The sequence below is a fragment of the Mesocricetus auratus genome, unplaced genomic scaffold (genome assembly GCF_017639785.1).
Source record: "Mesocricetus auratus isolate SY011 unplaced genomic scaffold, BCM_Maur_2.0 Super-Scaffold_100018, whole genome shotgun sequence".
Taxonomy (NCBI): domain Eukaryota; kingdom Metazoa; phylum Chordata; class Mammalia; order Rodentia; family Cricetidae; genus Mesocricetus; species Mesocricetus auratus.
In genome coordinates, this window is record NW_024429199.1 from 50,464,038 (window position 1) to 50,608,216 (window position 144,179).

At 40.7% G+C, this 144,179-nt stretch overlaps 1 long non-coding RNA gene across 2 annotated transcripts; it reads left to right on the plus strand.

The window, feature by feature from the left end:
- Positions 1 to 28,215: 28,215 nt before the first annotated feature.
- LOC110343363 lies at positions 28,216 to 93,596 on the plus strand. Of its 2 annotated transcripts, none has more exons than XR_005869574.1 (3): positions 28,216 to 28,708; positions 78,256 to 78,356; positions 93,438 to 93,596. It is a non-coding gene; the product is annotated as an uncharacterized LOC110343363 (long non-coding RNA). The 2 variants fall into 2 exon arrangements; XR_005869575.1 differs by lacking the exon at positions 93,438 to 93,596 and adding an exon at positions 86,823 to 86,929.
- The last annotated feature ends 50,583 nt before the right edge of the window (positions 93,597 to 144,179 follow it).

Sequence of the window (144,179 nt, forward strand, 5' to 3'; positions counted from 1 at the left end):
TCCCTGTCACTCTGGTATTGTTCTTCCATGTACAGTGCCCTGCAGGTAACCATTTTCTTGAGGAGAAATCATACTCTTTGTAGATAGAACTTGAGTTGGGAATGAAAAGCCTTCTGGGAAATGAAAGTCAAAATTACAAAATCTGTGTTCTGATCCTGGAGCTCATTTCCTGTCCAGATAGCCTCCTGGGTGTGACTCATGTGCACTTCCTGTCTGGGTAGTTCTCCTGTATGTAGTTCATGTGCATTTCCTGTCTGGGTTGCCTCCTGGATGTTGTTCATTCCTGTCTGGGTAGCTCCCCTGCATGTAGTTCCTGCACACTTCCTGTCTAGGTTGTCTCCGGCATGTACTTTGTATTCATTTCCTGTCTGGGATACGCTCTTGGATTTCAGTGTGATCCTTACACACTAGCATTGCCTGAGAACCTACTGAATCAGGGTCTCTGGAAAATCAGGCAGCAACCTGCATTTTAAAAAGTCTTATTTATTTTTTAAAAGACAGGGTCTCACTATGTAACCCTGGTTGTCCTGAACCAGGCTGGCCTTGAACTCACAGAGATCCATTTGCCTCTGCCTCCCAAATGCTGGGATTAAAGGTGTATGCCACCATGCCAGGATAGCAACCTGCATTTTAAGAAGTTCTTTAGAGGATTCCTGTGCAAATTCAATCAGCCCCAAAAGTACCACCTGGGAGATATTCAGAAACTCAGATCGCTGGGATCTATAAGACCCCCTGAATCAGATTGTGCTTTAGAGATTTTGATTACATTTTTATATGTTTGTTTCCAAGTGCATTCATGCGTGCGTGCGTGCGTGTGTGTGTGTGTGTGTGTGTGTGTGTGTGTGTGTGTGTGTGTGTGTATGCTGTGGTACACCTTGTGGGAATTTGTTTCAGACCTCAAAATTTGTCACTGCATCCCAACTGGTCACAGTCTTAATCCTGAAACCTTGAAACCCTTGTGTTGCCATGGTAAACAACTGGGCTCCTTATTCACTTACCCTGGGTATGTGCTTTTGACCAGTGAGAGGTAACTCTTGTAATTTTTCATTATCGCTCCAAGCATTCAGTAAGAGAGAAAGTTTTGGGACTAGAGGAGAAGCAGAAGCAGCTAGGAGGAATTAGAATTAGGACAGGAGAATTAGAATAAAGCAGAAGAATAAAGCAGAGACTTGTTTGGAACAGCATGTTATGTGAGAGAGTTCATTTGCCCTCAGATAACCTAGTGCCTTTCCCTTGTTGAAGTGTTCAACATGAACCCCAGAGAGAGAGTCTTGGGGCTGAACCCCAAAGGCTCTCATTAGGGGTACAGATAAAATTTAGTAAGAAGGCTAATTCATAAATGTGGAATCCCTAGAGTGTTGACAATCAACTGCACCCTCACCCCAATAGGCATCATCAATATGTACTTAGGACTTGGCAGTTCCTGCAGAATCTTCAACTGCCTTTCCAGTGTTGCAAAAGAAAAGGAAAAAGCAAAACATAACCTTTAAACACTTCTATTTAAGGCAATGTTAGTGAAAAGAAGATGACTCTAGAAACCACCCTCTCTGTAGTTTTGATTTCATAACTGCAAACACATATCTGTAGTCTTAGCAGAGGACTGGAGGAAGAAGTTACTAAAAACTCAGAGCTCAGTTGTGCAGTCTTAGTCACTCTTTCCTTAATAACATTTATTTATTTAGTGTGTGTGTGTGTCTCTGTGTGTGTGTGTGTGTGTGTGTGTGTGTGTTTCTGTGAGCATTTGTATACGTATGTGTGCCAGTGTTAACTCCTGGTGGCCAGAGAATACCTGGAAGGTGGTTTTATGCTTTCACCCTGTGACTCACATGGAACTCAGGTCATCAGGCTTGGAGACAGGCACATTTCACCTTCTGACCCATCTCACCTGCCTATTCTTTCTATCTGAAGAAAAGTTGTAGAAAAACTTGAAGCAGTTCAATAATAGCTCAAAATGTTTGCTCCACATTCCAAGGTATCTACTCCGCATTAAAATTCCAGTGGGGGGGACGGGAAATAGTTTGCTGGGGTGAGGCCAGGTGACATAACACTTTGCTTAGGCATGGAGGTGAAGCCTAGAGTTTGATCCCAGAATTGAAAAACAAGAGAAAAATAATAAATAGTATCTATAGATGGCATTCGTTAGCAGAGGGTCTGAGACAAGTAAGGTTTATAAAGCATTGGAATAAGAGTAAGTAAGATATGGAACTAGAAGGTCTACTGTACTGCCTTTTAAGGGTTAGGAAAGAAGATCTGAGAAATTGTGTCCCGTGGGCCAAAAGGTGAAAATGTGTTCACGAGACAAACACTTCAAAGCTGATAAAGTCTTAAGAAGTTCAGAATTATAGGCACTTAATTGACAACCTGAGTTTTTCTATTGGATGTGGGGGCTGGGGAGACTGTGGTAGAAATTTCTAACGGGTCTGTGTTCTTGCTTGGCTTCTCTTTCCTCTGGGGAATGGATATATTTAATTTTCAAGTTCTAGGATTAGATAAGCATGGTGTGATAAGATAGCAGAGCCATACTAATGAAATCATTCTGGAGCTTCATTTTCTAAACTTGAATTAACTAGTACCACGCTTAACTGGATAGATTAATTATAGCCCCCTAACACTCTGTCTTGTACATTGTGAGAGCTTAATGGGTGCTTCTAGCTATGAACTAAATTGAAAAAGACACAGTCTCCTATATTAAAAAAAAAGCTAGCTATTTGGCTTTTGTTTACTTTGCACATTTTGGATCCTTATACGTTAGAGTGGGTGGCCTACAGGCATGAGCTATAATAAGTAGGTAAGACATGCATTCCCTTAGCACTGCTTGGCCTACCTTGGCCTACTTGAATTGGGATCACACACTGTAAAGTCTTTGAGGTTTTTAAGAAGGTGGTATGGTGATGTGTTGGGATGATTCCACTTTAGAGATAGAAACACACGTACAAGCATGGATATTTACAGCTTGCCATAGGCATTGAGTTTGACGTGTGTATGGCAAATGAAATCAGAGAAAGAAAAAAATATTAAAAAGTATGTGACTAATTCCTTTACCTAAAGGTATACCTAACTTCTTTTACCTTAAATGCTAAAAGATCCTGAATAGTTTGTTTCTGGTCTAAACATCTGTTTATTTTTGATGGATTCAAGTGGGAACCTGTGGGAACTGGGCCAAGGAACCTAGAGATGTCTGAAAAAAGAGTAAAATACCTGTTTTGACATGGTTAGAGATTGCTTGTAATGTTACTCACATCCATATTATTTGCCAAAACTATGTTCTTGTGTCATTTCAGTACCTATTTGGTTGTCCGTAAAGAGAAAGTATTTTGGGGTACAGTTTGTTTCAACTTCCTTGGGTTCTGCTTTGACTTTGATAAATGGATATAGAAATTCTAATGATCTTAAGAGGATAGAAAAGCTTGTAATCCAGGGTCTATACTTCCCTATCGAGAAAGAAAGGCAAACTCACTAATGTGGGATTTAATTTTACAACAAAAAACACTTGAATTATCAAAGCAGAGATTTTTAAGTGGTCCAGCTACTCATATAGCAGGCCCTGTGTCCTGTTTGATAACACATGCACAAATGGTGAGAACATCTTAACTTTCTTACCTGAAGTTGGATATGATCTATTTTTCCTGGTCGTGTGAAGGGCACACGAGCCAGTTAAAGATGGCGCCGAGGGGAAGTCAGGAGATGTTTATAAAAAAGGGTGATTGGTTGCCAAGATCAAACCAGATGAGGTCACTGCATGAATGACTCGTGTTCACTAGGTAAAACATAGGGGCCTACGTGCATGATAGGCTGACCTTTAAAACCATCAACTGGATGTTTTCCCCCTGCTCTGCAGTTTTTTGCTTTAAAAGATGCTTGCTGTGGGGCAATAAATGAGTTCCTGCTTGACTAGACTCCCTGCTGCGTCTGATTGTCTCTGGGATCCTAGGAGGCTGGGGAACTGGGACCCAGCTCAGCCTTCCATGTTTGGGCGAAGACCCTGCAGTCATGCTTAGCTCTGACCCACTTTTAATTATCTGTAGGAAGGTGGAGATCAGAAAAGGGAACGGAATGACATACTGCCTATCAGAGTGTACCATCTGATAGATCATGCATTAGAATACTCTGGACACATTATTGTATTTGATCCTCTAGACAATTTGTGGCAGTAAAAAATACCTATATGGTAAAAGACTGAAACTTAGAAAGTTAGTATTATTTTCCCCAAATTATATATGTAATAAGTGTTGATGGAAAACGAATTTAGACTCGGCATGACACTGAGAAAGGCTAGGATTCAAAGATGCCTGCAGTGGAAATGACCTGAATGCCTCCTCCTTGACGTAGTAGAAGGTGTTGGGGGGTTCTCTGTGTACCCCCCCACCTTGAGGTCAGAGAGGGTAGAGTGTGCTGTTTGCCAGTCTCGAAGCTTCCCTGAAACCAGGAGACAATCAGGCACCACAGGGAGTCAAGTCCAGCAAGATCCTCTTTATTGTTAACAGTGGAGACCTCTTAAAAGTGAAAAACCACAGGGCAGGGGAAGTATTACCCAATAATTTTAAAGGTATTCCTGTGATGTATTTAGTGTCCTATCCCCTCTTGGGCGTGTTCTGCTAGTGTGATGTTTGGTCATCTGGTATGAGTTTGGGCAGCCAATTGTTTTTCTTAGTAAACACTTGAAGCTTCGCCTCTGTAGCTTCCTCCCAGCGCCATCTTGTAATGGCGCTGGTCATCCGCTGGGGCCCCTCCCCCTCCTGCTGGGACATGGTCTGCGCTTCTCTGCAAGAAGGTGCCATGTAATGATGAAATGTTATACATTCCGTGGTACTGGAAGGTGCCATGTAAGGTTCCTGCTCCGCTGTGACACTTGTGAACCACCGCAGCTACTAAGGGTGCAGTTGTGGCGCATGCCTATCACTGCAGAAAACAACTTTCTAAGTTGGGCTTAAGAAGGAGATCATGCCTGGTAATGAAACTCTAGCCAACTATTCAGGGATGGTGAAGCCAATGGATCTTGGAGGAGAACCTACAACTACCGCTTTGCTAAAGCAGCCTAACGCCTGCATTCTAAATATTTGTCTTTATATCCGCAGAGAGTGTAGTCAACAGCTCTCACCAAGGAAACCTCTTTGCATCGGATGGAGACCAACCAAAATGCAGAGTTATAGAGCCCTGTCCAAACTGATGGATAACACCTATAAAACAGCTTCCACACCTAAGGCTTCAGGGAAGCTCTCTGAAGAGGGTTCAAAAGGATCGCAAGAGTGGAAGGATGAGGAACTCTGCTGTGAAACTGTGTCTTCTAGTAACGCCAGAAGATACAACTGTAAAATCTCACCAACACGGCTGCCTAAACATGAGTGTGTTAAAGTGGATGAGGAAAGCCACGAGGCCTCTATCCTGCAAAAAAGAACTACCGGCAGCTAAGGAATGCTGAGTGTGGGAGAAATAGTCCCCAGGGAAGAGTACACCAATTGCTTATTGAATACTATATGGTCAACCCTGAAAACATATACATACAAGTAGCATGATACAGACTAAGCAGGTTGTATTTAGGAATATGTATATATTATGTATGTATGTATGTGTGTGTGTATGTATGTGTGTGTAACAATTATGAAAAAGAGTAAATGAATCTGAAAGAGCACGGGTGTATATAGGAGGATGTGGAGGATGAAAAGGGAAGGGGAAATGACAATCATAACCTCAAAAATGGAAAGAAGCAATTTCGAGATGTGAATCACCATCATCATTAGCACCAGCATCAGCATCATCTGGGATTGGCCAACAAGATGGTTCAGTAGACAAAAGCTCTTGACACACCTCACAAGCCTGACAACCTGAGTCCAAACCTCAGAACCCATGGTGGAAGGAGTCCTGAATGTGTCACATGTACTCCTACACACACACACACACACACACACACACACACACACACACACACACACCTGCATACTACTACTATCAATAGATAAAAAATAACAAAAATTAATTAGTAGGGATAGGAGAAGCAGAGCGCAAAGGATGCTCTATGTCCCTTGGGAGATGGGACCTTAGGAAGGTTGGTCATAGCACAAACAGTTATGGCTTGTTCTTTTTAATTAAGCTAAATCACTTCTCAGAACAGGGAAATTTTTTTTGCTCATTGAACCCAAGTTTTAAAAGCTACAGACCTAGACTTATCACATTTTTTTCTACTTCAAATATTCTGAGTAATCAAAAAATATACTTCCTACTATGTTACTGCAAAGCATTGTTTCTCTCCACAACTCATAGAAAATAATATAAACTGTGTTGTGACATCCTCCTATTTATGGTGTGGATGCATGACATAGCACATCTCCACTCTGGAGTAGAAGTAGATCATACTCTTACCATGCTCTTTAACAAGTAGATCAGAATCTAAAAATCAAGACCAGACAAAAGCAGAGTAACAAAAAGCATTAAAATCAGTAGACAGAGAAAAGCACAGAAGGCAGCTGGCTTCGGAAGGAACACTCCCTTGAGCAATTCCAGACTCAAGAGAAGGAGCATAGCAGATGGTTCTTCAGACACAGAGCCATTTCAGTAGCTAAGGTGGTAGGTGTGCATGAAGAAAGCAAATTTGGCCTTGAAATGGGGTTTCGATTTGAAGAATTACATGTACAGAATTTCTCTCCAAAAGATCTCTTTTAAAAGTTGTCCCTGGCAGAGGCTTAAGGGACAAAGCAAGACATTATGGGATGATGTATTAGTTGATTATGAAAGTCACTGGTTAGTGAGAGGTCTCAGAGGGTCAAGGTCCTTGCTGCCCCCAGAATGAGCAAATAAATTCAGTCTCTACAACACAAAGAAGGAAGGAGAGAAACAGAGTTCATAAAGAAGTCCTCTTACTTCCTCATACATGCTATGATGTACAGCCCCTATCATGTACACAGACACACAGACACACCATGTACACATACTCACACAGAGGCAGATTGATGTTTTACCTCTGATAATTTGAAGTTAGCAACTGTGTAATGAGGCTAGCTTTCATCCTATATAGCTCTGACACAACACAGAGATTTCTTCCTGCAGTAATTACTCAAACAACCAGACACTACATTTACAGTGTGGTGTTTCATGCAAATGGAAAATGAAATGTCCCAGAATAGTTAGGAAGGCATACAGGCATGGTAACGTTCCTGATGTTCCAGATGGCTTAAGATTTGCACCAGAGGTACCAACAATGGCAGAGCCAGAGTTGTCTAGACAGCTTTTGGTGACTTTGAAAAAGGGAAAGGATGCTTAGAATTTATTGAAAGTCGCATGGCTTTTGTTCAGCAATGAGGACTGTCAAAGTCTTCCTGAGGGTCGTCTCCATTCTAGCAGACAGAAGAGAGAATGCAGAGGAGCATGTACTCAAGGTTTTCATGGGAAAACCATGCAAGGCACATACCACTTTTGCTCACGTTCTATTTAGCAGAACCTCGCCACACGACCATATTTAGTTATAAGGAGCACTGATAAGTGTAGCTTGTGTCTTTTCCTAAAAGGAGATGAAGAGATGGGTTTCAGTGAGGTCTTAGAGAAATTATGTGCCTTCCTCAAAGTCATACTGTTGGATTTCTTTTTTTTTTCTGCAAAAAGATGAGCTCAGGCTTTGCCCTCAACATTCACTGGGAATTGTGGTTATGAATACTCTGCTGTAAGTTTTGTTTACTTCTCATTAAGAAAAGGGTGAAAGAAACAGCTGACCTGACAAAGGTTAGCTCTTGAATCCCAGACTGATGGCTGGGAATCCAGCATGGAACTGATCAAGACCCCCTGAATGTGGGTGTCAGTGAGGAGGCCTAGGTAATCTATTGAGCCTTGGGTAGTAGATCAGTATTTATCCCTGGCATCCAAATGGACTTTGGGTGCCCATCCAACAATGAGAGATGCAATCTCAGCCTGTACTCTTGGGGGAGGGTCTAGGACCTGCTCTGGATGAAATAACAGACTATGGACACCCCCATGGAGGGCCTCACTCTTCCTGGGGAAATGAAGGGATGTTGGGGGGGGTTAGTGGGAGGGCATGGGAGGAGGGGAGGGAAAAGGAGAGGGACCTGGGATTGACATGTGAAGCAACTTTGTTTCTAATTTAAATTTAAAAATAAAAATTAAAAATAAAGAAGAGGGTGAAAGAGATGGCTCAGCAGTAAGATACTTGTTGATGGCACATGCCTGATGACTTGAGTTCACACCCCTGAGCCCATGTGTAGGTACAAGGTTGGGGGGGAACCATCTTCCACAAGTTTATTTTTCAACATACACACCACAGCATGCATGACATTGCTCATACGCATCATACATAACATAATAAAGTAAAATGAAAAGTAAATAACACACAATCAATAGAACTAACAGTATTTACCTCTTTTGGTATTTTGAAAGAAAAGCTTCACTCTTGGGAGAGAACTGAGTTCCTGTGCAAAAAAGTCAATAGACTTAGAAACAATTAGCTATTTTAACTAATAAAAAAAAGTGAACATTGGGGCTGGAGAGATGGCTGAGTGGTTAAGAGCATTGACTGCTCTTCCAGAGGTCCTGAGTTCAATTCTCAGCAACCACATGGTGGCTCACAACCATCCGTAATGAGATCTGGTGCCCTCTTCTGTCATGCAAGGGTACACGCAGGCAGAACACTATATACATAATAAATAAATAAGTCTTAAAAAAAGTGAACGTCATGTTTGAAATTTGCATAAACCATCAAACCCAAATATTCAATACAAGACCTTTCTGTGAGAATTTAGCATGATTAGATACTATGCTATTCTTAATGTTTGAAGAAAGGCTGTTTGTCAAATGTGTATTAGAACAATCCAAAGTTGTGGCTGCAAACAATGTTTTAAATATAATTACTGCAAAGATTTTGTAACACAAAGTACACAGGACTTCCCCTTATACTTTAGAACACTGGCTAAGCCTTAAAATGGACAAGAAATAAGAGGTGTGTGTTCTCTCTGGTAAAGCAGGCATTGGGATTGTGTGAGCAATGAGTTAAGCTTTATCCTGTAAAGTGGTAGAAGTCAAACACTAGGAGTCTTCCTTTGGGCCAAGTAGACACATGAAAATAGTGATGAGGTTAATGGTTTTTCAAGCTTCACATCAATAGAACTGAGGGGTGTAGCTGGGCAAAACTAGCAGAAGATTGTGGGTCAAGAAAGTGCATTACAGGAAGACGGTGGCATTTAGATACTGTATTAGTCGGGGTTCTTTAGAGGAACAGAATCTCAAAGGGGATTTATTAGCTGGCTTACTTGATACACTGGGTAACCCAGCAATGGCTGTCTGGACACCAGAGAAGCTGAGAACTTAACTGCTCAGCCTATGAGATAGATGCCTCAGCAGTCCCAGTCTGATGAGAAAGCCTGGAAAATTCCTGGAGATCTGCTGGTCTCCCACCCACACTGAAAGACTGAAGAATAGGGGTTACTTACTCTGTCAGTTAAGGAGCAACAGTAGCAGCAGAAACTGAGTAATGCACTTACCAGGGTATGAAGGCTAGCAGGTGGTAAAGCAAGAGCTTTTCCCTTGCATCTCTTTTTTTCTAGGTTGGGGCCGGGGAAGGTGTCATGCATTTTAGGGTAGAGTCTTCCCCCTCATTTAGCCCTCCTAGGAACTGCCCTTACAGACCTGCCCAGAGGCCTGCCTCTTTGCTGATTCTGGATCCAATCAAGTTGATTACCAAGGCACCCGCTGTTACCTGTTTGTTGGGAAATGTTACTGCCTCCAAATTGTTTCTCTATCAGAGCAGGTTTATCAGATCAGTTCTACTGCACTCATTTCCGGAAGCCATCCTGATTTTGAGGGATGTCTTTCGGTATATACATATTCTTTTATTGGTTGATGAATAAAACACTGATTGGCCAATAGAGACAGGCGGGCCTAGGAGATGAGGAGAATGCTAGGGAGGCTACATAGAGACTGGGTAGATATAGGATGTGCCAGGTATTCTCTGGTAAGGTAAGTTCATGTATAAATACATAGATTAGTAGTTATTGGTTAATAATTAAGAGAGAGCAATCCAGTAAGAAGCCCTAGCCATTGGCCAACAGTTTTATAATTAATATAGCATCCGTGTGTTTATTTGGGGCTGAAGGGCGGCAGGACCTCGTGAGACAGAAACATTCGTCTTCACCCTCCTTCATCTATACTCCATTCAGCGAGCTACCTGCTTTCCTTAGTCTACAAGGGTGAGAGTTGAGGCCAAATTTAAGAAATTTCCTTGGTTATTTTGGTGCCATCTATTTGCAACGAAGTTCGTGGTCTTCACTTAGCATGCTCAGTTTTCTTTTCCCTATTATTCACTGGCATCTTGGCGTGTTTTCGTTTTTTTCCTCTTTTGTTTTTCAGTTCCAAAAGCATTTGTGGTGGTGGGATGGAAATATTTTAGGGAAATCACTTCACAGGTCTTCTGTTTCCTTTTTAAGAGAGAGAAAAATAAGGTGGTAACTAGGGGGGGGGGATTCTTCTTGTTTCTAGTGTGTTAGGGTTGCTGTTTGTGGAGCTGGTAATCTAGGGTTTTCTTAGCTACTTGCTGCTGGCAACCTGCTTTCCCACAGGTCAGACTGCTGCCTTCAGATCAGAGTGTGTCAGTGTGGTTTTTCTGATATCTGTGACTACTTTTTCAACATTGCTTGAGGGAGTGAGGAAATGAGGAAGATCATTCCCATGGCCCTTGTGCTGTTAAATATCGATTATTGTTAGAGTGAATATTTTCCAACTCATAACAGCTGTCTTGAACAATTGATTCATGATGAATTTGATTGGGAAAGGGCAATCTAAATGCAACAAAGAGGATTATTCATTTTTTTCCCCCTTTAGTGTTAGAAGATGTGAATTGAGCCATTTAGACTTTTAAATTAATTTAAAACAAAATTGATATTCATATTATATATTGGAGAATATTTTCAAAGTAAAAAATGTTCTCAGAAAATTAAAGGTATACGTTTGCACATTAAAAATATTCAACTTCTCATGAATATACCATCTGACAAACAAAACAAACTGACCAAAGGAACTGACTCTACACTTCCCTCCTATCAGAAATGCTTTTGTTTGCCAAGGAAATTTAGACATTTAATTTTTCTTTCCTCTTTAGTTTCTTTTAATAACATGTCAGTAGAAAACCTGGTATTGTAGTCTATAGAAATTCCCTATACACCTTGAAAATAAAATCATACTCTCATTGAAAAGAAGAGCCCCATGAAGACATTTGAGAAGAAAGAAGAAATTTTATGTGGCGTTGATACCCTGAACTCCTAGGGACAGAGAAGAGAACTGTTGCATTTCCTGCCTGGAGATGACATCCCCATCCCAGTTCAAATGCATGTTATCCCCAGGGCTGAAGTTACTGTGCGGTGTGCAGTAAGTTCCTTCCTGCCATAGAATCTCTCTTATATTATTTTTAGAATCAAGAGGGTAGGGAGTAATGCCCACTTTAGGGATAATTTTTTTAACTTACTTTCGCTTTAAGTACAGGTAAGTTAGGTAGGAATATTCACAAGAACTCCGCCCCGTAGACAGCTGGGAGAACTGTGCTTGGGTTGTATATAAACAACTAAGAGAGGCAGAGGAGATATGTGGGCTCAGCAGGAGAAAAGGCAACACAATCTGTGCCGACACAATGACAGCTGGCATTCTTTGTTTGTTTGTTTGTTTGTTTTTTGTAGATGAGAATATTCAGAATTGGATCAGTTGGGTATTTTCTGTTGTGGTGGCAGCTTGAATGGTTAGCAGCTGCTTATTCTTGACCAAACCCTCAACACGTATAACTTGTGTGTTGTTCGTGTTCTATAGTACTGATATTTCATGCTGGAACTTAGGCAAGAATAAATGATCTATTCCGGGCAAATATGTGGTTTTTTTTTTCCTGCTTAGTTTTTCTGTTACTATAAGGATGAAGGAAGATACAACTTTAAACGGAATTGTTTTGATGTTTAAGATGCTTGTACATCCTCAAAAATGTAAAGTGTCAGTATCGAAAAGAAAACTTGTTTAATGTTTTCCATTTGCCAAATGTCCAAGACAAGTAGACTTCAGTTTGAAAATTTTTATTTGCCATGTTTTTCTCTTGTGACCCATATAACATTTTCTCTGCTCCTTAGACTTTGCTACTAAAATCTCCTCAGTAGTGTTGATTCTGATGCTTTCACTTTCCTGACATAACATTCTCTTATTTTTTTCCCATCTACCCATCTGCTTGGGAGAGGAGGTGTCTGCTGTGGCACCTGTGTGGGGGTAAGACAGAGAACAATGTATGACATTCAGTTCTCTCTTCCTACCACCAGCGGGGTTCCGCGGTTGAACTCAGGTCACCAAGTCAGTTGCAAGTGCCTTTTTTACCCACTGAGTCATCTCATCGGTCCTAATGTCCTCTTGAAGTTTTCTGAGAGTGACATCCTAACAGTGCAAGAACAGGTGTGATTTTCCTCATCTAGCATGCTGATGTCATTGATGGTCTTTATCATATAAAAACTCATCCCCCCCCCCAGTGATAAATGCAATGTGGTAATTTTGTTTGCTACACACTCAAATAATATACTGACAAAGTATGTGGAACTGCTTCCTTGGGTAGGTGATATATTTTTTTTTCTTTTTTGGTTTTTTCGAGACAGGGTTTCTCTGTGGCTTTGGAGGCTGTCCTGGAACTCCCTTGGTAGTCCAGGCTGGTCTCGAACTTACAAAGATCCGCCTGCCTCTGCCGCCCGAGTGCTGGGATTAAAGGCGTGCGCCACCAACGCCCGGCAGGTGATATATTTTAATAAAATGGGTGACATTAAATTTTTTTTTAGCTCCATTTCTCTGCTACCAATGCAGTATATTTGCTGGATAGCTAGCTGGTCCATGTAACATAGGAATTCCAGGCAGTGTTCGGAGTACCATTTTATTTTTACAGGTGTCTTTGGTTCCCTTAGGCCATTCAGTGTTCATCAGATAACTTCTGTTCTGTACCAGTGTTCCTTAACATAAAATTCAAGAACTCTTGACACTTGGATATATCTGAATTTACCTGTCTCGTGCATTGACACTGCTTTGGATGTTCTTTCTGTATTTCTAGTCCCAACTATAGATTGTGGGAATTCAATGCTTTATATATTGAGGAGTTTATCAACATTTAGTATCAGTGGAAGCCATGGAATTCCTATGGAGACCAGGGGAATGAGCTCTGCTCTTTGACATGACATCCCTGGAAAGGGAAGTACTGTGTTCTCCTAAACTGGAACTTCCCATTTCCTAGAATAGGTAAGGGATGGTGCAACAAACATTTTCTGAGAGATGGACATCAAATCGTTAAAAAGTCATTATTTAGAAAACAAACCAATGATGAACAGAACAGCTAGCAACAAAGATTCAGAGAGTCAGGGAAACAGGGGGGAAAAACCCTGTATTTTGGCTTAGTGTACTAAGCTAAATGATAGTTATTTTAGATTAACAGGAATATTTGCCCTCTTTTGAATGTTTTTACTAAAGTAACTTTAAATAATTTATAGGAATACATTAATAGTTCTCTACATACCTCCATCTGTTAAATGCCTACATTGAGGTTTGCTGACTGACATAGTCAAAGCACTCAGTATGTCAGTAGCTGAATTTTACTGACATTATTCATTCACTGTAGACCACATTGCTTCTAAAGACCTGGGCATAATTCTTTTTAGCTTCATCCAAATTAGAAACTGATATTCCTTTTGGTAACACAAGTCATAGCTTCTTGTCAGTCAAAGAACCCCAGCATGGGAAATTCAGACCTCTAGGAATCCCAATCTGGTACTAACTTGGTTGTTCTTGTGCAGATTGGAGAAATCTAGAAGTCTGTCACCTTTATCTTGGCACCTACACACATGTTTATTGATGAAGCTGATTTTTCTTCGACCCAAGTATTTCCTGCGCAAGCAGGAAGGGGTGATCTTTCTGAGTATTTCCTTCAGGGTGTCCCAACGTAAGTTAACAGTGGAAACTTATTAAAAATTCCTTGCTTTCTATATCTTTTCCATGATGATTTAAGATAACTGTTTGCCAAAAATGGACTTAAGCCGATCTTCTATTACATTTCGCCCATGGTCTTAAAATTATAGCATCTCTCTTTCACTGCGGTGTCAAGCAGTGTTTTCCCTGTTGTGAATGAATGCATGAATGCTGATGAGAACGGCCTCGCCCACTGCTTCCCTATGCAGAGCTGCCATGGACTTCAAGACAACTTTATGCCAAGTTGAGCTATGCACACAATGAGGGAGAGGAAGAAAGCAGAGGCCGGAGTGGGACCAAGTGATGCCGGAAGTCATACATGTTAGACAAGGTGTCCCTTCTCTGGAAGACAGGAAGTACATTTACAGAGTACATTTTGACACAGGTAAAAACTATGCCATGCCCTGAATGATTGTGTTCTAGCTAGAAGTGACCTGCATGCCATACACAACCTGTTGCGTAATATGCTCTGTGTGTGTATATATCTCTTTCAAAGAGTCAGCTGGTTTATTCGTAACAATTTATGTGGAATAATTTTTTTTTTGCTTTTCTACCTTAGGGAACGTCTGAATATTTGATTTCTAGAGTCTGATAATTATCCTAATTTGAAAGTTTTTTTTAAATCACTTTAGTAAAGTATAACTGAAATAGTCCAGGTTTAATTTTTTTTCTTATAGTTTTCTATTGGCCTTACCTAGATAAATGTTAATGATTAGAAGTTTGAAAATGTGACCTTTGCTGAGAAAGAATCAAACCAACAAAGCTACTGTTGTGGAATTAAACTTAACTCTGATGGCTTAGAATATGAAACAAACAAACAATAACAATATTCTCACAACAGATTAAATTAAGTTACATTTATTTGTCTTCTAAGTTGACTAAGGCAATGTGGAGTTCCCAAAATCTGTAAGTAAAACCAGGCATGGGGGTGTACACTTGTGAGACTGAGGCAGAAAAACTGTGAGTTTGAAACCATCCTGTGATACATAAGGAGCCCCTGTCTTCACACACTAAGGTCTATGGGTGTGGCTCAGCTATAAAACACCGGTCTTGCATATGCAAAGCCAGGGTTTAATCCTAATGCCACAAAACCACAACAGAAAATGAAATAAATACAAGACCCTTAAATGAAAAGTTGATATCGAAGAAACTTAATAGATTTAAAGCTAACCTAAGTTTTCATGACCTAAATATCTTCAAATACTCTAATCCAGTGTTCATCAAGATTCTTTAAAAATGTTTAGTTCTTAAATCCAATCTTAGACAGATTAATAATAAAGTCTTGTCTATTTCTCATGATATCATGTAAGAAGTCCAAAATGGTCCTAGCTAACAGCAGGAAAAATTACACTATTACCAGGACCTTCTGTATATTTATTATTAATGGTGTGAGAATTAACTTTCAAAATCCATCTTACTTTTCAGAACTCCCCCCCCCAAAAAAGACATGAATAACGTTCCAATTTCAACGTCTCATAAGTTGAAACTCATAGGTATTTAAAAGGCAAAAATCAAATGTTAACAAAATAAATCCCACAGGACTACTGATTGTTCATAATACCAAATTTTATTGTTATTTGAAAAAAAGAGCCTGCGGTGGTGGCCCACGCCTTTAATCCCAGCACTCAGGAGGTAGAGGCAGGCGGATCTCTGTGAATTCAAGGCCGTCCTGGTCACGATACAGAGAAACCCTGTCTCGAAAAACCGAAAAAAAAAAAAAAAAAAAAAAAAAAAAGGAAAAGAAAAGAAAAGAAAGGAAAAGAAAGGAAAAAAATACCGGTCCTTAAAAATGCTTGTTGAGACCTGCCTGGAATTGGCTTCTCAGGTCAGAGGCCTTATATCCTAAACTCCAGAGTCCCGGGGTCCCCATGGAGCATGTTCCCTAGAGCCCCAGGATACACAGGGGGCTCATTCCACAGGTTAGAGTCACATCACCCACTTTCTGACGCCCAAATCCCCATCATCGCAGGACCAATGGGAAGCTTACTCATAACTGGTCAAAATGCTGAGTCAACCACTGAATATCCAGTTCACATTTAGAGGCTCAGGGAACACCGCAAAAGACAGGATGGAAGGACTTGGGGAGGTGAAGGGTTAGGAGAAGCAAGGTGCTACAATGTCATTTGGATACAACATTGCAATCATAAACGCAGAGGTCAGAGAGACATGGGGGCGGGGGAGGGAGCAGAGGAGGGAATTGAGGGGGGAGGGCTCTATCAGAGAAGAAGCAGGTTGATAGGAGGGGGAGGAGGGCTAGAGAGGGCAGTGGGAGGCAACTGTGATCACCGTGCACTGCTTCCGTTACACTGCAAAAATCAAAAACAAAACCACCACCAACAACAAAACTTTAAAATTAGTTATAAAAGAATCTCCAAAGGATGCTTTTTTCAAATGGATTCTTCTGATCCTTGCATTTCTTTGTGCTTTCCTATGCCCCTCTCACTTAAATTTCTGCAGTTTTATGGCTTTGTTGGATAAAATGCTGTAGCTTACCACTTGACCGACAAATAAGATCTTTATGTCTTGTGAATTACCTCCATGCTCATCATTCACATGCTACTTTACTGTTGATGTAATGGAACTGTATCTTTAGAAAGATTGTCGATGATGATGCAGCAACTATTGCTCAATTTACATTCTAACTATAACATCTAATTACTTACACAGATATTAAATGGCTATTATAGTAATGAATGATTCATACAATTTACCAAATCATGTACCTTTTCGTTCACCTATTTAGGCTGTGAGTTTGTTCCATACATACTCTACTATTTTATACACGTATCCTAATAATCAAGAGTGCCATTGTGAGGGTGTAGCTCAGCAGGTGGAGTGCTTGCCTGTTATGTTCAAAGTCCTAGGTTCTGTCCCAAGTACTACATTAAGCAAGCATATAAATAAGCAAGAAGATAATGTCACATTCTGTAACCTCAGCACTTAGGTAGTAGAGGCAGGAGGAACAGAGGCTTGGTCTTGGTTACACAGTGAGTTTGAGGACAGCCTGCATGAGACCCCATCTTAAAAAAATATTATGAATGCTATGGTAAACACTCAACATTGTTTTGTTAACTCTAATTCGTGTTTACTTTGGTCTGAGGAGCGGGCTCAGAAAAGGGTACAGAACTGAAAATGCCCAACTCAGTTTTGTTAAGAAGAAGCATACGAAAGTGAAGAATTAAAAGGCAAAAGTCTTCACATTCACTTTTGAGCACAGTAATAGGAAGCTGATGCAAGAAAGTAGCCGCAGATACTTATGACAGGAATAATTAATTCCATTATCCTTATGACTTTCCCATTAATAAGGCAAAGTGATAAAAGCGTCCTACTTTTGGCAATTGAGAAGTGATCATGACAACCTCATGGTTTAAATGCTGTGCCTGTGGTCTTGCCATGTTGATTCTGGTGGGTGAACTATGAGGAGACTGTATTGGAGGATGTGCGCCTCCATACTTCTCTATTTACTCATGGGGGAAATTGATGAAGCTGCCTAAGCAAAGAGGACAGACACTACATGGTTGATCTCAAAATATTCTAACAAGACTTTTTTTTTTTGGTAAGACAATCTTTGATGATTATCTTTTCCAAGACCTAAATGTCACTTTTATTCATAATGATTTTGGGTTTCACCATACATCTTTGTGTGTAATGTGTCAATGATAAAAGGAAATCCTGATGATTTCTCCATGCTTTTCTTATATTCACAATTGAAGAGTACTAAGTGATAATTAAAATAAAATGGAAAATTGTTTCCTAGGAGGTCAAGTATTTTTTGTATTTCATTATGAAATACAAATGACAATTTTACTAAGTATTTAAAAACTGAAAGAGTCAATTAGTTTTCATTCTGCCAGCAAAAATAAACTCGGCAGCAGGTTGGAACATGTAGTAACATCACATTAGATAGACTGTTTCATACTTATTGAAGACGTTCTATGTTTGAATGTACTGGACCTAAGTTAATTCTTATTTTTTTTAAGGTGACGAAGAGTTTTCAGGTGACCATAGCTCTAAGATGAATACCTATTTTTTGTTGTATTTTTATGCTTATTACTTTGATATTTTCTGTGAGGTATGGTTATCATCATAGTGAGTTATAAATAGTGGGAGAACAATTGGCTCATTTTACCTTTACACCAAATGAATTTTGTGATGGCAAAACCTCCCTAACTGTATTTCACCATCTATAAAGCAAGTTTGTAATATATACAGATCTTTGATAAATATGACAATGTGACATAAAGTCTTGAAAACGTAAGTAATTGCTGACGGTCTACCAGATAGTCCTTTATGTGGTCTTAACTCATAAGTGGAAGACATCAAGCTACCTGTGTAGGGCTGGGGTTATCAGTGTAAGGGAGCACTTACCCTGGGGCTTCATCTGCAGCACTAGAAATGCCAGAACAAAGATCCACTTTGTGTCTATAATTTTTGAAATGACAATTTGTATAACACAGATTGTCTTATTAGAATTCAGTAGAAGGTACTAACATTTTATAGACGTGACAGGACATAAGACACACAGACATAACCAACAAACAACCATTTATGACTGCCGTCCCATGGTTTTGTCTGAATTCTTCGGGAACACCATTTTGGAGACGATCATGACCGACTGAAGGACAGAGTAGAAAGACGACGCACCTGCTGTGGTCTTCATTACCTGAATGTGTGCTGCTACTCTGTGCTCCTCCTAGGGACCATCATCTTAGATCCCACCAGATGTACATATTTGAGACTCCGACATTAAAACTCTCCTTTGATTGTAAACATCTTGGGAGATGGTCAGCTTTATTTCCACAAAGACTTATAATTTATTTTCAGGGATATACCGTGGGGAATGAAAAGTAGGCAGATGGGGAAGCAAGCTATGGAGTTCTCAAACAGAACAGTGTAGGATGTTCCATAGTGGCCTTCCTCTAGCTGTTGGTAAATAACGTAGGAGAGACTTCTAGAAGGGCTCCTGGCTGGAGATCAGCCTGGTTTACTTGTTGGAAACTTGTCATAGTTTTGGCAAAAAATAGTGGATTTCTGTAGGGGGAAACTTAGGACTCCGCCATTAGCCACGGGGCACTCTAAAGACGCATAGGGATGTGGTAACGAAAGGGCGGAACCGCACCGCTAACCACACCTACTTTGGGCATGATTAGAGACAGGGCGGCTGAACTACGCCACTAGCCAGGCCCACTTTTGGGCGTGGCTAGGGGTGTGTACAGGAGGAAGGAATAAAAGACTGAACAGCAGAGCCTCTCGCCCTTTTTTCGGCTTCCAGTTAGGTGGCAGGAAAACTACTTGACTCATCTGGGTTGCTCGTTTTTCTCTTGTGAGTAATTTCTACAATAAACAATTACCTATACCCTCAACAAGGGTGCCATTTATTGTTGCAGCATCAGATTTCTAATGAGATTTCTTGTATATGAGGACTGTATTGGACACATTTTATTAAACACACACACATATATTTTAAAACATAAGAATGTGAAAAATTGGTCTTTCTTTCCTTCTTTGCCATTCATAGAGAACCTGTATCGGTCAGGAGACACCCCTAACCTACTCATTAAGAACCAAAGATCTAAAATATGGGGCCCACATCTTGGCGAGGAAGTGGGAACAATAGCACAAACAGACCAGTGTTATTCCATGAGTGGGCAGGAAATGCTTGAGGATTCAGAGGTTAGAGGGGGTCAATACCAACTACGTTGAACAAGGCTGTCATTTCTCCATCGTGTCTTCCTTCCCAGCAGGCCATGATCAGTAGAAACCAAGACTGGCTATGGTATGTTGTGGCCTGTTCCTTTGCAATTGGACAGAGTTAGAGGCTACGTGCATGATTGCAGACACAAACGTATGTATTGTGTATACTTTATCTATGAATATACATTATAAATCTACCTTGGCACATTTTCATCTGTTTTTGAATCAGTCTATATTTCCCACTTTTAACATACTCCCTTCCCTACCTGAGAAACCTGGATCTTATTACCACTGGGCTAATTAGATCACTTCCTCTTGTATGTAACTGATCTCCTTTTGCAGCTCTTGGTCCCTCGCATGTGCAGAGATTTCCAGTAGGCCACACGAGCTCTTACACGCTGTGGCTTGCCACCCTGCTTTGAGATACTGCATCCACGTTGTTCAGGCCACAGCCACAGCCAACTTACATGTTATTTACTTAATAAGTATTTGACCGATTAACGCGCCTCAATAACACAATGTTAGGAGCTTTATCAGAGCAAGATACTGTCGAAAGAAAGAGCTTTCCACAATGTCAACAGTCTCAGGCTTTATTTCTCTGTTAAAATTATACTGTGTCAAACTGAAGCCCACTCATTTTCCTTCCAGGAAATAAGGAATGAAATATGCAAATGTATTTTATACTGGGTTTGGGGAGGTTCAAGAGTCAGTGAAGAGGAAGGAAAGGGCTTTCTGTTGGCGTTTTAAATTGCCTCATTTAGGAATTTAATTTTCACCAGATTTGTAAAAGAAAAACAGAGAGGTGTGTGAAGATACATTATAAGAGAGGGCAAAGGGCACAGAGAAAAGAGTGAAAGTCATTTAAATGCATCCTTTGGCTGATTCACATTTTTTCTTGTCAGTCAAGTATAAAAGGAAGTAGGTAAAGAAATTTATCCTTTGTTCTTACATCATTTAATTGCAGGTGAACTTCTATACAACAGGAAAAAAAAATAGGAAACTAGGATGGAGAGGAAAACCTTCCTATTGCATGTTGATGGAGTTTAAGATGTGCTATTTGAAGATGTACCTTGGCAATTTGAGCAAACAGCAAAATCAGAAGGTCACTGTGACCTTGCTATTACCAGTTTCTGAGACAGTTTGTAAAATCATTGTCCACTCTTTGGGCTGGAGAGGTAGCCCATTGGATAAATCGATTGACATGCAGTTATGCGTGCTCGGGCTCGGATTTAGAGCACCCATGTAAAGAGCCAGGCAACCTGTCACCCAGCACTGGAAAGGTAGAGCAGGAGGGTTTCTGGCCTCGTTGGCCAATTGATGTGGCAGAATTCAGTAAGCTCCAACTTCAGTGAGAGACCTTGGCTCAGACAAACGAGGTGGAGAATGAGGAAGACCCGTGACATCAGTTTTTGAGTGGCACACACTCAGATGTAACCATGGGCAAAATCCCCCCTAGCCAGAATCCTCTGTCATTAAAGCATGGCATAATACCCCCTGAGAGAAGTGAGCATTTTACATCCAGGGAAAGAAAGCTCCATGAATAGCTGAGGAGGCACACAGGGAGGAATCTGAACAAGCGTTTCAAGGGTTGCCCTGCTCATTGTTACAGGAATCACAGCTTATTTCAGCTGTGCGTTTTCTTGGCTGCTGCTTTTCGTACCCAAGCCCTTTCACACACATTTTCTTGCTTGTTTCCGAAGGGTCCTATTTTCATGTATAGCTTACATCAAAGCAATTTGCAAGGATTTTTCTCACTAATACGTCTTTTGTTATAGGTGCTTCAGCCACGAACCTAGCAATACGTGAGGAAGAGTCATCCTTTCCTATTATTCTTTTAGCTAAGTTTTGATGTGGGAGACAGAGTGTAACATATAATATATGTTAAGTTGTAGTTGGTTGTTTTTACTCTTTACTCTTTTGGGCTCTTCTGCTCTTTGATCTTTGGGGCCCGCCCACTCAGCTCCCAAATAAATCACACACGGAGGCTTATTCTTACTTACAAATGCTTGGCCTTAGCTTGGTTTATCCCTAGTCAGCTTTCTTAATTTAAATTATCCCATCTACCTTTTGCCTTCATGCTTTTTCCTTTTCTTACTTATTCAATCTTACTTTCACTCTTATGTGTGTGTGTGTGTGTGTGTGTGTGTGTGTGTGTGTGTGTGTGTGTGTGTGTGTGTGTGTGTGTGTGTGTGTGTGTGTGTGTGTGTGTGTGTGTGTGTGTGGACCCCTCCTTCCTGCCCTCTTCCCTTCCCAGAGTTTTCCCCCCTATTTATACTCTCTGCCTGCTAGCCCTGCCTATCCTCCTCTCTCCTGCCTTGCTATTGGCCGTTCAGCTTTTTACTAGACCAATCAGGTGTTTTAGACAGGCAAAGTAACACAGCTTCACAGAGCCAAGCAAATGCAACATAAAGGAATGCATCACACCTTTGCATCATTAAGCAAAGGTTCCACAGTGTAACCAAATGTAATGCACCTTAAAATGACATTTCCACAGCATTAAGTGTATATAGCAAGTTTATCGGCATCTGTGTACCAAGTGTCATTGATCTGTGGATGTTAGCAAACTACCAGTGACATGTGATGGCTGCAGACAGATGCCAAAGCATAGCAGGCAAAGCATTCTAGAATCTAGGTTTTTTTTTTAACAATCTCATTTTGCTTTGTTCTTTTAACCCAAAAGGACCCAGTTAACTGGATGTAGGAGCTTTGTCATCTTAATGCTGACTGATGTTCTAGTTTGAATGAAGTTATTCTGCTTATCACAGTGAGTCACAAAACATGAATTCTAAGGAAGCTCTTCCAAAGTTCCTGGATCTGTCTAGTCCCCCCCCCACACACACATAACAAGGTAAATTGAATCCACCAGCAGCATTTTGTACCAGGTGCAACTTCTGGGTGGCCTTCAAGAAGGACTCCAGTTAGAATGTATTTTAATGATGCAAAAAAAAAATCACAGACTGCTAGAAGGATTGTGGGAGGTTGGCCACTGAGAGTTTCAGTCATCAATTATGGACAGTGGGGATACATTTTTTTCCTAACTACAGCTGTTGATGAGTCATCAGCTATGAATTACTCACCTAAACACTTTGCTCGTAGTATTCTGTTTTCACCTAATATCTGGAATTCAAGGCGGTGCCATGGATTAATAAGTGTAATTTAGCACTCCTGTCTACAGCATTCAGTGTTGGCAAAATACGCTGTCAATTGCGCTTATTTTGTGAAGGTAAGGTAGGACAAGCTTTAACAGGATTTCATAGTTTTGTTGTGTGATTCCACGGTAATACAGTATGCTTGGGTGCAAAATTATTAGTAATATAATACTTTCACATTGGGTATTAAGGTAGGAATGGGATTTCTGTCTGTCAAGATCAACTGAAAAATTCAAGACCAGATTGTGAAATATAACAAAGTTTTAAAGACCACTGTGTCTGATGAAATTTCCCAAGGGAAATGAATGTAATTTAATTCAATGAACATGAAAAAGGAATAGTTGGTTCAACAACATTGAACATAAAGACACCGTGAAATCTTTAATCTACCTTAGACGAAGGGAGACAAAACATTTGCTGAGCTCGTGGAAAAGATACAGAAAATGGAAAAATAGATGCAAAGATGACATATTTAAAAATAAGTCAAAGCTGAAGCAAAGAGAAATTTAATAGTGAATAGTCTTAAAGGATGAAATCAGAACAGAAGCCAGCAAGAAAACTAAAGGACATTGCTCCAACGAAGTAGTGATAGATTAATTTGTATGTCTTGCTTACAAAGAATGGGCTTTTCTTTTCTTTTTTAAATAGATTTTATTTAAATTAGAAACAATCTTATTTTACACATCAATCCCAGTTCCTTCTCCCTCCCATCCTCCTATGCCCCCCACTGATTCCCCCACCCCATCCCCCATCCACTCTCCAGGGAGGGTGAGGCCTTCCATGAGAGATCCTCAAAATCTGTTAAGTCATTTGGGGCAAGGTCTAGGCCCTCCCCTGTGTATCTAGGCTGAGAGAGTTTCCCTCCATGGGGAATGGGCTCCCCAAGTCCTTTTGTGCATTAGAGATACATCCTGGTTCCACTACCAGAGGCCCCATAGACTGTCCAGGGCTCCTAGATGACACCCACATTCAGGGGACCTGGCTTTGGTTCTGTGTTGGTTCCCCAGCTGTCAGACTGGGGTCCATGAGTTCTCACTTGCTCAGGTCAGTTATTTCTGTGTGTTTTCCCAGCTTGGTCTTGACCCCTTTGTTCATCATCCCTCCCTCTCTGAAACTGGAAGAATGGGCTTTTCAAGAGAGCTTTGGAAGCAGGCATTATTATGAATTTAAATGAAAACCACTCAGCAACAATATAAATAATAAAAGTAGGGTACCCACCTTCATTTTGGTTTATTAATATATGGGAAAACAGACATTGACATCCAGGGCTACTTAGGATACAGATGTATATTTTATCTTCAAGGGACAGAAATTCTGCCAGTTGACAACATTTTAGCATTTTACTTGATCAGGCAGCAGACAAATAGTGTTGTTGCTGTTTTATTTTATTTTGGTTAATGTTCAAAATAACTTTTTTTTTTCGAGACAGGGTTTCTCTGTATTGTTTTGGAGGCTATCGGTCCAGCCCAGCCTCGAACTCACAGAGATCCGCCTGCCTCTGCTTCCCGAGTGCTGGGATTAAAGGCATGCACTACCACTGCCCGGCTCAAAATAACTTTTAATATGTATATTAATTTATACCGTGACACTGTATAAAATCTAGTCACAGCCTTACTAGAACACATCTTTTTATTGTGTTTCACGATTTACTCTAAGAAGTTATGCAGGGAGAGGGGGAAATTCTTTAGGTGTGTTTTCTATTCATGGATCATTAAGATCAGAGGATTTCAGAGGAGAGGAAAACTTAGATATATCCTATAACCGAAGGATTTGCTTGTAAGTTTTTACTAACCAGTTTTTTTTCCCTCTCCCCAAAGTTGGAGAAAACAAAAGTTCTATTACTTAGCTGATAAGCTACCTAACTTGCTTTTTCATACACAATACAATATTGGAAAGAAATCTTTAATCTATTCTCATTTAGTGAACAAAATATTTAGTTTGGAAGCCTAATGAAGATCTTTGCCACAGAGATTGATGATGATTCCAGTCACTCTGTGGAGGTTATAAAACCAAGAGGCAGGACAGAGGCTGGGGAGATGACTCAGTGGGTAAGAACACTTGTTGGACAAGCATGGGGCCAAGACATTATTTTCCAGCATTTATGTGATGGGGAATGGTCTTCTGTATATGTTTACCTTATTGGTTAATGAATAAAACACTGTTGGCCAATAGGGCAGCAAGATAGGTGGGACTAGAAGATGAGGGGGATTCTGGGAAATGTAGGCAGAGTCAGTCACCATGTAGCATGCAAGAGGAGTAACAGGTCTGGACTCTTTCTCCGGTAAGAGAAGACCATGTGGAAATACTTAGATTAACAGAAATGGGTTAATGACTAAGACAGAGCTAGCCAATAAGAAGGAGGTCTTAGATTCTCAGAACTAGTTACAGGTGGTTGTCTATCTTTTTTTTTTTTTTTTTTTTTGCTTTTCGAGACAGGGTTTCTCTGTAGCTTTGGAGACTGTCCTGGAACTCACTTTGTAGACCAGGCTGGCCTCGAACTCACAGAGACCCACCTGCCTCTGCCTCCCGAGTGCTGGGATTAAAGGCGTGCGCCACCAACGCCTGGCTTTGTACTGTATCTTAATACAACTTTTTCTCAACCTCATCTTCCATCCCTAACCTTTTTATTCTACTTGATCCTAGTGTTTTTGCAATGCATCCTATTCTGTTCTTCATTTGATTGACTGTTAAATTTCCAACATTCCCTCCTTTATTTCATTGTCAGTTTCCTTGACAAATTTTTCACACATATTGCTAGTATTCTTTTAAAATTGTTTATTTTTTATCTTATGACTATGTGTTAGTACCTGCATGCATGTATGTACACAGCATACATGCCTATGCCTGGTGCCCATAGGGTCTAGAAGACGGCACTGGATTTTCCACAGCTGGTGTTACAGATGGTTGTGAGCCACCGTGTCCATGCTGGGAATGGAACCTAGGTCTTCTGCAAGAGCAACAAGTTCTCTTAATCACTGACTCATCTCTTCAGCTCCCACATTGCTAGTCTTATCTACATGCAGAAGTGATCGATCTCTTTTGTTGGCTTATTTATTTTGACTTCAAATTTACTGATTACTTTTAAATGTATAAAAGTCCTTTAGCATTTATATCATTTTATTGTCTTTGAACTTAGTAATTTGTCATTGTAATCTCTTGAAGACTTCAGTCTGTCTTACATTTTTGGTTGTGAACCTAGCCTTTAACAGCTGAGCCATCTTCTCCAGCCTGACTTCAGTCTGTCTTGTTTTTCATATTTGTAGTGTTTCTGTGTTGTAAATTGTGCACACATTGGGATATATTTCTCTTCCAGTTTTATTTGGGGGATCTTCTTAGTGTGTAGTATACATCTCTGGGGTAAATCTCTAATACAGCTCAGAAAGAACATCATGCTAAATGACATACAAACACACTTAAGATTAGTTAAAATCAAGTAACATGTGCCCCATGACATTAGGAAAGAAAATGTCTAATAAAATGTAGAGTATGCTATGACATTAGGCATTACTTTGGCTCAATGTAGAAAACTTGGTGACACAAAGGAAGGAACAGATGAAGGTGAAAAAACAAATAAAGTAAAGGAAAACTAAAGAATAGAGAATAGTCTGATAAAGAGGGAAAGGAAAAACAGAAAGATTAAAAAAATTCTGATTGTTCTATAAAGGAAAAAATGTGTAAGCAAAATCAGATAAACATGAGAGGAATGAAAAGACAAAACTATGAAGCTTAAAAAAATAAGAGTAAATTGAAATGCTAACTAAAACTATAGCAAAGAGGAAAGAATATAAAACACAATGGAGAATACAACACAAATATTCTGGAGACTTGTTGTCTAGAATGCATTCTGAAGGGGGTGTGGGGTCATTTGTCTTTCTTGCCATTTAGGCTGGCGCTGAGCCTGGACAAGTGTCAGACGTCTGACAGAGCTGTTATCACTCTAGTAGATGCTCCTCATTGTTTACCAGGTGTTTCCATTCGCCACACTCCAACACGTCATTCCGTACAACAGGTGAGTTCCTACAGTCCTTGTGTCGTTAACGTTCTAGAAAGGAGGAGTCTCCTGAGTGCACTGGGAGTCGAGGGGAAGCAAATGTATCACTAAGATCTGTACAGGTGGGCCAGTTTCTGTCCTTGGGAAATCCTCTCAGCAGCTAACACCCCCACTCTCGGGACGATACTCTAGGTGTGAAGCTCTCCGCTGCATCTTCAGAGCTCTCAGCTGCTGTAGAAGGGAGCCCCACGACAGGTAGATTCTTCCTCAAGGCAGCCTGCCTTCTCCGTAGGAGGAAACATGCCTAACACTGTAAAGTTAGCGAAGAACCCATGGTTGGGAAGCTCACAGGCTTCAGGTATGACTACTACTACTCTTCTGCTAAATTCACATAGTGTCAAACTGCCCTCTAAAACTGTACCACCTCTATCCACAGATTAGTGCCGTTCCCAGATCTCACCGGAGAAGTTTCTTTGTACTGTAGATGGTGGTTACCACACAAACTTAAAATTGGCCCAAGTGCAGAGGCCATGTGTCATCTGATATATGCTGGCTAGTCTTGTGCCAATTTGACACAAGTTAGAGTTATCTGAAATGTGGGAACCTCAGCTGAGAAAATGCTTCCATAAGACCTCAGATGTAAGGTGTTTCCTTAATTAGTGATTGATGGGGGAGGGCTCAGCCCATTGTGGGCGGGGCCATCCCTGAGCTCTTGGTCCTGGTCCTCTTAAGAAAGCAGGCTGAGGAAGCCCTGGGGGAAGCAATACCCCTCCGTGGTGGTCTCTGCATTGACTCCAGCCTCCAGGTTCTTGCCCTGTTTGAGCTCCCGTCCCGTCTATGATCTAGAAGTGTAAGCCAAATAAATCTTTCCTCCTCAGCTTGCTTTTTGGTCGTGATGTTTTGTTGTAGGAATGGAAGCCCTAACTAAGACAAGCTGGTGCCAGAACAGTGGGGTGTTGCTGTAACAGACCTATCCATGTTGTTTTGGGGAGGATTGTGGAAGGACTTTGCAACTTTGGGGTAGAAAAGCCAGTTTGCAATATAAGGACGTCAAGACCAATGTAGAAGATGGAGGCCTGCCTGGTTTGTGAAGTTTCAGAGGGAAGCAAAAACTCTACCAGGCTCTTTTTCAGTGAAAATCTGTTCTGGTTATCTAGAGATGAAGGATCAACTGTGTTTAACAAGATAAGAGAACTACTAAAGTGAATGCTTTGCTTTACTGGGATACTGGCCTACTAACGGTGACAAATTAGCGATGATTAAGAATAGACCAGCAGCTGGGCAGTGGTGGAGCACGCCTTTAATCCCAGCACTCGGGAGGCAGAGGCAGGCAGATCTCTGAGTTGGAGACCAGGCTGGTCTACAAGAGCTAGTTCCAGGACAGCCTCCAAAGCCACAGAGAAACCCTGTCTCAAAAAAACCAAAAGAAAAAAAAAAAAAAAAGAGACCAGCATTGTTGAGGTGAAATCCTCTGATCTCCGGGGAAGTGTTTCCTGAGGGCACAGAGAAGCTGTGTTGCAGAGGCAGCCAAGGTTGTACCTCCAGCTGGCAGCCGAGTCATCCAGGTGGTATACCGGTTTTGAAGGCATGGAGCGATCACGGAAAGCTGAGGTTTGGCATTGAAAGAGGCCAGGAACACCCTCAGAGACAGTAGAAGGGTTGGGTTGGATGGGGTCATGCAGACACGTTGAGGTGTGGCCCTGTGAAGAGGGACTAGGAGAAGCTTTTGAGGAAAGGGCAGTCCACTTGCAGCAGAAGACCTCAGCATTTTGGAGATACCAGGACCATGGGATGACCACCAAGAGCAGCAGCAGAGGTGGAGTGGAGCCAGCCAGTGTCTAGAAGACAAGCGCGTATCCTGCAGAGAGTGGAGCCGGAGAAGTGACTCAAACCCCTTGGAAGAGCCCAAAAGATCGTGAGTAAATCCAGATAATAAGTTACCAATTTATTTACAAATTTGGAGTTTGGGTTTGCTTTGGTTTGTTGTAACTGTGTCCTGGTTCTTACCTCTTGAAGTAAAAACATTATTTTTTTTACTGGCGCCTACAGTTGAGAGGCTGTGAATTTTAAAAAGACTTCTGATTTTAAAAGAGATTGGCTATTATTTAACTAATTTATTTTATTATTTCATGAGCATGCCTGCATGCATGTCTGTGTGAAGGTGTCAGATACTCTGAAAATGGAGTTACAGGCAGTTAAGCACCGCCATGTGGGTGCTGGGAATTGAACCCAGGTCCTCAGGAAGAGCAGCCAGTGCTCTTAACCTCTGAACCTTTTCTCTAGCCCCGAGATTGGCTATTTTAAAGGAACTGAAATTTTAATGTGTTTGAATTTGCAAAGACTGTGAAACTTACAAATTTATCTATTTTTTTTTAGTGTGAGATCTTGGGGAAGAATAAGAAAGGAAGGGTTGTGGCTTAACAGTGGTGTTTTTGTGTGTGGGTTGACAAGGGGTCAGTTATGTTGGTTAGTCTTATATCAACTTGACACAAGCTAGAGTTGCCTGAAAGGCAGGAACTCAATTGAGAAAATGCCTCCCAAAGATTCAGATATAAGGTGTTTTCTTAGTTAGTGATTTTTTGGGGGGGGGGAGAGGGGAGGCCCAGCCCATCGAGATTGGTACCTGGTTTTTACTTCCTGGGCAGTGATCCTGGGATCTCTAACAGAGCAGGTGGAATAAGCCAGTAAGCAGCACTTCTCCCTGGCCTCTGCATCAGCTCCAGCCTCTAGGTTCCTTCCCTGTTTGAGTTGTGATCCTGACTTCCTTTGATGCTGAACAGCAATATGGAAGTGTAAGCCAACAAACCACCCCCACTTGCTTTTTGGTCATGGTGTTTTACCACAGCAATGGCAACCCTAATAAAAACAGGTGAGTTCAGACACAGACAGACAATTGTATCAACCCATTCTCCAAGACTCAGTGGTCCATCATGGAAGACAGGGTGGAAAGATTTTTAAGAGCCAGAGGTCTGGAAGGACTCGGGCAAAGACAATGTCTTCCGGACATGACGGGATTGCTGCACCCATTTGCTCACAACATCTGTGTTGATTTATGGGAAAGGAAGAGTCACTTTAATGATACTGTCCCTGTCCCACACTTGGTAGTAAAAATTGGAATTAAAGGGTTAAAAAAAAGAACACAAAGTTAGGGTGGTAGGGATGTGGGAGTGGACCCTGAAGGATTCAAGGAGAGGAGGGAGGTGAGGTGATAACAATTTATTGATGAAAAACGCAAAGATTAATGAACTATTTAAAATACTTACGACTCGTAAGCCAATGGGTTCATCTACTCTCCACTCCAGTCTCTCCTTGGGATGTGTTGTGCTTTGCTTCGAATTTACTAAATCTCCCAGTTTCCTTTTATTGTTGTGATAAAGAACATGACCAAAAGCAACTGGGGGAAGAAAAGGGTTTCTTTTATCTTACAACTCCCCATGGCTGGCTCAGCCTGCTTTCTTATGTAAGCTAGGACCACCTGCTCAGGGGAGACACTCCCGCAACGGGTTGAGTCCTCTGACCTCAATAATCCCTCAAGAAAATGCCCTGGAGATGCGCCTACAAGCCAACCTAATGTGAGAATTTTCTCTGAGGGTCTCTCTTCCCAGATGTCCCTCGCCTGTGTCAAATTGACAAACTAACCCGCACACCCTGGTAAAGCTTTTCCTTAAGTTATCTATGTTTCTAAGCTCTTTTGAGAGGACAAGAACTGAGGGTGAGCCATTGTTCGGTCAGAGGTGCGGACATTTACACATTTTAGCCCAGTGCAAATAACAACCTGTTGGCTTTTTTTCTAAGTGTAGAGGGATGCTTTGTTCTGTGAAGATCGGCTTTGCTTCACAATGGCTCAGACTTACAAACCAACAGGTAGATGGTGGCCTGTTTCCCCAGTCTTTCCCATTGATGCGGGTAGCTATGGAATTCAGCACTCCTTCATAGTTTGGCCAAGCTTGCTTATGTTATTTACGTTTCTGTTATGCTCTCTCCTCAGAGTAGACATCTCTCGTTGGATAGCTTGTTCAAAAGCCCTCCTTGCTTTCACTGACCTAGCACCTAACTCTGATTTAGTTTTCTTTTATAAGTATTTGGAAAAAAAACCACAACAGACTTCCTATGCCTATTATGCTTCTGCTTATTGGGAGGGCAGGAAGCAGAGCAGAAGTTGACTCCTTGAATCCAGTTCTGGTGTTTGTCGTTATCCATGGCTGACACAAAAGGATGGGAGGAAGGAAGGAGGAAAGCTGGGTCTGCTGCAAGGTTTGTTGGAGTCCTCATGGAGGCAGGAGAGGCCCCTGTAAGCATTCTGTTACAGGGATGAAATGAAACTGGAGAGAGTGATGGAGGGCGGGCAGCAGAGTGGAGACAGCTTGCCTCAGTCCCGGCCCATGGTGGCCACTAGGGGCTCTGCGTAGAAAGTCTTAATTTTGCCAGGTTCGATTTGGAGTCACTGTGTGTATGTAGTTCAGGCTGGCCGTGAGCTGCTGATCTTGGTGCCTTGGCCTCTTCTTCAGTACTTGTTATTCCCCGGTAGCATAAAGATTTTAATGTTACAGTACAGTTCTGCCTGTTTCACCATAATTTGAAAAAGCCTGTGTAGCATGTTGGTTTACAGGGGCCACTTTCCATTAAACATTCTGAGAACCATCTTACAGACTGTCCTTTGACTACTTTGCTTAGTAAGGACTGATTTAATGATAGACTAAATAATGACTAATTAAATAGACTGCAAGCCCTGACCCCCCCCACCCCAGCATAGCTACCAGCCAAGGGTTCTAGTTGATATTGTGTCATCAATAACAGTCAGGGCGGGCTGTTACTGGTTTTGGAGTTCTAACCTGCCTCCATTTGTTTTATTGTCCACTTCTCATATAGTCAAGAGGGGATTACACACACTTCAACCCTAGCCGTTGCTTGGACACAGCAAAAAGCTTCCCCAGTCTCAAGATACAGAGGCTTCTTTTATTAAAGATCCAGCAACAGTAAAGTAATTTTGGATGTTTGTCACCGTGGTCATCCTTATTGACCTTATTATCATTTTATCCTTTATCTCCCCACTTGAAAATAACAGAAACACAGCACCACTAAGCCATGGAAATGAAAAGGAGGGGGAGTAACTTGCATTCCTTTCTCCCGAGACCTCTTTTAAGAAAGTAGGAAATCTTACAGCCAGGAGTGCAAATAATTGCTGGCCGCAGGGATCTACAGACCAAGAGAGCTGTGTAAGAGTGCTCAATGGGAATTAACTCCAGGGTCCTTTCTATGCGGGGCCAGCAAGCCATAGAGCTCGCTCTTTTCAGAGATTCCTGTGGCATGCTCCTCGAAATTGCTTTGACACCCTGTTACTTCTGTGGCTAGTACACAGCTTTCCTATGCAGGAACCTGAACAAAACCTCCCATGAGCAATTGCTCGGTTTTATCAGCCTGTGATTCGGCTCAGGATGTGAGCAAACAACACTAAAGGCAGACCTTTCGCACCCTTCCCCCTGCTTTAAGCTTCCAACTTTATACAAAGCCAACATACTGCGTGTACTCCTTAAGAAGGTTTTTTCATGAACGGTGTTAAGTATCCTGGCACCACCGTTAATCGGCATTTTCCAAAATCCTTGTCTAAGGAAACAGTCATCCATTATCACAGGAATGAGAGCAAAATTTATTTATTTATTTTTGCTGCTGAAAAGGAAGAAAAATCATTCAATTTGAAGGATTAAGGGATATTGAAAATAATATTTGTTCAGGGTTAAGCCCACAGCCTGGCAAACAGAGCTCTCTTGTACATTAATAATCTGGAGACAATGCATGTTCTACTTCACATGCTTTAGAAAGGAGTCTCTCAGCAGTGTGCGAATTAATGTGGATGATCAAAAATACAGTTCAACTTCTGGCTGAATGATCAGAGATCAATGTTTAATCACTGTGTGTTTCCTAACAAATTGAAAAATCTGTAACTCAAGAACATTCTTTTAAGGAAAAGTTCTGCTTAAGTTACTCAGTTTCAGGGAGGAATATTTCACGTTAAATTTCATGAACCTGGTCATCTGCAGTAAAGAGATGCTCATCATGTTGTTTGGGTTACTGGTGGGTGAGAGGGTCAGGTTCATGATGTACCAATTACAGATCATGCACCGCATTACAGTACATTCAGAGTGTCCACCAAGAAATATTCTGGGTTCATCAGCCGGGCGTTGGTGGCACACGCCTTTAATCCCAGCACTCGGGAGGCAGAGGCAGGTGAATCCCTGTGAGCTCGAGACCAGCCTGATCTACCGAGCGAGTTCCAGGACAGGCTCCAAAACAATACAGAGAAACCCTGCCTCGAAAAAAAAATGGAAAAAAAAAAAAAGGAAGCATCTGGGAGTAGTGGGAGCAAAGGGGAGATCTCAGCTTAAGTCCTCAGAGGAAGGCTTCCGTGCAGGTACTTTGGGGGAAGCAGTCAGTTCAGGGAGGTCAGCCTAGGGAGTAAGATTGTAAGATAAGGGAGAATGAAACAGAGAAGTCACTTCAAGACAGCATGCTCTTTAGCAGATCAATGCTGTGCTCTCTCCAGGGATGTTCCTCTGAGAACGTCCTTGGTTTTCTTAGTCCGAAACAGAGCTCAAATGTCTTGTGGTTAGAAATGTCTCTTAAGCAATCTTGTATATTCGGTAGGCTTGATGTACGGTATAAGTCAGATCATCACTTCTGTTGGTGTTGTGAATTGGCTTCATGTTTGCTTTTTCTTCCGTTAGCATGCTGGTCAGAAGGAAATCAGATTTATGGAATTCTTCCCATATGCAAGATAATTTATGTACATTATGTAGGTGTCATAATTTTATGTTATTTGTAGAACTAGTTGACAGAGAGTGTGTTTAATATCTTTTAGCTATTCGGTTGGTCATCTGAATACAGATTCAAGTATTACCCTACATCAGAATACCACATCGACTAGCAGTTTGGTAGGAATGCCAGCCTTCTAACAAACACTCCCGAGTTGGTCAAAGTTTGTTCTAGGGCACTGCCTTCTGCACATCAGGTGAACTCAGCCACAAAACATCCCTAATCCCTTCTGTTTTTCACCTTTTCCCTAATTGGTCATAAGCAGTATCTGTTAAATAAAATGCCACACATGTCTACATTTTGGCAGCGGATTAATTTCATTAAGATTTCTGCTATTTTCCAAGTCCATCGATTGTCTGTGTGTCATGTCATGTCCACCCCTCTGCTAAAGATTCAAGTGCCATGCCATCTAGTTTAAAACTAGGTACTTATAATCCTGTTGGTCATTGTCTAAGTCTTACCAATTATGTTTCCTAAGTATATTTTAATTGAGTTTTTTTTTCTTCTTAATCAACCATTCACCAACTTTGTCCAAGTCCTTGTCAGTTTCTATCTAGCTACTAAGCCAGAGGGGATGTTTTTTGTTTCTGTCTGTGTATCAACCACCCCCCTCTGCCCCACTGGTTCTGCTAGTAATACACTTGTCTTCTAGATAACTGTATTAGGCAGGTTCTTTAAAGGAACAGAACTGATGGGATGTACGTGTGTATATTGTGATCTGTCTGCCTATCATCTACATCAAAAGGAGGCTGAGTAGACTGGTGGTTTATGGGATGTGGTTGGTTTAGTCTAATAATGGCTACTCAGCACTGGAAAAGCTGAAACTGAGATTGTTCACAACCACAAGGCTGGCTATTTCAGCAGGAAGGCCTGAAGGATTCATGGAGAAGCCAATGGTCTTCAGTCTGTGTTGGAAGTCCAAAGAGGTTGTTTCTAATACTGCTGAAGGAATTCCACAACAATAGCATAGAAGAACTTACTTGCAAGAGGACCAACAGGCAAAAATTTAAGTTTCCTTCTTCATGTCCGTTTATCTGGGCTGCCCCCAGAAGGTGCTGCCCATACTTAAGGTGGGTCTTTCTGTTTCAAATCTTATTAGTACCATCCCTCTCAGGAGTGCCAAGCAGCTTATGCTTTAGTTGAGTCCAGATACAGGAAAATTGTAATCGGGAACAGCCATCATAGTAACAGATGTTTACTATCTTCCAGATGCTTACAATTTACCTAACAGAGTTGTTTGCTCGTGACCAACAAAATTAGCAGCGAGACCTGAAGTGCCCTACCTCCTGACCATAGTGGTGTTTAAAGGGGCACAGGGTCCATCCATCCCACCGGACATTGCCTTTGGAGTTTTCTAATTGAAGGTTGATTGGCATCTCTTGCTCAGCATATGTTTAAGCTGATAGGACAGGGTACTGAGAGTGTCAAGTTAATATAGCCCATGGAGGAGCCATACAAGTCTGATACATGAGTGGACATCAGAGGAGATGGACTGAGTCCCAGTCCATGTCTTGGTGCCATGTCTTGATCCCATTTATCTGATCTTTGGCAAATCCAATTTTAACCTTGTCCTTTCCATTATAAATGTCAATAAACTAAGCCCCTTTCTCTTTGGCTTATTTGAACTGAACTGAGTATATTTAATTGCACTGCATGTGGTAAGTTTCTTGTTTCATCTTTGGTCATGCTACAAAAAAAAAATTAGGAAATTGGCAGTTAAAGGGATAGAGCTAGGAAAAAGTCATGAGTGAGGCAACTTGTTTCCCAAAAGATAACACTTATGTTTTCTCTTCTAAATTTTAGCTTTTTTTTTTTTTTTTTTTTTTTTTGGTTTTTACGAGACAGGGTTTCTCTGTATTGTTTCGGAGGCTATCCGTCCAGCCCGGACTCGAACTCGCAGAGATCCGCCTGCCTCTGCCTCCCGAGTGCTGGGATTAAAGGCGTGTGCCACCACCGCCCGGCTAAATTTTAGCTTTTAAAACTTCATTATGCTTGCTAAAATCTGTAAAATGAAAGAGGTTAGGTACCTAGTGAGAGACTAGGGGAGGAAGAAGGACCTCCCAAGGAAGGGGAAATAGACTATATTATAAAGATACTGGAGAAGGAGGGTTAAATGGGGAGGAGGATCAAAGAAAGGGTTAAGGAAGGGGATATGAGGGGGACAAATAACACTAAGTACCATTTGAGGAGCCATATGGAAACTTGCTAGTGAAGGAACTTTCCAAAATATAGACACATATGAAAGAAATATAAATGGAATCATCAAATAGTGAGGGAGACAATGTCCTAACTAGACGCTTTTCACTAAGTGAAATCTTGAGTGTCAGAAATCTAGTAGACTAATTGGACAAAGGGGCCTCATGGAAACACCCAAATGTTAGCTTGTCGTCAAAGCTATTGGTTGCTCTCCACAAGTATCGTGAGTTCCCACTGTTGAAGACAAGACCTACATATCTAGTTGAACATGGAGAAGTCAAGCTGGTGCCTAATGAGAGCCTTCATCCCTTATGACCAGTGTCTGTGGTACTGGAAAGAACTCTGCATGCTGCCAGAGGAGAAAGGTACTCGTTAATCCAGCTGCAAGCTCTGTGGCCTACAGCAGTCACCTGCCTGTGACATAGCCTGAGGCAACACTGGCATAAATGTGGGAGTAAGAAATCATCCACTCATTGGATTTAAGCCCATGAGATGAACCTTATGACTGACATTGCTAGGGTGGCTATAAACCTGAGATTGGACAGGCCATGGGCCTAGGGGATAACCAAATAATAATGTTCTGCTAAAAGGCAAAGAGCAATAAAATGACTCCTAGCGACATTCTGCTGTAGCCATAGATCAGGACCTCACTCAGACAGCTTCTTGCAGTAGATGGGATGTAACACGCAGAGACATACTGGCTGACATGTAGAGAGTTGAGAGATCTTGAAGCACTCAGTCCGAAATGGGATGTCTTCATCAAGTACTCCTCTCAGGGCTTACGGTCTTACACAGAAGAGGAGGTAGAAAGATTGTAAGAGCCAGAGGTGATGGGTGACTTCAAGGATCGGGGGAGTGCCACCCTACAATCCCACTGCCAAACCTTCATCCAGTAAGTGATGGAAGCAGAGGCAGATACCCACAGCTAAGCACTGATCTGAACTCTGGGAACCCAGTGACCCTTGTTCAGGTCAGCTGTTTCTGTGGGCTTCACCAGCCTGGTCTTGATCCCTTTGCTCATCACTCTTCTCTGCAACTGGGTTCCAGGAGTTCATTTCCGTGTTTAGCTGTGGGTGTCTACTACTTATTCCATCAGCTACTGAATGAAGGCTCTAGGATGGTATATAAGGTAGCCATCTCATTATCGGGGAAGGGTTTAAGGTAGCCTCTCCACTATTGCTTAGATTTTTAGTTGGGGATCATCCTTGTAGATCTCTGGACATTTCCCTAGTGCCAGATTTCTCTTTAAATTTATGACTCCCTCTATTATGGTATCTCTCTTGCTCTCCTCTATTCTTCCCCCGACTCAACCTTCCTGCTCCTTCATGTCCTCCTTTCCCCTTCTCTTCTCCCCTTCTATTTCTCCTAGCTCCTTCTCACTTCCACCAATGCTCCTAATTTGCTCAGGAGATCTTGTCCCTTTCCCCTTCTCTGAGGTACCATGTATGTCTCTCTTAGGGTCCTGTTTGTTTCCTAGCTTCTCTGGTGGTTTGTAGACTGGTACTCCCCTGATCCATGTCTAAAATCCATATATGAGTGAGTACATACCATGTTTGTCTTCTTGTGACTGGGTTACCTCATTAAGGATTTAAGGATGGTTTCTTCTAGTTCCACCCATTTGCCTGTGAATTTCAAGATTACATTGTTTTTTTTTCTCCTCTGAGTAGTATTCCATTGTGTAAATGTATCACATTTCCTCTATCCATTCTTAAGTTGAGGGGCATCTAGGCTGCTTCCAAGTTCTGGCTATTACAAATAATGCTGCTATGAACATAGTTGAACAGATGTCCTTGTTGTATGAATGCACATTTTTTGGGTATATGCCTAAGAGTGGAATTGCTGGATCTTGTGGAAGACTGATTCCCATTTTCCTGAGGAATCTTCATACTGATTTCCAAAGTGACTGTATGAGTTTGCACTACCACCAGCAGTGGAGGAGTGTTCCCCTTTCTCCACATCCTCTCCAGCATAAACTGTCATTGGTGTTTTTGATGTTAGCCATTCTGCCAGGAGTAACATGGTATCTCAGAGTTGTTTTGATTTACATTTCCCTGATGGCTAAGGATGTTGAGCACTTTCTTAATTGTCTCTCAGCCATTTTAGACTCCTCTATTGAGAATTCTCTATCTAGTTCTGTACTCTACTTTTTAATTGGATTATTTGGTGTTTTGGAGACTAGCTTCTTGAGTTCTTTGTAAATTTTGGAGATCAACCCATTGTCAGATGTGGGGTTGGTGGGGCTGCCTTTTTGTCTTGTTGACTGTGTTCTTTGCTTTACAGAGCTTCTCAGTTTCAGGAGGTTCCATTTATTAATTGTTGATCTCAGTGTCTGTGTTACTGGTGTTATGTTCAGGAAGCAGTCCCTTGTATCAATTTGCTCAAGGGTATTTCCCACTTTCTCTTCTAAGAGGTTCAGTGTGGCTGGATTTATATTGAGGTCTTTGATCCATTCAGACTTAAGTTTTGTGCATGGTGACAGATATGGATCTATCTGCAGTCTTCTATATGCCAGCATTCAGTTATGCCAGTACCATTTGTTGATGATGCTTTCTTTTTTTTCCATCGTATAGTTTTAGATTCTTTGTCAAAGATCAGGTGTTCATAGGTGTGTGGGTTAATATCAGAGTTTTCAATTCAATTCCATTGTTCTACCTATTTTTGTGCCAATCAGGCTGTTTTTAGGAGTATAGCTCTACAACAGAGCTTGAAGTCAGCCTCGGAAGCTCCTTTAATGTACAGGGTTGTTTTGGCTATCCTGGGATTTTTGTTTTTCAATATAAAGTTGAGAATTGTTCTTTCAAGGTCTGTGACGAATTGTGCCAGTATTTTGATGGGGATTGCATTGAATCTGTAGATTGCTTTTGGCAAGATTGTCATTTTTACTATGTTGATCCTACCTATCAAAGAGCATGGGCGATCTTTCCATTTTTCTAGTATCTTTAGCTTCTTTCTTTATTACAGTGATTGTTATGAAGGTCTTTCACTTGTTTGGTTAGTGTTACTCCAAGATATTTTATGTTGTTTGTGGTTATTGTAAAGGGTGATGTTTCTCTGATTTCTTTCTCAGCCCATTTTTCATCTGTATATAATAGGGTTATTGATTTTTTGAGGTGATCTTGTATCCTGCCACTTTGCTGAAGGTGTTCATCAGCTGTAGGAGTTCCCTGGTAGAATTTTTTGGGTCACTTATGGAAACATATCTACAAATAGTGAGAGTTTGACTTCTTCCTTTCCCATTTGTATCCCCTTGATCTGCTTTTGCTGTCTTATTGCTCTAGCTAGTTCAAGTACAATATTGAAGAGATATGGAGAGAGTGGACAGCCTTTTCTTGTTCCTGATTTTAGAGGAATTGCACTGAGTTTCTCTCCATTTAGTTTTATGTTGGTTATTGGTTTACTGTATATTGTTTTTATTATGTTCAGGTATGTTCCTGTTATCCCTGATCTCCCCAAGACCTTTATCATGAAAGGGTGTTGGATTTTGTGAAAAGCTTTCTCAGCATCTAGTGAGATGATAATGTCATTTTTTTCTTTGCAGTTTCTTTATGTGGTGGATTACATTGATAGATTTTCATATGTTGAACCATCTCTGCATCCCTGGGACAAAGCCTATTTTATTACGGTGTATGGTTTCTCTGATGTGTTCTTGGGTTCTATTTGTGAGTATTTTATTAGGTATTTTTGTATCAATGCTCATGAGGTCTGAAGTTGTCTTAGTTGTGTCTTTGTGGCTTAGGTACCAAGGTAATTTTAGCCTTGTAAAGAGTTTTGCAATGATCTTTCTGCTTCTATTGTATGGAATAATTTTAAGAGTATTGGTATTAGCTCTTCTTTGAATTTCTGGTATAATTCTGTACTGATGTCACCTGGCCCTGGGCTTTTTTTTTGTTGGGAGACTTTTGATTTTGTTAACTTGCATGTTCTCTCTCTGCCTTTTAATTATTTTGCATAAAGGTTTGTCTATGTTGTTGATTTTCTTGAAGAGCCAACTCTTTGTATTTGTTTGCTTTGACTTCATTAATTTGAACCCTCTAATTATTTCCTGGTGTCTACTCCAGGGCAAGTTTGCTTCTTTGTGTTCTAGAGCTTTCAGTTATGCTGTTAATTCTCTAGTGTGACTATTCTCCAGTTTCTCCATGTGGCCACTCAGTGCTATGAACTTCCCTCTTAGTACTGCTTTCAAAGTGTCCCACAAGTTTGGGTATGTTGTGTATTCATTCTCATTGAATTCTAGGAAGTCTTTAATGTCTTTATTTCTTGACCCAGGAACGGTGAAATTGCATGTTCAATTTCCATGAGTTTGTAGGGTTTCTGCAATTTGTGTTGTTGTTGAATTATAACTTTAAATCATGGTGGTCTGATAAGATACAAGGGATCATTGCACTTTTTTTTTGTACTTTTCTGCTGTGTTGGCGAGTATGTGGTTAATTTTTGAGAAGGTTCCATGTGGCGCTGAGAAGAAGGTACATTCTTTTGTGTTTGGGTGGAATGTTCTATAGATGTCTGTTAACCCCAATTGGATCATAACTTCTGTTTGTTCCTTTGTTTCTTTGTTAAGTTTCTATAAGGTGGTCATTTCTAGTGGTAAGAGTGGGGTGTTGAAGTGTCCCACTGTAAGTGTGTGAGGTCTTATGAGTGATTTAAGTTTTAGTAATGTTTCTTTTGTGAATGTGGGTGCCTTTGTATTTAGGGCATAGTTGTTCAGAATTGAGACTTCTTCCTGATGGATTTTTCCTGTGATGAATATGAAATGATCTTCTTTATCTCTTTTTATTTTTAGTTTGAAGTCTAATTTGTTAGATATTAGGATAGCTACACCAGCTTGTTTCTTGGGTCCTTTTGATTGGAAAATCTTATCCAAACCATTTACTCTGAGGTAATGTCTGTCTTTGAAGTTGAGGTGTGTTTCTTGTATGCAGCAAAGCATGGATTCTGTAGTCGTATCTATTCTGTTACCTTGTGTCTTTATAGGTGAATTAAGACTATTAATATTGAGGGAAATTAAGCACCATTAAGTCTTAATTCTCATTTGTTCTTGATTTTTTGTTGTTGGTCTTGTTTGTGGATTTACCCTGCTTTTTCTTTTGTTTTTTGGTAATGTTGGATTATCTATTGCGTATGTTTTTGTGAGTGCAGTTAAGTTCCTTAGGTTGGAGTTTTTCTTCCAGTACTTTCTGTAGGACTGGATTAGTGGATATGTATTTTTTAAATGTGGTTTTGTCATGGAATATCTTGTTTTCTCCATCTACGGTGATTGAAAACTTTGCTGGGTATAGCAGTCTGGGCTGGCATCCGTGGTCTCTTAGTGTTGGTAGAATATCTATTCAGGACCTTCTGGCTTTAGAGTTTCCATGGAGAAGTCAGGAGTGATTCTGATAGGTTTGCCTTTGTATGTTACTTGGCCTTTTTCCTTTGCTGCTCTTAATATTCTTTCTTTATTTTGTATATTTGGGATTTTGATTATTATGTGGCAAGGGGACTTTTTTGTGGTCCATTCTATTTGGTGTTCTGTAGGCTTCGTGTAGTTTCACTGATGTGTCTTTTTATGTTGGGAAAGTTTTATTTTATGATTTTGGTGAATATGTTTTCTGTACCTTTGAGTTGGGTTTCTTCACCTTCTTCTATCCCTATTATTAGGTTTAGCCTTTTCACAGTGTCCCATATTTCCTGGATATTTTGTGTTAGAGATTTGTTGGACTTAAGATTTTCTTTGGTTGATGAATCTATTTCTCCTAGTGAATCTTCAACTTCTGAGGTTCTCTCTTGTATTCTGTTGGTTACACTTGTATCTCTATTTCAGCTTTCAAACCTTGCATTGTTTGAAGTTCTTGCAATTTTTGGCCTGTCTTTTCTTCCATTTCTTTGAAGGATTTTCTCCTTTCCTCTTTTAGGGTCCCTATCATCTTCATGAAGCTGTTTTTAAGGTCATTCTCTTCTGCTTGATCTGTGTGGGGATGTTCAGATTTTGCTGGTGTATAGTCCCTAGACTCCGGTGGCATCATATTGGTTTTTCTGTTGCTGAATGTGTTCTTACATTGTTGTCTTCCCATCCTTTCTTCCAGTGGGTGTAGGCGGGGTAAGGGTACAAGATTCTCTTGAGGTAGGTGCAAGCAGGTCCAATACTCTGGTCTCACAGTGGGTGCAGGCGCGTCTGAGGCACTCCCTCTCCTGGTGGTGGGATCGGGACTACCCTAGTGATATCAGCAGACTAGAGGTTTCTTGGTCAGCAGAGGTTGGGTCGACTTGCCTTCAGTCCCCAGGCCAGGAGATCACTGAGTGGGCAAGCAGAAGTTAGGCCTGAGACAGGGGCCCACGCTCACTTCTCCCCTGAGTGGGGGTGGGAATAGCCCAGCAGTATCAACAGACTAGTGGTTGCTTGGTCCGCCAGGGGCAAGTCACCCTGTTTGTAGTCCCCAGGCCAGTAGATCCCAGAGTTGTCTCACATTTCTTTGGTCAGTTTTATTGGTCTTGACCATTGTGAGTTGGATGGTGAAATCTCAAAGTAATTTTGTGCTTCCCTGATGGTTAAGGATGTTGAACATTTCTTTAAGTGTTTCTCAGCCATTTGTTTTTCATTTCTTAAGAGCTCTCTGTTTAGTTTAGAACCCCATTTAAAAAAATAGGTTATTTTATTCTTGATGTCTGGGATTTTTAGTCTTTCACGTATTTTAGATATTAACCCTCTATTGTAGTGGTTCTCAACCTTCCTAATGCAGCAACATTTAATAAAGTTCCTCATGTCATGGTGAGTCCCAACTGTAAAATTACTTTGTTGCTACTGTCTGACTGTAATCTTGCTACTGTTATGAATAGTAATGTAAATATCTGACGTGCAGGATATCTGATATGTGACCCCCCCAAAGGGCTCATGACACACAGATTGATTACCACTGCTCTATTTGATGTGTAATTGGTAAAGAACTTTTCCCATTCTGTAGTCCACTGCTTTGTCTGGACACAGAAGCTTTTCAGCTTCATGAGGCCACATTTATTGTTTGTCTTAACATCTGTACTATCAGTGGACCATGTAGAAAATCTTTTCCTGTGCTCATGAGCTCAAGGCTATTTCTCCACTTTATCTATCAGGTTTGTGTATTAGGCCTGATGATGAGATCTTTGATCCGGGAGGGATTCCCATGTACTGTTTTTAGCAGAAGTATGATGGGATCATCTTTCCTGGCAAATCGATTTCATCCAAAAGGTTAGTAAAATTTCTCAGAGGGGAAAAAGCAACTTAAATTACTAATTTTGTTTTGAGATTTTTAACTATATCAGTTCCCCTTTCCCTTTCATCTCTCCAAAACTCTCATATATACTTGCTCCTTTCAGAATTATAAACTTATGCCCCCTTTCATTGTTATTTACATATCTATATATTCTTAAATACATAAACATAACTGTCTTAGTATGTATAATGCTACTTGTATGTATGTTTTCAGGACTGAACATTTGGCTTTGGATAACCAGTTTGTGTGCGTTCCCTTGAGGAAGAGCATTTCTCCCACTCTCAGAATCCCTTAGCTTTGTGTAAGGTTGAACTTTCCCTGTCGACTTTATCATGTCTACTTTGTCCTTATTCAGCTTATATTTACGCGGTCAGGTTGGTAAGGCTTTATTGATGTGGCTTCTGAAATTCCTAGGAGACATAACCTCACAGTAACTCCCTGGTTCCCAGACTCTTAACCCCTCTCTCCCATTTTCTGCAACAGTCTCTGAGCCTTACAGAATGTGTTGTAGATGTTATCAGATTGAGCCATACAATCTGTTGTTCTCTGCATTTTAATCAGTTGTGGCTTTGTGTAATTGTCTTTGTTGCAAAGAGAGTTTCCTTTGTTAAGGATGAGAATCACACCTAACCTCTTGGTTACAAGGACAAATATTTAGATTTAGTTAGGGATTATGCTAGTTTAGTAGAGTAGTAGTTGATCCACTTTAGTAGCCCTGGGGAGTTGACTGGGTTTCCAGTACCAGACATGATTTCCCTCTTGTTGAGCAGGCCTAAAGTCCAACTGGAGAGCTGTCGCTCACTGCCAGGACAAGCATGCCACTATTGCATGCGTGTGGTTATTATGGCATGCTGAGTATGACTATTTGAAGACTTCCATGATACTTTGTGGCACCATGCAAGCTAGCCCTCATGGAGACCAAAAACAATGTTTACATTGTAGTTTCAGTGACTAGCTGTTTTGGAAGTTAAACTTCTAAGACTATTATTTCCTTGCCTGAGAAAGGAATATGGTTAGACTCAGGCCAGGTTTTATGAGGAGAACTTTTATAAAAGCATTGTAGGACACAATGGTTAAGAACATGTACTGCTTTCCCAGAGGGCCTGAGTTAAGTTCCTAGCACCCACATCAGGTGACTGACAACTGTCTGTCATTCCAGCTTCAGAAATCTGAGGTCTCTAAACTATGTGGGCATCTGTATCCATATATTCAGTTACCCTCACACAGGCACACATACAAATAATTAAAATCAGTGAAAGTAAATCTTTTCAAAAATTACTGAAACCTTTTTTAAAATATTAGAACAGGAAAGTATCCATCACCATGGGAACTGTGTCTCTAGTAATTAGCTGTGGTGATATATATTGTTTATGATTTATTAAAGTTTGCCTGAGGATTCAGAAAGCCAAGTCAGCCACAAGCCGTAGAAGCCAGGCATACATCTTTAATTCCAACAAGTGGAAGTTAGGAGGTGGTGGTCCACACCTTTAATTCTACGACTCAGGATTAAGAGATAGATGGATCTCTGTAAGTCCAAGGCCACCCAGATCTACACAAGAGTGAATCAGTGTAAAAGGAGAATAATAGCTCACACCTTTAATCCCAACATGAGGGAAGTATGTAAGACAGGAGCAAGGTCTAGCTACACCAAGGAGAGGTTACAGTCTGAGACTTGGTGAGAGCTCATGGAGACAGGATCAGCTCATTCAGCCTGAGCTATAGGTAAGAAGCTAGTGGCCAGCTGCTTTGCTTTTTTGATATTCAGCCTGAAGCTTGAACCCCAATACCAGTCTCTGGGTCCTTTTACTTACTTGTGTTACAATTAGCATTTCTAAAACACTTGGTTTTTTGGAGGCCTCTTTTCCTTCCTGAATTTTGTAGCAGGTGCCATTAAGAAAAACTGTTGATTGAAATTACTAGGTCTATCCAGTTAGTAATAGCATGCAAAGATTATCCTTATTGTTTTAGCCAACAGCAATTTGGTTTCCAAATTTAAAACACTTCTCAATAATGAAGAAAAGCAAATTAAACTGAAAGTTCTCTTTAGTATAAATTTTCTATGTTCATTGGCATATATAGATTTCAAGTGAATTGGCTGTTCTCAGAATGTCTTGGTAAATCTAGGTAGCCAATCAAGATAATGGATACATGCCACAGGAAACAGCTGTGTCTCCTATCTGCCCATACCACTGGTATTTCCCTAGTGATTTCCAACTCCCATCTCTGGTTGCCTGGAGCCAGGAAAAGGATCTAGGTGTGTTGGAGCAACAATTTTTGCAGTACAACTTCTTGCACACGGAAAATGAGGGCCCAAATGGGTCCTTCCAACCACCACCAGTGTTCATTTAATAAATTCAACTACAATGGATCAATAAAGACATCATCTGCTATAAAAATTTGATAGTTCAAGCCGAGGATGCTTACTTGACAGATAAGGGAGTCCTTTATACTTAGACTCACGTTGAATACTCCTCTGATACAGAAGAGGTAGGGCCACCCAAATACCAGTTAGGAGACAGCTATGATGTCAAACGTCAGTGAAAAGAGATAGAGGTATTCAGTTTAGGAATGACGAGTCTGTTTTTGTCTCTCAGAGTTCTCAATAAATGTGGGCACGCCAAGCTTCTGTGGCCCATGGGACTCACAGAAGTAACGATGACCGGTTAGGGCTTGCTCAATAAAATTCATTTTAGTGCTCTGTGGGAAGAAAACTTACAGGAACTTGCTAGTTTTAGGACCACCATGCAAATTCTGTGTTCATTGCTGATTTGACAGCTGCTGTCCTGCTGTGTTCTTGGCTCTAGGCTATGTGAAGAGGGAGCTGAAGAGGAAATCATAAACACTCGATTTAATTAAAACCATTACCAACACTATTTCTCATCTGTTTTTTTTTCCCTCCAAATGCTAAGGTATAGGTTACACAATAAATACACAGGGAAAAATACAATTTTGTTTATGGCTTATAAATAGCTCAAGAAGAGTCCTGTAGCAATTAAATTGGAGGGAACTTTTCTTTGAAGTTAAAGGGATTGGGGGGGAGAGGGAAGGAGGGAGACAGAATGAATATGAATGAAAGGATATTCTAACTCAGCTGAGCCTATGTTGAGTTATCCAGCACTGTTATTTAAAAGCCGCAAGCCACAGGCACTATTCTATTTTCTGCTCCAGCTGGACAATTTTGGGTTTCATGCAGATAGATCTGCACATTAATGCCAAGGTCTGTCCTGTCCACCCAGTTCATCTGTTGGCTTGCTACTTAGTTGGAAGAACTTGCAGTGTTCAGCCAGATGCTATTACTAATACTGGAAGTCATTGGGGAGAGGAAGTAAATTTCACTTCTGAGAGTTTCTTGTGGCTAAATATATTGCTTCTTTTTTTAATGGGTAACTAACTTATTCTGGTTTGTCTGGGTTTTTTTTTTTCTGGTTTTTAAAACTGAAATTTCTGCGCTCTGTGAACCTCTGTGGTGGAGGGAAACCCAATTTGGTTACTAACCCTTGTTGTAATGACTTTTAAAATTTTACTACCTTAATATTTGGGAAATTTCCTTTTGTGAGCACAGTTTTATAGCTAGCATTTATTGAATATAGGCCAAACACTACTTTTCAAGTCATTTAAATAAATTTGCCTTTCATTGTCTGAGTCCTAGTGAGATAGCGTGATTTATACCATTCCACAGAATGTGCTCTCTCTAACCCCAGAGAGCATCACATAGGTTAGGCAATTTTTTTGAAACAGGAAGGCGATTTTACTTTATTTTATTTTATTTTTTTTTGTTTTTTCGAGACCCGGTTTCTCTGTGGCTTTGGAGGCTGTTCTGAAACTTGCTCTTGTAGATCAGGCTGCTCTCGAACTCACAGATCCACCTCCTCTGCCTCCCGAGTGCTGGGATTAAAAGTGTACACCACCACTGGCAGAAAGATAATTTTAGTATTCCTATTTTACAGATTTTGTTTTTAAGGCCAGACGATCAAATGCCTTGACTATTGTGAGACAGTAGGAAGAAACGAACGAAAGTTGCCACGGCATCTCTCTTTGAGCACACCGATTGGAGCTGTTCTTAAGAACAATTGCCATAGCCACTATCATATTATGTTGTCTTTCTGCCACGGCTTCCTTCAAATACCCGTAACAGACTTCCTCCAATCAAGTAGCTCAACTATATTGTCTCTAGGTTTTCTAGAACAGCTGTTGTGTTGTACCGAGTGGTGCCTAAACTCCACGTACCATTTCTGGTTCTAGATGAAAATTGCCTGTAGATGCTGCTACCCAGTAGAAATTGGCAGAAATGATCGATCATAGGATGGTCAAAAAAAAAAGTAATCACTAACATTCCATGACTCTTGAGCATTTGAAAGGCGGCCACAGAGCAGCGGGAGAATGGGCGAGATGGTCCACACAGGGCTTGACGCTGTGTTTTGAGTTAAGAGTACCTTGATATTTACTGTGAAGATGGTTACCAGTTGTCCATGTCAGGAATGCACCTTCCAGTTAGCTTGTGGGTGAGTAGCTAGAAAAAAAATCAGAGGTAAAGATGGTAAAGGAGAAGAAATGATGTGCCCAGAGTTTCACACTCTAACCCAACGATGTTCTTAAAGATGTAAAGAAGATCACATAGTAGTTTGCCTTGGGGATCAAAACCTTTATGTAGGAATTTTCATGGGCAGTGCACGCAATCACGGCCAAGGTTCTTCAAGTTGAAGGTAATCATGAGAAACATGTTTTTTTTTTTAAGGAAAATATTGTAAAAAAATTATCCTCTAAATATCAGTTAGCATTAGTTATTACCACTTTTCACCATCTTTTGTGCTTACACAGGAATTTACATAGTACATCAGGAGTATAAATACATCTTTGTTTCCAATTACTTTAAGACAATTTTGACAAAAAGATACACGTATTTAATTGAAATCTCCATCAGTTTTGTCCAAACCAGAGTCTACTAAAAACAAACAAAACAAAACAAAATAAATCTTTGACCTTTGACTCCTTAGAATGCTTAGATGCAACAGCAAGGGACAGCTAAAGAGAACCAATTATTAGACCAAGCTGGATGGCTAATTTCTTCCAGAAAAGCCTTGCGCTGGCCTTGCCTGCCTATTTTTTTTTTGTCATACATCATTAGTCTTGAGAGCATCCTATGTTGGCTGCCCACTGGGAGCAGGTGCTGTTCCTTACTGAGCAGCCCATAGCTGCTGTTGGGGCCTTTGTTGCCTATGGCTCCCTGCAAGGCTCATAGCCTCTCTTGGGAACCAGCTACTCTAACACTGGCAGCCACATCTGCCCGAGTTCCTATTATTACCCCCATTCTCAGCTTGGGCTACCCACAGTCACAGTCATATAGGCCACTTAGGAGTGATGCTATCACAAAGAGTTGCCTTATAAAATAGAGAGCTTCTAGCTGAATTAAGTTTAGGATAAAAAAAGAATGTATTTTACTGTGCTTGAGGCTTTAAATGGGACATATTCACATTGGAAGTACTGTTCAGTCCTTCTCGGCAGTCCCATGTTTAACTAGACCTCTTGTGCTTTAATAACTTGTTAGACCTGGTACTGTCATCAAGGTTGTCATCTCTCCAGCTCCTGTCTGTTTGGTTGTGAGCCTAGCCGTTAATGTCTGAGCCGTCAGTCCAGCAAGACACTTCAAGACCTTACCGTGTGTGTGTGTGTGTGTGTGTGTGTGTGAGAGAGAGAGAGAGAGAGAGAGAGAGAGAGAGAGAGTGTGAGTGAGATGACTAATACTTACATAATGGGAGCAATCACAGTATTTAGGTCATAGCTGTGTCATAATGGCATTGATGGCGAAAATGACTTGGCTGACATTGGTTGCTATGGAGTTTCCTTTAACCATCAAGAATGGCAATTTAAGCTGTAAATGATCAATTCAGGGTCTGGAACCTTTTCTTGTTTCATGGAGGCGTTGAGGAGCAGAAGTAAAATGATATATTTTTTTAGTTGCTTTTTTCCAAGATTAACATACAATGCTGTTTATAATTTCTATTTGTTTATGTGCATTTGCAGCACATATTTAAATGAGAAAAAAAATACCCTGGTGTGGTGGTACTGTTACCCAGGTAAATCCACAATGCTCAGTCTGAAGTACAATTCTATCATCTTTTTCTGTTGGTTTCATCTCTTTTATTCTTGGATTAGTGGCTTTAAAATAAAAAGGTTGGATTCATCTCGGTGAGTGGGCTGATAAATAAACGCTGTAATTGTCTGTCTCAGCTTCTTGAATGTGTTGCTTGCCTTATGAGACTTTTCTTGGTTCTTTAAAAAAATGCTGACACAGTGCCTTATTCTTCTGATGTGATTACACGTACTGTTTAATTCCCAAACTTATCATATCTGAACTTCTGTGATGGAACCAGAGGGACGAAAGCTGCCTTCTAAGTGATAAACTTCCCTTCTTTCTTTTCAGAAAGCAAATGAACCTAGTTTGGAAGAAGTTGGAGGGAAGGGACCCTGCTTTGATGGGAAATTTACTTTTTCCTTTCTGTCTTTCAGGAAACACTACTGACCAAAACAAATGGTCGTGAGCTGGTGTCAATAATAATTGGTAGTCTCCGGTGTATAGGGCCGTTTGCTTGAATTATTTATATTTCAAGCCAATGAGAATTACATAAGAGCGAATCAGACAGGTCCAGTGAGTATCGTTTGTGCTGTGGCCACACATCTGGTTGACGGCAGATCTCATCTGCTAGGGTTGATGCCTTAAAAACCCAGGGGAGGAGTTCATTTCAAAATAACCCATACCCATCAGAGTTTGATTAGCCTTCAACAGCTTTGTTCTGAGCCTTGCCAAAAGCAGACTGGTACAGTTCCTCTAAGGTTGTCTGCTTACAACATCTCAATAGCGCTTGTCACAGTTGGACAACCTCCATAGACTCTGAAGTGGCCTTTTTGATACTACTTTCTTAAAATGTACCTTAAAATCATCAGGAGCTAACATAATTAGGATTTGTTGTTTTCTAGCAGTGTTAAATGTGATTGTCAAAGTCTGGTTGCCTCTGGCATAGATTATCAGTTATGTCACTGGGACTCAGATGGTCCTGATATCTTTTCTCACCACTCATTAACTCTATTTTCTTCCACTGTGGTGTGTATGGCCAGGAGGGTGGGGCTGTGTGGAGTTGGTTCCAATTTATTGGTGAGTCTGTAAAATTAAATTGCTCAGAGAAGATTTGCACAGTCTTCCTTATGAGCAGATGAGGATGGGCTCTTTTATGTGGGCTTTGGAAAGTTGTCCACAAGATTTATCATCGTTAAAATTTAAGTCTATTGTATGAATTTCAAGAAAGAAAAAAAAATTTTAAAGCTTTAAGAGAGTAATGCATTTGTGAAATTTTCCTTGTAGCTTGTATTGATTTTTGCCTTGAGCTTGCAAAATATGTTGGTGAATTAAATGAATGTATAACACTGTCCAGATTTTTGTATTTGTACATATTTTAAAGCCAGTCTTTTAATATATTTTAAAATACTAACAAGATTTCATGAAAAATTGCTCAAGGTATCATTGTTATTTTTTATAACCTGTTAAAATTATTTCCATATCAGTGTATACCAATTAGAAGTGATTAGGAAGCTAGTAGGTAAAGTAAATTGGTAGCTCTTAGTGCCATGTATGATTTTAAAAAAGGGACCTGTTTACAAACAGCTCTTGAAAAACAAGTACGGCCCTATAGGCGAATCCACAAGAGCCCATTTAAAGGGGGTATCTAAGATTTGTTAGGATACACAACAAGGTAAATAGCTACCATGGCCTTCTGGTCTGCTGGGGGTGGTTGGATGGAACAGAGTAGTCCAATCTCCAATGGGGGGGAGAGAGAGGGAGAGAGGGGGAATGGGAGGGAGGGAGAGAAAGGGAAGGCAGAAGGGGGAGAGGGGGAGGAGGGAGGGGTAACGAGGGAGAGAGGACAAAAGGGAGGGGAGGGAGAGAAGGGGTAGAAGGGGAGAGGGGGGTAAGTGGGGGGGGCAGGGGGAGGGGAGAGGGGATGAGAAGGGGATGGGGGACAGGGTGAGGAAAGGAGGGGAGGGAGAGGGAGGGGTCAGAGGAGGAGGGAGGGAGGAAGGGGAGAGCAAATGAGACAGGCTTTTCTCTGTGTAGTTTTGGAGCCTGTCCTAGAACTCATTCTGTAGACCAGGCTAGCCTTGAACTCATAGAGATCTGCCTGCCTCTGCTTGTCCAGCGCTGGGATTAAAGGCATGTGCCACTACTGCTCTGACCCTTTTAAGAGGTCACAGACAAGAAGCACAGCCTCTATTGGGTCATTCAGTTCAAGGTCATGGACAGAGCTGATAACCTACTACTTGTCCCTTTTTGTCTAAATAAGAAGGTTCTAACCGTAACACAAAACTATATACAATCAGAACAATTATCAAGTATTTTCCAGAAGAAAGAAAGGATAATAACATGCACAAAAATGGAACTACAACCAACAAGAACATCAGATAACAGACACATACTAAATGTCCAGGCTTATAGGTAATTGGCAAATAACAGGTTATTCCAACAGCTGTCCTATCCTGGAGAGTCTGTACCTAGTATACCTTAGTTAAGAGAGAACAGTAGCTGTGACCATCTAGTCTTCAGACCTGAGAAGTAAAAGATTATATTACTTGAGTAAACAGGAAGTGCAAGCAAGTGACTTCCAAAAGATCCAAGAAATGACAGAAACAGCTGGCTACCTGGACAGTCACCCAGAGTCTCTCTGCAACATTGGAGCAACCAACTCTGGTTGTGGGCCTATCATATCTGACAGATCCCTTTCAGAATCAGGAAATTCTGAAAGACTGTCTACCCTGTCTTGACAAGGTTCAGCAGTCGCCTTTCCTTGTATCCTGCTTGTCCAGATTGGACAGTGTGCTTACTATCAGCAGTCAAGACAAGGACAGTTCTTTGTCTGATAGACCAGTTTTGCCAAGAAGAAAACAAGCTCCTTATTCACAAGTGACAATTACAAGGAAGCACATTTACCTTTTATCTTGCTGACTATGGTTGGGAGAATTCAGGACTCTATCATTATTACAAAGAATTACTATATCTTCAAAGGTCTAATCTTGTGAGGGAAGAAAAGTTAAAAGACCCTAAAGAAGAAAACTTTAGTTTCAAAAATATTCTTTGTATGTCTGTTTGGGGTTGGGTGAACGTATTTTTTTTTTTATCCCAACTAACTTCTGCACTCTTTCCAATTAGCTATTCCTGTTTGTGGTATGTTTATGCTATTTTATACTTAGCAAAAATATAGTATTTTAAAATCCTTGACCAGGCAATAAAGGCAATTGCCCTTATAGGGAGAAAACCATTTCCTTCTTAAGGGTGCTTTTTAGCCATTGTTAAATGAGTTAACATTTCTTGATGGTATGTAGGCCATCCTAGGGTATTCTAGAGTGAGCATCCAAATTGTCTGGAAGCCACTGTGCTGAATTTGAACCAAGTGATGATTATAAAGACTTGAAATAAGCCGGGCGGTGGTGGCGCACGCCTTTAACCCCAGCACTTGGGAGGCAGAGGCAGGCGGATCTCTGTGAGTTTGAGGCCGGGCTGGACTGACAGCCTCCAAAACAAAACAGAGAAACCCTGTCTCGTAAAACCAAAAAAAAAAAAAAAAAAAAAAAGACTTGAAATAAAGTAACTGGTATCTGATTGTTCATGTTCAAAAAAATATAGTGCCTTACCCTTTCTATTGTTACTTAGTTTGTATTTTACCTAGGGTATCATGGTCAATATAGAACTGTTTTTTTCCCCTTCTCTTTGCATTTCAGGCCACTTCTCAAAGAAGAGTAAAAGCATTTTGCTATACTAGAAAAAGGGGAATAAAAATTACTTATTACATATATTTAAAACTAAAAAGAAAATATTTCCCTTATGTTACTAGAGGTTCTTTGTCCTGGCTGGTTCCTGCTGTCTTTGATCCCCAAGTAAACACACAGACACTTATATTATGAAACTATTGGCCAATGACTAGGGAATCTTATTGGCTAGCTCTGCCTTAATTATTAACCCATTTCTATTAGTCTAAGTATTTCCATGTGGTCTTACCAGAGAAGGGTCCAGCACCCCATAACTTCCTGGTCTCACATGGTGTCTGCTGTCTGTCTGCCTATACTTCCCAGAATTCTCCTTGTCTCCTAGCCCTGCCTATACTTCTTGCTCCATTAGCTACAGTGTTTTACTCATCAATAAGAGAAACATATATACAGAGGACATCCACATCACTCCTAGATTATGATTTTTATTTATCTATATCTACCTATCTTCTATCATCTACGTATCACCTATCTATAGTCATCATCTTATCTTTATCTCATAGAAATATATACTTCCAAGCAACTTCAGACGTGTTTGTTTAGACACTGAAGAGGCATAGAAACGTGCTTATCTTTCACTACCACCAATACCTTTTCTGTCGACACTCTGTAGATACTAGAAACATTCATATCATTTTCTTTTCCTAGGAGAGTGAACGTCTATACGTTTTAGTAGTGTATGTAGTTAGGGATTTAATGAACTTATGATAAACTCAGGATTTACAGATATTTATTTAGTTTGAGTCTTTTCAAAGAGCTAAATTAGATGGCCAATTTTAACGTTATTTTAGCTACTTTAGTTTTGTCTCTTTCTGGTTTATTTTTAACTGATATTGTACTGTTAAATAAGTAAATTTGTGTCTTTACTAATCTATTATTGGCACTTAGTTAATCTTTTCTAGCTTTTGAATTCAAGGTTGAGTTCATCTGTTTTATCTCTAGTGAGCTGACAATATTGGGGTCTACACACTTCCTTCTGAGGTGTGCTTTGGCTGAATCTGAACACTTTTGATGTATTCCCAAGTACATTCATTTCTAAGTACACGCTCATTGCTGCGTTGATTTATATATTGCTATGGGTTTCCTTGAAAACATTGCTGGAGACATAGCTGCCTATAAATTCATCTCAGAGGAATCTGATTCCCTTTTCTGGCCTCTGAGGCCACTGGCATTCACATGCATATACCCATACTCAGACATGTGAGTACACGTAATTAAAATTGATATAAATAGTTCCTTAGTTAAAACAAAGTTTTGTCAAGCACACATACACTGTCATGTCCTCTGGGTATGCTTTTATACAGCCGTGGCTGTGGTAGTTGATTCCACATAAGCTCTGGGTATATTAGCACATACACACCTGAAAACATCATGGTCCTAGGACATACCTGACTCATCTCTCTCCTTTTCCAGAGATTTCTCTGGTACTGTAATTAGTAAGGCACCATGAGTGAACTTTCTATGTCCTTAGCTATGTTCATCTGTGAATTGCACAGGACTTATGGTTCATAAGACTAGTTGACTTGAAAGTTGGGAGGTGATAGAGAAGTTATAACTCATTTCATCTATACACAGGTAGTTGTAAGACACACTTCAATAGGCTGCACAGAGAGCTTACAGGTTGTGAGCCTGCTGTCCACCTTGAAAATGCACCATTGTTTGAACATTCCTCCTTCCTTCCTTCCTTCCTTCCTTCCTTCCTTCCTTCCTCCCTTCCTTTCTTCCTTTCTTCCTTCCTTCCTTCCCTCCTTCCCTCCTCCCTCCCTCCCTCCCTCCCTTCCTCCCTTCCTTCCTTTCCTGCCTTTCTTTCCTTCCTTCCTTCCTTTACCTCCCGACCTCCCTTCTTTCTCTCTCTCGCTCTTTCTTTCTTTCCCATCTCTTATACATGATGACTAGGGCTTCTGAAGTAGGTGCTGAGAACTTTAGCTCTGCTCTTCCGCAAGAATAGGTGCTCTTAACCACCGAGCTATTTCTCTAGCCCCTAGGTGTGTTTTAATGATTTTGTTCATAGTTTTAATTTTTGTTGCCTTTTGCCATTAAAAAATTAGTTTTTTTTTTTGTTTTTACGCGACAGGATTTCTCTGTATTGTTTTGGAGGCTATTGGTCCAGCCCGGCCTTGAACTCACAGAGATCCGCCTGCCTCTGCCTCCCAAGTGCTGGGATTAAAGGTGTGCACCACCACCGCCCGGCCAAAAAAAAATTAGTTTTTTTTTTTTAAAGCAAATTAATGTTTCCTATGAATTGTATCTGTGCCAGAACTCTAGACTACTAGCAGGATCACAAAGATAAAAAACATGAACACAAGTAAATATAGAGCCCAAACATTCAGAATACTTCTGAAATCTAAAACGAAAACGAAACCCTGGTGCGTTGTGACCAGTATTGAAGAGCAACATACCAAGGGCAGGGAGTGGAAAGGGGAGTGAAACCAGAATGTAGTTCAGGGTTGTGTCTGGAGGTTCGCTGAGATGATGCAGTAAGTTAGGGTGCTTGCTTTCAAACCTAATGGCTGGAATTCAATCCCTAGGGCCACAAAGTTCAAGGAAGTGCTCACCTCTGCAAGTTATCCTGGCCACCAAATGTGTGCTGTGCACGCACACATGCATGCACGCACATACGGACATATAGTTAGTGAGTAAATGAATAAATGTCAAAACAGCAAGTGGAGGGACACATGATTTTCTGTGGGATCTTCCTAAGTTAGGGCTAACATTTTCCTGACATATGATGTGTGTGATACAAGCAGAAGGACAGAGGTCTGAAGGAACTTTGTGTGCACAGAGAGAAATGAAGGTGCTGACTTTGGTAAGGGAAATGGTTTCTCTGACATCTTTAATTTGGTCACCAGATTTTTTTTAACCTATAACTTCCAGATGAATGTCTACACAACTAATCATTCATCAATAATAATGCCTAACGTGAAGTATTTGTATGTATTGTTCATTCATTCACTTTTTATACACCGGAAAGGGACATATTAATTCTGGCTGAACACTCAGTTGTTGATAGGCCGTATTATAGCTCATTGTTGGCAATATCTCCCTTGACCTGGCCAGTGAACTGTCATAACTCCTGTGCTTTTCATTCCTGGTCTAAGAAACCAATGTTATCTCTGTCATGAAATTAAATACACAGAGCTATCCTCAGAGGCAAATGTATCTGCAGTAACATGTTCTGTGTCTCTAAAGCTGGGCTTTAGACTCTGTCAGGGCCTATAACTTTGGTTTGGTAGAATATAGTTATCCTACAACGTGTCAGAGTCTGAAGAAAGGAACAGTTTCACTTAACAGAGCAGAGAAGGCATTATAGTTGTAGGGAACACTCTATACTAGGAGACTTAAAGCAATTTGGCTACTCTGGGAAAAATGTTCCTGTCCTTTGTCTATATCTAAGCTAATTTGAGATTTTTTTTTGTCTTAAGATCTCCAAATAGTTTCTCCATTCCACTTAAGTTTGTGTGGGTATAGCTATCTTAATCATCCTAGTATAGGTAGATAAGAGTCCTCTTTGTGTTATTGATTCTATCCTCTTGATATTTGTTAACACTTCATTTGTTCAAAACGAATTGCTTCAAATAATGCTGCAGAATAAAATACAATTTTCTGGGTTACAACTGTAGGTGGAACTAAATTTTATTTCCACTGCCACACTGATCTCCATTCACACAAGGAGACTGAAAAAATAAAGTTTAGAAAGTCAGGGTAGCTCTTCCATCTGCTTGCCCCTCCCTGCTCCTCTGCTCTTTTATCCTGTTAAATGACTCAGTCTTAAAGCCAGGAGGTGGGTGGGGTAAGTCGAATCAGGGATCCAAGAATATCACCTGCTCTTAAACAGGTCTTGACTATTATCCACTGATAATCGGGCAGGGACAACATGGCACTGGAGTAATTTGTGTCACAAAGTGGGGAAGTGCTGATAATCCAGCTGGAAGTTGCTGCCGCTGATCACATTTTGTATGGCTTGAACATAAGCACAAATAAAGACAGCGATGGGCTATAAATCTGATTAAAATTGGAACACTGACAGTTGTTCATTAGGCTTCAGGATGCTCTGGGAGGTCTTTTCCAATCATGTTAAGAGGTTATGGTCTCTCCGTGGTATTACAACTTTAATTTCTATTGTAACCTTTTACTTACTTATTCCACAATAACTTTTTATAACTTGTAGCTATATTTGTTTGGTGCATACTACTTGACTTTGCCCACTAATGTCCCCCAGTAGAACACACAATTGGTGAAGGTAGGATTCACCTTGTTTATCAGGTAGTTTGTGTTGTATCGGATACATCAGGAGATAAGAGGTAAATCAATGAGAGAAGCCAGATGGTAGTTTAGTCATGGTTTCTATACTTAAACAGAGATGTCCTGGTTCTTTCATGCAAAAAGATGATTTGCAAATATCATCTATATAAAGAACTTAGATTATCAAACCTAATGTACCATTTATCTTTATAGTAGAAGGAACTTTGCAAGTTACATTTAGACAAACTTCACGAATATTTTCATGGGAACAAGAGTTTATATATAAGATATTACCTTATTTATATATGTTAGAGTGTAGTTTTAAATAACACTTGGCAATTGCATTCACTTTTATTATTTACAACAAGAATGCGTATGATTACTACTTTTCTTTTTATTTGGGAAACTTCCATTTAGACCCTTAATATTAGAAGCCAATTGAAAAAAAGTGAATTCCGAGAGGAAAGCAGGCCCCAACAGAAAAATGGTTGAGGGGCCGACTTCAGTGACCCCTGACAGCATTCTGCACAAAAGGAAACCAAAACTCCATTCTCACGGAGGACTGCTTCAGCTCTTAGCTGTCTTGCTTAAATTCCAGTGGGAATGTGTTTGATTCCTTAACGTGTAAAGCTCGGAGTCCACGGTTCCTCCACATTTTTTTCTTTCTGAACGTTAACAAAGGTTTTAAATGCAGCATTGAAACCACAAAAGAGCACAAACTTCAATTCTCATTCAAAACTTGCTCCACTGAAGCACAGGCTCTCCTCTATGTTAACTGCAACACGAACAGCAGAATTGAACGGCTTCATTTGTTTTGAGCATATTGGCTAGGAAGGTGGAGTTTTAGAAAAAAAGGGGGTCCAGCTGGAGGTTTGCCGCTGGGGGAGGACCCAGGAGACTGTTCTTTTTTTTTGTTAAGCTCCAAGAACTGGAATTTCACTGTGCTATAAACCATTTCATCAACGTGTCCCTGAAATAACAAGCATCTGGGGCTTTGTTTCCTCCTTGCAGTAAAGTTGACACGGAGTCTGCTTGAAGTGAGGAAGAGTTCTGAGACGAAGGGAAAGCAGCAGGCTAAGATTCTACAGAAACAGAGTCGTAAACAGAATCAAGGCCTCCTCTCTTTGTGTTCTCTGCCCAGAGAGGGCTTGCTTACAGAATGGAATTGGTTCTTCTGTGAAGTCTTCAGCTGGCTCTGAAGGGATAATTGGAGTAATGGGAACTAAGGCTTCACTGTCTCCATCTAAATACAGCAATTTAGAGGAGAAATGGAAGAAAATCTCTTAGACTGCAGGAATTGGAATCCAGACATTGGGATCATTTGGCTTAGAAGGGAGAAATTGGGACTTGTATCCTTATTAGTTACCTTAAAAAGGCTCTAGGATAAATGTTCAATGTTTGTCTACTGCTTCCTGTCCTGCAGAGGGTTTCTCTTCCGAAGAGCTTGTCTCCCCACATACCAACTTTACCCAGTCAAGATATTGGTAGTTTTGCTGGGTGGTGGTGGCGCACACCTTTAATCCCAGCACTTGGGAGGCAGAGGCAGGCGGATCTCTGTGAGTTCGAGGCCGGGCTGGACCGACAGCCTCCAAAACAATACCAAAAAAATAAATAAGATATTGGTAGTTTTGCATAACGTACCCATAAGACTCTTAGAGTCCCACAGATGCTACCAGAGCAATGAATGCCGCCTTTCCTATAACATACAAAGCTTCACCTCTGTTCTTCCCAGTTCTTCATTGTTTGCCTACACTTGTATAGTAATTAAAAGCTCAGGGTTTCCAGTAAAAAAAATTCTTTCATCAGGTATTTATTGATTATGACATTTAACATCCACACTGTCTGATCACGTTAACATATTCTGAATTTCTCAGTTAAGCATTAAAAAAACAACAACAAAAACCCACCACACACTGTATTCTTGGTTATTTCATGTATAGCACTGAGCAATTCCTTCTGGGACAGGCTGAAGACAAAATCAGAATTGGAGGATGCAGTGAGGCTTCTGTTGATGTTGATGTTGCTGAGCAAGGTGGTTATCTTTTTCTGTGAGACTTGCTTGGTTAAGTCTGGGTGAAAAGACTGGAACTTGTGAAGACAGTCTGATAGCATATAAGCAAAGAATAGAGCCAACCCAGAGATGTTTGTGTATGACTGCATCTATATAATGACAACATTGCCCAAGTTACGTACGTGTTAAGTTCTTTCCGGAGCTAGCTTTGCCTTGTCCCTTCATATATTAATTATGGAAACTCATTTATTTTCTTAATTATTTTGGCTAGATTTTCTGCTACTTAAAAAAAAAGAGAGCCCTAACTGATGTGATTTAGCTCTAGTCCCAGAAGCTGAGTATATCCTAATATTGGTCTTACTACTTGGAAAAAAAAACCTTGCAAAAATTATCTGACATTCTGGGAAGGTTCTCTGGGGTTGTTTTTTTCCCAAATGCTTAGACCACAGTGATTGCTTAATAAATATTAATTATCACTTTATGCAAAGATAAGCTTTATTATAACTCTAATATCCAAGACAAGCACGTATTTAAGTCTTGAGTCTCCTTTTGCCAATGTTTCACTATTTCCCACAGTGCTGAAGTCCTGTAGTTCACATCTTGTTCTTCGACTTTGTATCTGACTGAAAATTTACAATTATCTTTCAGACTTTTCACTATTTGCTGTTTAATGACTTCCCAACTGTGAAATGCTTTTTCAAAACAGTAGAGGAAAACCAATGGCAAACATCAAATTGCACTGATTAAGGTACATGCAGAAGACACTTAGTCACCAACCCTGGTCCCTCTCAGGAGGAGAAAGTTGCATGGCAGCAGCGTCCACTCAGAGTTCTTGCTGTCATCCTGTCTTGTGAGCGGTCTCTCAGCTGTTGGGTTTGTATAGATTGGTCCTAAGTCTACCTCCCTAGGCTGTATCAATATTTCCAAGGCTAGACTGTTCACACATCCAGGTCTCCTCCAAATTTCTGCTTGTTCTTATTTTTTTTTCTGTATGGATATAGTTGTTCAGCCTCCAGGCTCAGAATATATGACCTTGCCTCAGGTATCCACATAATTCTATAGGCTTCATATCAACTGCTTACCTTCCTTCCTTGTTTGCCAAATTCCAGCACTGTATGGTTTTTCTCTTTTAATGCATTACTTCCATAGTCGTGTTTCCCGAAGAGGATTTTGGGGGAATGTAAATTATCTTTGGAAGGGGACCAGAGAAAGAGATAGACTAGAGACTACAGTACAGTGTTGCCATTTTATTTTTTTATTTTATTTTTTTTGGTAAGAAGACTGAATCATTTCCACCATCATTTTATGAAACAACTGAATGTGGTTCCTTGTTTTTGGAAAGACATAATTCAAAGATTTAAAACCAGTGCATTTTATTTCATGAAAAATCGTTCACATCTGTCGCCAGCCATTAATAAGAATAGGGTGAGAACAGTGCCCAATAGCTCCCTCTATATCAGTATCTACTCCTTCTCCTGACTTCCTGAACACCTGCCATATTCCACTTGTGTTAATATATTCTGACTTGTACAGTGTGTGGAGAACCTGTGACATCTCCCTTAGTCTGTACGGGAGAGCACCTTTTAGGAGACAGGTGTATGGTAGGTAGTAGCAGAATTTGAGTAGAACTTGGAAAACTTCATTTTACAGGAAATGCCATTTTTTAGATATAAAAATGATACATGTACATAGAATGTATAAAATGAATAGCACTCGATTTTTAAAAAATTTTGGTATCAATGGCTAACACAAAAAAGGAATATAGGACAGGAAATCAGACATCAGATCCCTGAGAGCCAACAGGAAAGACTAGGGAGGAGGTGTTATGCTCCTACGGAAGGGGGAGTTTGGAATCCGGTGGTTATATCTGTCTGGTTGGCCCTAAATCGTGTGATTTAGTGGTTACCAAATAAATCCCAACACAGGGAGGTAAGTGGCTGGGTTTACCCTAACTGACTCGTAGGGCTGTTCCCACGTGGCACAGCTTGCTGATTGGGAGAAATGCTAAGGGAAGGGTAGAACGTGGACAGGAAGAAAAACAGAAGTGAAGCCCCAGGGAATAAGATAAACGCAGAGCAGAAAAACCTTTCTAAGATGTACCTCACTCCACATGCCTATCACAAAGGAAAAGTGCTGTGTCCTGCTGACTGACTTAGGAAAGACCAGAAGGCTAATGTTGTGGAACCATTTTTTAAAATTCTGTCCTAGACAAAGTATTCCTTGACTTTCCAAGCATAAGAAAGCCTGGATGCAGTCTGGTTATAGAATGTTTGTGTGGCCTGTGCCAGGTTTGAGGTCCAATTTCCTAGTAGTGCACAGGTGTGTGCATGCTTGCATGCACACACTCATGCATGTGGAGGTGGCAGCTGGGGGAGGGGGATGTGCGAGCTCACCTACCCCAGGGAAATAACTTTGGAGGTATGGAATTTTTCCTCTGTGGCAAAAAAAAGAAGAAAATTAAAAGAAAAATGTTTCTATTTTCTTCATGTACTGTTATATTAGAATTTCACTGGCCCGACAGGAAGGGCCACATCCTGTCATCTCTCATTTATCTGTTTAGTTATTTGCTTGGTCAATGACTTGCATATTCTGTCAGTTTTCCAACCTCACACCAAAACTCAGTGGAACCAGGCAGTTATCAGGTTATTCCCGTGTGTGAAGTGTTTCATGTTGTGGAACGCTCTAATTTGGCTCGTGCTAACTGAGGTTGTGGCTGTCTAGAAGGGTGTTTAGAGGCCTCTGACCCACCAGCTACTGTGGAAAATGGAAAGGATAAAATCAAGACAAACTCGTGGCCTTTGTCTTGACTCCCCATTGATTCAAATGCTGTATGTAAAAAAAAAAAAAAAAAAAAGTTGACCATAAACACGACAGTGGATTCAGTAGGACGTAACCATGTGGTAAACAGTTGAAACTCTAACAGAGCTCCAATTCCTGTGGGATCATCTTACCTTTGCTTCTAGGATCCTTCTTGATAGTCACCAAGACCTGGTGTCATGTGTGTGCATATCCCTAACTCTTGTTTTCTGTATAAATCATTCACTAGTTAGGTTACCTTTAAGTAAGAGTGTAAACTACATTTCAGGAAAACGCAAGTGATGAGCATCTATTCGGTAACCTATTTGCTACTCCCATTTCTAAATGGGCCAAGATGCATGTGCATATCTTACAAGATGTGATTAATACACTTTTTCTCTCCCCACAAGGAGGGAGGCAAATTTAGCAAATCATGGAACTATGAGTTATGCCAGGGTATTGGCCAGTTGACAACTTCCTGGTCAAATTGAACAGGGGTTGTCACGCTAGCCTAAGTTTTTGCAAGCTGTTTCTTCTTTGCTATAATCAGAACTGTGACAGCCTTCCTGTGTGGGTGTTGTGGGGATAAAATCAGGTGGTGTCTGCTTCAGCAGCTAACCCAGGTGACTGGTGTGCGTGGCTGTCCCCCCAGGAACTTTCCTACGTCTTGTTTGATCCCAGTTGCTTAAGATTGTGTTCCACAGACTGACTGTCATTGTTTTACTTTTGTACTGTTAATCTGTTCACTCTACTATTTTCATGTTTCTAACCTTTATCATTTGTTTTCTGCAGAGAAACCCGTACTTAGTTTAAGTAAGCTAAATATACCACATATTTAGAACAGAGCTGGCATCCAAGCCTGAGATGATTCTCAGTTACTATATTATAACTATATTATTTGGACTTTTTTTTTGCTTCTCCCAGGTGTCTGTCAACAAACCATTTACTCATCTCCTGGTTGTGATTTTTTTCTTTCATGAAAGTGATTCTTCAATAGAGTAAGTGGATATTAAATGAACCTTGTTAAACTAGAAATGATATGGGCATGTCTAACAAGAAGTTAAATATTTTGATTTTAGTGATTTGGAGGAATTATTTTTGTAGCCCATTATATTTGAATAAAGTAGTAGAGATGATTCTTTTTTTACTCTTCAATTGAATAAATTTTCATGGAGTTCCTTCTATGAACTAGGTATACAGAAAATTACCTATATCCATGTAAACCTTTAAGAAAGGAATATTCCACTCTTACCAAACACACACAGAGACACACATACATGCACACACATACACACACACACACACACTTGTATACATGCACGCCTCCACACCCCTCCTTTGTATTCATATTCTTACTTAAAAGTAGAGTGTATCTTAGTTGAGTGAAGGAACTGACATTCCTGACTCATTTTTTTTCTAGTTTGATCACAAAGTTGTTATGACAACAGGCAAAAGCTGTTTTGTTCTATTTTCACTTCATTTTTTTTCCTACCATGACACTGTTTTGAGGTCACCCACTTTTTATCAAAGTAGGTAAACTAATATGGGCAATGAAAAAAAGTGCCTCTTTAATGCATCTGCCCATATAAAGTCTGCAGAGATTCATTTGTATGTTAGCATAGTGAAATTGGAGTGATCATTACTAGTATGAGATGTGAGAAAAATAAGAAATTGCTCACAGTGTTTCTTCATGGAAATGAACAGTAACTGTGACTGAAGTCAGTACCAGGAGTGGGATATTGATGTGACAGGCAGGACCATGATGTTTGTTGGTGGACTGTAAGCTTCTGGACTATAGATTAGGACTATAGTTTGAATGCTGTAAATGGGGCTTAATGGGCCATTCTACTGGGAATATGGGAGGTAGTAATGCCGAGAGCAATATAAACTATGGCAGCCTGGATCAAGAGGTTCCAGAGGGGAAAAATAATAGAAGCTATTCTTTTGGTATTTTGGCAAAGAACATGACTGCTCTCTGCCCAAATATCTCTTGGAGACTAAAAGAGTTGTGGATTAAAGCTCTTGGCAGAGGAGATTTCAAGACTGCTTATAATTGACTGTGCCATGTTGTTATTAGTGATCATTCTTTTGTAACTGAAGCCCCTGGGACAGTGCTGCTTAGGGAGTAGAGAGTCCACTTGGGAACAGATGATCCCCACAGCAACAGCAGGTGTCCTTGTTGTAGAAGATCAGAGTATGCCATGTACATACATATGTATACAGTGACCAATCTAATTTTTCTTTTTTTGAAGCAGAGTCTCATATATCCCATAGTGGACTTGGATCCACTATGTAGCTGAGGATGACCTTGAACTCCTAATCTTTCTTTCCTTATCCTGAGATGACAGATGATTTTTTTTCTAACTCAATTTAATAACTATTATTCTTTTAAATGGGGCCTCTGTGTTGGTTGGGAGTTACCCTGGGCTTTGGGAGCTCAGCTTTTCAGGTAGCTAAGACTATAGGCACATGCTACTGTACCCAGTTCTAATCTAAACTTTTCAAAGGAAGAGTTTAAAGTACTTTGGCGAATTCTCTACTGGAAACATTTAATTTACTATTAGCAAAATCAACAAATTCAAAAGGTTGGTAAACAAACTGAGTAAAAACATTAAATAAAATTAAGAAACATAGAAAGAGCCCCCAAACTCCAATTTTTCCATTCTTTGATTAAAAAAAAGGGCTGTTGTGACTGGAGAGATGACTTTGAGGTCAAGAGCATTGGCTGCTTGCAGGGGACCCAGGTTCAATTCCCAGAACCCACATAGTGGCTCACAACCATCTGTAACTCCAGTCCCAGAGGAGCTGACACCCTTTTCTGTCCTCCTGTGCACAGACATACATTAAATAAGTAAGTAAATAAAATCTCAAAAATGTTGAAAAATGCGGTTGATGGTCAGAGTAACACTACGAAAAATATTTGAGGGGGACAGGTAAGTGGCAGGCTTTTGAAGTTCATGCTTGCTGTGGATTGCCAAGAAATTTTTTTTCACAGCGTTTTATAAGAAAATCTTGTCCCCTAAGAAACAAATTAAAGAAGGGAAAGACAAATAGACTGCCAACCTTGAAAATGGAAAAAAAAAAAAAAAAAGCTCCAGTGAATGGGATTCTTTAAGTGAGGGTCACACACAGCCCCAAGAACTAATGAATTAATTTCTCAGTCTCTTCCACTCTGAAGACAGGTATCGTGACTCACATGTAGGCGGGGTTGTGAGGGCACGGGCAGAAGTTTAAGGCAAAAAATATTGGGTTCTTTGTTTTGTCACGGATTGAGCGTATCTCCTTCAGTTATCACAGCTATAACTGATGCCAAGAGCAGTTTAATGGAGAAACAAACTCAACCTTCAAAAATTGCAAGGTGCTTTTAAAAACTGCACGGTGTCGTCTAGACACCACGATGATTGACAGCGTTATCAGCATCACCTTAGAAAGCAGAGTGTTTTATGTCGTCCGGAAAGCACCTGATGGGGCTTTTTAAAGACAAGCCTGCTGCTAAGAGGATTCAGTTCTCTGGTATTGACCACCTCTGGCTGTCTTTGACCTTCATATTTAAGGTTCGTTTACACGGCGAAAAGGAGGTGTTGCTTTTTCATCAGCGAAGGGTCATGTTGTGGATCCCAACCTTACAATTGACAGTTGAGGTGAAGGCCTGTTGTCCTTCGGTTCAGCAGAAATGCTGCCTATGGCACCCAAGGTCAGGTTATGTCTTCTAGTGAAGATGTAAATGTTTTCTTTATGCTGAAATCCAGGCAGCTGAGAGTTGTGCAATATTTGAAAACTCAAATTTCTTGCAGGTTGCTTTTTAAGATTCCAAAGTGTGTATTTATTTCAGCCCCACACTCCACAACCAGACTCGTAGGATCAGCTTTGTTTTCCCTCGAACTGAAAGGATCTTGTTTCAAAAGGCAAATATTTTTTTTCTTCAAAGGCATACATAAACATAACAAATCCAAGCACCTATCAGTTCATGATTCCTTTGGTGACAGATTCCACGGGCTCCAAAGTTTGCTTTTGTGCTTGGATAGGGAAGTTAGCATTTTCACTCAGGCAATTAAGAAGAGATGGAGAGAGAGGATTAAGGTGATAAAAATGCACCACAATAAAGCTTGCTAAGGCTGACTGGTTAATCTACAGTCACCCCACCTGGACTTCTCAACACTGTGGGTCAGTTTCCTTTGGTGAACATCCCTCTGATGTGGGATGTTGACTCTGAAGTCGCGATTGCTAGGACTATTTTGTGTAGTGGCACGTTTGCATGTATCTTGTTTTTCCCAATCTTTTGTCCTGAAAAAACAAAACAAAACAAAAACTTTAGGTCTTCAGAAATGTTCCAATATTGCCATACTGAACCCCTTCTTTGCCTTCATTTGGATGCACAAATTTCTAATACTTCATAACATTTTCTTTCTATCCTCTCTCACCATCGACCATGTTCAGAGCGGAGAGCTTCTGATTCCCTTCACTTCTTCAGCCACCAGAAAGAAACCAGAGAATCTTGCCTTTATGCCACTATAATTTAGTACTTACTGCCTGAAGATAAAGATGTTTTCTTACAGTTCCACAATGCCATTTTCATTCCTAGGAATTTTAAAGTGCGATGCAGCCAGGCATAGTGCTGCATCCAAAGCTCAGGAAAGCTGAGGGACAGGATTGACAGTTGGAGACCATCTTGGGATACACGCTGAGACCCTTTCTCAAGATAAAATAAACAATAAGACCTCGAGCAGAAAAACAAAACAACCAATGAACGCACAAAGCAAAGCAAAACAAAAGGAAACAGTATGACAAGATTTCACACAAAAAGTGTTACGGTGGCTAATAATATCTGACAGGGTACAAGCTAAATTTTTTAATTGCTAAAATATCCTTCAAATGTTCCCCCCAAATTACAAGCGGTTTCCCAAATTATAGCTTAAGAAAACCTCAATTGATGTTCTTGTATTGCAGCTGGTTGTTACATATTTTCAGCCTTCAGAACTTTTTTTTTCACGTGATTTATGACAAGAGCATTTTGAAGAGTTTAGTCTAGTTGCCTTGAAAGAATGTTTATCACCTGTATCGTGATAAATAGAAAACCCCAAAGGCAGGTATTGGGGTTGAATCTTCAAGCTGAAGATCAGAAAAAGCAAAACAGCTGGCCATTAGCTCTGACCTCTACCTCAGCTTAGACCAAAGGGGCAATCCTCAAACTGCTCCCAACTTTGCTGCTCCTCAGATTCACTCAGACTCTATGCTCTCCTCAGTGTGGCTAGAGACTATTCTCAGAATGCCAACATATCCCCAATGTGGCTGAAAAATGAATGCCAGGTCTGAGACCCTGCTCCTATCTTAAATACCTCCCTAATGCTAGGATTAAAGGCGTGTGAGCCCAGGTGTTGTGATCACCTTTGTGTGAGCAGTTTCTTTCAGGACTGGATCAGTTTTGTGCAGTCAGTGTGGCCTTGGACTAACAGAGATTCATCTACTTATTAATCCTGAGTCCTGGGATTAAAGGTGTGTACTGCCTGATCTCTGTAGCTTGTGACTGGCTTTGCTTTCTGAATCCTCAGGCAAACTTGTTTGTTTGTTTTTTCTAGACAGGGTTTCTCTGTGGCTTTGGAGGTTGTCCTGGAACTAGCTCTTGTAGACCAGGTTGGTCTCGAACTCGCAGAGATCCACCTGCCTCTATCTCCTGAGTGCTGGGATTAAAGGTGTGTGCCACCATATCCTGGCCCTCAGGTAAGCTTTAATAAATCATACATAGTATATCACAACAATTACCCAGATATTTTGATCATTTCCTAGTGATCTTAATTACAAATATTTTATTAAGAATACTGCATAGGTGGTATGGTTTGCTTCTCAGTTCATCATGTCTGGACGCACAACTTGCCTTGGGTAAGTTGGCTTGTGCGACATTTCATGAGGTACTATTTCTCCTTTGCAGATTAATAGTGTTCTATGAGAGGATTCTGTACTGTAAATAATGCCAGACTTCTATTTCCCAGCAGTCTCCCCATGTAGTGATTTCAACACTGATGGGTGATCCTTATCTGTATCAATTAATGGATTACTGATTGGCAGCTGTATCTCTTTTTCTAGCTTTTATCTTTATTAACCCACTGAATCAGATGGTTGAAGCTTTTGAATCTGCATCCATACTGTATTTCTATATTTGATGTTATGCTGTATTTGCCCAAGTTTGACTTTTTTTGAGTTGACTATGCCTAGAATCATCCTTTTTCAACATTCAATCGAGTTTAATCTACCATTCTTAATGGATTCATCAGGCAGAGCACATAGTTTCCCAACTATCTTTCCTAAAAGAGAATTTTTTTTCTTTTTTTAGAACTGTATGTGACCCAACCCAAGGAGTACAGCTATCACATCGGAAATGCAAACTCACATTTGGAAAGACTTTGAATAAGTTTGTAATGGATGAGAATTTAGAATCAAGTCCCATTTTGGTCCCAAATATTTATTTAGGAGACATCAAATGCAAAAATATATAGACGTGTCATTTAAGTAAGACCTACGAAATCCTACAAAATCACCTGACAAGGAGCCTTCCCCATAGTGAGTAATCTAAGAACATTAGCTATTATGACTCATCTGCTTCCATCTGGTCAGCAACTGGAGCATCCAGTGATGGGGAAGGGCCCTTTGGACCCTGGGATTTCCAGTTGGAAACCTACTGGAGTGCCCCCAGCCCCCAACGAGCCTTCTTTTCATCTGCAGATATGTTATTGAAAATTGTAGCTCAGGCCTGTCAGTCTAAATCACATTAGAAGTATTAGGAGATGCTCTGTAAAAGGAAAACAGGATTTGGAAATTTGATTTCAGGGAGACTTGAAAGGTCATAGATGGTAGGCCAAGGTAGAAAAAAAAATTGGGACCTTGAGCTCCTGTAGTGAGAAACAGTAATTCAGAGTAAGAATGACAGTATGGACATTTAGGTGTAATATCTTCAGTAGAAACATCAGCCAAGGTAGAATTTTTTTTTCCTGTGTTGAGGAGGTGGGGTGTTACGCTGGATTATCTGAAAGAAAAATAGTTTGTTAGTGATTTCCAACTAAAATAGTTCTCTTGCATCATTAGCATAACTTTCCTTACTCATTAAGAATGAAATTATTTTAATTCACATAGTGCTCATCATTTTTTGTTAACTTTCATCCAATTTACTTTTAAAAACAGCACTACACTTTATTGCACGGACTAGGAAGGATTTCTTCCCTTCTTCCAGGCAATTACAGGATAATTCAATGCGATGCACCCGTGTGGGATTCTAGAACACATTTCTCCACCTACCTGTTTCATTTTAGTAATGCTGTGATTTTGCTGGTTTGGAAGCTGCAGCGGTTTTGCAGAAGGGGACGTATATGTAAGCTTGCAACAGAACCACCAGGGAAGATGGTGTTACAGGTTTGGTGTCTAACTCTATGTGAGTCACCGAACATCTCAGAGCTACTGTTTTCCAATCTATAAAATGAAAATGATAGCTTGTTAAGCTTTTTTGTTTGTTTGTTTGGTGAGGAATAAATACGAAAACAGACTCGGGAAGCCGAGACCTGATGCACAGTAGATGTTCAGCAGACTGCTCTCAAAGTTTTGATTTGATTGTGTGTGAGCAGGCATTGTTTCCCTGAGAGATTATGTTTATACAACTGTGCTGGAAGATTGTAAACATCTGCCTTTCGGTTACCATCTTCCTGATTTATTTAAGCACAGATTTCGTCAGCTGTTTTCATCTCACCAGACACAGGCGATGCATTTTCTGCACAGATGGCTTCTCCAGTCTGTCAGCTCTGTCTGGGTGTGGTGTCCTCCCTAGGGCTGGGTAACACTAAAAGTCAGAAGCAAGGAAATTTGAGCTTTTGAATCTTGAGTCTCTTGGAGTGCTTTTGTCCCTGCCTGCCTTCATCCTGGTTCTGGAAAAGGATATCTACTGAAATACATTTTTCTCGGAGTCAGTACCAATAGGCCTGGCTCATTAGTAAGAAAAACATGTGGGGGAGCTAGAGAGTGTTAAAGGTTACAGTTTAATGACTACTTGAATATTTGCCTTTAGTATGATTTTAAAAAAATTGAAATGGCTTTTCTATAAAAGTTTTACATAGCCATTGTAAATAATTCAGAAAAAGTAATGACTATTCCTTCCACCCAAAGGAACAATGATTTTTTTATTCTGATTAATTTGTGCACAAGTATGTGCACATATATGCATAATAATATGCATGCATGTATATTTTATTAAAATGGAATCTCAATGTATAATGTTGTATAAAATTAGTCACATAATGAGGTAGTTAAGAAACAATCCTTTACATTATGTGAATTATTTTACAAGCTCTCTTTAAAGATGGAAGAATGCAAACTATTATTGAAATGAAATGTTAATTCTCTAAAGCTTCTAATCTTTGAGCGTTAATTTTATCAAATACGGGCTGGGCATTTAACTGCACAGATGACTTCTTCAGTTCATCCTGGGTGTGGCATCCCTGCCACTGGGCAATGCTAAAAATGAGAGTCAAGAAAATGGGAGCTTTTGAATTTTGATTCTCCCCAAAGTTTACTTTCAGTCTTTGTGCTGTTATTAAGAAGAGGGGAGCAGACAGGGAGGGGAGGCTGCATCAGGTGGTCTGCTACAAAAGCTGGAATGAGATTGGAGTATTGAATTTGGAAGAGAGGAGGATGAGTGAAGTCCTGAAGGATCTACCTGCTTCCCCGGCTGGGGGTGGGGGTTTTATGAACCGAAACAGTGCTTGTGAATACATACCTATGGAGATTCCCCAGTCCCAAACTCCCTTTCAGAGGAAAACCTATATATTGAAAATTAAGCAGATGTAGCATGTAAGCAATTGGACTTCTCAAGAGGATGGGTTTATCATGATGGAGCATTAACTTCATTTGAAAGCATACATTTATGAGTCTGTGTTTACACCACAATTATAACCCCCCCTGCCACATTGCTATTCTGTGATCAGAGTGTGAAAAGAGCTGCAGAATTCCAGCTCATTGGGTTTAAAAATCATTTGCCATTACAGTTTTCCAACACAACATAAAGAGAAGGCCATTATCCATCATTGTCAAAGAAATGTGGGCTGCAGTTCATACAATTAAAATTACTTCTAATTACATGAAATTGGAATTTCCTTCTTTGTAGTCAGTTTCAAATGAAAAGCTTCAAAGAGTTCATCTAGGTTTTTTTTAATTTTAAAAAGTATATTTAGATTTGTGTCTTCCTCTTGAGCAAGAGTTGTGTGATATCCAGGATGCTGTATGGATCCACTTGGTGAAATACACCAAGTGTAAGATAGTTCCAACATTACGACCCCTGAGAAAATAGAAGTCACCTCAGGTTAAATGGATAAAACACAGAGCTTTCTCTTTCCAGTGCAATTCAGTGTCCAGAAATTGTTTTGTCTGCACTATTGACTTCTCTTAAATCTTTATAAAGCCCAATTATGTAATCAATTTAAAAACATTAAGGACCAACAAGATGGGTCAATAGGTAAGTGAACTTGCTACCAAACTTGGTAACCTTAGTTTGATCTCCAGATACTTCATAGTGGAAAGAAAACAACAACGGACTCTCACAGGTTCTGACCTCTACAGGTGTTCTCAAGAGCACATGAATATACAGCCAGGCAGTCAGACACGCGCGCGCGCGCACACACACACACACACACACACACACACACACACACACACACACACACACACACCATAAATAAATCACATACGCATATATACTACATAAATAAGTCAATCAGCCAATCAACTTTTTATTAAAAACATTTTGGTAAGGGCTTGGGAGGTTGTTCAGTGGACTGGACTCCTTACACCACCAAATGAATTTCCAATGCCAGCAAATGGGTTGCATCTAACTGAGTTCTTCGCCAAAGAGGTCCCATAGGCACCCATAACCACTGAGCAATCTCTCCAGCCCTTAGTTATTTTATAAAAATTAATTTGTAGGAGACTTTATTTCCATCGCTGCAAAGCCTTGCTTTAGTAGTATTACCATTTTCTCCTCTGGGCAAGTTGTTCATAATGCCAGGCTATTGCAGTCTCTATGAATATGGGCACTCACCCTACAGAGTGCAGGCTAAAGGGTAGACAGCAAGAAAACATTAGTTTTGATGCATTTATTTAATATCTATATTCTGACCAGCGATTCCACATCACATGGTAGGTAAGTAATAGTCTGTAGAAGGTAGTTTTGCCTTTGTCTAACTACGTATTAAGTTTAATAGACGGTGATAAGCTGAAGGGCTAAAAGAAAGACATAATCACTGCTCATCTTCTTTTTAGCGACTTTCTCACACCTGATGAACAATGCACACCACAGGCCCGTTTTGTAAATTTCTGTCCTATGTTATGCAATGGCAGTTATAGACACACATGACAGTTGGTGGTGGCATTTGCACATTTCCTTCAAGATGTTATAAGGTACAAAGCAGGAGTCAAGTCTAGGCTGTCTACTCAGCTCAAAATACTTTCTCTTGCCTGGCAGTGGTGGCATGTGACTTTAATCCTTGTACTCAGGAGGCAGAGACAGGCAGATCTGAGTTCCAGGCCACCTGAGTCTACAGAGAGAGAGAGTTCCAGGATGGTCAGGGCTACACAGGTAAACCCTATGTCCAAAGAACAAAAAGCAAAACAAGACAATTTCTTCTCCTTCTTTTAATTGAAGATAAATTGGTTTTATACAATATATTCTGATCATTGTTTTCTATCTTCCCAACCTTCCAGTTCAAAAAGCCTTTATTCTCTCTGTCTTAAGAAAACAAAAAACAAGCAAGAGTAAAACAAAATGAACAAACAAAAGAAAAAAACTTAGAGTTAGAGAAATACATACACACACACCAAAACAAAACTCCAACCTATAAAACTTAAAATTTGAAGCCATCATAAACAAGTAAAAGACCAGTAAGGTTAAAATAGAAAATGGCCCAACCAAAGCAACATGAAATAAACAAAAACCTCCAAAAATACATTTATTTTTGTGTTGGTTATCTACTGCCGGGCACGCGGCTTAAGTGTGAGTCAATGAGACTCCCTTTGAGAAATGGAGTTTTCCTTTTTTGAGAGGTTGTTAATTGGAGTTAGTTTCTTGGTTAGGGATGGGAACTTAAGTCCACTTTCTCTCCTAGTACTGCCCCCCCTCTCCCAACCCCGACCTCCCACCCCTCCTGCCCACCCTCTTTGAACTTGTGCACACTGACACAGTCTCTGTGAGTTCATGTGTGCATCAGTCCTATTGTGTCTTGAAGACACTGTTCCCTTGGTATCATCCATCCCCTCTGTCTCTTAGAATTTTTCTGCCTCTTCTGCAGAGTTCCAGAGCCCCAAGGGGGAGAGATTTGAGGGTGGATTGCATTTAGGGCGGAGTGTTCCAAGGTTTCTTACTCTCTGAACATTTTTCAGTTGTGGGTTTCTGTATTGGTTCCTGTCTACTGCAGGAGAAAGTTTCTCTGATGATGCCTGAGTTGAGGCACTGATCTATGAGCATAGCAGAATGCCGCTAAGAGTCATTTTGTTGCTGTGTTCCTTTAGCAGAACATTAGCATTTGATTATTCCCTAGACCTCTGGCCTATTTAGTCATAAGTTCTTGGCCACCTGAGCAGTGTCAGACATGGGTTGCATTGTGATGATACATTATTTATAATTTAATAAAGATGGCCTGGAGGGTTAGAATGCAAAGTCAGCTACACTAGTCAGCTCTAGAAGCTTGGCAGTAGTGGCACACACCTTTAATCTCGGGACTCAGGAGACAGAGGCAGATGGATCTCTGTGAGTTCAAGGCTACCCAGGGTTACATTAGAGTGAATAAGCCTAAAACAGAAATAGAGCTCACACCTTTAATCCCAGCACTAGAGAGTACATAAGGAGTTCAATGTAGTCTCAGAAAGCAGTCAAGGATTCTGAGGTCTGGTGGAGAGAAGCGCAGTCTGGAGACGCAATCTGAGGTTCAGTGAATGGCCGCTTTGGTCTGAGCATTGGTAGAGGTGAGAGCTCTCTAGTGACTTGGCTGTTTTGCTTCTCTGATCTTCAGCTTGAGCCTCAATATCTGTCTATGGGTTTTTATTATTCGGGTTACATTCCATCTCATGGAGTGGGCCTTAAATCCAGCCAGATAGTAGCTGGTTACTCGAATGTTTGCATCACTGACATACATCGCATCATGTCGACAGGTCACCGTTGTAGATCAAAAGGTTTATAGCGGGGTTTATGTTTACCTTTTTCCTCTGGTAGTGTGCAGAATAACTTCAGTACCATGGACACTAGTCAGTGGGGGTGGAGGCTCCAGGTGGGCACCAAGTCGACTTCTTTCGTTCAATGTGATGTGTTGTCATCAGCAATAGGACCTTACTATTAGTTTGTGGACAGCAACCACTAGCACCTGGCGACACCTAGTATTGCTTAAGGGTTTCCATGCAGCCCCCTTTGGCCAATAACTCAATTAGACATGAACCGTTCTCATACTGGAGGCTTTGTTTGGTGGTAAGAGATGTCTAGTTAGGGCTTTGTCGGTGTGGCTTTTGATACTTCATTTGCATTTCTCATATATGTATATATTTTAAAAATCTCCTACTGTCATAGGTTTCCATATGATCCTTTTCAAATGGCCCTTGGTGTTAGCTGTCCCTCCCCATTTTCCCTCATTTAATCCCCTCTTCCTTCCTGCTGTCCATCTAATTCTCCATTTCCAGTCTCCCCCCAGATTTTCTATAACTGTGTATTCAATTTCTCCTTCCTTGGAAGACCCTCTCCTTCTACCCCCAGTGTCTTACCTAATCTCTTTGGTTATTCAGATAGTAGCTCACCTATCAAAGGCTTGAAAACCAACATCTACATAGAAGAGAATACATGACATATTTGTTTTTTACACAGTTCTTAAAATATTAGTGCATCATTGAAAACTCCAGATACAGAATTAAGCTAGGCCATTCTTCAGTTCATGGCTGGCCACTTTTTGGTCCCATGAAAGCTCTTCCCTAGTTTGTTTTTTAGTCATACTCCATCCTCATTTACCCTACCTGTTTTCGTTTCAACAAAATAACCCAGACATGTTTATTATGTATCTTTGGGTTTGTGCATATTTCTAAGAACTGTCTACTCCTATTTTGTCCAGTTATATCTTTCATTTTTCATAAATGGGGCAGCCTATAAACCCATGCTTCTTGTTTTGTTTTGCTAGGGTGTTGTTTATGTTCCTGTGTACATTTTTTTTACTAATTTCAAGAGTCACACTGCTTATTTTTTCCTCTTTGAGTGGAGAGGAAAAATAGGTTTTGAGAACTCTCACGAGTATGAGGGTTCCAAGTGAGGAACATACACTGTTTACTTTTTAAAAGCACAAGTTTTTATTATCTTCCCTTTGTGCTTACTGTTAATTTATTTTACTGCCTCTCTCAATTTTTTTTCTAAAATTAAACATTTTGTAAAAGAAGGCTCTGTAATATATCTGATTAAAAGCAAACCAAACTACACATTTCTTAGTGGAGTTCTGAAACAACACAGGAACTCACAGCTCTGACCAAGGAGATAATTCCCACCTTGGACGGGAGCATAACACACCAATCCCTCTCTTATGTCTTCCCTATGCTTTCCTTCCAAATGTGACCTAATTAACATGATGTTGTCTTCATGAAGCTAACTTTCACTTAAGTATGGATGCTGCAGGTCAGCTATTGGAACATGGATACATGAATAAATGTCTAAATTTAAAGTAACAATGCCAGATTGTGGAATTTAGTTGCTTTGGGTACTTGCTCAGCCATCATGCATGCCAATTAGACCAGTTTCTTCTACATAGATTTTGGTGAGCTACTCAGGATGGCCTCAGTTTTATACCAAGTGCTTGTTACATTTACTGAACCAAGGCATTTCCTGCTCTCTGTTAAGATTTTTGGGCCAAATGAGGATTCTGAACTGGCCCGAGGAAGGTCCTGGTCCTCAGAGCAGCAGGTGAGAGATGCCCTGTCCTGTGGAACTGTGCCAGGAGACTGTGTGCTCAGTCTGCTCCAAAATCACGCCTTTTTTTGCCTATTATTGCAATGTGAACACACTTCAGGAATTAGGTATTAATTAATGTCAGCACACTGAAAGCGAAGAAAGAGTGGGAAATTGTTCAGATTCGTTCCCGAGGGAATCTCAGAAATTCGTTTTAGTAGAAGTTAATGTGTACCTCGGGGCAGCAGGGAAGCAAACCATAATATTCTGCAGCACATAGGTGACCCAGAGATGACCTCTGTGAGTCTGTGGACCAGTATTTGTTTCCATATTGTGTCTATTTTGTTGTGATATTTTTATAACCTTGCAAATTTTGACTCATGGCATTAGACAGTATAAGTATCCAAGTTATGGCTAAATTAGGTTTATGTTCATGTTCTAGTCTGACCATTTATGCTTCTATGAAGTATCTTCCAAATGGTACTTCCTTGATTCTGCAGACTTCAGTGAACAGGTTTTTCCCAGAGTGGATCAAACAGACTGTGTGTATCTTCAGGAATCTGCCTTCAAAAGCAAATTCTGCGTCATATTTTATACCCATAATAGTAGGAACTGGATACTAAATTTTTGCCATCGTGGAAAATCATGGTAACAAATATGTACTAACATTTTGTATTTGATCTAAAGGTTGTCATATTGAGTCCAGTTTTCAGCTCACTAATACGTGGTGATCCTGTAGTTAGTAATAGGATGCACAGTTTGTGGAAGAAACAGTGGTAGCCATAGTAAAAACAAAAGGGTCTCATTGTCTAGGTGAATGAAACTTATAGAATGAATATATATGAATACACAAACACACACACACACACATATAAAATACATGGGATTTATTAGAATGGCTTGAAGGCTGTGGTCCTGCTAGTCCAACAATGACTGTCTACCAATGAAAGGTTCAATCCGCAAGGCTGAATGTCTCAGCCGGTCTTCAGTATATGCCAGAATCCTGAGGAAGTAAGCTCTAATGCCAGCAAGGGATGGACTTGCCAGCAAGAATGAGAAGGAGCAGGCAAAGAGCAAGCTTCCTTCTCCCACATCCTACGTCGGCTGCCACCAGAAAGTGGATACTTTCGCCTCAGAGATCCAGATTAGAAGTGGGTCTTGCCATTTCAAATGATTTAATTAGGAAAAAAAATCCCTCGTAGTGGGGTACGCCTAGCCATTTGGGTTTTAGTTGTTAATTCCAGATGTAGTCAAGTTAACCAACAGGAATAGATCACAGGTCTCAATCCAGTTTCGGAGAGGGAGGAGGGATGAGCAAAGGAGCCAAGACTGTGTGCTGGAGAAACCCGTAGAAACAGTTGACCTGACCTAATGAGAGCACAGAGATCCTTGTTGTAAAGCTGGGGAACCAGCACTGGCCTGAACAAAGCCCTCTGAATGCGGGTGCCAGCTAGGAGGCCAAGGCAGTCTATGGGACCTCTAACAGTGGAGCCAGTGTTTATCCCTAGAGCACATATCATATGGTCTTTGGGAGCCCATTCCCTATGGCGGGATACTGTTTCAGCCCAGATATGGGAAGGAGGGCCTGAGCCCTCCCCTAAATGATGTGATGGGCTTTGATGGTCCCCCATGGAGGGCCTCATTATACCTGGGGAGTGGGTGGAGGGTGGGTTGGGGAGTCGGTGGGGAGCATGGGAGGATGGGAGGGCGAGAGAATGGGGGATTGGTAGGTAAATAAGAGTACTTCTAAAATTAAAAAAGAAAGTTAACTGGGATAGGAAAAGAAAAAGAAAAAAATTATTTTGAAATTTCCTGGCTCTATCAATGTATTAGCATCCCCATAAATATTCTGTACAATTTTCGTTGGATTTTTGGCAACATCCTGGAAGATGAAAGAACTGTAAGAGAATTGCGAGTCATGGAAGGAAGAAGGGAAACTGGGACTGAGAGAGAGAGGGATATTCAAGTGAGATGTGCTGGAGAATTCTACCATAGAGTTAACTTATTTCCAACACCGATAATATTTAAGGAAGTATTACTTTTTTTGTTTTTAATTTTAAAGGAGTACAAGATACAATTCGAAAGATTTAAAAGCTAAAGGAATAGATGTCTTGGTTTCTTTTAAAACTAAAGGATGATGATGTTGATGACAAAATGTCTTATAAGATGCATGTATGAAGGGAAAGTACCATCAGAGCCTTACAACAGCCACCTAAGTGGGAGAGGGGAGGTGGAGCTAAATTGGAATAAATGCTTAAATGGGGGAAACCTTGTCAAGATGGATCGAGCATGATTAATGAAACTCTGCACCTGGAGTCCAACAGAAACTAATAACTACCAACAAAACAGCAGCAAAAAAAAAAAAAAAAGAACCCTTAAATACCTGTGAGTGTGCAGATTTCTTATCTTTAGTTCTTTCATTTCTACACCAGGGAATGATGCTTCAGGGTATGAAGTGAGTTGAGATTCTCAGGTGGGGTGCGTGTGCGCGCGCATAGACCTCTGGAATTCATCAACTGCATTCTAATTCAAGGTAAGTGACTGCAGGGGTTCCAATCATGCTACAAAACAGAAAACAAAAAAACCCCAAAACACCAAACCCAACTGTAGTGTACATCCCAGTAAAATGCAATTAGATATGTAGTTATTACAAGTTTGAAATCCACAAAGTTAATTAGAAAAGGAGAAAAATGTAGAAACTTGGGGGAAGTATAAGATCTACGGAAATAAGATACTAATTTTCTTAAGTCAACATATATGTATATAAGTGACTAGCCAGAAACGTGCATCATTGGTTTAAAAAAGCAGCAGCACATTTCAGCTATATCAATATTGGTGTCTCATTCTAGGTGAAAGAGATGAACAAATACAGTGTTTACTTCTACTGGTATCCCATTATCATGAGATCCCGTTCGTAAAACTATCTTCAGATGTGGTGATTTTATTTTGTTCTATATATATATATATGTGTATATATATATATATATATATATTTTTTTTTTTTTTTTTTGGTTTTACGAGACAGGGTTTCTCTGTATTGTTTTGGAGTCTGTTGGTCCAGCCTGGCCTCGAACTCAGAGATCTGCCTGCCTCTGCCTCCCGAGTGCTGGGATTAAAGGCGTGCGCCACCAACACCCAGCCTGCGTTCTGTATTCTTGGTGGTTTAGTCGTCAGTCAGTTGGCTTTGCGTTTGGCCTGTTTAGAATAACACAGAGGTAGGTCTGTTTTGATGGATGACACGCTCAGGCTCCTTGAACAATCATGCTGCCAATCTTTCTATCTCTTCACACAGAGATTCAAAGGTTTAGGGGGAAAAACTGATCTCAAAGCGATTATGCCGAAGAATGTGATCCAAGCTCATCGGCAAATCAAAGTGAGGCTGAGCCGTGCATCTGGGGCACACCAGGCAGTAACTACTTGCCCTTCCCCAACACTTAGTGTATTCCCATGATTGCACGGCTTCATTTACAGTCTTTTCTTTCTCACGTATAAACTGGTGGAATGCAGAGGAGGAAGAGGGGGGGATGAGAAGGAAGAGAGGAGAGAGAGGGAGGAGACCGCGTCATTAAGTCTGTAGCCAGCACGAGGAACGTAAATTGGTGGACACGTGGTGTGGAGAAGCTGACCACACGCCCAAAGCTCCAAACTCAGCGGCTTGTTTAGCTCTGTGTGTTCAACCACGTACCAACTGAACGTTAAGACAGTTATGTCTAGTTGCCTGCATTTGACTCAGTTCTACCGGCTAAAGATAGCTTGAAGAACAAAGAAGTCTCCTTCCTGTGCCACCTTGAGTGTGGGAAACAAGAAATCACGAAACAGCAGTGAGGCTGGTGCAAATTCAAGGAACTTTCTTTTTGTTGTATGTTTAAGACTCAGGATAGTGAAGAGGAAAGTAAAAGTCAGGTGGGGGCAGAAGGAAAGTAGGTGTGTCATTAGACTGTAACTTTAAAAGGCATGTCCTCATTCAGTATAGAATAGAAAAGGTTGAGATATTATTTTCATCTCTAAGGGCCAAAGTTTATGGTCAGCAAAGTTTGAAACATCACTTGCCCATGTCTTTATTTCTCTGTTTGTTTTTCTTCTGATTATTTTTCAATGTGATCAGACGTAATCTCATAAATTATACTAAGAAGATTTGGAAAATTTCAGACTTTCTATGAACCCAGTGATTTAAGTGCTCTCTGTGGTATGCTGTAGGCATGGGACTAGTGAGTTCAGTTGACAAGCCTTCCCAGCTGTCTGAGGCTTGCATTACTTGAACATTAGGTACATGAGGTGGTGGAGTAGAGTATACTGGACCCTTAGGAAGAATTCTGTCTGTTGTCCATTACCAGATGATCATGTACATTGCAAATGGCCAGCATCAATGACTATGTGAAGTGAAAGTTCTTATGATATTGTTGATAATGGGGAGAAAGGTCCGAGTTTATCTTGGCAGTGCTACTCTAGATTTCCCGATTGTGATGCAATGGAACCTCAATTTTCTCATATTACAATGGTTTATATGTTTATAGATGTACACAGAATCATATGATCAAACAGTATTTTATAGGAGTATGTAAGCAGCTGGATACCATTTTGTTTGATTTGTACAGCAGCCTGGAGGTTCAAACACAAACCGAAATGACTACCCCTTTGTGTAGCTATCACAGACAGTTTCTTTATCACAGTCACAAGTAATCCATTGGAAAACACAGAGGCAATGATAAACACATCCCCAAACACCATAATGACAGCGATTGTTTCAATGCCTAATCCTCATATTGGTATCTCTGTAGAGTCAGGATGAATGGAATAACTTCCTACAGTTCATGTTCCTCCTCCCTCCCTCCCTCCCTCCCTCCCTCCCTCCCTCCCTCCCTCCCTCCCTCCCTCCCTCTCTCTCTCTCTCTCTCTCTCTCTCTCTCTCTCTCTCTCTCTCTCTCTCTCTCTCTTTCTTCCCTGCTTTTGCATGAGGGTTGTTTAAGCACTTACAGGCAAAAGATCTCCATGAACTCTCATTCTGATGATGAGGATAAAAGTCTCTGACAAATCCACACCCACACATTTATGAGAGAGCCCGTAAAATCAGAGTTTTATATGTAGCATTCACTCCTCGGATGCCAGCTTACATTTGGCAAGATCAAATAAATTGAACCCAACTTATTTAATACCAAGGGAGCAAAAGCAATTTCAAGTTTGGGTCAGATATCACATATTCTACTGAAAAAATGAAATGAAATTCTACTTTTACTAAACATTTTATGTTACATTGGTATTTGAGAAGAACCTTTTGCTGTTCATAAAATCTTTCTATGTCTGTGACAAGAGCCAGCGATGACAGCATACTTTCCATTTAGAGATGGGGTCAAGTAAGAACCTCATCCAGAGAAGGGAGGGGGGCATCAAGATCTACCCCTGGCCAAGACCTATTTTTAATTCATAGCTGCTGGGATCAAGAAAAGCAGTTTTGCCAATGGGATGGTGGGGGCTATATTGCCCATGTTCTGTAGTAGGCATTAGGCTAAGGAGTAGCTGGCCAACAGAAATCAGACCCTATCCTTGTTTTATGTGTGCTTTTTAAATTTTGAGCTATAAAATGAAGTTGGATATGTAGGGCAAAGTGGGAGAATCTGGGAAGAATTGGGGAAGTGGAGGCAAAATATAATAAAATATATTGTATGAAATTATCAAAAATAAAACATTCTTAAAAAAGACTCCAGGGAAGTAGTCTGCACTATTAATAGTTTAGACATTACATCCTTATTTTCTCACAAGAATACACATGGTCCTGTTCTAGTTAAAATGCCGTAGCATTGATCACAAGATATCATTGTAACTGCTACTGTAAGGTGTTGCCAGATTACCAAATACTTGCAATGCTTGACAAGTATACACCTGGCATACGCTGAAACGTATTCTGCTAATGTTAAGGAAAGGAAATGTATTCTGCTAATGTTAAGGAAAGGAAAACTCTAACTATGTCACAGTTTTCAAAACAGGTTCAAGGGATCTAGAAAGTTTTTTTTTTTCTACATGGAAGACAAAAGTGGTTTCTAGTAGAATGTCTTAAAACTAAAGACTCATCACTTCCTTGAATCATAATAGTAAATATTTCTTTTAGTAAAATACTTCTTGGTAACCATACTGGTACTGTGCATATCCACACACACAGATAGCTCTCAGCCATCAGGGAATACAGGTAACTAACCGAGCTGGAGTAAGTTTTCTCCAAACAATGCTTGTGTTACCAGTAGTGTGATCTTTTATACTCAACTCCTCTGCATTGGTGGTGGGTGAACTGGTTTATAGACATAAAAGGTAGGAAAGAGCTAAGGAAAATTAGGAAGCATGATACCATTTCTAATCTTGCAGGAACTGTATTTTTCATTCATTAATTATAGGGGCTTTAGCGAATAAATAAGTCAAATCATGAAAGTGAGTCAAAGTCAGAAGAACTGGGATTTTTCCGTGAGGACCTCGATGTATAAAGAATGGGGTTAGGATAGAGTAGAATAAATTCTCAACGTGTCAGAAAGATAGAAACACGACACTGAAAGTTCATACACCTAAGAATTGAGTTTTCCCATTTGTAACTCAATAAGATTCCTGTGTTTCATTTTTAGATCTATTATTTCAGATTGGTTCTGACAACAGCACCTTAAAGAATAGTTTTTTTTAAAGCTAAATTGAATTATACTCTAAAAGCTGAAATGTTCATATTTTTTCATTTGAAAATATTGGAAAATGCTTTTCCTCAGTTAAACAACCAAGGAGTCCATCAAGTGACTATATTTCAAGTTGCTAATAACCACTGGATAAAACACAAACTGTAATTTTGAGATGATTTCTTTCTGGCCAGCTTCTACCCAACACTTTTTTTGTGTTTTTTTTTAATGAATATTAAGTAAAATTTTTGTTTTGTTTTTTTTTTAATTTTATTTTCCAGTTTAAATTTAGATAAGAAACGAGGTTGCTTCACAAGTCAGTTCCAGGTCCCTCTCCCATTCCCTCCCCTCCTCCTGTGCCCCCCCCCGTTATCTCCTCATTTCCCCAGGGAGGGTGAGGCCATCCATGGGGGTGTGCATAGTCTGTCATTTCATATAGGGCAGGGCCTAGACCCTTCCCCAAGAGTTCAGGGTGAGAGTGCATCTCACATTGTTCTATGGGAGTCCAAAGTCCATGTGTATACTTGGGATGGGTACTGATCTGCTGCCCAAGGCTCAATAGATTCTCTAGGCCTCCTCATTGACACCCAGATTCAGGGGGTCTTGATCAGTCCCATGCTGGATTCCCAGGCTGATGCCTGGGATTCAAGAGTTAAACTTTGTCTGGTCAGCTGTTTCTGGGGGTTAAACCAGCCCAGTCTTAATCCCTTTGATCATCAGTCCTCCCTCTCTGTTACTGGCTTTCTTGAGTTCAGCTCAGTACTTAACCAAGGGAGTCTGCCTCTTCTTCCATCAGCCACTAAATAAAGTGTCTGTTTCCCAGACTCTCTGGCCATAGGATTGTAGGCTGGCACTCCCCAGATCTATGTCTAAAATCCATATATGAGAGAGTACATGCCATGTTTCTCTTTTTGTGACTGGGTTACCTCACTCAGGATGGTTTCTTCTAGTGTCATCCATTTGCCTGCGAATCTCATGATTCCATTATTTTTTTCTGCTGAATAGTACTCCATTGTGTAGATGTACCACATTTTCTCTATCCACTCTTCGGGTGAGGGACATCTAGGTTGCTTCCAAGTTCTGGCTATTACAAATAAAGCTGCTATGAACATAGTGGAACAGACATCTTTGTTGTATGAATGGGCATCTTTTGGATATATGCCTAAGAGTGGAGTTGCTGGGTCTTGTGGTAGGTTTATTCCCATTTTCCTGAGGAATCTCTATACTGATTTCCAAAGTGGCTGAACCAGTTGGCACTCCCACCAGCAATGGAGGAGTGTCCCCCTTTCACCACATCCTCTCCAGCATAAATTGTCATTGGTGTTTTTGATTTTAGCCATTCTGACAGGAGTGAGATGGTATCTCAGAGTTGTTTTGATTTGCATTTCCCGGATGGCTAAGGATGTTGAGCACTTTCTCAAGTGCCTATCAGCCATTTTAGACTCCTCTGTGGAAAACTCTCTATTTAGTTCTGCAGCCCACTTTTTAATAGGGTCCTTTGGTGTTTTGGACACTTGCTTCTTGAGTTCTTTGTAAATTTTGGAGATCAACTCTCTGTCAGATGTGGGATTAGTGAATATTTTTTCCCATTCTGTGGGCTGCCTTTTTGTCTTGCTGACTGTGTCCTTTGCCTTACAGAAGCCTCTCAGTTTCAGTAGGTCCCATTTATTAATTGTTGATCTCACTGTCTGTGCTACTGGTATTATGTTCAGGAAGCTGTCTCCTGTACCAATTCGTTCAAGGGTACCACCCACTTTCTCTTCTAAGAGGTTCAGTGTGGCTGGATTTATGTTGAGGTCTTTGATCCATTTGGACTTAAGTTTTGTGCATGGCGATAAACATGGATCGATCCGCATTCTTCTACATGCCAGTCTCCAATTATGCCAGCACCATTTGTTGAAGATGCTTTCTTTATTCCATTGTATATTTTTAGCTTCTTTGTCAAAGATCAGATGTTCGTACGTGTGTGGGTTAATACCCGGATTTTCAATTCGATTCCATTGGTCTACCTGTCTATTTTTGTGCCAATACCAAGCTGTTTTCAGGACTATAGCTCTATAGTAGAGCTTGAGGTCAGGGATGGTGATGCCTCCGGACATTGCCTGTTGAACAGGGTTGTTTTGGCTATCCTGGGTCTTTTGTTTTTCCATACAAAATTGATTATTGTTCTTTCAAGGTCTGTGAAGAATTGGGCTGGGATTTTAATGTCTACCCAACACTTTTAAAAAACATTCTTCCAAAGTTATTGACTTTTGAGTCAAATGCAGTTATCAGTATGGTATAGAAGCTCTTGAACAATCAGTTCATTAGGTGTGTGTGTGTGTGTGTGTGTGTGTGTGTATTGTGTGTGTATTTATGTGTGTGTGTGTGTGCTGCTTTGCCTTGGGTCTGCCTATCCCTAATCCCTCCAGTTGACTACAAAGAACACAAAGAGGATTGATGAGCCTATGTGCCTTCTCACTCTAAGTGATGCACAGCTGGGAACAGCTGGGAAACAGGCAGGGATCCTCTGTTCACAAAGTGCACCCACAAGGCTGCATCTGTGATCAGCCAGCAAGCCGCTCTCTGACACCTAAGGCACATATTTTATAGCCTAAGAATGGATGTGCTTACACTGATGGGAAAGAGAAGCTGACAGCTGTCTTCATATGGTTGGGGCTCGGATGCATAAATGATGTCCAGAGATCTGGTTTTATTTGAAGTGCAAGTGTTGACCGTGTAGTTTTATATGCAGAGGCCATTTCATCTTATATGGTCAATAGAATATATTTTGATAATATAAAAACAACAATGAGTCAGCGACTATGAATCAGCACAATAATTTATCTGGAACTGTAGAAAAGAATTACACCAGTGAATATTATATAAGAGACATAGTTATATATTGATTGCTACGCAGATATAACATGCCAATCACAAAAGCTCTGAAATTGCTACTTAATTCACTCAGTGGGATTTATTAACAACTGATACACATTTTTTTTTTAGAATCCTCAGTTGACATTTGTATCTCTCTTCTTTAAAAAGATCAGAATAGTAAACAAAACCACGGCAACATTTTTATGGTACTATCGCCAAACGTAAAAACTGAGGACTGACTCACCATCTGTCTTAGTCACTGTTCTTTTGATGTGAGGAGACACTACGGCCAAGGCAACTCTTATAAAAGAAAGCGTTTAATTGGTGGTTTGATACAGTTTTAGTCCATGGTCATCACGGTGGGAAACAGGCAGTCATAGTGCTGGAGTAGTAGCTGATTCACAGACAGCAGGCAGAGAGAGTATCACCGGGCCTGGCATGGGCTTTTGAAACTTCAAAGCCCACCCTAGTGACGGGCCTCCCCCCAAAGCGCCACACTTTCTAATTCTTAAAACAGTTCCACTCCGTGGTGACAAAGCATTTAAGTATATGAGCCTATGGGGGCCGTTCTCATTCTAATCACCATAGCATCCAAGGAGGATCAAGAAAGACCTGCATCACAGTTCACCCCGAAGAGAAGATGGGGCGATCCCAATATGAAATGTACTGCACCCATTTCTCCCTTTCAAGGCTTAGATCTTAACCCTTTCGTTGTCAAGCTAGCTCATGTGTTGGTTTAGGATTTCCCTTCTGGAAGCAGGATCATTTTAATTTCTATCAGGTCTGTACCCTCTCTCGACTAAAGCTTGCCACTGCCATTCATTCTGACTCATGGATCTGGCCAAAGCTTCATAGTTCTTTTTGACTCTGTGCAATCTCTTCATATAAATATCTTCAGGTAAGCATATGGCAAGATTAAGCATAAATAGTTCTTCACAGAATGGAAATCTCCTGGTTTTATTACTGCTGATTAAATTGTTATACCCTCTTATATAGCCGTTGTGGTGTATGTGACAAAAAAGGGGGAGTCTTACCGTTGAAAAGGAGTGTCCTTTTGTTCCCTGGAAGGATCAAACCAAATCTTATTTTGCTCCGGATGGCTGGCTCACTTTGCCTTGATACTAGACATATGACGTAAACAGGGACGGCAGTAGACATGGTGAAAGATATCTCACCTATCTGCGTATTATCGACTAATCATTGATTAGTAAAAGCTGTGACGAGCCATCACTGGGATCTAAGTCTAGATAAACTCGATCCTCTGCTTGTGGGTGTTGTGAGAACATGCTGCTCCTGGGAGAGGCTCCCCTTTGGCTCAGCAAAAACTCTTAATTCACCTGGATGATACCTGTCAGACTACCAGCTGCAGTGGGTTGGAAGGGATTAGTCTGTACTTGCTGGTCTTGAAAGAACTAATTTAAAAATGTATGCTTTCCTCAAGTTTTACTTGCATGTCTGCTTTCACTATAGCCGGTTTTCCTTCTTCATTTAAGGAAGAAGCGAAGATTTTAAGTGTTTCCAGTTGCTGTCACAGAATAGAGCCAAGGAAGTCAGCTGTGGGAAAGAGGCCATGAAATCCCACCTACAGATTTAAAGATTCAGGCATTATACTGACCACCCCCCTCCCCCGACCCCCTCCCACGCAACTGACAAGGTATGCACACTAGAACCAGGCAGATACTTAGACGGCTCAAAGGGCTCTGTGTTGCTTGGCTGTGTCATGCGTTATGTGGCTTCATAAGGACTCTGTGCGCATGTACAAGCTTTCCCTCTTAAGCAAGCGCTTCCCACCTGTTCGCCCTTTCTTCCCCCTTCTTCCCTCTTCCTCCCCTTCCCCTTCCATCGCTGTTTCCGGTTTAGCCAACACCTACCCTGCCCCACCATGTTTCCCTTCCCTAGTAAACTCCACGTGGGTTTTGTTGAGTTTTGTGGTTTGTGTTTCATCGACAGCAGCCACATCAAAACAATGACAGGCAAATGGGTCTCCAGCGTAGTGAGCACTGGACTTTAGTCGAGCTCCCCCTTTCACAATCCTCTAGGTACTGAGGCACTCTAGAATGTGGTCCTGTTCCATTACTGGATATCTTTCTTTAAAATTTACTCTTAGTAGTTAGTCACTGGTATTGTCTACTGCCCTTTAGCTGCTAGGCCAGTGGTTTTCAACCTTCCTCATGCTGTGACCCTTTAATACAGTTCCTTATATTGCAATCATTCCCCAACCATAAAATTATTTTGGTTTCTACCTTGTAACTAGTTTTGCTACTGTCATGAGTCGTAATGTGAAATCTGTGTTTTCTGTTGGTCTTAGGCAACCCCTGTGAAAAAGTTATTCGGCTCCCCCCATCCCAAACCCCTACACCCAGAAAGGGATCATGGCTCACAGGTTGAGAACCACTGTACTGGGATTTATCTTAGAACCTTGACATTCCTCACCACTTTCTCTTAAAATTTGTGTCCTTCACTTCTCTCAACTTACCTAATACTGACGAATCTGGGGGTAGAGCTTTCACAGAGCACTACTATACAGGTCCAGTGTTCACTGTATACATTGGTGATCTGAACCTTCAACCAAACGTTGACATTAGGTTCTAAATCCTGCACTATGGTTTTGACACAACAATTCGAATCTGAGCAGCTAACCTGGTCTCAAGTTGAAGGCACATTGGCAAGATGATGTTCTGATGCTACTGAAATCATGACTGTTCGAGTGTGAAAATGAAGGAGTATGAGTGACTGTGTGTGTGTGTGTGTGTTAAAGTTTACTTGAGTGTGTGACTATGAATAGAAATAGATTGTGAGCAAAGGAAAAACCTTTGCTGTTAACACTGTTAGCATTCAGACATCTGTACTGGCCTGTCCTTGGGGTTCTGACAGGATATACCCTCAGCTGCAGCCACTAAGAGCACGACCTGTGCACATTCACTATGTTCCCTTTTAAAATGCCCCAGTCTACTTCCGGTCCCTCTCTCTCTCCCTCTCTCTAGGTCCGATGATGGTTTTTTTCTACTTCTGAAGTCCTGTTACCACAGGACATGGAGCAAGCTGCTTTATTTTTCTTGGATCACAATATTTATTGTTTGATAATGGAGGTAGAATCCAAGGCTCTTTGCATGGCAGATATGTGCTGTACTCTACCACTGACTACCCCTCAACTCCCTTAACATTTAGAAAATGTTAAATGTGATGGAAATGCCAATCACTTTAATTCAAGTATTATGTATATTTTGAATTAACATACTGTGCTCTAAAATATGTATGTAAAATATGTATGAAGAAATAAAAATGAAGGTAAAATGCTATAAATTTAATATATTACAGAAAACATTGTGAAATCAGTCATAGCTCCACTCAACCAGCTTAACTGTATCCTACAAGTTGAAGACAGAGATAGAAACAGGATGCTAACATCAGGAAATTAAAGATATTTTCAAGTCTCGTCACATTCTTTGTGGGTTTGCATTAAAGTTGAGCAGGAATGGAAACTGAAAGGTTACTGTCTCCACTTTGGGTGAGAAGAGGACTTCTGTCACAGTAACCTAAGCTCCCCAATGTTCTTTTGTTGGTGCTGTAAGCGTTGCGGGATGGGTCAGGACAGGATGGAACAGGAGTGGGTCAGGTATTCTGGCACTCCGGAGTCACAGAATACTCAGTGTTACACAGCTCAGGTGGAAAGGTATTCTGGAGCTCGGGAGCCAAGGACCACCACAGGTTGCAGTAAGCTTGGCAGCTTACAGCCTTGCCTCAGAGAAAGGCTTCTCCGGTGTGTATTAGCTCCGCTCCGGCAGGACAGGGTTTTCCAACTGGGGATGTTCGCCTAGTGTAGCAGTTTTGCTAGGCAGGTTTCTCAGGCGAAGTTGCTACAGTTCAGCTCTGCTCCTGGAGAGCGGAGAGCAGGGAGCCAGGAGCAGAGTGTAACAACTCTGCTCTGCCAAGGAAGGTTTCCCGGGCAAGTGTTACAGCGCTGCTCACTCTGCTCTGCTCTGCCCAGGGTCGCCGCCAAAAAGATCTTCACCCGAAGCTCATCCAAAGGGGTTTATTGGAAGGCAGCTGGACCAGCCAAGCTGAACATACACAGGGTTTATATAGGGATTCTTGGGGGTGGGGAAGTTTTTCCAGGGTAGGGATTGGTCCGATTTAAGTGCTGAGCTCAGATTGGCTAGAGCTCTGCTCTGGGATTGGTTACTTTTTTACACAGGATTAGGGTCAGATTTGGCTCTGGTTTCAGGGCCAAAGTGTGTTTCTTTCTCTGGTCCTTCTTAGCCTTTTGGCTCCAATTTTAGGGCCAGGGTACATTTCTTTCACTGACTCTGATTCCAGGGACAAAGTGTGTTCCTTTGGCACTGGTTTTAGGGTCAGGGTACATTTCTTTGGTTGTGGTTGCAGGGCCAAAGTGTGTTTCTTTGGCTCTGCTCAGGGTATGTTTCTTTGACTGGTCCCTTTTCCCTACAGGTGCCTTAGCCTTAATGTGTCCCTGTTAAGTTCTGAGACCTCGCTGTAGAACTGAATGCATCTCTATCTCTTGATTTAAAAAAAAGTGTCTTGACTGTTTAATAAAAAGAAATTGGTAGACAAGAGACATTGTGTGCCACATTAATTTGAGAGCAAATGAAACATGCTACCAAGAGGCCTCCATCAATTATAGCCAAGAAAACAAGCTTGTACACTCAATTTCTTCTATTGACTGTACTGACACAGCTCTCATAGGCCCAAGAACTAACCAACACTAGGCAGAGTTTTCCTTTCCTTGCTGCTGAAGGAAAATAAAAATTTAATTGCAGCCTTACCTGAAAATCCAAAACCAAGTCAGATAAAAGCATTGAACGTTACTTGCTTTAAGATGTTATTTGTCGCCGGGCATTGGTGACACATACCTTTAATCCCAGCACTTGGGAGGCAGAGGCAGGCAGATCTCTGTGAGTTCGAGGCCAGCCTGGTCTACAAGAGCTAGTTCCAGGATAGCCTCCAAAGCCACGGAGAAACCCTGTCTCGAAAAAACAAAAACAAAAACAAAAAAGACGGTATTTGTCTAGCTATTTATATTTCAACCCATTTTGTTTATGCCAATATTCTCTTACTTAATGTAAAAGCAAAAGGTGTGTAACTACTTAAATCCAGACTTTCTGTTGTTTAGTATGCTAGCAAATAAATTCACAAATAACTCCCCCCCAAAAGAAATACAAAAACAAAACAAAGAGAAGAAATCCTTAACAAGTTCATATGTCTCCAATCTAACTTAAGCAGGGCAAATTGATTCATAAGATGGAGGGAGGAGCATGTACTGGCTCCTCATAACCCTCTATCCTCATCAGTGGAAACTTAGACCATTACAGCAAGAAAGAGCTCTAGAGATGATGCAGAGTATAAAATGAAGGCAGGAGGCCAAAGCCCAAAGCTCTGAGGTGACTTCTGTAGTAGCAGCACCAGTGGTTTGGGGCTGAGTGTAGTCTTTTGCTTGGCAGACTGAGATTTTGTTCTCTGATACTCTACCGTGTGGTGAGTCACAATCTTTCTAAAAGTCATGGATTTTCTTGGTGTCGGCTTTTAAAGTGGAGGTTACTGTGGCACTACACATTCCTCTGTGAAGATTCTTTCTTTGCAGTTTTTCTATGTGCACCTCATTTCTGCACTGCGGCTTCTCTGTGGCACAGACTCTGTCTCTGATTAATTCTGTCTTAGAGGTCACTCTGTGTGTTAGTATCGAGTGGATCACTCCTCTGTCTCCAGTTCTATGTGGATACCTTCTGTTCCTCAACCCCCTGTTCTACATTATTGTCTAGTAGTGTGAGTTCAAGGTCCCTAGTAGTATGAGTTCAAGGTCCAGAACTCTGCGTAAGACTTCTTGTGTTCAAATCCTGTTTTCCTGGTTGTGGATTTTTGGCTACCACTCTTAACAGCTCTGTGCCTCATCTCTGAAACAGGGATTCTAACAAGCTTTGCCTCAGTTATTGTTTTATATGGGTGCAATGACCCAAGATGTGCATATGTTGTAGCCATCTCAGAGCAAGCTTAGGAAACACCCCCAACACTAGCACTTGTTTTTAGTAAGACACTTCTCACAGAAATGAACTGTAAGCCACTTTCCCCTTGTTGTATGATAAGAGTTGCACACACATCTATTTAATCCAAACAGGGAACCCATGACTGGTCAAAGTATGCATACCACCAAAGTCTAACTTGGTGAACCAAGAGTTTAAGGTTTCTTACAAGACTATGGGTTGGTGTTTCAGCAAAGGTACATGAAGTTACATGAACAGTAGTTAATCACAAGGAATTCTAGGGCAGGAAAGTCAACCTCAAGAAGGACAACCCCTGGAAAGCAGACTGATAGCTAGACATGGAAGTGGAGGGTATTGTTTGGAGAATAGAGCTGCAAACACAGGTCTGTGAGCCTTTACTTGGGTAACACTTTTTTTTTCTTTCTGTAAACCATTGTATTTATGGCAAGGGAGGAGAATGGAAAATCAGATCCCAAGATATCTAACATTGTCTCCACGAATTTCTTTAGTCCAGCACTCTTCAATAGGGTTAATTGCTAATGGTGTTATTAATAATTATTGCAGAATAAAGAATCTGTTTGAATTCCTTTTTTTGAAATAGTTCCTTTCAAAAACTAATAGCATGACTGTTAATAGTGAAACCCTGAGAAGATAATAGACTCTAAACTGCTAAAAGAGCCCTGCTATAAAAGAATACATTTATAAAGACAAATAGTGCCAGACAGTCTTGATAGCTTTTTCAATAGAATTAAAAACGTACTGAGAACAACGAATGTACCTTAGCACACATGTATTTATATTTTTGCAATCCATTTGATACAGTATCTCAATAAATCTTATTTGCCAACCTAATTAGCATTGGCTTTGCTGTGTGCTCTTGTCACATGGACTGAGAACTGGCTGGAGGACAAATCCTAATGACTCTAAGCAATGTGTCGACTGTAGGGTCAGCGTGAGGTCTGGTTTTGTTTAATGTCTATAGTAATGATCTGGAGGGAAGAGTAAATAATTCCTGAATGAAATAATATTATAATGATGGGCACATGGGCTCCCTGGCAATCGAAATGAAGTCAGAGTGTGTAAGTACCTGTCCTGGCTTGACAGTAATTTAAAGGAAGTGGGTCACTTGATCTTTCTGGATCTGTTTACCTGTGTGGAAAACGGAGATAATGGCACTCTTGTGAGAAAGCCAAGATAAGATCTTATGATTTCAAACACATAGTAAGACAGGCTCCCTCCGATAGCATTTGGTGCTTATCGTCTGCCTACATACTTGTGAGGAGTCACTTTGATACAGCAGGAGGTAGGCTAGGGCCAGAGGAAGAAAAGAACAAAACAACACTGTTGAGGGACAACACCCATGGAGAACAACGAACGAAACACCACAAGAAAGGCCTTGCAGCTAAGCAAAGGAGGCTAGGAAGCCTCTGACTTTCTGGATGTGAGGGAATGATGAAGAGGGCCAGGCTTGATGGAGAGGGCGAGGCTGGCTGTGTGTCGGGCTATGGTGGAGAGGGAGGACCAGCAGAGAACTCCAGGGAGGATTTTCATCCCTCACTCCTTGTTTCCTTCTGACCTGTGGGGACTGTGCCTGAGCTTATGCAATGAAACTCTTTTAAATCAGGGATTTAAGATGTTTAAATGCAGTAACGGGCTATTTCTGGTAAAAATTTTAAAATGGTGATCTTTAGAAGACACTCCTCTGCTAAGACTGTGCTGTTAGGAACAGATTTCTCAACTTACAAAAGGCAATTAGCTGGTTTGAGTGGGCTTATTTGCATAAACAAAGCCAAAAATAATTTGTTTCTTTGTAAGTGTCCAGTTTCAGATATTTGATTTTAGTCATGGATCAACAGCCGTGTAGTAAATTAATCTAAAACGCAGTGTTAGAATTAACGTCGTTTGTTTGTTCTTCTTTCTTTTATAAAGTGGATACTATAACTAGAAATCAAGTAATGATTTTAGGAACCTGTAGAAAGAAGAGAAGGCATTCTATTATATTATTTAAAATGATTTCTCGTGCTTTACTAACATTACATCATGCATAATAATGGGTTTACGATAAGGTTTCATGCATGTACACAACACATTCCAGTCCCCTTCTCTTCCCAGCTAGCCTCCCTGCAGAAAGATGACAAGACCTCTGACGGAAGACGACGAGATGACTCTACATTTACTCTATCGCCACAGAACGATCTGTAGGATCTGACTTCCTGGTTTTCCATGGAGAGAGTAGCTTGTACAAACATAAAGTAAAAAAAAATACTTCCAGCGTCCTGTGGTGCTTGATTTGCCCACCTTCCAGGACACCTTCCGTTTGCCTAGTGCTCTGATGTTTAATTCAAGTTCCGTCTCTATCTGGGATGAATGTGATGTTCGTCTATCTTTGCCTCTCCCATAGTCTCAGCAGTGCCTTGAATGTAACAAATTCTTATGAATATTTATCAAGTGGATGAATCACGGAATAGATAACAATCCAGACTCGGCTTGAATACCTTCAGTGACAAGAGGGACAGCTTTACGAAGCAACCCATTTCACTGTCGGGAGGGTGTTGACGGTTCAAAATGTTTTAAAAATGTATTCAAGACGAGTTTTTGATTTTTCTGTGACTCATCTTCTCCCATTTGTCTAAATAGGAGCAAAAGAGAAATACATTTATTTTTCCTCCCACAGAGAATCCTTTACTTCCTTGCTGACAGGTATTATCACTCACAATCATTCCTTCATGATTCTCAATCTTCTCCGTTGTTTTTCTTTGGCACAACTTAAAATTTTTTTTAACTCATTCTCCATATGATTTTCTTCAGAGGTTTTTGTCAGTCTCACTGAAGCAACTGAAGTTAGCAGGGTAGGTGGAGGAGCGTGGAGCTCTCGGATGGTGTCAAACTTCGTGAGCAGGAATATTAAAGAAACAGGCGCTGTCTTTCTACAGTTCAGACAACACATTTCATAGAATATAAATCCCTTCAGCGAGCTAGTTTTCCATCCGGCTTTGTGAACCGCTAAGTGTGCTGTGCGATCACCAGGAAGCAAAATGTGTGAAGTACTGCTCAGAGAAAGGTAAACTACGGTGTCTGGAGACTCAAGTCTCCCCACACAAGGCCCTCACTTCTGACAGCTAACTGCAGGTTTGAGGAGCTCCCTGCACCGTGCTCAGGTTTCAGTCATCCCAAGGACGCACAACACTCAGTAACATTATGCCCGTGTATATTTTTTTATTACAGGCAAAAGATAGGTATTAAAATAAACCAGAGGAAGATACACAGGAACATGGTGACAGCCTGAGAATATTGCAAAGAGGAAGCTTCTGTTATCTCCTTTCTTTGGAGTCTCAACAACCTTCCCTTCTGAAATGGCTGCATTGTGATATGAATGGGATGCAGAAAACCATGATGGTTCTGTTGGCTTTTGATTTTTTTATGGGGAGGGGCTTCATGAGGTATGTTCGGATTACTTATTACCTACAAAACTTAACAGTATTCATGTTGAGTAATAAGTGAGTGAGTTGATCCGTCATGCCCTGCTCAATCATATTCTTATTGTTCTTAGATTTGGTCTTTTAGTAGTGTCACAGATTTCCTGGATGTTTGTGTTGGAATTCTTTTAGACAACATTTTATGTGAGTAAGGTATCCTTTCTTCTATTTTATCTTCAATGCCTGAGATTCTCTCTTCCATCTCTTATACTCTATTTGTGAGACTTACCCCTGGGGTTTGTAATTCCTAAATTTTTCATTTCCAGTTTTACTTCAGTTTGGGCTTTCTTTAGTTATTCTATTTCTACTTTAGTGTCTTGAGCTGTTTTCATCGTATCATTCCACTGTTTATGTTTTCACAGACTTCATTCATGGGGGCTGGAGGGGTCCACAGAAAGGAGGAACGCTGGGTCTGCCATGAGGTTTGGCAGCGTCTACAGGTAGAGGAGTAAAAGAGGGAGGGCAGGCTCCCCAAGATGTCTGCTACAGGGCTGGGGATAAGACTGTACTTGGAAATGGATCCATGAAAACTTATTTTTATTATGCAGAGTAGTGTAGTTTTTGGAAGAACCCCTGCTTAAATGCTGGGTGAATGGTTATTTTGCATGAATTCTTTTTTCTTCTCACAACATAATATTTTTATTAATTATGTGAGAATTTTGTGCAATGCATTCTGATCACACTCGCTTCCCATTCCTCCCAAGTCCACCCTCCCACCTTTGACTCCCACCCAGAAAACCCCCCAAACCCCATCAAGTCCAGTCTTACAAATGAAAGTGTTCCAATGCAGCACCACATATATTAGATACTGATAATTTGCTACCTATCACTGTATAAAGTAGTTATCATGAATTACATTTGATTTTGATTTCAAACATACTCTCTAAAGATTTAGTGAAAGGAAAAAGCTTGGAAAAATTACTGAATAAACTATTTTACAAATTCACATCAATGATGGTGTGAAAGCAAAGCCAAATGTGGTGTTTGTCTGCAATACTCTCAGGAGGGAGTATTGGTATCGAGGGAGGAAGACTAGAAAGAAGTTCAAGGTCAGCCCAGCTTGTATATAGCAAGTTGGAGGCCCACCTAGGCTATAAAGTAAGATCTTGTCTTGAAACACAAACAGGGCAGGTGAGATGGGTCAATAAATAGAGTTGCTGATAAGCCTGATGACCTGAGTTCATCCCCGGAACCCAAAATGCTGGGAGGAGGGTACTGACTCTTCTAAGTTGTCCTCTGACCTCCATACATGTATTGTGGCATATAGACTGTCTCCCCACCGCCCCACACATGCACATACATGCAAGTGCATGTACGCGCATGCACGCGCACACACACACACACACACACACACACACACACACACACATCCTAGATGTAAGAAATGAAGATCTTTCTTTCTACTAGTTCCTAGCACTTGCAAGGGCGCCACAAGGGCTTTATGTTATCAGTACAAGTCCCTCTCCTCACTGGACACCTGATTTACATGTAACCCAAACTATGATTCCCTTTACTTTTTGAAAAACAAGCAAGCAAAAAGCCACAAAACGAACAAAAAACAAGACCAGGCTTCTTCAGTGACAGGTAGGTGCATGACAGTGAGCGTTTGGCTAGAGATGGCTATGTGAAAGATGGATCCTTATGTGAAGAAGGGATCTACATGTCTGTTGTGTGTCGGAGACTCAGAACCCTGTTTAAGACCCAGAAGTCGGCACATCCCTGGTTTGTATTTCAGCTTCCATAGAAAATAGGACCCCAAGGGATGCTTGGTTGACAAAATTGAGATTTCCACCCGCACTCCCGTCTTATTTCTTCTCCCCTTTTCATTAAAATGACATAATTCTCTCCTTTCCCTCTGATTTAAACCAATGAACAAATCTATAACATTATTTTATAGAGATACTTGTGAAGTTTTTCTTAAACTGTCATGACACCAAATTTGTTATCTTGATCTTGAATGCATTTAATCCAATGCCTAGGGAGAACAAGTCTAGTTGTACAACATTAATGAAAGAAGTTTCAAAACTATCTTTAACCTAGTGCATTTAGCTTTATTTATCACAATGCTTTATTTATCACACTAACTTCATAATTTATGACTCCTGCTGTAAAAACAGAAAGATGACATGATTATTGAAAGACATAAGAGCCTGGTGTCATGGGTGTGTGCATGTAATCTTAGCACTGGGATGTAGAGGCAAGAGGGGCATAGTTTGAGGCTAGGATGGACCTAACAGTGAGATGCTCTTCCATACCCTGAAAGATGAATGTTGGTAGGCTTTTACAAAGTAGGATTTTAATGATTTTTATAGTAGCATATGTTCATACATTGTATTGTGATCATATCCATCAACATTGCTTTCCTCCCACTCCCCCTTAATGCCCCCCTACTCTGCCTCTTTCTAACTGAATGCCCTTCTTTTCTGTTATTAATAACCTCCTGAATCTAATTAGTGCTGGTGTAGTATGGTGGATGGGGATGGGGCCATCCACTAGGGCATGGTCCATCTGATGGCAGGCTTTTATCTTAAGAATAACTTAAAGACTTTGTTTTGGTTTTTCAAGACAGGGGTTCACTGTGTAACAGCTTTGTCTGTCCTGAGACTGACTGTGTAGATCAGGCTGGCCTTGAAGTCACTGAGATCCACATGCCTCTGCTTTCCGAGTGCTGGGATTAAAGGTGTGCACCACCACTGCCTGGAATAACTTTTCTAAGTTGCAATAATTGATAGAATTCATTAACACCATACATTCCAATCTTTCAATATAGATTACATATATTTTGATGATGGGATTGTCAAACGAGCTACCGTATGTATTCCTGACTTTAAGGGTTGTGATGAGAGATTTGATGTTATTCCAATATGTTTGCATCTACGAGTAAGCTGACATTTACCCTTACAGCTTTTAGTATGGCCTCTTTGCTTTGAATTTTTGACATCTTGACTATGATATATCATGGAGAAGCTTTTCTCTAGTTTGTCTATATGGGATTCTAAATGTCTGTTGTATTTAAAGCATTTGTTTATCTTTATGTGGAGATTTTTCTTATGTAGCATTGCTCTATGCTTTTAGTTTTTTCCCTCAGATTCTTCTATCACATAGATTCTTAGGTTTTGTTGTTGGATTGCACCCAAGAATTCTTGAAATTGTCGTTAGTTTCTTTTTACCCTTTTATTTATTTCTGTTTGAATGTAGTATTTCATTTACCTTGTCTTCCATTGCTTATATCTTTTCTTCTACTGTTCCACTCCACTGAATATGCCTTTCATTTTGCTTTTGTTTGATTCAATGAGTTTTCATTTCCCACATTTCTATTTTTTCCTCCAAATCCCAGTTTCTTTGTTGACTTTCTCATCAATATTGATGACTTTCCTCTCTGCTTTACTGACTTTTCTTTCTAGATCCTCGGCTAAATTCATCTACTTGTTCATATCCTCTTGGAGGTCACTGATTTTTATTTTTGCTAGCAAACCTTCATGCAGCATTTTACCTCTGTCAGTATCTTGGAGCACAGTAGTTGAGCTGTTCTGATAATTTGGAGGAGTCATATTGCTTTTGTGTCTTTTCAAGTCTCTTGTGGTTTTTTTGTTTGTTTGTTTGTATAGGTATTGTTTTAGGTATCTTAGCATTTGCAAGGCAGAGGCAACAGAATTCTGTGAGTTCCAAGCTAGCCAGGTCCTCATAAAGAGACCCTATCTCAAAAACAAATAAGCAAAACAGATTTTCCTATTCAGCAGTCTTGTCTTGAGGGATCCATACCCATTTCAACTCTTTTTTCCTCTCCTTCTACAAGGCAACTCTGACACCAGAGTTGTGTTCTGCTTGGCTTATTATTCCTTGTGTGTCACTAGTGTTTTTCTCTGTAGATTTTAGGTATTTGGTCACCACCTGTGTGAATTTCTCAAGCTCTTTTTCTTTTCTTTCCATTGAAATAGAGTCTATTTTTTTCTTGCTCTGACCCTTCATCAGGTTGTGCAGATGCAGTTTTCTAGACAGTATTTTAGCAGGAAATCCTGCATTTTCTCACTTTATAAATGATATATTTTTGGAATCTAGTAACATGTAGGCTTTTTGTGACATCGACTAATTATCTTAATACACCTAACTTACTTGCACTGTTGATCACAGGTGAATGATTTCTCAACCATTTCTAATCTTTTATTTGTAGATTCATTATGTCTAAAGTGTGGCCAGGAGGACAAATATGTGCTTACAATTGTTATATTTTTAAAAAAATATTCAGAAAAAAAGCTGGGTTGTGGTGGCTTTTAATCCCAGCGCTCGAGAGGCAGAGGCAGGCTGATCTCTGTGAGTTCGAGGCCAGCCTGGTCTACAAAGTGAGTTCCAGGATAGCCTCCAAAGCCACAGAGAAGCCCTGTCTCAAAAACCCCCTAAAATATTTGAAAAAAAATGAAATTATAATTACATAATTTCTCCATTCCCCTTTCTCCCTCCAAACCCTCCTCATACCCTTCCTTCCTCTCTTTCTAATTCACATAATAACACAATCATTATCTTTATAGTTCATTTTTAGTGATTCTTGAAGCAATGTGCACTCTAATCAAGGATTTGTTTTCTATATTACTGTGGTAAATACATTTATTCATGATAAGAAGAGATAAATTTGTTAGACAAAGGGCCATAAATTATTGGTAAGTATCACTTATCTAACAATTAGAAAGAATACTTTTGTATGTGTGAGTACTTTGCCTGCATGTAAGTGTGTGCACCTCATGTGGGAAGTGCCCTCAGAGGCTAGAAAAGGGTGAAAGGTTGTATTGTCTTCTGGGACTGTAGTTGTTGACAGTTGTGAGCCTCCTTGTGGGTTTGGGGAATCAAACTTGGGTCCTCTGGAAGAGCAACCAGTGTTCTTAACCACTGGGTCATCCCTCCAGCCAAACTTGAGGACTGAATTTCTGCTAGACAAGTATGAGCAGTTTTCAGTATAGGTAATCTAATTTAACTCTCCATCAATAATCATTCATGATATAGTTATCCTCACTTATGAGGAAAGCTGGGTTAAATATATGGATGAAGAAACTGCTTAGCACATATTACATAGCTCATAAATTATAGTATAGAATTCAAGTCCATATCTATTTGATTTAATATTGTGCTTTAAACTCTGAAATACATATGTGTGTATTATACATATCCATATTTATGTATATCAGATGTATATAGAAATTGTCTCTGTAGGCAGTTTGTGGTTTTACATGGGAAATGAGATGCTTAGGAGGTGGGGCCTTTCTTCAGGGATTTATGGCAACGAGGAATATGGTCATAATAAGTTTAAAATTCAGAGAAGACTATTATCAGGTAAAAATGGGACAATTTCACAATGAATCTTGTAGGTATAGTAAGTCATCATTACCCCACCCCATGTCAATCACTTTATGTTTCTATGACAAAATACTTGAGGAAGTAACTAAAAATGAGAAAAGATTTATTTTGGTACATGGTTTCAGTGTGTAGTGGGCTGGCTTCATTGTTTCTAGGCATGCTGTGAAGTGTTAGCATATCATCACATCATGATAGAATGGTGTGGAAGAGAGCAGGGCTGTTGCCCCATGATGGAAGGGAGGGAGAGAAGGAAGAAGAGTGAGGGGGGAGAGGAAGAGGAGAAGGGGAGGAGGAAAAGAGAGAGACATGAGAGAGAGACACACAGAGATGAGAGAGAGACAGACAGACAGACAGACACCAGGGACAAGATTTATTTTTCAAAGGTATGCCCCCTGAGACCTCCATCCTCCAACTAGATCACATCTCCCAATAATACCATTCCACTATGAATCCATCAATGTTTTAACTCATTGATTAGATCAGAACCCTTATCATTCAATCACATCTCTTTACATTATTCTGATACCTGGGAGTCAGGCTTTCATTGCACAGCGCATTTGTTTTCCTGGCGGTTTCTTTCACATTCTCTTACAGATTTACTCTGTGTTATTTTTCTCTTCATTGGCTCATGCTTGAATCAATTTTTTGGGGGGGATTTAGAATTATTGAATTTCTTTTCTCTTTTTGTCCCTCTTCTTGTCTGTCTCAAAGTTAAATGTCCTCATTGGTTACTGTGATTCAATGTCTGTGGGTTTGGCTAAAATAGGAAGGCATGAACAGGGAAAGTGAATATTGATTCATAGGTGTTCCCATGGAAGTGTTGGTAGAGAATTCCAGAAAGTTCCCATGCAATGGGGGAGTGTTGTCTGTGGTTTGTAGGCAGCATGTGAAATCCTCATTCCACAAAGAGTAGAGCAAGGAACCAGTCTGATCATGCTTTAACACAAACAGTGTGTTGTAACAGTTGGTGCCATGAATAGTGCTTGAGTTTACTCAGTCTCAAATGTCCCATGTAAATATCAAATAGCTAAATGTGTTCTTAAACCTTGAGCATGAAGATCGTCCTGTGATTCTATACACCATGTATTCTTTATTTAGTGACAGTTCCAGGGCCAGGAGCCAGAAGCACTGTACGGAAACATCAGGCTTATTTGTTTATTTTTACAACTTAATGCTAAAGAATAATGATATTATGGGTGGTCTCAAAGCTCCGACTTCCTGTTCATAACAGGAAAAAACGTCAGCACTGTAGAATCTCCCCACTTGCTGATTACCTGGATCTTATACCAAGCAGTAGGTGTTTTAGAATTTGCTCATGGTCACTGGTCTTCAAAATTTAGTGCTATTTAGTGTGTAAAAAGTTAAATCCTTAAAGAATTCCACCACTGTAGGCAAGTATGCCAGAAGTTATCATTAGCTGTGACCCTGTGAAGTACCTGAGAACCAACATCACTCCTTATTGTGCCGTAGAAGTGATTCTAGCTCTCACTATAGGCCTAATTTCTCTACTGGAGATTAAGATGTATGCTAATGATTGCATAGAAATGATCACTATTTCCAATAATGTTTTAAATATAATGCAACATCCAATATTATAGTTTCCTCACATTCTCAATTTCATGGCTAAAGGCACTGATAAGAGTAAAAACTATCAATTCTATAATTCTGAGACTTTCCTTATTTTTTTAAGTTATACTTTTGGCTGCTTTTTTTATTCATTATTTTTAAAACTTATTTTACAAACCAACCAGTTTTCCCTAAGTCTCTCCTCCAACCCCCCCCATCCCTTCTACCTAATCCCCCCATCTACTTTTCCTCTGTCTTCATTCAGAAGGAGGTAAGGTCTTCCATGGGAATCAACAAAGCATAGCATATCAGGTTGAGGCAGGACCAAGCTCTTCCCCCCTGCATCAAGGCTGCACAAATCATTCCACTACATGGAATAGGTTCCAAAGAGCCAACTCATGCATCAGGGACAGGTCCTAGTATCATTGCTAAGGGCCCCACAAAGACCAATCTCATACAACTGTCCCCCATATGCAGAGGGCCTAGGTTGGCCCCATGCTGCCTCCCTAGCTGTCCTTCCAGAATCCATTGTCTCCCACAAGCTCAGGTCAGTTGTCTCTGTGAGTTACCCCATCATGATCTTGAACCCCCCCCCACTTGCTTATATAATCCTTCCTCCCTCTCTTCAACTGGATTCCTAGAGCTTGGCCCTGTGCTTGGCTGTGGATCTCTGCCTCTGGTTCTATCACAAATTGGATGAAGGCTCTATGATGGCAATTAGAATAATCAGTCACCCATATGATTACACAGGAAGGCCAGTTCAGGCACCCTCTCCACTATTGTTAGGAGTCTTAGCTGTGGTCATCCTTGTGGGTTCCTGGGAGTTTCCCTGGCACCAGGTTTCTTCCTAACCCCAAGTGCCCCCCCTATCAAGATAGCTCTTTCATTTCTCTCCCCCTCCGTCCCATTCCCCAACTCTACCATCTTGATTCCTCATGTTCCCATCCCCATTCCTTCCCCTTTACTTCCCCCCACCCCCAGTTTATCCAGGACATCTCACCTATTTCCTCTTTCCAGGGAGATCCATGCATCTCTCTTAGGGTCCTCCTTGTTACCTAGCTTCTCTGTGACTGAGGATTATAGCCTGGTTATCCTTTGCTTTACATCTAATATCTACTTGTGAGTGAGTACATAACATGCTTGTCTTTCTGGTCTGGGTTATGTCACTCAGGATGATTTTTTTCTAGTTCCATCCATTTGCCTGCAAAATTCATGATGCCATTGTTTTTTTCCACTGAATAATACTCCACTGTGTAAATACACCACATTTTCTTTATCCATTTTTCAGTCAAGGAACATCTAGGTTACATCTTGGTTCTGGATGTTATGAATAATGCTGTTATGAACACATCTGAGCAAGTGTCTTTGTGGTATGGTTGAGCATCCTTTGAGTAAATGCCCAAGAGTGGTATTGTTGGGTCTTGAGGTAGATTGATTCCCAAGTTTCTGAGAAACCACTATGCTGATTTCCAAAGTGTTTGGACAAGTTTGCACTCCCACCAACAATGGAGAGGTGTTCCTCTTGCTCCACATTCTCTCCAATGTAGACTGTTATTAGCATTTTTGATTTTGGTCATTCTGTCAGATGTAAGATGGTATGCATTTCCCTGATAGCTAAGGATGTTGAACATTTCTTTAAGTGTTTCTCAGCCATTCAAGAGTCTGTTGTTGAGAATTCTCAGTTTAAATATGTACCCCATTTTTAAATGGGATTATTTGGTATTTTGATGTCTAGTTTCTTGAGTTCTTTATATATTTTGGAGATCAGCCCTCTGTCAGATGTGGGGTTGGTGAAGATCTTTTCCCATTCTGTAGGCTGCTGTTTTGCCTAATTGAGAGTGTCTTTTGCCTTACAGAAGCTTTTCAGTTTCATAAGGTCCCATTTATTAACTGTTGATCTCAGTGTCTGTGCTACTAGTGTTATATTCAGGAAGTGGTCTCCTGTGCCAATGCACTCAAGGTTATTTCTCAGTTTCTCTTCTATCAGCTTCAGTGTAGCTGGATTTATGGTGAAGTCTTTGATCCATTTGGACTTGAGTTTTGTGCAGAGTAATAGAGATGGATCTATTTGCTTACTTGTCCATGTGGACATCCAGTTATGCCAGCACCATTTGTTGGAGATGCTTTCTTTGTTCTGTTGTACACTTTTGGCTTCTTTGTCAAAAACCTACACAATAGGTGTATAGGTTTATGTCAGGGTCTTCTATTTGATTCTATTGATCCATGTAAAAACCAAACTGTTTTTTATTACTATGACTCTATAGTAGAGCTTGAAGTCAGGGATGGTGATACCTCCAGAAGTTCCTTTATTGTACAGGGTTGTTTTAGCTATCCTGGGTTTTATGTTTTTTCATATGAAGCTTAGTATTGTTCTTTCAAGGTCTGTGAAGAGTTGTGTTGGGGTTTTGATGAGGATTGCATTGAGTCTGTAGATTGTTTGTGGTAAGACTGCCATTTTTACTACATTGATCCTACCTATCCTTGAGCTTGTGAGATCTTTCCATTTTCTTATCTCTTCCCCAGTTTGTTTCCTCAAAGACTTAAAATTCCTGTCATATAGGTCTTTCACTTGTTTGGTTAGAGTTGAACATTGATGCAAAATACTCAACAAAATACTTGGCAAACCGAATCCAAGAACACATAAAAAAAATCATCCACCATGATCAAGTAGGCTTCATCCCAGAGATGTGTAGGGATGATACAACATAAAAAAATCTGTAAATGTAATTCACCATATAAACAAAGTAAAAGAAAAAAAACCACATGATCATCACATTAGATGCCTAAGAAACTTTTGACAAATCCAACACTCCTTCATGATCAAGGTTCTAGAGAGAACAGGGATACAAGGAACATACCTAAACATAATAAAGGCAATATACAGCAAGCTGACAGCCAACGTCAAATTAAATGGTGACAAGTGGACAAGGTTGTCCACTCGCTCCATATCTATTTAATATAGTATGTGAAGTTGCAGCTAGAGCAATAAGACAACAAAAGGAGATCAAGGGGATACAAGTAGGAAAGGAAGAAGTCAAATTTCACTATTTCCAGTTGATATTGTAGTATACATATTCTATCAGGGAGCTCCTAGAGCTGACAAACAGAAATACATCTAAGAGGAAGATGGGCATCAAAGAAACTTGTTATGGAGTTTGCTTTCAACATGGCAAGATTATCCATTTGGGAAAGAGACTGCTCTTGCCTGGACTGTTTGACTGTTGCTGTATAAACTGGATATACAGGACCCACAGAAAAGTGACTACTAAACTTACAAAACAAGATAAATAGTCCTAAGGGGTTCATACTTCATGAAAGAGTCTATCAGGCATTCTACAGGATACACACACACACAAAACATACTTCATGAAAGAGTCTTGTCAGGCATTCTACAGGATACACACACAAAAAATAACAAACTGCCAATACAGATGGACAGTTTAAAGTTCCCTACTTTACTGAGAAGTCTGTGGGCAAAAGATAGATGCCCCAATGTTACAGAGGAACTTTGGGTGACTATACAGGTAGTGAGATATCTCTGTTAATTCTACTGTTTATCCTTCTGTAGTCTTTGATAGAGTTAAAAACAGTTATAATTATAGTTTACCTTAGTTATAATAAAAGATAAGTTACATATAAGACTTTAGACTTACAAAGATAGGATAGATGGTATTTTCTTTAAATCTTACTAAATGTTAATGGACTAAATATTATATTTATAGTTCTTGCTTAATAACTGTCTTGTATATTTTACTATGTCAAAGTTAATACCTTTCTTTTTATTTAGACAGAAAAGAGATGATGGGAGATGTCATTCTGTAAATATGCTATCATTGGTTGATGAATAAAACACTGTTGGCCAGTAGGGAAGCAAGATAGGTGGGACTAGGAGTCGAGGAGGATTCTGGGAAATGTACTCAAGAGAAGTCACCATGTGATCCCAAGGAAGAGAGGATGTGTCAGGATGCCAAACTCAGAAAGATAAGTCCTTATAGAAATATATATTAGTAGTCACTGGTAAATACTACAGAACTAGCCAATGAGAAGCCCTGGATGTTTGCCGACAGCATTGTAACTAATAGAGTCTTTGTGTGTTGTTTTGGGGGCTAAAGCAGTGATGGGACCAGGCAGCAATCCCACAAGAAAATATCTTCAGTAATGTAGCTGGATACAAAATCAACCAAAAAAAAATCAGTAGCCCTCCTATATATAGATGATAAATGGGCTTAGAGATAAATCAGAGAAACGACACCCTTTACAATGGCCACAAATAATATAAAATGCCTTGGGGACTTTCCTTATTTTATTTCTACTGTGCATGTGTCCTATGGCGGGGACAAGATGAGGAAAAAGGGAAGCTTGGGACAAGTGTACTCAAATGTCACTGCTTATTTGCACAGCCTGGAGGGCAGGGCACACAGCTGACCTCCTCCCACAGATTGTATTGCTTGTTCCCTTGATGTTGCTGATGCTGGCCCTCCAGGGGCTAACCATTGAGCATCACTATTTTAAAACACACCAAAGAAGGAAACGGAAGCCATGCTTCTATTCTGAAGACTTCTTCTAAGCTCTGTCTGATAAACAGTGAGATATCCAGAGAATCATCAGGTCATACGTTGAAAACCTGTACTCCACATAATTTGAAAATCTAAAGGAAATGGACGATTTTCTGGATAGATATCACTTGCCAAAATTAAATCAAGAACAGGTAAGCAATTTAAATAGACCTATAACCACTATGGAAATAGAAGCAGTCATCAAAAGTCTCCCAACCAAAAAAAGCCCAGGGCCAGATGGCCTCAGTGCAGAATTTTTACCAGAAATTCAAAGAACAGGTTATACCAATTCTTCTCAAAGTATTCCACCCAATAGAAGCAGAAGGGTCTTTGCCAAACTCTTTCTATGAGGCTTCAATAACCTTGATCCCCAAGCCACACAAAGACACAACTAAGAAAGAGAACTTCAGACCAATATCCCTCATGAACATTGATGCAAAATTACTCAATAAAATACTGGCAAATCGGATCCAAGAACACATCAGAAAACTCATCCACCATGATCAAGTAGGCTTCATCCCAGGCATGCAGGGTTGGTTCAACATAAGAAAATCCATCAGTGTAATCCACCATATAAACAAGCTGAGAAACAAAAATCACATGATTATTTCACTGGATGCTGAAAAAGTCTTTCACAAAATCTAACACCCCTTCATGATAAAGGTCTTGGAGAGATCTGGGATAACAGGAACTCACCTCAACATAATAAAAGCTATATACAGTAAACCAACAGCCAACATCAAACTAAATGGACAGAAACTCAATGCAGTTCCTCTAAGATCAGGAGCAAGACAAGGCTGTCCACTCTCTCCATACCTCTTCAATATTGTACTTGAAGTTCTAGCTAGAGCAATACGAAAACAAAAGGAACACTGTGTGCCATTTATGAAAAGAATTGACAGCCGGCTTTAGGCCATGCTTGCCATGCACTGAAACGCCAGGCAGTTTTGTGGGAAGTCACAGTCCAGATAGAGTTCATGTAAAGATGTCTCTTGTTGCTTGCATTTGCTTAACCTGGAAGAAGGTGCTTTACTTTTTTTTTTTTTCTTTTCAACTCAGGTTTCCCCATGCTTATGAACTTTAAGGAAACTTACAGAATGCACGGCATTTTACCCCATAAGGTCTTTGTGTGCACCTGGAAAACAGAGCATTTTCTGACCACCAAAGTAGCAGTGGCATAACCAACAAAACTTAGTGACAGCCATGTGTCACTTAATCCCCTACACGCCTTATTCGGATTCCTAACCATTGGCCCTGAAATGCCTTGTTTACAACAGGTTCTAATTTGAAAGAATGAATGAGTTGAGGCCATAGTTATCATTCAGGATAAGCCTCAAACCTACTACATAACCTTCAGGTTGGCCTCAAATATGATCCCGGTGCTTTGGCCTCTTGAATGCTGGGAATTACAGATACGTCGGCTTCATGTAAGCTTTAAAAAAATAGAATGGCTCTGACTTTCAAAAAAGAAGTTATTTGTTCTGGGAGAATATTTTATTTTTCTGTATTATCATGCCTCCCTGTGGAAATACTTTGGGAAGAGTATAAGCTAGATGACCTCATGTACACATACTGTATTATATCAGGGGATACATAATATATGTGTTTCCCAGCATTTGAATCAACACAGCTGTGTCTGTTTATTATCTCCTAGGTGTTGTCTGTGATGCTGTCTCTTCCCCCCTTGCTACCAGAAACTGATCTGTGTGCTGTCACGCAGCAGTGCAGGGTCTGATGCGCCCATTGTCTTATGCATGGCTCTAGTATCCCTTGGTGACACCTCACTAAGTCAATGTCATTGAAGTCCACACAGCAAAGATCATGCATGAATTCAGTCCTTTGCATATGTCGGCTGGCCTTCTTGCTGAAAGTTAGAGCTTTTTCCAAATTGATGCTCCTTGCTCTCCTTAAGATACGTTTTCTACTGGACAACTCAATCTTTCCTGAAGTTTACCAGTTTTCAAAGTAAGTTATTTGTTTAATGTCATAAGTGTTGACAAATGAGGTTTTCTAGATTGCCTTTTTTTTTGAGCATAACACCTTTTTAAAAAGTTTTTGTCCTTGTTTTGGCAGTTTAATATGTTTATATAATGAAGCTTAATGATTTTTCATTCCCATTCTGCTTTCTCATCCCCCCGTCTCTCCAGCTGGAATGCTTCTTCTCAACAAATTCTACTTTCATGAACATGTTCATTTTCACAGGCTAAACGTGGTCCTAAGGTGCCAGTAAGAGGGCTCAGAGAGTAAGAGTACTTACTGCCAAGCCTTGTCACCTGATTTTGACCTCTGGAATTCACAAGGTAGAAGAAAAAAAATGGTTTCTTCAGGCTGTCTTCTTCTTCCACATATGCTATGTGCTTGAGAAGGAGAACACAGACACACACACACACATACACACACAGACACACATACACACACAGACCGACAGACACACATAGACACACAGACACAGAGGCACAGATACACACAGACATAGACACACTCACAGACACACACACACACAGACACAGACACACAGACACACACATAGACACAGACACACACACATAGACACAGACACACACACACAGACACAGACACACAGACACACATAGACACAGACACACACACAGACACACATAGACACAGACACACATAGACACAGACACACATAGACACAGACACACACACACGACACACACAGACACACGCACAGACACACGCAGACAGACACACGCACAGACACACGCACAGACACACGCACAGACACACGCACAGACACACACAGACAGACACACACAGACAGACACACACATAGACACACACATAGACACACACATAGACACACACATAGACACACACATAGACACACACACACACACAGACACACACACAGACACACTAAAAAAAAAAAAAAAATTAAAAGGAAGCTACTAAGGATAGGACAGGTAACAACTTTCAAGAAAACCCAAAGCCTCGGATCTTCTTGACCATTTACGGGTAGTGAATTAAAAAAAAAGAAAGAAAGAAAGAAAAGACAGCCAAATATTTGGCAAATGAGAATGCACACAATATTGCTTCGATGAGTGTTCATTCTAAAAAATGGCTTCATAAAGGTGATCAAGGCAGGAGACCAAGGCTATCGATGGCTATTAACAGAAATAATTAAAAAGTTCATACATGTCCTGGGGTGTGCTTGTGTGTGCTGTAGTAAGACAGTTTTAAAGGGGAGCTACTTCTGGCAACGTGTTTGGCTTGACTCTATTTTGAGAAAGGGAATGGTGACGGTAAAAGAAGCTTGTCACTGTGTTTACAATCATGCTGAGCTCGCAAAGAGAAAACAGACTGAAGTCATTAGATGAGTGTAGCAGGCGGTTAAATGTAAACAGAAGGAAAATGATTTATATGGAAGACTTCAGCATTTTCCTCTCTCTCTCCCAGGGTTTATTTGGAGAAACAAAACCAAAGCAAACCAAAAAAAATTTTTCACCCTGCAGATTTAGAACCCATTTCCTGGCACTCAAGTTGAAATAAAAATAATTGTCAGTTACCTATGTAAAGTGCTGTGGGTAACAGTTACTGTCGTAGGCTTTTACCATGTAGGTTCATCCAAGCGGGCTTTAGGGTTCCTCACTCTTGAATGTCAACAGTGTTTCCTCCTGCACAGATAACAAGAGTGTGAAAGTAACAGGGGTTGTGAAATGCCTTTGACTCTGATGCTCTCCTGGCTTTCTTGAAGTAAGGAACAGAGTCCCCACACTGCCTGTCTGCTGTATAACAGAGCCAAGCGTTTCTTCCTGGAAAGCCAGCCACTTACAGCTCTGGACTACATGGGATACAGCAGTGAATGTCAGCAGCTTGGACAATAATTACCTTTCCTAGGACCTTTGTCCCTGGACTCCTACCATCCTTAAGACCCCCCAAGCCATAGTGGCACTTTTCCATCTCTGCTAGTGTGTTTTATTTAGGAATCGGTGTCTCAGAAATAAGTGTAATAGTAACATCTTGTTTTGTTTTGCATGTGGCATATGGCCTTTGCGTGTGTGTGGGCACACATATGTTCAGGTGTATATGGATGTATGTGCATGTAGGTCCAAAGTTGGTATTGGGTGTCTTCAATTGCTCTCCATTTTATTATTATTATTATTGAGGCAGGGTCTCTTGAAGAAAATGGAATTTACAGATTCTAGCTAGTCTAGCAAGCCAGCCTGCCCCAGACATCCCCTGTCCCTGTTCCCCAAATGTTGAGATTACAGGCAGAGGCCACACCTGTTCAGATTTTATGAGTCCTGTGAATCCAAATTCCAGTTCTCATGCTTGTATGGCAAGAACTTTACCCACTGAACTATCTTAAGAAGTTTGTGTACATAGAGGGATACTCTCTCAGCCTAGACACACAGGGGAGGGTCTAGGCCCTGCTCCAAATGATATGACAGACTTTGAAGATTCCCCCATGGAAGGCCTCACCTTCCCTGGGGAGCAGAAAGGGGTTGGGATAGGGGGGTCAATGGGGGTCAGGGGAGGAGGGGAGGGAGAGGGGCCTAGGATTGGCATGTAAAACAAGCTTGTTTCTAATTTAAATAAAGGGGAAAAAGTAGTTTGTGTACATGTGTGTGTGTCTGTGTTCAGATGATGGGTGAGGGGCATGTGTGTATGTGTAGATTAGAGAAAAATCTTGTGTCATTCACTAGGTGTTATATCCTTTTTTCTATTTCTAAATTTTTTATATTTATTTATTTTGAGATAGAGTCCTACACTCACCTGGACCCTGCCAGTTCAACTAGGCTGGCTGGTTGGTAAGCCCCAGGGATCCACCTGCTTCCAAGTCTTCAGTACTGGGATTACAAGCACATGAGATGACACCTGAATCTTTTTTTACATAGGTTCTACAGATCAAAAGCAGATGTGCATGCTTGCACGAGAAGCACTTTACCAAATTAGATATCCCCAGATTTTTTTTAAAGTGAACTTTATGGATACATAAGATTTGTCAGTAGGGAAACATGGAGGGGGAAGTGGCATCCCAAAGTAGAAAAATATGCATAACATATTGAACCCTAGGTAATGAAGGACCAACTCTTTTAATCAAATATGATGTCAATTGTCTGTCATTTGTCTTATGCAAAAATCATTACTCTTCAAAGCAATTGCTCCTATAAGCAAAACTAAAAAAAAATGCTTTTTCTCTGTTCACTTTTTTCTTTAGTATATCCAAGCAGCAAGGCATCAGAAGATTCAATAAGCTTCCATATAATTGTATTGTCAGTTATACATGCTCTTTAAATGTTTACTTAATTCAAACTTTAAAGCTTATGTATGACAAAAATCTATAATGATATTGTATAATATTGTGTAATTATACTTCAGTGATTCCTGTAGTTGCTTCATTAATTCATTTTTATGCATTTATTATCCTTCATGCAAAGTTCTAATCTGCTTTAGAGATGATTCATCTTTTATTTAAAGACAAAAGAAATTGAAAGTTGAGGACATTTTGTACCTTGGTAGATCCCTTAGCTACAATAAATAGGGTGACTAAACTGATAATTCCAAGAACTTTGCACTTATTTTGGGAACGTTTCTTAGTTCTCTCTAAAAAAAAAACTAAAATTCTTGTCTCTGAAATCAATTCATTGTGTCTCACAGCTAATAAAATGTTTCACTGGTAGTTTTGATGTGTGAACTATGTTAACTTCAAAAGGAAACTTCTGCGACATTCTAATTCTGTTTCATCTCAGTGCTGGAGGATGTTCATACTTAATATTTTCCGCATTGACAAGTTGACTTGCCATCACTATTAAAAACAATAACATTAAGGAGTTGAAACAATGTAGGTGTCGGGATCAGTCTGAGTTCTTGCTCCTTCACTGAAAAAAAGTTTGCTGAATCTTGAGTGCAGAACAGTATGATTGATGGTGTGTATATGCATGTGTATATAAAATTCAACATCATTGCACTAGATGTAAGGGAGAATTATCAATTACAGAAAGTTCTGGAAATGACATTGACTCTAGAAACATATTCCAAGACCTGTTCATGCTTCCAGTGACACATGAAAGCACGGTCATGTCTGACACGAACAGGGCCTTCAGTGCTCTGGACGCTTTGATTATGCCTCTCCCTAACATGCTCCTGCCTCCTGAATTTTTCCCCATCCTCTAGGACCTGAGACAAAAAGATATTTATGCACTCTTGCCAGGAATTTTTTCTTTAATCTCTCTCTAATGCTAGGAGATGTCCTTGCTTTTATAAACAACTGGTGATGGGACCATACATCTGCCGGAACACAGCGTTCAGCTTCTAGCTGGGGAAAACACTAGGACTTGAGAGGTAAAGCATCGTAGATCACAGGCTTAGGAAGGTGGTCATTCAATCTGAAGAATTTAACACTTTGTTTCTTTCCCACAGTGCAGTGTGGCAGTGCTGTAAATCTAGGCATCACCTACCTTCCTCAGATTTTGGAACACTTTAGGAAAATCTCTCTCAAATAGCCCCACTTAGATTATAAGGCTCAAAAGTATGTTTGCTTAATGGTCTTTCTCTTTTAATCCAGATTTCGTCACTGTGGGTTAGCAGGACTCTAGTTAGCAGGTGCCTGATAACGTTTTAAGTGCTCAACAAAAATGAACAAGAGACAATTTTGTTCTTGTACAGCTCATATGAGAAGAAGCAATAGCCGAGAAGCAAATCTTTTTGTATGTTTGAAGTATTGTCTACTGGGAAGTAATAAGTGTGAGAGAAGAAAATTAGATGACCCAATAAATAAGCCTACACAACTGTACTTGCCTAATTTTCAACAAAGACTTCAAAAACATTCATTAGATGAATGATAGTCTCTTCAACAGGTAGTGATGGAAAAATTAGATGCCTACATATGGAAGGATGATGTTAGATGCATGTAAGTAATTCTTGTTTTAGACATACGAAGGCAGTTAAGGTTAGTCCTCAGAATCTTTGCGGAACCATTTCCATCTCTCTCCTCATTGACTTTGGCTGTTCTCTGTCCCTCTCTTTGGTATATTTACATTTGAACAACTCTCCTGGTTTATCAAAGAAATGGTGAAAAGTAATGCAGTTTTCAATGGTGGTCTAAAATGATAAGAAGCTCGTATGTGAATTCCTGAGTCTCCCCTACCATTTATGCTTATTAATTGAGAAGCATAATTTTTTTTTCTAGTGCTGCTACTGTGATTCAATTTCTGGTTCTGAAAGTGCTGCGATGAGTTTCCATTGCTGTCAGCTATAGATCGTTGGTCATCGGGTTCAACGTTTTAATAACCTAAGCCAGAAGAAAACAGCATATCTGCTTTATTTATCTTGATAAGTGTATGAAAAGCCAGACAGCTGGGGCAAAAGTATAAACTAAAAAGGAAGTGTGGCATCCGTACAAAGCCACACTGCAGTTCTAGTCCTTATATTTCTTTTAAATTCAAAATTAAGACACTGATCAAAATAAGTTGTTAAAAAACAATTTCTGAGCCGGGCGGTGGTGGCGCATGCCTTTAATCCCAGCACTCGGGAGGCAGAGGCAGGCGGATCTCTGTGAGTTCGAGGCCAGGCTGGACCGATAGCCTCGAAAACAATACAGAGAAACCTTGTCTCGAAAAACCAAAAAAAAAAAACAAAAACAAAAACAAAAAAAACCAATTTCTGTATAGCATCAAAATTTTATATCATACTTCCTTCATTCTGATACATGCTCAAATCCCTGTAGAAATATGTGTTCACATTTCACCCACTATGACTAAAGTTGTAGCTGACCGAAAACTTCCCATGACCAATCAAACTTTACGGGTTACACTGCACTCAGCAGACCGGCCAGTCCACATTTTAAACTCTTGTTGGTGAAGTAAAGTGAAAAATCAAAATTACAGTGCAGAGAAGACAACCCAGAAATTCCCTTTAATAGCATTTGCAATCCCGTTTCCTTATCTGTTCTTGTTTTTGAGAGAGGGTCTCTTTATGTGGCTCTGACTAGCTTGGAACTCACAGAAACCTGCTGCCTCTGCCTCAAAAACACTAGGATTAAAGATGTGTGACACTCTCTGCTTTGATTCCATTTGGATCCTCTCAACATTGTCTGTAATTTTAGTGTTCCCTATCCACAAAAGCTTCAATAGCTTGTCTGAGAAGATTTAATGGATAGTACAACACACCCCAATTACTTAGCACGATGTCTGGAATATGGAACACATCCAGCAGGTGCTGTTTCTAACGGTAAAACTGATTTTTCTTCCTCATGTGTCTCCCCAGCACAATACTTTTCTGTCTTCATGGAGATCAGCCAGTCTATTAGGCCGCTCAGCAACACGGACTTAGCTTGCTAATAAACTGGAACTTCACACCTGCTCCCAGCCTGCCCCAAGAGGCCCTGGTGAAGTAGAAACACAGCTGAATCAGCTCAGAGATTGCTGGCTGATTTGAAAACCCTCAGATTTCCTGTTGGTCACACATACTCACACTCTCAAATGAATTATGTCTTTGTGCAAGAGCAAGAAAGGGTGAATAAAGCCGGCAGCTTGTCTCACAGATGCTCTTATGGTTTTCATGCCCCCCCTTCAATTCCTATTTAAATTTAGAAAGGCATTCATTTGTGACACTCCCTGTGTATTATTAGGGAAAGGCTGAGTGTGGTCCCAGGAATTCTGAGGGAGCATGTGGTGACTGAGTTTAAAATCAGCAGAGTAGAAATGTGCATATATCCTGCTTGTATGTTCTCTGGGGCCCTTGCCCTGGTACCTACCAACTCACATACTTCCTTTCCATGCTGCTTTTCTGACAGGATGGGTTAAGATTTGTGAATTTCATTAAGAGTTATCTATCACTTTGTGATATTTGAAAATCCGTGTTAGTAAGAATACATATTTTAACAGCCTATATAATGATATTTCTAAAGGATAGTAGAAGAATCCAAAGCAATTCCTGAAGCGCATCCCCAAAGTTAAAAGAACAAAACCCAAGTGCTATAGCTATGGTTATCTTATTTTATATTTTCTGATTTAATGTGAATATCAAGATGCACATAGAGTATATACATACATACATACATACATACATACATACATACATACAGTGTGTGTTTCCCTTTTCTAATGGATTCAGCTCACAATTTCAGCAATTTTCATTCTATTTTCTTGCATTGATGACCACAAATGTACTTCCCCTGTCAGAATGTAAGATTCACGAGGAAGGACCCTGTCTATTCCAACTTCTGTTTTGTCTCTAGTGCTTGAAGCACTATTTTAAATACCATGTTGAGTACAAAGTAAATATAGATTTCACACATTCAAGAATCACAGATAAAGAAATTATAAGCAAGGTAAGTATACTACTTGATTCCTAGTTTGGAGGTCGGCAAGTCCCAAGATCAAGGGGTTCATTGTATGAGAGCCTATGGGCTGCTTCCTTGTGCAGGAAATTGAGGCTGACCTACCCCCCCTTTTTTTAATCAGGATCCCACTTGATAATTAGCCTTTTGATAGCAGCATCAATCCCTTCATGATGACAAGCCAGGGTGTTTTTCTTTGGTTCTGGGCCCAGGGATAAAGTGTTTCCTTCACTGGCTCAGGTTTCAGATCCTGGGTGTATGTGTGTTGTTTTTTTTTTTTTTCACTGGCTCTGGGTTCAGAATCAAGGTTAGTTTCCTGCTCAGGGTGCTCAGGGATTGTTAGTCTCTGGGTTTTAGTTGGTCAGGGACAGAGTTGGCTCTGGTGTCAGGGCCAAAGTGGGTTTCTTTGGCTGCCCCTTGACCCTGCAGAGTTCCTGTCCTGATTTCCTTCAGTGATGAACAGCAATGTGGTAGCATAAAACAAATAAGCCCTTTCCTCCCCAAGTTGTTTTAGGTCATGGTGTTTCATCACAGCAATAATAACCCTAACTAAGACAGAAATTGGTATCAGGATAGTGGACTATTGCTCTCATAGACCTATGTGTTTTGTGGGAGGATCGTGGAAGGACGTTGGCAGTTTGGGCTATGTCCTCTTGAAAGCTCCACGTCTTAGAATTGCTGTCTTTGCAAATTTCATCACAGGTTCTGAATATTACACAGCAGGGATTCTAGAATGATGGTTCTTAAATCACAGCATGAATTTAAAAAGGAATCGTGGCTGACCATGGTGGCCCGTGCCTTAAATTCCAGCACTCATGAGGCAGAGGCAGGCCAGTCTCTGCGGGTTCAAGGTTGGCCCGTTCTGCATAGTGAGTTCCAGGACAGCTGGACTTTGTAGAAAGACCTTGTCTCAAAAACAAAGGAGTGAACAAACCATTCCTAGGAAATTGGGATTTGTAAACTGAACAACATTTCAAAGTCTTTGTGGAACATCAGAGATTGTGCTATCAGCTGCAGACCCCAGAAATACACATTTTCTCATTTCCTACCACTGTGCCTTCCCACAAGTGAGTTTAAGACAATGGACCATTGGGCCTTTAGGAAACACTCAAGTAGCATCTGCCTGTATTTTGGATATCCTAAATAATTTGTAATCCGACATAATGTTTTTATTTCCCATTTTGCTTTGTTCCAAGATTCATCACAAAAGTATGAGGATCAGGAGGGTTTTGGGGGCACTTCTCGCCTTCATCTCCTAGTTTGGAAACCCCAGGGTTTGGATACTGGTTACATAAAGAGTCTTCCGTGTGTGTGGGGGACATTAAGAATTGGGGGTGACTGGCTTCAGAAGCAAGGCCAGGACACAGTCTGACTGTGTAAGTTTAGAAGACAGAGAGAAAATGCTCATCTGTCTAAAACATCAAAGGGAGAGGGAATGAAGTCCGAATTAGGATAGAGGGTGGGAATGTGGAGGCAGACCTGCTGTGTGTGCCTAAGACAGGCAGTTAGAAAGGGTTGAATGGTGGAGAAAGGAAAGTAGACACTACCGATTTGGGGTTAGAGGTCGATGGGCCTGCCAAGACCTGGGATCCCCAAGGAATTAGAAACAGGAGAAAGGATTGGGCTAGCCTGAGTCGGAAAAAGGTTGGGAATAAAGTATGGGGGTGTGCCAAGCTGGACTGAGCTGAAGCTGGTAGTTGTGAGCAATGTGTTTCTGTATTTCTTGCCTTCTAGAGAACAGCTGTTTTTTTATTTATTCTATTTTATTCATTAAAATTTTTACTTCAAAATGTCAAAATGAGTTCAAATTGAAACAGAAGAGGGTATAGACCAGGAAACAGATGCAAGACACTTGCTTAGATGTTGACAGAGAGACCTTGGGTCTAAATCGAAAAAAGCAGTTGACAGGGGAATTTTGTGTGTGTGCCTCAGGTGTTTGAGCACATGGCTATCAAGAAGTGCTAACTGGGCATCTGTGTTCATGACTGATGACTTCAGGAGGCTGCTCTCCAGAAACAGTGGGTGGGTTTGAGGGACACATTTTTCAAAAGGCATGTTTGTTTTCTGCTCATGCCATTTACAACATAGGTAGACCAGATGTTTCCATAGCTGTGTGACATTGGATAAGAAATTAAGCTGCTGTACACACACAGACACACATATGTGCTTTTGCTTTTCTTGTGATATTAACTTTGAGGGGGGTGATACACTCAAATCGTGAAGATAATTATAATCTCTAGAATTCATTATTCTAGCAGGTTCTTTTTAAAAAATATATATATATAGTTTCTAGCCAGCTTTTCTTAAATTATCTCATCTACCTTTTGTCTCTGGGCTTTTAATCTTTATTCTATATACATTTCTTTACTTCTTACTCCGTGATTTACTGTGTAGCTGGGTGGCTAGCCCCTGACATCCTCCTCTCCTTCTTTGATCCTCAATCTTCTTCTCAGATTTCTTCCCTTCTTTATTCTCTCTGCATGCCATCCAGGCCGGTTTCTCTTTCCTGCATAGCTATTGGTCATTCAGAAAAAAAGGTATGTTTTAAAAGCATTTACTTTTATTTCTTTTTCAGTCGTGTGTGTGTGTGTTTGTGGCTGGTATGCACATGTATGTGTAAGCTGGTACCGACAGAGGCCAGAGGTGTTAGATCTCCTGGAACTGGAGTTACAGGAGGTCGAGAGCACTCCAGCTGGGGTTCTGGGAACCAACCTTAGGTCCTCTGCAGGAGTAGTATGGACTCTTAACCACGGAACCATGTCCTTGGCCCCCAGGTAAATAATTTGTAAGATACTTATATGTATACACGTGTGTATGTATGTGTTTAACTTTTAATGTTTTATTTTGAGATTATAATGTAACTACATTTCTCCCGCTCCAAGCTTTCCTCAATTGCCTATGGATCTTTGTGTAGGTTTGAGGCTAATGGACTTATTTTTGAGAAAGGGTTTCACTATGCAACCTTGGCTGCCCTTGAACTGTTCGTATAGACCAAATGGTTTCAAACTTACAGGTATCTGTTTGTCTCAGCTTTCCAAGGTTTAAAGTTGTGTGTCACCATGCCCAGCCTTAAACAGATTCTTAATACAAATGGTTCTTATTTGTCAATAAACCCTAAGTTCACAGTAATGGAAGGTAAGAGTGTATACCCCCAAGGAGTTACAGTCAAGAAAAAAACAAGGCCAAGACTCTAACCAAGAATTCAAGTTATTTTGCAGCATTCTTTTTTCCCATATTTTTATTTAACCTTTTATGCATGTCACTTTCAGCTCCCTCTCCCTCCCCTCCTCCCCCACCCACAATCCTCCCAACCCTTCACCCCCACTCCATCCCCCCCTTCACTCCCCAGGGAGGGCAAGGGCCTCCATGAGGGATTTCCAGAGTCTGTCACATCATCCCGGGAATGGCCCAGGTTCTTCCCCATGTGTCCAGGCTGAGGGAGCATCCCTCCACGTGGCATGGGCTCCCAGAGTCCCTCTGTATGCCAGGAATAAATACTTCTCCACTCTCCAAGGTCCCACAGATTGCCATGGCCTCCTCTCTGTCACCCAGGTTCGGTGGGAGGATGTCTGGATCAGTCCCATGCTGGCCCCCCAATCATCAGTCTAGGGTCCATGTGATGCCTCTTATTTAGGTCAGCTGCCTCTGTGGGTTTCGCCAGCCCGATCCTGATTCTCTTGGTCATCACTCATCTTTTCAAGTGGGTTCCAGGAGTTCAATTCGGTTCACAGCTGTGGATGCCTGCCTCCATTTCCATCAGCCACTGGATGAGAGTTCTGGGATGGCATATAAGGCAGTCATCATTCTCACCATCATGGGAGGGCATTTAAGGTAGACTTAATGTCAGTTGGTGTTATTCCTGTAGTTCTGTGAAGATCTCACTAGTGCCAGATCTCTCCTCCAACTTATAATGGCTCCATCTTCTATGGTATCTCCCATCCGTTTCTTATCTATTCTTACCCTGGCTCAACCTTCCTGCTCTCCCGTGTCATCCTCTCTTCTCCTCTTCTCTCCCTCTCTTTCTCCTATCTCCTTCTGCCCTCCCCTTCTCCCCCTTCCCAATCTAATTAGGAGATCGCATCCCATAACCCTTCCCTAGGTTATCATGCATATCTCTCTTAGGGTCCTCCCTGCACCCCAGACTCTCTGACCCTGGGATTGTGGGCTGGCAATGCCCTCCTCCATGTCTAAAATCCATACATGAGTGAGTACATACCATGTTTGTCTTTTTGTGACTGGGTTACCTCACTCAGGATGGTTTCTTCTAGTGCCATCCATTTGCCTGCAAATTTCAAGATTCCATTTTTTTCATTTTGCAGCATTCTAAATGGAAGAAAAGATTAAAAAAATCTTGTGCTTGAGTATAAATGAGGAACAGTCAAAGTACTCCAGGAGGTGTGTATGGGAACAGCAAGGAGTATTGGGCTAGCTCAACACAAAAATTTCCTTGGACATTGAAGATAGATAGCAGTATCTGGAAAAGAGGGTAAATTATACCCATTGCCTTCTATTGTTTTTACAATTAGCATTTTAGTGAAATCTCTTTTTCATTTCAAGTGTCTAGTATTTTCTGTCAGGGTAATGGGGATGTGGGAAGTGAATTAGACGGTATTCAGTTATTCAGAATCTCAAATGGAAAATATGTGAATTTAGACGATATGGTTATCAGTTGTGATCTATTCCACATTCAGCTGAGAAGTAGGAAATGGCTTTGTGGAGAAGATATGGAACACAGCAGAATACTAGGTAGAAGGAACTGAGCATTCATCATTTTGGAAGCTGATTTGAATTTAGACAGTGAAATTCCATTAAGATTGAAGATGTTGGAGCAGACAGCAGCATGGCCTGTTTAGGGCTGTTCACTGAGTAATCCAGTTTGCCTCAACAAAATGGGTCTAAAGAAAGGCACTGCTGGAAAAAGAACTGAGGAAATACTTGGATCAGTGAGTTGAATAAGGAACAGTAAATCTTCATCAGCAGCAGAATCCTATGGGGAGGGAGAAGATTGGGCATGAAAACTCTTTCTAATCCCTGTGCATAGAACGAGTTACAAACTAAGAGCGTCTGGAAGTAGATGAGTGGGGTAAACCAGACATGGGGAGGCAAGTCAAGAAACGTGATCAGCCCAAGAACCTTGGCCTCCATGTTGAAGCAAGGTGATAGGTGTAACTGACCAAGTAGAGTGAACACACCACTTCTGAAGTGAGGAGTTTCTGTGAAGGTCTGGCCACTTGTCGCCTGGTGAAAATGGATGTCTAGTTGGGGTCAAAGAGTCAAGAAAATCTGGAAGTTCATATCTTGTCAAGGAGGTCAAATTAAATAGTAATTGGGGAAAAAATCTAACAGAAAATGGAATTGCAGACCTCAGCATTGTGTAGGTGAAACAAAGTGGATCTGTAGGCTATGGGTTTGAGATCTCTGATGAGGTCTTTTCTTAAAGTGGAATAGGGAAGAGAGATCACTTGAAAAGAAATCCAAGTGTTACTAAAGCACTCTTTGCCTCCAGTCTGGTCCCACAACCTCATCTTAGCCCCATATGAACACTCAAGACACTTACATTAATTATGAAACTCTTGGCTGATGACTAGGGCTTCTTATTGGCTAGCTCTGTCCTAATTATTAACCTATTTCTATCAATCTGTGTTACCACGAGGCTGCGGCTTACCCAGTAATGCCTGGTATGGTGTTACTCCTCTGGCAGCATCATGACTCTGTCTGGCAGTCTTCCTCTGCCTACCTATCCCAGAAACCTCCTCCTCCTCTCCTAGCCCTGCCTGTCTTCATGTCTGGCCTATCAGTCTTTTATTCAACAACCAATAAGAGAAACATACACAGAATAACATCTCCCATCACCAGGCATAATACTGCTATGAATAGCAGGGACCCATGTGCAAAACCCACAGCTTATTTGATTGTTTAATGCTGTCTTTGTAGACTGTAAGACTTGCTCCCCCATACTCATGTAGTGTTTATTATAACACATCATCAGTAAGTAACTGTGACATAGACACCATTCTTAGAAATTTACTCCTGAGGAGTGCTGTATTCTTCTACTTTTCCCCTTCATTTCAGATGAGGGAGGAAAATATTAAATGTGCATTACAATGACTTATAATTTTAATAAATTATTAAATGTATATTGTTTGTTTTTCAGTAGAATATGTTCATGTAAACTGTAACAAAGTCCTTAGGGTTTCTGATGTAATCAATGTGGAATATTTGAAATTATTGTGGTCAGGATGTTTCTTTAGTCAAAGTGCTCCAGTGAACTCTTATTACCTACTGAGCAAATTCTGAACTCAGCAGGTTCCTGTGTCTGTGTGATCTGGCTCTTAAAGGTTTGATGAGATTTCTTTTCCTTCCTGCTTCCCGATCATTGGAAAGACAGAGTGGTTCTTGGTTGCTGAGACAGTTTCAAGGGACAATGCCTGCTTATAATTGACAGTGGTCACTGGCTGATACATGAACTCTGTGGCCAAATGTCAAAGCAATCAAGTAAACATGTCGGAGGTCGACGATAGAGTTTAAGGTTGTCAATCTTGGGTAAGTTACTACTGGCATTTTGATGTACAACTATGCCCAGTGGCTGGTTGTAGGTGGAGGGACGAAATAATAAATACAGGTCAATTGTATTTGTGATTTAAGAAAAATACAGATAAAAATCCATTTATTTAGAATGTGTTTTTAGGGGGTGTACTTGGTGGGCACATGTGTGTGTCCCATACGACAATTTGCATTTGGGAGTCAGAGGACAACTGTGGGAATTAGTTATCTCCCTCCATATGTGGGTGCAAGGAATTGAACTTAGGTAGGCAGACTTGGTGGCAAAGGGCTCTTACCTGGCTGAGCTATTTCTTTGGTCCCATGCTCTTGCGTTTGTGTTTGTGTTTTTTGTTTTTTTTTCTGGAGGGGACTGCTTATTATCAAACCCAGGACTTTACTCATTCATACTATGCAAGTGCTGTACTGAATTGCATTCCTATATGACAAGTTTTAAAAAGAGCTGTTGATGCCCAGAGGATAGATGTTCAAAGACCTTTTCCCCCAGTTTTATAGCTAAATATTCAGTATGTCATTGCATTTGTCAATATTCACATAATAAGGGGTAGGAGAGTGGTGACTGAAATGTTACAGGAAAAAAGTGCATTAATTTGTGTTAGGGAGATATCTCTCCAACTGTGTGTAGACCAGGAAATACCCAGATTAGAATAACCAGGCATGTTTACTGGTAACATATTTCGGAAATATAGACGAGAGAATTTAAATCTCTCAAAGAATATTAAGATCTGTGTTTTTATGAGTTTTTTTCTCAAGTGATTCTGATGTAAAATTTAAATACCAGTCTTGAGAATACGTGGTGAACACATTGGTACTGTTTGTTATGAGTGGGTGGTCCCCATACTTTCTTCCCTTATATCAGTGTGAGCCAGCTACACACACACACACACACACACACACACACACACACACACACACACACACACACACACACCAGCTCTTGGCAGCTTGGCTACAGAACAGCCATGTGAATACCTGCATACCAGATGGACATATCTGACAATGTTTATGGGTAATCAAGCTTCACACAGGTCAAGTGCTGTTACTTAATTCAGAGTGAGTTGGAAGAATGGTGAGGATTTTACAATGATGTCTTCAGTACACAAGAGCATTGCTCCTCCTCCTCCTCCTCCTCCTTCTCCTTCTTCTCCTTCTCCTCCTCCTCCTCCTCCTCCTCCTTCTCCTCCCTCTCCTCCTTCTTCTTCTCCTCCTCCTCCTTCCTCTACTTCTCCTCCTCCTCCTTTTCCCTCTCCCTCTCCCCCCAAAAGAACAGGTTTCTGTTTATACTCATTTTTTCTAACAAAAGTAGTAACAAATACTGTCTCAATTATCAAAATGAAATATCAGAAAAGGATCATATAACCTTTAAAAATTTTAAAGTTCACTTGTTTATACATGTATTTATTTATCTAGTATGTTTACACATACCAAGACAATACATGGCAGAATAAAACTTTCTGGAATTGGTTGTCTCCTTCCACCATGTAGGTTCTGGGGATCAGACACAGGTGATCAGGGTTGGCATCCGGGTGCCGCCAGCTCACCAGCCCTCCCAGTCAGGTAGCTCTGAGGTATTTCTATTTGTTTCTTTTTCTTTTGTATTCTTATGTGTAGAGATTATGCTAAATAAAGCTGGGTAAACCAAAGCAATAGCTGTTAGTCTGTATGCCATTGAAACTTAGTAGAATGAGGTCAGAGTTCATCTCTCTAGCTAAAAGCAGTGATAAAAATGCTGGCCCTTTGTTAACTACTTGGAAAATACCTCTTAAAGAGGCAGAACCTGTCACTGACGTCCTGTTTTCTCTAGTAGTGTCTGTCAAAGCCTGTACTGTTGCTTACAGGACAGTGGCTGTGCAGCCATATTGCCCTGTACAGTGCATTGGACCAAGGGTTTAACTCTGAAGGGAGGCATCCTCTAGCTGTTTTACGTCTCCCGACTGTGTAAGTCTTCACAGTAGACCCAGCTACAGAGTCACAGCAGGGATTTCCTACTGATAATCCTTTTGTTCTTGCCATAGCGTAAGACCTGAGAAGTCTGGCCTGTGTGTGCCAGCGATGACATGATTAAGAAATGAGCTGACACTGGCCCTCCCTTTGAATGTGTTGTTATCCTCCCAACATAACTCTAGAAAGAGCTTCCACCCTGTACCAGCACACAGGGTTTTGTCCAGTTCTTTAGCTGGGATTGGGAGTATCCCTGCATGACATATTTACGTTAATTTAAGGGATAAAAAAAATAACATTTTCCCCTTTCTCAGATCTCTACATTTCCCCCCTTTCAAAATTTTTTATTAAGTATTTCCCCCTTGCTTTTCTGTTTCTCTTTCCTTTCCTAATACTCAAATGCTATAATAATGAAAGAAATCGGGGGTGTGGCACAGCAATGTAGCAATTATTTTCTGAGGGAAAAATATAGTCCTAAAATGAGATTTGTTAGTCTAGTTAGTAATCAGATTTATGATGAATTATTTGTCTACTGTGTTCATCCATGGTAAGTCTCTCCCTTAATAAAATAAGTAGAATAATTTTTGTGTTATAGGATGTTAGGAATAAATTAAGCTGTAGATTGAAAAGCATAAAGCTGTTGATTTCTCACTCTGCCTTTCTGTTTTTGTTTCTCAGATTCTTACATAGATTATTTTGATTCGATCCTTCATGAAAATATCCAATAAATTGTCATGAGGTTTGAAGAGAACCACAAATATGCGCCGTACCTGCTCTAGATTGATGATGAGTGTACTGGTGTTTTGATTAATTCCTCTTTGTGTCAAGTTTCTGTGAGTTTTACAGCTGGGCCATTCTCTAGAAGGGCAAACAGGTTAGTGTGGTTATCACCAGTAAGTAAATATTTTTTCCTTAGAAAAGCTCCCAGTAGCACAGGAAGAGTCCCGCTGAGCCTCCCCACCAGAAGGGGGGAAGTAGGAAAGGATAGGCCTCACATTTTCTACAGCTGTCATGGATCTCAAAGCCACTGTGCCACCGAGATCTATAAACTAACCATAGGCTCTTACTTTGTTCTTTCACAAGCTATGGAAAGTTCAGGAGTCCTTGGAGGCCAGTGCACTGTGTAAAGTAATGTCTTAAGTAGTGTAAAGCAGGGAAAACAAGTCACAGACAAAACAAAAAAAATGGGTGTGGTATGAACCAACACACTTTATTTATAAGAGCAGCTGGCAGACCCAGTTTGGCCCCCAGGCTAATGTTCTGTGGAAGCCTGTCACAAGGTCCAGTTAGAATTCAGGTGGTTCCGCCGTACTCACAGTGGTTGTGTGATTCTAACAGTGGCTTAGCACACACATAGTGTTACTTTTCAACACTGGCATGAAATAATCGTGTACTTGTAATTTTTAGGAGGACTCTGAGGATTCTGCTGACCTAAGCAGGAAATCACACCATCATTTAAAGCCTGCAACAGATCACACGCACGTGCTTATTTTATCTTAGAATCTAGATGATGACTTGCCTGGCCTCATCTTACTCCACACAGCATTCTCCGATGTCTTTCAAGCTTGACTCTTTTTTCCCCCAGAGCTTGACAAATAGTCAACACTGTTTAAAAGTGTGACTTAATACAACGTCTCATTACTTTCAAACTTTAAGGCTGCTTTAGTACCATCTTATCATTTCGAATATTAAACCACATGATAGAGACTGCAGAATCTGTCTTAAGGAGTTCAGTCATATGATGGCTCGCTTTCTGAGAAATGCCCCCCATCCCCCGTAAGGTAATTTTGTCAGTCTGTAAACATCACAGTGTGCTTACAGTACTTACAGTAACACATCTCTGAGGCCGAACGGCCATATAATGTCAAGGGAACATAGTCAGATGACCCTTGAATTGTTATGTGGCACTTAACAAACTTATTTTCATTAGCATGTATTCACTTAACAGAATTTAATGGGATTTATTTATGTCATCTTCAAGCATTTAGGTTAAGTACCATAATCATATTAACCCTGTATTTACAGTCTCTCATGCATTCCCCCTCCCACCCTCTCACCCCACCCTTTCCTCCATTCCCTTTCCTGTTCCTAAACATGCTATACTTTGAAGTGGGATGCCGTTTACATTTTGCATATGTGGGATGTCTTACTTCAGCTCTCAGCGATATCCGTGGTGTACTTCCACAAACCTTCCTGATTTATTGAGTGTTTTCTGGTAAAGGCCAGGGCCACTTTGAAAGTCACCAGGGGAGAAAAGCGCTGAATCTGCTGTTTTCCCACCTTGTCAGCGGATGAGTAGGAACCACCCATGGCTGCCCTGGGAACACCTGGTGCATCTTCTCACGGCCATTGTAAAGCGGAGGGTGGTGTTTGGGTAGACACCACAAGCGTCAGCACTGGATGCAGCATGGATTGATGTCCAAAGGGAACAGAATTTTAACCACTGGTCTCCTGGAAATGGATATGAGGAACTCAAAGAGAGGACAAGTTCCACAAGACTGTAGCAATTGTCCCAGCAGAACCTGTGTGACCAGAAGGTACAAGAGAGGTAAAAATCTCTAGGTCCTCTCAGTGGGAACTGAGCTTCAAGCCGCCAATTAATTTATTGACTCTTTTTGAAAAAAGCAAATAAAAAATTTAAAAATATCTTAAAAGTCATTCTGAATGCTATCTTATTTTAGATTAGAAAGTCTTCACATATCAGAGAATGAGATATGAGAAATGCAAACATGCAAATGTAAAAAAGAGACAGAGAAGGGCAAAGAGGTTGCCTCACGGGTGCTTGTCCTAGGTTGGTTCCTAGGACTTCTGGGAAGTACTTGAATTCTAGGCAGTGTCTTGTATTTCTGTGTGTGCTGACAAGTAGTGCTAAAAATTACAAGATTTTAGGGTGAAGTGTTAGTGCTCCCATTGTGAGTTACTGGTCTGCTGATTGAATTATTACCCAAAGATTGTAGTCTGCATGAATTAAATAATGGCTAAGTCCAGCTAGATGGCTTGAGGGAAAGGGGACAAAGGGAAAAATGAATGATAATTGAGGAAAATATTTAGTCCTTTGTCAGGTTTGCTGGGGGAGGGGGGGTGTCCCAGTCCGTGGCTTCACGATTTAGGTTCTAGAACGAAAGAGGAACAATGGCAGCCAAGACAGGCAATTTTTTTTTGCTAATCCAGTGACATGTGACTGCTACCCCCACTTTCTGTGAAGAGAACAGCTGGCACGCCCTGGAGAGGTCCTGACTATGGATGACAGCCCAAGGACAAGGCACAGCTGAAAGCCAGCTTGGCTGCAAATTAGAATATAATAGTAGAGCTGCTTCTGCTGAGAAGCGATTTGCATCAGAGCCCACCAACAAAGCACAGGCTGTAGAGCCAGCTCTTGTGAGAAAGGGATTGTCAGAAACACCGCATGTGTCAGTAACATGGAAGACTCAGAGAAGCAGGACTGTGCCTCCCTGTTTCCTAGGGTTAGCCACCCAAGAAAACTCAGCTTTCACTCAAGGAAAAATTGTATTTAACCTTCAATAAACCGATTAAATTCCTCTTTACATACTTGATAGCTGTTCCTTCCTTTATACCCTCACAGTGCTCTCTGCTCCCATCTGAATTGCAGGGCCACACCAATGCAGGGCTTAGACTTGTGTTTCATTAAGTCAACGTGCTGATAGCACTGTCATGCTTCCCCTAATGACTGAGTTGCTGTGGTTTTCATGTCAACACACCAGCATCTTAAGAATTCTGAACCAACTACAGTGAAATGTGTAAATGTTTTAAGAGATGTACAAGAGGATGAAACCTCTCTTTTCCCCACTTCTGTTTTTCCTGATGTTCTCCTGGGGGCAGTCAGGACTTTTCCTGTCTCCCTCTTCTCTCTCTCTGCCTCTGTGTCTCTTTACCTCTTTTCTCTTTCCTCCCCCCTTCCCTTCCCTTTCTAATAAAACTTCTTACTTAAGCTGTATCTGCCTGGTATGTTCCCCCCCCCCACCTCCATCTGGCTCCACTGCCATGGAACCCACCAAGGTCCCCCACTCAAGGTTCCTCTTGTGCTTCATCGTAACACACGATCACGACACATCTCTAAGAGGAGGGTGGAAGAATGTAAGAGCTGGAGAATGGGGAGGAGTGCCGTGAAAGGCTGACGTCTAGATGTGACATGCCTGTTGCACACATGATGTTACAGCAGCTGTGACCACCTACGCAAGACCAAGTCAGTTAGACATTCCAACATGAGGCGCACTGGTGTTCTGCCATGGGCGTTGGGTCCCCCTGGAACTGGAGTTACAGATGGTTGTGAGCTGAGATGAGGGTGCTGGGAATTGAACCTAGGTCCTCTGGAAGAGCAGTCGGTGTACTCTTAAGTTCTGGGCCATCTCTCCAGCCCTTTGCATTCCCTTTCCTTTAGTGTGGTCCCCCGGAATGTTGTGTAGGCAATGGGTGATCCTATGCCCATATGGGCAGCATGGACTAGATTCCGTGGATTATAAATAAACATTATAAGAGAACATGGGGTTGAAAAGGAGATGTTATTGGGACCCCAGGGGGAGCTGGAGGTGGGGAAATACTGGTGGATGTGTGTAAGATACATTGTATACATGTACAAAATAAAAATTAAAACAACAACAAAAGCCTAAGTTTGATAGTATGAAATACCAGAAAACGGATCCAGTGTAAATGGAAAGTTTGTAATCATGGCAATGAGTGTGCTGAGAGAACGCAAAAACTTGAAAAAGTAGTTGGAGAGGGCAAAATAAGAGCTGTAGTAGTAGGATTCTCCAGTAACACCAATAGTCAGCATGGAGGAGCATAACATAGGAATGAGTGATGCCTTGGATTAGCAAGGTAACACTTTATATGGGGTGTGAGATATAAACCTACCAAACATCACTATTCCATTAGTGTAGGCATGAAGTCCTGCCAAACAGCACAGTCACACGACAACTTCAGGTGCTTGACCTGCTCAGGTTGCGTTCTTCATTGGCGGTAAGTTTCACGTAGATAGAAACTGTCTTGTTCTTTTTATAGTCTCTGTATCTTAGCTCAACTCACTATCGTGTTTAAAAAAAAAAACCAACACACACACACACACACAAAACCCCAACATATTGCATTAACATTCGTTGTGATCAGTCTGATCCTCTACACAGCCCTTAGTTTTTCAGTCCTGCTTCTGGATTTCCTCCTGTGCTGTTTGAGGGTTGTCTCACGAATCTGTGCAGGAACTCTGCGCTTCCTCTGTTCTTTTTCCTCCCCCAGTGTATATGCCCGTGTAAGCGCCACACACTGCCTGAGGTCTCAGAACGTGGATTTCTTTCTTCCTTTGTAAGTTAGAACTCACAATGTTCATTTTTTTTTCTGCTGTTTGACGCTTTCAAGACTCCAATGCAACGGTCTTTGCAGAAAGGACCTATGCTTCAAAATAGGCAAGTATTTATCTGTGCCCCTAAAGTCTACAACTGGGGTAGAAGTGATACCTGAAAGTGCTCTGAAAATATGCCAGGTTTAGTGGGGGCCTGCACTATAACGTTTATCCCCGAGTTTTCAGCATGCAAGGGTGGGTTCACCATTTCAATAGTGTTCATCACGTGTCAGAGACTCGATGACGCAGGAGGGGTGGGCCTCTCGATCCAGAGATCCCATGCTCTAAACTTTCCATTCATTTCCTTTCTCAGCAACTGTAGCCCCGCATAGTCTAAGTATTGCCAGTTGGGTTTCTTTTGAGATTATGAAACCTTAGCGTGTAAGCTAGGAGCAAGTGAGTATTAATAAATAGTGGTAAAAAGATTTCATTAGTTTCCTAAATTACAACGTTCTATTATTGTCTCAGATTTTCATCATACACTTATTGCTTTGAAAGGCTTGTCAGCACATTCAGTCTAAACGATAAAAACCCAATCTATATACATCATGCTATTTAGTGTTTCAGTGACTTTTCAAAGGAATTTAGCTGGTAAGTCTATAGATCAGTGCTCAAAAGAAAGTGTCAGCTCGATGCAATCTAGACTTAACGGCAAAGGGAGTCTCAGTGAGGGATTGTCTAGACTAGGTTGGCCTGTGGGTGTGTCTGTGGGGGAAATAGGGAGACCCATCCTGAATGTGGACAGCACAGTTTCATAGGAGACTGAGTACTGGCATGTATATACTCATTCTTTCTGGACTACAGACATGATTGGCTGCTTCAAGTTCTGCCATTTGGACTTTCTCACAACGATAGAATGTGACGCCCCGACTGTAAGCTAAAATAAACCCTTTCTCCCCAAGCTGGTTTTGTCAGGGCATTTTTAATCACAGTAATTGGAAATGAAACAAGTATTTTGTTACTACAGTAATTAAAAGTAAGCCAAACTAAAAATCTTCTGAACTCTGCTTTGAGGTTAAGGAAGCCTCCATCCTCCTGCAACGTAGACTATTTTTTTTTCTATAAGTAAGTAAAACTGTGTCATTCCTTAACCTTGTTTCCTTCACAAACATCTAGTATCCTACGGAGAAATATAAACAAAAGTGAAGATTCACGATCCCCTCCTGTCTGATAGGATTGCTCCGTGGGCCGGTGGCTTTACCCGTAGCGCTACTCTTAAACCTTGTAAGCAAGAAGAAAGTGCCACAGCTCAGAGAGAACTCAAGATATGGATCTGCTTTCAGCACAGTAACCAAACCGGGTGTGTAGAAACAACTAATTAAAAGGACACAAAGCCCTTAATCAATTGCGCGCCGGTTATCTTTGATTGCTCTTGCAAAGGACAAATTACGCACAAGCCGCTTGCAAGCCTAGAGAAAGAGAGGTTCCATTATCTTCTTGAAATCATTTTCTCTGCTAAGACAAGGACATCCCTATTCCGGACCTCTCGGCTTAATTAAAAGGACGCAGACATCAGCTGATGTTGCAGCATATCAAATGTTTCCCTGTCAGAGTTGAAAGAAGGGGGAGGCGCGGGGGGCGCCGGGCAAGCTGGAAGAATCTCTTTTTTTCATCATGACTGGCCCTTTTCACTTTGACCATCTGTTTTCTCATGGTGAAAAGCCCCATTGCTGGTGCCCTGGCATAGCTTTGCATGCCTTTGTGCTTGCGGGACATTCAATCTTGCCTCTGATACACGCTGATCTGTGAACACTTCCTAACAAATGAGGCTTTGTTCAAACAAAGAGGCTCCCTGATAGGAACTGTAAACTTGGAGCTTGATATCCTGAAGGAAACCCAGGCTATGGCTGAGCTGGCACGGGAAATTCTCTTTAGTGCAGCGGAGCTAGAGGAGGTCACCCCCCATCCCCTCCATCCCGTGCGCACACGTGTTCTTTCAGATCTTCCCAGGCCGCCTGCCTTCAGATCGGGGCAGCTCTAGAGCACAGCTGCATTCATTCGGTCCTGGGAAGAATGCAACCCGTCTCCATTGCAGGTTGAAGCTGCAACCTCTTTACAATCGCAGCGTTTATTTGTGGAGAATCTTCATCTAAAAAGTGCCCCCACCCCCACCCCGCAATCATTAACCAAACTGAATCAGTAACCTCATAGAGCCCAAATTTAATCACATTCAATAGAACTATTTTGGGACTACTAATGCCGTTTTTGGATTTTTCTCTCATCTCTGGCTTCTCTTTGTTTCTATCTTCTCTAATATTTCTACTAGTTATTTTTAAACTGAGGTCTCCAACTACAAAGTTATCCCTCTTTTTTTACACTGTGATGCTTTTCTTTCCTTTCACCCTTCATTCCTTTATTTCTCTCTTTTTTTGTTCTCTGTATATGGGTGCTTTGCACCCTGTGCATGTATGTCTGTGTATCCTGTATATTCCTAATGCCCAGGGAGGTCAGAAATACCAGGGAGACAAGACAGTCGGGAGCTGTCATATGAGAAGCAGGAACCAATCTTGGTTCTCAGAGGAGCAGCCAGTGCTCTCAACCACCGACCCCTCTCCCCAGCCCCATTACCGTGATATTTCTACGGCTCCTCACTCCTTAGACTTAAGTTGTGGGAGAGAAAAATGTATAGTGAGCTGAAATGAATTGCAGTTGAGGGAGGTGGTAGAGTAAAATACCAGCCTAGGAAAAGCAGTACTTAGCTCTCCTGGGTTATTATTTAAAATCAGGTTGGATATAAGCATCCTTAGAAAGAACTTTAAAGATGTAGGTGCTGTTTCCTTCCTTGGGCAGACTCCTCCATGCCCACTGACTTTGGTGCTCAGAGGGGGGGGGGAAGGGGGTTTCCTTGTCAGTCTCTTGTCCTCCAGGAAGACGAAGTGCTGCTTCCTTTGTGTGGTCCCCCCCCCCCCAAACACTTTAAGTCAGAACTAGCAGGTAGCACAATGTACTGAGCTTTTTGTTTCCACAGCTATCTCTCCTGCTAACCTTCTGAGCCACAGGGCGGGGATTTCGTGTTTGTTGTGTGTTACCCATCTTTGTATGTGCCCCACCCTTCACGGAATGCCTGAGCTTCGTGGGATCCCACTAATAATTGTGTTGAATAAGTAAAACTTGTTGATTAACTACCAGCACAATTTGGAAGGAAAGAGACAGAAAAATGCGTCAGAAGAGAAAAAGCGGATTCGGCTCATGGCTGTCCAGTTTTCCTGGGCTGCATTTAACATATTTGGTTTTCTGATTCTTCCCATTCCATTGTGAGGGAGTGTTTGAGTCAGGAGGTTTTTTTTTTTTTTTCAATTTTTTTCCAGACTCAGTTTCTCAATTTGATGAATCTGTTTTCTTTTTATTTTTTTGAGGAAGGTGCTCCAATTGCAGAAAACATAAGTAACTTTTCCAAAGCTCTATCTTTGATGATAACTAAATCATTAAAGATTTTGAGTTCAGTAGGGTCCCATAGTTGCAGGAGAACACATTTGTTTATGGACCACTTCCTGAAAAACATTTCAGGTGGGATACCGAGTTTCAGAAGACCCAGTCACTGCAAAGATTTTTAATCTTTCAACTGGCTTTCACAGCCCTATCCAGCATTGTCTAGATCTACTGAACCTTGACTCCTCTATCTGTGGAGTGAGAATATTAATATTATCATGCCTCGATGGGGTTTTATGAGGATTAACTAACTGCGATTGTAAAACATTTTTTGGAACACAATGTGCTATATGAAATAATTAATATTCATAATTTTGAGAGTAGCTAGGATTTGAAAGGGTAATGATGTGTGGAAAGCTGATACTGTGTTGCATTTTTTTTTTTAAGGGAATAGAGCGAAGTCACATTCATCCATTTCTAATCCCTTCCCTTGTGACTGGTAAAGATCTAATAAAATACCAATTAATTAGTTTGGTAGCACATTGAAATTGTTTAGAAAACAGCTGCTCAAATGAACGTTGATCATTAAGCAAGCAGAGCTGTCTAGCCTTTAGATATCGTGATACAACATTGTCACCTACAAAGTTCACACCTGAGAACTGCACATTCAAGTTCCAATGAATAAGTAAAACTACACACAAAATCTCAATGTCTTAAGTGAGTTTATGATACCTGTGTTGGGCCACATTTGTAGTTATCCAGAGGCCCAGGCGACCCTACGGACCCAAGTCTGCATGAATCTTGTCATATAAAACACAGGAAAGGCCCACAGAGGCGGCTCCCTTGACTTTTGCCATCTCATTCAGATGAAAGCAAGAAGCAGATGCATTTACTATGATTCTATAAATACTCAGCTCTTAGACAACCCTGCTGGAGAGCAGTGAACACGACAAGTGGATCTAGAATCTGGGGGCTCAGACTGTCGAAAACCCAGGTACCACCTTAAAAGGCATCTTTGTGACACGTGCCACAGAACCATATTATCTCGGGAGAGTAGAAGCACTAAGTCCAGGGAGTGTGGGTATGTTTGCGTCAACTGGTACCGTGAACACAGTGCTGACTTCCTGTGTGTGTGTTGTGTCACCACACTAAATGCTGCCAGGGTCCTCAGGCGATGAGATGAAGCAGAGAAGGGCCAACCGATCTAATGCACAGAAGGGAGCAGGTGGTGGTCATCCCGCCACACCCATGGCCCTGGCAGTCCTTGGTCTTGACGTGAATGCAGCCTTGTGTGATGATCTCGAATATCATATTCCCCACCCCCACCCCCGAACTTGTTTAACTCTAGAGGTTTTCTTTGCTTCCTTTTCTCTCTTAAAACATGGGTTTGTCGTCGAGAATGGCTTTCCGTATGTTCAAAAGAAGAAATATTGATTTCCTGTTCATGCTGTTTTTCAGATCCCCTTCGTCTTTCCTACTCTTATCGACATCCTCGAAGGTCAAACCTCATTACTTAACTTACTGGAGCAACGGTTCTCAACTTGGCGGCGTAGTAAAACCTCCCCGGGAGCTTTAAAACCTACCAGCAGTAGCATAGGAAGTCTGATGTAATAGGTCTGCGAAGTGTTATGGATGCTGAGATGCTGAACGTGACCCTAGTGACCGGAAGGCTCAGGCTCAGACTGGAGTCTTGATTTTGTCCTCTCTGTGACTCCGTCCCGCCAAACACTCACTGGGGTGAAGGGCAGCCCTGGCTGCCGTCACCACCGTCCTTCTGTTACTCACTGTGTGCCTTATCTCTGCTTGACCTTCTGTTAATTTCTATTCTTAGGACAAATAGTTCATCTATTAGAGTCTGGGACTAGCCGTGGGATAGATAACAAACAATTAAGGTTCCAGGGGTAGATATCTATTTCTCCAACATTTTGCTTGCTTCCAAATTCCAAACAACCTTTACATTGCTAAGCTCCCAAGCTAGCTGATTTAATACTAAAAATTTCTTTACTAAAACTTAGCATTGAATATACTTTTTTTTCCCCCTTTCACACAGCTTTCACTGTGTTGTGGAGGCTGACCTTGATGCTTGTATTCAACATTCTTGCTTCAGACTTCTGAGTGGCTGAGATTACAGGCTGTGTGACACCACACCAGTTTAATAGTCTTCCATGAGTTTTTTATTTTTTTAATACTACATCTCTGGACTTGGCTATCACTGTGGCCTATTTTTCTTCTCATCAGTTGAACTACCAGTTTCCCTCAGCATCCTTCCCACCAGTCTGTGTGCTTTTGCCTTCCTTTCTGCTAAGCATTGGCCAGTTTCAACGTCTTAGTTATAAACCACCTCTACCCATAACAACCTGTGTGCCCACTTTACTTAAAAAGGCCTCCCAGCTTGTGGGAGCTCACCGACTCCGGACTGACAGCTGGCACGGGACGGGCCTAGACCCTCTGCATCTGGGTGGCCGTTGTGTAGTTTGATCTTTTGTGGGGGTCCCTAGCAGTGGGACCAGGACCTGTTCCCCTGATGCATGAGCTGGCTCTTTGGAACCTACTCCTTGTGGTGGAATGCCTTGTTCAGCCTTGATGGCAGTGGGGAAGGGAGCTCCTATCTGCCTCAACTTGATGTGCCATGGTTTGTTGATTGCCATGGGAGGCCTTAAACCCCATCTCAGTGGAGCCCGAGGAAGAGTGGGTGGTGATGGTGGGGTAGTAGAAGGAGGGGGAGGGAATGGACTTTGTGTTTTTAACCTATCTCATTCATAGAATTGTGGGGGCAAATTAAGTTACTTCATGGGTTGCACATAGAATGGTATCTTGTACAAAGTAAGCACTCTACAAATTATCTGTTATTAGCTTGCTGTGTGTGTGTGTGTGTGTGTGTGTGTGTGTGTGTGTGTGTGTGTGTGTGCAGGCACACATGTGCATGCACATATCTATGCATCTGCAGGCCAGAGGTCGACTTTGGGAATCTTCTGACACGGTTCTCCATCTTTTTCAGCTAGGCTCACTAATGGGTGAACAACTGACACCTGTCTGCCCCTGTCCCTCAACGCTGGAATTGGTGGCAGGCACAGCTATGCTTGCTTTTCACATGGGTGCTGGAGATTCAAACTCTAGTCATCATATTTCCACAGCAATTGCTCCAATTCCGTGAGTCATTTCTGCAGCTTGTCCTCCTCATTCTTGAGCCTGGCCAGGTCTTTCCACCTTTTCAGATAGATGGCCAGCAAGTTCCTAAGATCTGTCTGTTCTGTCCCTACCCCTACCAATGCTGGGCTAGAGACAGATGTGTATAGTTTTTTTTTTATGTGGGTGCTGGGGATCTGAACTCAGATCTTTGTGTTTACAAGCCAATACTTTACCCTCTGAGCCATCTCCCCAGGGCCAGGTTTCTTTATCTTAAAAAAGTCTAATGTGGCATATTGTACATTCCAAATGCTAAAAATGTTTGTCAAATATACTAAGCTTTTTTCTTTTTAGAATTTGTAAAGATCCCAAAGACTTCAGTTCTAACTTAACAGCCTCTAAGGATTGAGGGCTGATAATCTGAAAGATGATGTGCACCAAACTGACCTGATATTTTGTTTGAGAAAATGAAAAACATAATTTCTGACAGGTTTGGTATCATCAGTTTAAAAATCTTCAGTCCCACAGTTAATACTAAAAGTTTGCTGCAGCCAAATGCCAAAGCTGCCAATCATTATAACTCACTGCATGCCCAACTCCACAGACACTTAAAAGAAGTTAAATATCCAAATGTCATTGAAATTCTTTAGCTAAAACAGACATTTTGGGAAGAAACTAAGCAAGGTAAATTATGTATTCTGAGAACAAAACGCCTCAATGTAGATTCTATTTAATAACACCCACTTCACAGGTCTTTGGAGATAAGACTATAAATACGACTGTCAGATTTAACCAATAAATATTTTAATACCAGCAGATCTAAAGCTCATAGGCACTTATATCTTAGATGCCATAAAACTGAATTGATCTTTTGTTTTTTCAAGGCAAGAAAAAAATTAAAAATAAAACTCAACAAATGGTCAAGCAGCTAGTGTGAAGTATGACTATACAGTTTCTGGCATTTCTCCTTTCCTATAATGCATTGGCTTTTGAAGTGTTTGAAGTGACTGTTTTGAAATTAATAATTAATCCTTTCAAGGTGTTCTTTCTGCAGGTGGTGAGGCAAGTTGATGTTAAGGAGAACAGATAAGAGTAGAGGACAAGTCCTGCTTGACCGAGGTGGGTGTTTCCAGGTAGTAAAGCATTAGGGATCGGACTACTGGGTCCTTGCTCCTCAGTGTAAATGAGTCTTTGTCTTCAACCATTTCCCAGAAAACCTTGTCAAGGGATTAACTCTGGAGATAATGCTTATGTAAATGAAGTGGACTGGTGAAGGTTGAATTAAAGTCTTAAGACCAAGACAGACCTGAGTGGGGCAAGGAGGAGAGGGAATTTATGGATAGGATTACATTCAGATCCATGGATTTGTATTCCTGAGTGGAGTACATTTATTACACACATAGATCTTATGTCCCAAACGCCATGCTCTAAACTCTGCATGCAATTATTAATCTAGTCCCCAGAATTACTCCGAGGTGGAGACCATTATCGTTCCTATTTTATGGATAAGGTGAATTAAGACCCATCAAGGGTAAATCCCTTCTTGCTCAGAAGGAAGCAGACCTCAGACCAGACTCCCGTCCTCTGGAATTTACAGCAGATGTCTTTTCTTTTGTGGAACATGCTCTTAGAAAAATCTTCCTCTCTTAGCACAATATGAGATTATGGCCCTCATCTGGCACAGGAGGAAAGGACTGAACCCATGCAAGAGGCAGAATAGCGCTAGAACTCTCGATAGACTACAAAATTCGTCTCAAGTACTGCAGGGCCTGAGTCGGCCTGATCTGCTGACTCAGCAAGGAGTGGCAGCCCAGGGAAAGCCACATGGTGTTTTCAAGTACAGTTCTAGAAAACAATAGTGGCAAAGGAATAAATAGCACTATGGCCCTTCGTGCTCTGCCTTCTATCGGGGAATGGCTTTCCAAGCACTAAATGCCACTGGATTGCTCTAGCTTTTTTTTCTGACTCATGTTCTAAGAATTTTCTACAGGACTCAGAATTTTCTACCGTCTGGGTGGCTCAGTTTATGTCCTGATTCTACAACTGGCTGATGTTGTCACCTTGGTCCAGCTGTAAATTTCACTTAATCATTTTCCTGTTAGTCAGTCAGAATTGGTTTCGGTGGCCACCATGAGCTTGCTGCGAAACTGCACAAGATTTTCTATGTGAAGCACTTAGTTAGTACGGTGACCAGGACAGTGTGAATGCTGGATATTTTCATCCCTTTCTTTGTCCCATCACATTTGATGGATCACTGTTTTGTATTTTACAAATATTTATCCAGCTTTTCCCTAGCTGAATGTTAGAATTATATAAATGTAAACAAAATGGAACCTCTGCCCCTTGGAATTTTAAGGTAGACATGAACCAGATACAAAGGCTTATAAATATATACATTTTCTGAGAACATTTATTACATATATCTATATAGAACAATTTAAAAAACCCCAAATACTGCCATAATTTCTAATCAATTCATCAGAGCCAAGAATTTTGTGTAGTTTTGAAGATATGTAATAATATGATGTGTTAACTAGGTATCTTTACACATTTTTAATTATATATAATGAAATACATGAATTAGCAGAGAGTTATTTCTTCAAGGGTACAAACTTTGAGCTAAAAGATGAATAGGTTATGGAGTACTAAAGTATAGCATAGTGACCATGTTCTGCAATCACATCTTGTATACCTGGCACTTGCTAAGAGAATAGATCTTAAGTATTCTTGCTACATATATACAAACAAAAAAAAAGTGGCTGTAGACTGAGTGCCCATTAACTTGATGTATTGTGGTATTCATTTCATGGTGTAAAAATATTACATTGTTCATTTTAACAAAATATACATTTCTTTTGTCTGTAAACCTTTCTCCCCCTGCCACCCTCCCCCTAAAAGAAAGAACATGGGGAACATGTGTTTACTCTTGTCTGTCTTATGTATCTTTGTGACATTTCTGAAGTTTGGCATAAGTCGCCTGCCACAGAGATTCTATTACCATTTTGTGCATTGGAAGCCTCATAGGTTTTGTCAAATTCAGTTGGTTGGAGAGCAGGAAATGTCCTCTTGATTTTGTGCAAAAGGAATCAAGCATCAACGTATAAGGGAGAGGATGTTAGGAAGAAAATGATGACAATTTCCTTAATTATAATAACAAGACAACCTCTCATTTCTGATACTGAAAATCCTAGGTCCAGAGAGAACATTCCAGAAGTTTCTTTGAACTATATGTGCAGGGAAAACCATCAGTTTTGTATATGCTAATATATCATATGTTTCTCAAGAAGATTTGTCCAGGTAAGTATTTAAGATGAATACCAAGTTTACAGTGTGGCACATGCTATGCTCTTTTAGCTAGCCTCTAATTTTATCCACGTTTGCAAATGGTGGATCATTTTTTTTATACTCTCTTAGCTTCAGGCTTAGCGCACCCTATGTTAAATTTACTGGTATGTGGTCTCCAACTTCCACCTGAAGTCCAGAGAATATATAACTTGTGGGCAAGTGCTGTAGGATCATACTGGATGTTAACATACCAGAGGAACTCTTGGATGTCTGTCCTCTGACATAACTACAGGACACATTTTCCATGTTTCTTGATAGCTTAAATAAGTTAAACCTCCTGTTTACCTGATCCATTTTAATATTGGATTTTCTTCCTCTTGATTAATTTTTTCTTCTTACTACTGTTTTTGGAGTCACCCCAATGTGATCAAACTGCTCTGTCTTAGGCTGTCCTTTGTCCATGGGGAGAGATCCCATACAAATATGTACAATACCAACACCTAGGTAAATTTATAGTTTCAAATAAGGTGAATAAGGCCAGGTTGGTGGCACACGCCTTTAATCCCAGCACTCGGGAGGCAGAGGCAGGCGGATCTCTGTGAGTTCGAGACCAGCCTGGTCTACAGAGCGAGTTCCAGGACAGCCTCCAAAACAGTACAGAGAAACCCTGTCTCGAAAAACCAAAAAAAAAAAAAAAAAAAAAGGTGAATAAGCTAAGCAAAGAAACATGAGTAAATTAGGAAATACGTTTCCTTCAAGTGAAACTATAAGGTAGAAGACCATCACTGTAACAGCTAACCAGTTCAGTGGCCGTCACAGATGTGTACAGTGGCCATAAGTAAGAGCATTACAATATCTCCAAGAAACTCCCTTAAGAGAAGATGTCCTTCTAAGAGGTATTCAGCAACTACATTGTTGTACAAAACAGAAACACTATATTTTAAATGCACAAGAAGAAGTTTGAAACACCCTTCTTCCTTCCGTAAATATTTTTGAGTCCTAACTGAAGTTGAGGTAAAAGGACTTGAATATACAAGGAATACTTTCACTTACTTAGAGTCAATAAGACCAACATAATGGCTGCATTCTTCTCTGGCTGGTTTATGGCTGCCAATTGTGTTAGAATGGCAATGAATGCCTGCCATAGTAAAACATAAGCTACCACAGTGATGTGGACATAGAATTTGAGCTGATTAGAATGGTGCAAAGTACCATTCTTATCATTTTATAATCATTATAAAAGACCACAATGCTAATCACTGGCAGAGGTGTTTACGTTTTAATAAATGTATCTTTATTCAAAACTAATATAAAAGACAGACGTTAAAGCAGAGCAAACATACCTGCTGGGGATGAAATATGACAGCAAGCTTCTGGGGATCCCTTCTGAAAAGTAGCCTTATAATTTTTATTCTTAAGTTTTTAATGAACACACGTATACTTCAGTTCTAACTTAACAGTAGTAAGATAAAGAGATCCTTTTTAGACCCATTTACTTGGTTTTGTGTCTTTGAGCTGCAGTAATATGTCAGTCCTGGAATGAGCAATCATTTTAGAATATGACTTCAAGGAACCATACTAACCTTTAGAAAAGCCACTCTGGAAACAGTGGTCAGTCCTTGACATTCCAGGTCTCTGGGAATATCATAAGGGCAACATTAAAAGGACCCCAGATAGCTTGAGGCTGTTGAATTCTAATGAACATAACTAAAACTGAGCTCAGTAAAAGGTTGCTGAGGCTCTTTGAAACAAACTAGTGAAGGAAAGACCAGCCTTGAATATTATAGGAAACCTGGTCAGTGTCACGAAGTTGTCATTCCTGTTAAAAGTTTCTAGAGAACTGTGTCTATTCTCCATATTTGGTATCTATCTGAGAATATGTTAGAGTGGTGTTTATATAATCGTGGATGTCTGAGGTAGTGAAGTTGACAGAAAATTGCTGTGTGACAAATGATCTGAGTGTTGTTGAACGTTGCAGCTCTGTTCTGTTCAGCTGTCTCTGTTGCACATAAATGGCGTTCTGTGGAGTGTGTCTCTTAAAGAGGCAGGATGATGATTTCTCACTAATATGACTGGCCTTCTAGTCCTTATTGGAGCATAGGACAATTGCATGCCTTTGCTCTGTATTACATGTTTGTCAGCATGTCACCTGTTCTGACCAAGACAATGTTAGTGAAGTGACAGATATCACCCAGGAGCTAAGGCTCAGGTAAAGGACACACATGGCTCTCTTGGTTCTCTTTCCCATCCCCCTGAAACCAGAGCTGTGAGATTGCAACTGCACAGGAGAGTAGGGCTTCGTCCATGGGTCTCTGTGTAAATCAAGTATCCTGGTTGACTTGTGGGGCATGTAAATGAGAAACTGACTCATGCTGCGTCAAAGCACTGAAGGTTAGTGTGTCTGTTGTGGAAACTACCCCATCTTGACTTAATGTGGTTATTATAAAAGGCACTATTTACATGAATCATCTACCTGGGATTGGTCATAGCTCATATATATATATATATATATATATATATATATATATATATATATATTTGTACAGCATGTAACAAACCTAACCAGAATCTGCAGTAATGCTAACACTATGCAAAACCACCATGCTTATGAATAAATTATGGAGGCCTCAGTGAAGGGAGCATAGTTGATGCTCCGAAAAGTGATTTTTTTGAGCTAGAGTTAGGTTATCTGAGAAAACAGGTGTGTGTGAACCAAGACCCACAGCCGTCTACCACCGCAGAGAGGAAGAATATAGGGGAGAGAAGGACGAAAACATGCTTAGATAAAGGAAGCATACAGGGCTATATGTAGCCAGAATATGAGTGGTTTGGGCCAAAAATTTGGAATGCATTTTGAGGACAGCTATAAGGGTAATGATGCAGGCTTCAAAGGCGTCTTATGAACTAGGCTCATTGACATGCAATCTGAAATTTGATCAAATTCAAGACTGGCGTTATAACCCAGATTTAGCTTTCTATGATTGTTTAGTGCTATGTAAGTCAGGGCAAATATTTTTTTCTCTTAGAGCCTTGTCCTATGCAGTTATATTTCTTTCACTTTAAAATTTTTTTTTGTTGTAAGCCTAGCCTTTAATAGCTGAGCCATCTCTCCAGTCCTAAATTTTATTTATTTTTTATTAATTAATTTTTTTCAGACCAATCAGTTTCACCTCTCTCCCTCCTCTCTTCTCAGCCTCCCTACCCCACAACCTTCTCTCTCCCTCACCTACTCCTCCTCCTCTCTTTTCAGAGAAGTTCAGGACTCCCATGGATATATCAGCCAGTCATGGCATATCAAGTAGCAGTAAGACTAGGCACCTTCTCTCCTATTAAGGATGGGTAGGAGAAAGTTTCCTCAAAACAGGTAACAGAGTCAGAGACAGTCCCTGCTCCCACTGTTAGGAGTCTCACAAGAGGACCAAGCTACACAACTGTAACATACATGCAGAGGGCTTAGGTCAGTCCCACGCAAGCTCTCTGTTTGGTGGTTCAGCCTCCATGAGACCCTATGAGCCCAGGTTAGTTGATTCTATGAGTTTTCTTGTGGTGTCCTTGGCCCCTCTGGCTCCCATAATTCTACCTCACCCTCTTTCATAGGATTCCCCAGGGTCTACCTAGTGTTTGGCTGTGGGTCTCTTAATTTGTTTCCATCAGTTGCTGGGTGACGTTTTACTGATGACAGTTGGACTAGACAACATTGTGTGGGTATAGTAGAGTATCATTAAGAATTATTTAATTGACAATTTTATTTTGTTTTTTGTTTTTGGTGTTTTTTGTTTTTTGCCAGTCATGTTTGGTTCTATCTTAGGTCTTTGGTCTGTCTAGCCTCCGGGTCCTGGCAGTGTCAGGGGTGGGCTCCTCCTTGTCGCATGGGTCTCAAGGTAGACCAGTTGTTGCTTGGCCACTCACATAATTTCTGCTCTACCTTTACTCCAGCATTTTTTTGTAAGCAGGGAAAACTATAGGTCAAAGGTTATGTGACTGGTTTGGGGTTCTAAACCCTCCACTAGAAGTCTTGCCTGGTTTCAGTCTCTGTAACCCCCATTGCTAGGAGTCTTAACTAGGGTCACTGATGGGGGAAGACCTTCTGTGTATATGTTAGTAAAACACTGTTGGCCAATAGGGAAGCAAGATAGGTGGGACTAGGAGTCGAGGAGGATTCTGGGAAAGAGAGGCACAGTGAAGTCCGGACCCTTTTCCCCAGTAAGAGAACATGTGGAAATATTCAGTTATGGATTAATAATTAATTCAGAGCTAGCCAATACAAAACCAAACAAACGGCCAACATCTTCATAGTTAATATAGTGTCTTGTGTGTTTTTGGGAGCTGAAACTGTGACAGGGCCCAGGCAGCTGGCGGGAAGACGACGCAGGTCACCCTCAGATTCTTTGGAGTTTCCATTACACTAGGTTTCCAGCTTATCCCAGAGATGTACCTGATTTCAGTTGTCTTTCCCAGTACTCTCTCCCTGCATCCTGGAACCTGACCCCTCCTGTTCCCATGCCCTCCATCAAGACCCTTCCTCCCACCCACCTGTGATGTCTTTCCTATTTCCCCTTTACAGTTTGATTTATGTGCGCTCCCTTGAGGCCTCCTTGTTACTTAGCTTTTTTTGTGTTTGTAGATTGTAGCATCCCAAGTGCTGAGATCACATTTGTGTAAGCTCTGTTTCTCTTTTAGATTGGATCAGTTTCATGGAGCCCAGGGTAGCCTTGAACTAACAGAGATCCATCTATCCCTGTCTCCTGAGTGCTGGGATTAAAGGTGCGTGCCAACACTGCCCGCCCTCTGTGAATAACTAGTGTGGCTAGCTTTGCACTCTGATCTTCAAGCAAGCTGTATTTATTAGATCATAAAAACATCACCACAAATTTGTATATTGCTTTTAATAAGATGGCCATTTTCCTATGTTAATCCTGCCAATCCATGAGTGTGGGAATTCTTTCCATCTTCTGATATCTTCTCCAA